Here is a 114,914-nt window from a genome sequence, read left to right on the forward strand (position 1 = left end):
CAAAGACAATGCATGTATTAATTATTAGAGCATGTTTTTTTAATGCATGTTCACCACAAACACGTGTGGTTCATGCAGACAGGATTTCTTGAAAAAGGTTTCTGTTTTGTGTTTGAACATCTTAACACGTGTTTTATTGCTAGAAAAGGTAACCCGTATTCTTATATGTTTGATACTGGCAATAAAGGTCGCCATATAGACGCTGCTGCGTTCGCTCTCGGAGCAGCTAACATCACTGTCCAATACATACGCATAGGGCAGAATAACAAAGCAGCGCCATCTGGCCACGAATTTGTGCATGGCATTCGCAGACTCGTCATCAGGCGGTCGTAGATACGAGTTTTGGTCGTTACTGTGGTGGGGTCTAACGATAAGAAAGGTCATAAAAGGCCGGGGGGGGGGGTTGCAATTCGAGCCGTCGTAAATCGGGGGTCATCTGTATTAATCTCGCTCCTCATAACACAAGGCTAAAGAAGGGACCATTGCCCCAAATGCTACAAATGTTTTTTCCTTTTAAGGCAGTGTTATCGACGAATATGTTGAGAGGTTTTTGTGTGTGTGTGTTAATGTTATCGACAATTTAATTAAATTTCAGACAGCATAGATTTCACCAGTACACCAGAAGCTTAAAATTCAATTTACACCCCTCATCACAGATCATCGTTGTCCCAAAGAGGTAATGCTTTCTGAACTTTACACCAGGGCATTCGGCTATTCATAGTAACTGTGAACATTCTCTCACCTCTTGCAAAGACTGTAACTTGACCTTGGAAGATGTCACTATTGGCTTTACATGGTCTAAGGAAATGTTATGCGCATTGCAGACTTATACTGGTTTATGCCTCATTCGTTTGTTTCATCACTTATTCAGCCAAACAACTATTACACTTACAGTGTATTTAACTTAACATGGTTACACATGATTTTAGCATACATTAACGCATTAACGTGCACTTAAAAAACATGGTTCTATTGGCACAAATGTGTAATGTTCAATTATGTTGTAAGTGCTGAATTGCAAGAGCACATTTTTATTTATAACGCTTGTTCACCCAGGAAAGACTCACCGAGTCTCATGATTCTTTTTAGGAGGGTCCTGTCAAGTTTTCTCAGGAGAGGGCAATGAATGTTATGGACATGGTACTGTTTTTTTTTATATAAATTGAGTAAATTGCAAATAAACTTTGAATTTCCTGCATCTGTCTGTTGGGGTCACTCCTTATTTCAGAACGTCAATTGATGTGAGATATTTATCCTGGTAAGTCTGGGTCTTCATATTAGAAATATGAATGTCCTTTATTAACACATCACAGCCTCAATCATTTCAAGATTAGCTAAATTCACGAATGAACGTTTGACTTGTGGGAGTAAATTGGAGTACCAGGAGAAAACTAGGGCTGTACGATTTGGGGAAAATATCTAATTGGCGATTTTTCTGACAGATATTGCGATTGTGAATTGATTTGCGATTAAATTTTGTAAAATTAAGCTTCAGTTCAATATTCACTGTGTAATAGATTTAAAACATGTGATGGAGCATTACCACATACCATCAAATATGAATTGCTCTATGTATTCTAATGCAAGGATGAGAACTTAAAATATGATTTGCTTCCAACATTTATTAATTAAAATGTTTTAATTGAAATAGAACAATCAAACATATAACCATGTGAAGTAAAATCAATAAAGTTAAAATAATAAATAATAAAATATTTCCAATAAGAAAGTAATAGGACTTTTCAAATCTTAAAAAATCGCAGCCTTTGCGATTTGCTAATCACATTGTTTCAAATTGCGATTTCGATTTGAAATCGATTAATCGTTCAGCCCTTGAGAAAACCGTCGCATCTGAGAGGGCAGTACTTAAACACCTGAACAAATTCAATACCCCATTGATCGACTGCAATGTCATGATCCCCTCACAGCCTAGCACCTGGTATTCCCAGGGAGAATACCATTCAAGTCCTACGAGGAATGTTTGGAGATTGTATTTCGAGTTTATGGATGTAGGTGTAAACCAGACCTCTTAGAAAAAAACTTATCCCGAGAGGTTCACACTCCAACTAGGCAAAAATAGGTAAAAGCCCTACTTGCTGTACTTCCCGCATATGCAGGTTGTCCTGCATATAGGTGTTACGTACGTATGTATTTTGAACTTTTTTTGCACCATACGTAGCCAACCATGCTAATCGGAGGTGCGGGGGACGGACAACAAACTAATCATGATAAACACATCCCGCTGTCAATTCATCAATAGGTTTGCATCCCCACAAAAAGTATAAGAAAATAATGATTACTTCTGGGTAAATAACATCTTGATATAAAGGTGAAGTTTATATTCATACAGAAATTGCATGCATGTTCCGTGCAGCTATTGATTTATTAGTGAATTGTCTACATCTTGAATGATTCATGATTGCCTCATTTTCATGCTGCAATGTTCATAAACTGATTATGCGTATCCTTGGCTCCGTAAGAGAAAAATAACGGTGCCATTAAGGTAACACGAAAATTGCTGTCTATGCAAACACTGTATTCTAAAAATTACTGCCACTGATTTGTGTACTGAGACGAAATCATGTCAAGAGATAGAGAAAAGAAGTCAGGAATTACTGGCAAGCATCCATAAAATTAATTCAGTTTGTCATTAACACTGTTTGGTGTGTTTGTGGCTGACGTTTCGGGCAATGATGCTTCTTCAGAGCAGAGATTACAGAAGGGGCAATTAAGAAGGGTTGTTACCTGAAATGTCATTCCCTTATATGTATATTAATGTGTTCTAAGGCAGTGTTAATAACAAATGCGGTTAGGTTTTTGTTTGTGTTGTCCACTGCTGCCAACTTAGTCCTTTTATTGTTTGTGACTGTTAACACTCCTTGAAATTAATATTTGATAACATTCCAATGTGCATATGACACACATAACCAGTTACTGAAAAGGATTGTGAACCACACCAGGTTACACTTTTGTAAACGTTGTGCTAAAATAGAGGCACCTAAATAATGTTGGTACATCTGTTGTAGTATGGATTGGCCCATACAATACTAAGGTGCCACGGTAGCAAAATGTTAATTACCTCGCCTAGTTTACAGGAGGTTGTGGGTTTCATCCCGACCCTGACCGCCTGTTGTATAATTGAAGTTTGCATGTTCTCCCCGTGGTCGTGTGGGTTTTTCTCCGGGTCTTCCGTTTTTCCCCTCCACATTTAGACACATTCTCTAAATTCCCACATAATAAGCCACTTCGTTGAGCTATCATTTGTGGCCAGGTGGCTTCTCAAAAAATAGAGCCATCCAGCTCAGTTGGCCTTACCTGGTAAAATGAAACAGAAATTCGTTTATAGTTTTACTATACAGTGTTTCATTACAGCACAGCAACACACGACACCACCACGCAAAACGGACGATACGGTTTATCGCGGTAATAATAAAATAGAACAATATCGCCATATCGCCAAAGGCAAGGAGAGAGAGGGAGAATGTTCGCTGTGGGATTTCGTGGCAGCGTGGGCCCTCTAGCGGGGCCAGGTGGCAACGGCTCCGGCCACTCACGGCGAGGCCTGCACCCTGCAACTCTCAGGCTGCCGCAGCCGACCAAGGCCCGCCTTCAAGTGGGTTTTTTGCGACCGCGTAAACCTCGAATTCCACCGAAATCCATATCGCCAGAAAGCTGGAGATCTTAACTTTCTCACGGATTCGACGGACTCGGTCGAAAGTCCACGCGTTCCGTCGTAATCGCGACTTCATTTGGGGCCCGATCTGCCGTGGACTCTCGCGTTCAAACAATGGCCGCGATGTGGCCGCGTTGTAAACGTGCGTTTTTTTTGTGTTTGCTCCGATGTTTCGTGACATTTTGTCCAACTTTGAAGCGATTTCGTGGCGTTTCGTGCATATTTTGAGGGTTTGCAATCACCCCGATCGTCTCGCATCGCGATATTTGGCAGCATTCGAGTCCAAATTCCGTGTTGTTTTTCGCCCCCCGTAAAAATGGGACGATTTTAAGACGCGCATGCATGTGGGGCGTACGTGAGACGCCAGGTCTGATTCATGGACACCACAGTTTAATTGCCTTTAATGTTTTCTATCGTTTTTTTGTAGCTTAGTTATACGGGATTTTGTCGGGTTTTTTTTTAAGTTTCAAAGCCTTATTTCACTTACGTACTTTGGTATCGCGCGAGTGCAAACGAGGCACACGTGAGATTTCATTTTAAACAACAATCCTCACAGAGAAAGCTTTAATTTGAACTGCTCATTCATAAAAATATATATCAAGTTACAAACTATTGTGGATATAGACAGATTTGAGTAATAGTAAGCGATACCATGTTATGCGTGTATATATATCGTATGGCCGCTGCAAAACATTTCTAAAAACTTAATTCTCGGAAATGCTTTTATTTACGGAAACATAAGAAACTTTAAGTTTCTGATCTATTCATATCTTCATGATGGAAAATTAGTTTATTCAAAATCGGTTCAAATGAATGTGTGCGCACGTCCTGCTGATGAGTGTAAGTTAAATGAAAACGATCAAGTCTATTGGATAGCATCAAACACCCAATTGCATTGGCTTCAGATGTCAAAGAATTACCACGATCATTTAATAATTATAGTTGTACCAAATATACTAATGATTTACCTCGGTGGGTGTCGAGACTCATTTCCAGGAGGGTCCTGCATTGAGAAGTTTGGCCAGTTTAATGAGGGGCATGTGGTGTGATTGTACCCTGAGAAACCTTACCATACGAGAGAGTCGGACTCGGTACTGCCATCTCTTGGCTACAAACTTGCAATCCCATTGCTATCCGTACTCAGGCTGCTTAGCTTCTGAGATCTGACAAGATTGGTGCATTCAGGGTGATGTGTCGTCAGGTTCTCTGAAGGGCATTTATAAGGCCACACACCCTGCTGACGCGTGCCAATGATGTAAATAATTTTTTTTACTGTAACATCAAGGACACACAAGTAACAGTTTCAGAGCACATACCCTGCTGGTGTGTACGAGAGAAGTAAAAAAGAAACCCTTAAATATTTCCTGAGACAGACACGAGGACACTTGGTGGCATTTTGTGGAGGCTACACTTCCCAAATCTCTCAATTTTGCAGAACCTCGTATATCTCTAGTCTGCACAACAATCCACAATCCGCCATTTCCTTACCCCACCTGCTGTATATGCCTTGTCAGGGCTGTGCGTGTCACCCCAAAATATAAACAACATCCTATTATCTGTCTTCTCGGATGTTTTTTTTTTATACTGAGGCTACCATTGTCCCCAGTCTTTATCACTGGCCATCATCCCTTTGAGTGACATCTCCTGTGCCCAAACACTCTTGCCTTTCTTAACAAGTCAATATATCTCTGATTTGTGTTTGTTCCCTGATCTAGCTTACCAACAGGCACATTGGTAAGTTGCTTTAAATGATGAAATGCAGTTTTCAAAAAGCGCTTACTCATGCTCTTGTTTTCCCATTTACCTATCTTTTTCTAAATGTAAATTCACCTTGAACAATTGCCTCAGGTTTTCAAGCTGTGTTCCTCCAACAGTGATCTTATTTAGCCAACTTGTACATGAGTTCTTCCAATCGCAAGTGTTTGAAGATATCATAAACAACAAAAGCATAACACCAGCTAAAAAAGGATTTTGATGGATAGTCGAACACAAATGCTAGGTAGTCCTTAATAAAGCAACATAGGACAATAATGAATGAGAGACAGAAATCATAACCGTATTCTTTTTTTTTTTATAAAATCTCCAGTGGTTAATGAGCCATCTTTCCATGTTTTTGTTGCAGAATGTCCAGCGACAGTGATGAGCATTTGCCAGGGGTGATGATGCCTCAGCCAATCACGGGCCGTGATCCTACAGCGGGTGGGGCCAGAGTTGCTGAGCAGCCAATGAAGCCGCGTGAGGGGGTGCAAGATTTTTCGACGGAGGGCAAAGGTCATTCGGAAAGCGTCCCATTAAAAAATGTGAAAGGTGAGGTGCATTGTAAGTTAAAATGTAAAGATTGCACACTTCAAATTATCTAAATATATTTAATGCTTGTGTTAAATTTTGTTCGATCACTTTTTCATTGTCACATTACGGTGATGCTGATGCTTTGTTCGTGTCATTGATATTACTGTCGATGCTGTCAATAATTACAATCCGGTTTAACACGTAGACTTTCGCGATTAATATTATTCGTAATATAGGTTTTTGGGTTGGAGCGCGTATCTTTATTATGAATTACAAGCTAGATGATTAAAATTATGCTGTTACTGCCATTGCTACTCATGTTGCCGTCAACCACAATGTGATGACACTTGCTGCTGCTCTTGCGTTTGCTGCTTATGGTGTTACAGATTGTGCAGCTGCCATTGATTAAATCATTATTGTGTTCCCTTGTAGGTCACTCCTCACATCGCCTGCTAAGTCCACCACCTCCTACAACCACCTCCAAATCATTATCCTCAACCTCTGCTCGCCAAGCCAAGCCCTCTCGCCCCAGAGGACGACCCAGAATTCACCACCCCCCAGCTTTAACTGAAAGCTCAGGTAAAGAAACATTGCACTACATTTGAATCTGGAACTATGGTTTCTATACAGGCCCATTTGCAGTCTACAGCATGCTGACAAAGTTTAGGCCTCGGACATTTATTAACCTCGACCTAAGGCTCGAACCTAGGCCCTCAGTGGTGCTTGCCAATTTTATGTTGACACGAGCATTATGACTCAAGAGAGAGGGATACCGGAACCCAGCTGTGCTGGGAAAAGCGCCAAAGCCATTTATGAATTCCGGCTTAAATTCATGATTTTACCGGTGCAGATTCTCCGTCATAGCCATTATGATCCTTTTAAGAGTAAACGAAACTCAGAATGTTGGTAATGGTTACATATTGTCTCGAACATGGCCATTATTAATAGGGAGAGATGCCTATAACCCAGGGTTCACATCCAGAAGCTCAGCAGTACTAGCTCTATGAATCGGTAATGAGAGAGATCCAATGACAGGATTCGAACCTAGATATGTAGTGGTATCTTTTGACAGCCTTTATGAACCACCAGAGAAAAATAAACTCAAACGCAATGGCTCATATGTTTGTGTGATGTTTGTATATGGGGTGTGTGCAGTGTTTGCACGGTGGGGTTTGTGTGTGGTGGGGGATGTGTGTGCGGGGTGTGGGGTTTGTGTGTGGTGTTGCAGTGCACGCGCGGTGGGGTGTGTGCGATGTTTGTGTGGTGTGTGCGATGTGTGTGTTGGGTGTTTGTGTGTTTGATGTATGTTGAACTTTTTCACCATATGTAGCCAACCGTGCTAATCGGAGGTATGGGAGAAGGACAATAAACTGATGTGCCTGGTGTGCAGTGGTTGCAGGCGGTAGCTGGAATGGGAGGGGAGGACTCTCCCCTGCTCAGTGTGTGGCTGCCGGGTTCAATGTTGAATCTGGAGGAGGAGCGGGAGGCAGAGGAAGCGGAAAAACTTACATCTGTATCGACTGTGGATACAGAACACCAAGAAGGGGCCGCATGTTTAAGGTACTGGTTTTGGTGATGATGGAACACCTGCACCAGCTTAAAACATTCAGGCTGGCCTTTCTTTGATTCATACTGGCCTTAACCAGGTGGTAGTGTTTGAGGAGCTCATAGGTGCTTGAAAGGTCTCGATGCACAGTCCCATCGGTGAGCTCCGGCAGGCTAGAATACGTTGGCTGGGTCCTGATGCCGATTTATTGCATGCCCTCGTGGTTTCTGTTTGGCTGGAAATAGTGGGTAAATGGGCACAGCACGGCATAGCGAGAGATGTACTGATGTAGTACAGGATGACTTACCAACAAGTGGTTCCAGTGGTGTTGAGATTCCTTCTTTGTGAAAAGGGTTCATTATAGATGTTATTTTTCAGTTAGAGGCAGCCTGACACAACATAAAGTCCACGTGTCTGAGGCAGCACTCACCTTTTATTGGCAGCCCCGATGCAGGAGTTGAATTTTCACATACCTGCTGTAAGAACAAATATACTTACACTGTCAGCCGCTGTTCCTACAAGATGGTTAATTCATCACGCTTAAAGAAATGAATTAATATAAATGACGGGTGGCTCGGGTGCTAATGAACCAGCACTGCTAAGACTAAATTTGCATCTGGGTTTCGGTAGCCTGTGTATTAACCAGACTCTTAAGTGTGGCAAGTCTCAGCTTGGTCACAATTCTACATAAAAATCAGTATATTAAATAGGTTTTCCATTAAATAGTGGGTTTGATTTCTGTTTGACAAAAACTATTTGCAGGGCATATAAAAAGTGATTCCTTCGTGCAGTTAAGAGGCTATTGAAGTGACTTCAGCAAGAGTTCTGTGATGTTATTTTGCAGGGTTGTTACCTGACAGAATGTGTGATGAGAAACTGCTCATTGTGAGAGGTTCTAACGGCAATATCTCCATCCCATGATCATTATTTAGAATTTGCTCATTTACCCAAAACAGCATCACTCCATCTAAGGACTCTTTCCAGGAGGGTACTGCCAAGTGTTTGCAGTAGGGGGTGATGATTCAAATTGTCTATTCTAATTGAGATAATTGGGATAATAAAATTGAGAAAAAAATGTAGTTTGACAAATTTTTACCATAACGCTGGCACATAATGGCTTGCTGTGATGAATGACATCAAGATCTTTAACCGACAACTGTGGAGCAGACGGCGTGTAATATTTCGTTAATACACCCGCAGTAATAACTAAAGTGGCCACTGGATTTGAGCTGTGAACGTCTGAAACAAGTGTCAAATGCACTACCGCTAGTCCATGACACTGCTCAATAGCAGCATCATTGTAATATAATTTTGAGATGAAATAAATTAAAAGTGTTTTATATTTCCTTACAGCACAGGGAAAAGCATCATCAGGGAGGAGTGAGTGGCTTGCCGGTGGGAGATGTTTTGTCAACGTCACAAGGACAGAAGGAGCCACGTGCATGCCCAACCAGGTGTGTGAGCACATATTAAGGCTGGGAAATATGTGTGTGTCTATGTGTAGAGGTGTGACTGAGTGGTTTATTTGCAGCATCTTTACCATCACCAGCACCTTCATCATCACGACCATCATTACCATTTTTACTACCACCACCATTGCCACCAATATCACCATTATCACCGTTGTCACCAGTACCAAACACTATCTACGATGCTAGCCCACTGATAGTTTTTTTTAAAAACCTAATAATTTGTTCATTTTCCTTTTCAGCACAAAATCCACCCGCAAGCGAGAGCGGTCAAAGAGCACCTCGCCTCACCTCCTCCGCCGGCCCCGAGTATCTATCTTGCCGGACGTCCCCTCGTCTACCTCTTCTTCCTCATCTTCATCGTCGACATCATCATTATCCTTATCCTTTTCTTCTCCAAAATCCCTTCCGCCACTGCCATCACCAGTACCTCCTCCGCTTTCTCCATCCTTGTCGAGTATGGCCCATCCTTCAAAACGAGAGCCGGCTTCGAGGTCCGGTGGACGCGGTCACAAGCGAGGGAGTGGCCTGGAGGGGGGCAGCGCTGCCAAGAAGATTCGTAAAAAAGGAGGCAGTCACGAGGGCAGCGGTACCACCAAAAGAATTCGTAAGAAAGGTGGAGATTCTGAAGGTGGTGGCACTAAGAAGAGTGGCTCTAAGAAGATTCGCTCTAAAGGGAAAGGCATCGAGGGGGGTAGCACGAAGAGGGTTCGTACGAAAGGGGACAGCACTGAAGGGGTGCGCAAGAAAAAAATACGTGTTGAAGGAGGGCACTCTGAAGATGGCAACCTTAAAGGAGACATCAGTAACTGGAACCCTACCGAAGAGAGTGGCACTAAATTTGGAACTGGGAAGAGCAGCCTTGAAGTGGATGCTTCCAAAGGGGGCAGCAGCAACTGGAATCCCACTGAAGGGGGTGGCACTAAAGATGGTGGCCTTGATGGTGGTGGTATTGAAGTTGGCGGCGGCAATGGCAGCATCGTCCAGTTGTCCTCCGCTTTACAGGAGCCCTCAACGCCATCGGCCATTGTGGGAGAAAACCCGGCTGCCTCAGCCGCCCCCTCTGGCTGTGCAAAAGGGGGAGGCCGCCACCGTGGCCGCAAGTCACAGGTCCTGTGTGGTGTGGCATACTTGAAGGGCGAGGGAGGGCGCTTTCAGTGCGTGTACTGTCCCTTTGTGAGCGACCACAGAAGAAGCACGTCACGCCACGTTCTCAAGTTCCACCTGGGCGGCGAGGAGAGTCGCAGTGGTGGTGGCAAGGCTAGAGGAAGGGCCTCACGTAGAAACCGAGGCCTCAAGGCAGTGGCAATCGGAGACCCTGGGAAAACTCCGACCGCGGTCGTCCAGCCGGTAGAAACAGCAGTGATGACAAAATTGGAAGTAGGAGACATGGTCAACTTGAGATCAGCGGTAAAGACGGACTTGTCGGTGTCTGAGATAGAAGGAGGCGTCACAGCTGGACAAGTGAAGGAGGAAGAGGTGTTGGCAATGGTGGAGGCAGAGAAAGATGAGGTGAAACAGGTAGGAAACGCAGAGCAGTCAGTCCCACAAATTTCACTGCAGCTGCCACCAAATACGACACAGATGCCAGCAGCACCAACACCGTCAACAATGCCGCGCGACGGACTTAATGCCAAGAATCATAGGCCACTGGAATCGAGTGTGGGCACCAGCAAGAAGCCACTGAGATTCAGTAACCGGCGCAGCAGCAGGACAAGCGGCGCAGCAGCAGAATCGGGGACTGAGCCGGAGGTGGGGGTTGAAACAGGCGAGTCGGCGCAGTCGTCACAGCCCACTGCTCGGCTGCTGTCACTGGTGTTGAATGGCAATGCTGGCAGCGCCGAAGTGGTTGGGGAGGTGGCACGAGACGGGCGGCAGCAGCAGGCGCTGGATCTCTCCTCGTCAGTCGTCCTCCCGCACAAACCCAATGCCCGCATCGACGCCATCGTGCAGGGCCTACAGACTCGACTGTCGGAAAATGGTGCCGGCTCCGCGTTGGCTGCACTGCAGGCACTAGCATCATCCGACGGGGGTCACGAAGTCACCGAGAGCACTGCCGGAGAGGCGAGTGAGGCTAGCGATGTTGAAAGCGATGACCACAGAGTAGGAGGAGCAGCTGATGAAAATGAAGAAAAAGAGCACCACGCCGCTGAAGATGATGACGTTTCGGATGAGGAAAAGCGAGGAGAGGGGGAGGACATATGCAATGGTTCAATCTTGCGCTATCGCTGCCTAGTGTGCCCCTTTTCACATGCAGACGTCGCGGCCATGATGCCGCACTACATCAGCGAGCACCCAACGGTGCACATCACCACCGCGCTGGTGGCGTCCACTTTCGATGTGACGCGGGGGCCACTGCAGCGGAAGCATAACCACCACTACCGCACCAACACCACCAACGACATCAGGAGGAAGTACGCTGGGCGTCCACGCCATGGTTTTGCTGGCAGTAGCAGTGGAAGCTCGTGGTATGGTTGCGACCAGTGTCCCTACGGTCACGGCAACATCCATTCAGTGCTTGTGCACTACCAGCGCCGGCACCCAGCTGTCAAGGCCACCTACGCACGCATCTTGCGCCGGGGGCAACCGCCGGCGAAGGGGACGATGCGCGGATCACTGCGGCGCCGTTTCGGTGGCGGTTCCAAACCTGACGCCAATGCAGAGGCAGGGTCGACAGGAGAGGCGGGGCTGGTTGAAGAGGCAGAGCAAGCATCTGAGCCGACCTTCCGGTGCCGCCACTGCAACTATGCCAATCGCTCGGTGCAGGGTGTCCTCGTTCACTACCAGAAGCGCCACCCGTTGGTCAAAGTGACGGCGCGCTACGTGCGAGAGGGACAGCGCTTTCCGGCGGACGGTGCCCCTCCGGCGGACGAGCCGCAGTCGCCGGCGAGGATGGGCCTTGCTGAGATGATGCGGTTGCTCGTGACACCACTACCGCCGACGCCTACTGTCGCCACAGCGCTGCCGGCCGTCCCCTGCGGCCAGCCCGCTGCGGCGCCGCTACCAGTGTCCTCTTCTCCTGATGCGGCAGCCGAAGCTCAACCGAGCGCAGCGATGGCGGTGACGATTATTACGCCGGGCCCCTTCTACTGCCAAGAGTGCGGCTACACTAACCGCTCAGTGCAGGGCGTGCTCGTGCACTGCCAAAAGCGCCACCCGGGTGTGCGGGCTAGTGCTGACATAGTTCGGCGGCACACGGCACTGGTGAGGGGAGGAGATGCCGTGGAAGACGGGGAAGTTGGGCCGCTGGTGCCGACATCATTGACCGTCCCGACGCCCCCTTCGCACGGAACAACAATGACGACATCGGTGGAGGAAACTGCGGTCGATCTATCCTCGACGCCATCACGTGGTCATCACCGCCCAGTGCGCCGCTGCTCCCACTGCGGTGTCGCCTGCAGCACCGCGAGGCAGCTGGATGCACACATAGCGCGGAGGCATGCGGGCGCCGGCCTGGACCTGCAGCAGCTGCAGTCACTAGAGCAGCAGTCGGTGGAGGTGTCCCCCGCCATTCTACTTCGACGTGAGCGAGACCGGGCACGACGCAGGGCTACTGCCGCTGCTGCCGCCGCTGCTGCCACCACTGCTGCCACCACTGCTGCTGTTACTACTGATTCTCCTGCAAATGTTGCTGCTGATGGTGGAGGAGATGGTGCTACGGCTGCTGTAGCTGGTAGCGCTAGTGATGCCACCCCTAGTTCTAGCACGTATGCCACTTCCACCGCTGTCACCTCCACTGCCGCATCCGCACCAACTCAGCAGCAGCGCCAGCAGCATCGCCAGGGCCAGCTGATCTTCACGTGCGCCCTATGTCCTTACCTGAATGCCCGTGTGCACGGCGTGCTCACGCACTACCAGAAGCGCCACCCCACCGTGCGGGCCTGCAGCGAGGAGGTGTGGTCTCGTGCCGAACCCGCCTCCCCGCTGCTCCTCGCTTGCCTTCATCGTCGACGGCCGGTACGGGGTGGTGGTGCTGGCGGCGGCAGCGGCGGGCGCCGCCCATCCTGGGCTAAAAACCATAGATCTGCAGGAGCGGCCGGCGGGGAGGAAGAGGGCCCACTGGCGGAGCTAGCCTTTGGCAGCGGTGGCGGCCACGGGTTGGGCGGCTATCGATGCTCTCTTTGTCCGGATCTGGCGCTGCCATCGATGGAGAGGTTACTGCTGCACGAGGTGCGCTGCCGGGAGCTGAGGGCCGCCACTGCTGAGGAAGGAAAGGTGTTGACGGAGGTGGCTGCAAATGATGGAGGCAGTGGCGGTGATTGCAATGAACCAGAAGATTCGTTGCAGCCGAAGGTGGTGGAGATGGAGGAGGAGCGGCCGAAAGATGAGCTTGATTCTAGCCACGGGGCTGCCGAAGAGCCAGGTGATGGCGATGCGGTGCCGGCTGTCGCCAGGGCTGATGGAGATCAAACGACCGACAATGAAGATCAAACAGCTCAGGGCAATGATCGAGAGGTGATTTTCTCTTGAGTTGGCCGGCGTGTGCGCGAGAGAATGATTATGAATGTGGTGATGATTGTGGTGGTATTGGTGATGGAGATGATGATGATGATGGAGGTGGTGGTGATGAGGGTTACAGTGATTGTAATGATTTTGTTAATGTTGGTGATGAAGTGATGTTTATGATAATGTGGGTTGTGGTAGTAGTTACAGTTGGGATAGTGATAGTGGTGTGGGTATGGATGGTTAATAGTGATGGTGGTGGTGGTGTTGGGAATGCTAGTGAGGGAAGTGATGAAATTGGAGATAATAATGGTGGTGATAATGCTACTGATGTGGATGGTGAAGGGATGAGCCAGGATTTGAACTCAGGCCCTCTCCTGATTGTGAGTTGAGCATTCTGACCACAGCAATAACTCAACTGACAAAGGTCAGTGGAAATGCCATGTTCTCGTGGCAACTCAAGACATAATTATCAAATATTATTTATTTTCAGAGATTATTATAAAGAACTGTATAAAAGACTATCCTGTGTACCTCATAAGCAATGGCTCGTCTATGACGCAGGCACTATGAACCTCCTGCTAGAGATCTGGCTGCGTGTCGCTGTGGTCAGACTACTTGACTCACAATCACATGTTCCCGGTTTGTGGTTGTCTCACCCGATCATCATCCCTTTGTGGTCAATAAAATGAGCATAATTATTTTGTCCAAAGTCAGTAACAGTGATTGTCCCTTGGAGGTACTAGCCTGCCCTAGCAATTTCCACCACCACCAGCACATGGCTGCCAACAGAGATGAGCTGCCGCCCATTGCTCATTTAAGCAGGTGGACTCGACGTAAACCATTATTCATAAAACAAACTTAATTTGTCCATCTGTCAGTCACAACACTTGAGTCATTTTCATCATACACAGTCGAGGTCTAATTGAATAATGAGCTATGTATTGTACGGCCTACAACCTTTGACTTGGGTAAAAAAATTGACCAGGGATATGGACTGTTTTGGGGGAATCATGGGGTCAACAGGGGAAAGTTAAATTCCATTGCGGAAAGGGTGGGGCCATTGGGGTGGGGTGGGTGAAAAGGGTTGGGCCGACCAGGAAGAATCCCCCTGTCCATATGACGGCTGTCATCGAGTCCTCGCGTACCATGAACTTTATTAGTCAGACACGCACACAGCACGGTTTGAGTATTTCTTTTGTCTCGCATATTCGAGTAAGGGGACATTCTGACTTAAAGCAACTGGTTGCTTAAGGCGTGAATGATGACGGTATGACCACATCACTTAGGAAAAAAATGCATAACCTTACTAAAAATAGATTATGCTATTTTAACAGCTTTAAAGAGCAGCAGTGATCAGGGGGGTATGGCTACAGCCCTGCAAGGCTTAATCTCACTCCTATGTACTGTAGCTTTCATTCATTGAGTTAACGTGATGAAATCATAAATGACCAGGTGGTGAAGTGTGACGTCTCATGATTGTAGTTTAGCAGGATGGGGCAATGTTGGTAGCAGCACGTTCCACATCATTTCAAAGATCTTGGTGATACTGACCCATTATCTCTTTGATGACCATTATGAACCAAGTGAGAGAGACACACACCCAACCCCAGGGTTCAAACTCCGGATCTCAGCAGTGTCTATTTATTGTCTCAGATATGGCCACAATGAGCCACCTGAAAAAGGGACACTCAAACCCAGGCTCTTATCCCAGGCTGTGGGTTCACGTTAAGGCTTATGCAATAGTGCAACAGTAACCGTCACTGGAGCACTGATGGAGCATCTTACCATGACTTAACATTTTTTTTTATTTACAAAGCTTTAAATGTGTGTGGGGCACACAGTCTATGTGAATCCACAAAGAAATAGTCATTGTGTACTGGACTGTCTTCCTTTAGTTAATTATTTCCTCCTCTCTCCACCAGCCCGCACATCGCCTCACCACAGAGCCCTCACAAAAGCCCTACCCGCACCGTCATGCCTGCACACAGTGCGACTTCACCGCTCCCTTCAAATCCCAACTCCGGCGGCACCAGCTGAGGCAGCACCGTCTGGCGGAGCCGCCGCCGCCACCGCCGCCACCACCGCCGCCGCCGCCACCGCCACCGCCACCGGCTCCCATCCCTCGTGCAACTCCACCGCGGACTCTGATGCGCAGCCCGGACGGCCGATTCGCTCCATCATCTTCCCCTCGCCAAAATTCACGATTGGGCTGGGCTCGACATCGCCACAGCAACCGCCAACACCACCACAATCGGCACACGCGAAGCCGTTGGCCTTCTGCCAAGCACTCCTCTCGGCTCGTTTCGCTGAACCCCACGGACAGTGGTGGCACCGGAGAAGACAAGAGTAGCAGCAGCAGCAGTAGCAGCAGCAGCAGTGCTGTAGAGAGTGTTGATTGCCACACTCTAGCCACCGACCAGCCGTCCAGCTTGTGCTGTCCGCTGTGTCCCTACCGTACGTGTGGGCGGAGCGGTATGATATCTCACCTAGCGACACATCGCGATTTGGAACGAAGACGAGAAGGCATGATTGCTGGTGGTGGTAGTGGTAGTAGCAGCAGTAGTGGCAGCAGTGCTAGCGGTAGCAGTGCCAGTGGTGAGGTGGCGGCAGCGGCTGCGGTGGTGGTGGCGACGGAGGAGGAGCAGGAGACTTCGTCGGACCCGGAGGACGCGCCGCCAATTCTGTCGGCCATCGAGATGGACGCCCCACCCGTTAACCGCAGTGCCGAGGAGGCTCCGCCGTTACTGACGGCCAATGGAGGGGCTCCCATCATGAAGCCGGCAGAGGAGATGGTGGAGGTGGAGGAGTTGGAGGAAGAGCAGCAGGAGGAGGAGGCGGAGAAAGAGGAGGAGGATGACGACGACGAGATGAACGAAGTGGAGCAAGAGGCGGAAGTGGAGCAGAAGGAGAAGTGGAAGTGCCTGCTGTGTGGGATGATCGCTTGGAAAAGGAAAATGGAAGAACACCTTCGGGAAGAGCATAAGGTAATTTGGTAGTGAAGATTGTTGGTGGTTGTGATGCTAGTGGTGGTGGTGACTGGGGTTGCGAAAAGTGGCAGTTATGGTGGTGTTGATTTTTTATGCTGCTCTCAGTCTTGTGTTTAGGAGAGGAATGTAACATTGCCAGATGGTGATACTGGAAGATGATGTCATTAACCCCGCTTTAGTAGGAGTTTTGCCTCCAGTCTCATTCATTAGGTGGGGCACCTATTACGTGCGCCACTAACGTCATTCATCACAATGTTCTTCAGTGCTGACATGCTGAACTCCGTGACAAACTCGTTTAACATTGTGTTTTTTTGCGCATTCTTTGATAACTAAGATGAGACCATCAATTCGCTTCACTTGAGAACCAGATTTAATCAACGGTGCAGGCAGTGTTTTTGATGTGGCCATTATTAACTGTCTAAAGAGAGAGATCCAGATATGGCTTTAACCTGAAACCCAGGACCTCAGTATCTCTTATTTAGTTTCTCTAACAGCCATTATGAATCCCCTGAGCCACTCAGCCGTGTTGATACTGCCGATAATGATTATGATGATTCTGACCAATGTTTTATTTCATTTCCCCAGGTTCGTCAAAACCTCAACCTTGTAATGTGCTTGAATGATGAGCAGTCGGAAAGCAGCACTCGCAACCAATCAGAATCTATAACCCATAGTCAATCAGAATCTATACCAATCAGCCTGTCGGAATCTAGACCCCTCATCCGATCAGAATCCAGAACTCACAGCCAATCAGAATCCCGAATACACGGCCCATCAGAATCTAGAATTCACAGCCAACCAGACATCAGGACGCACAGCCAATTAGAATCTAGACCCCTCAGCCAATCCGAATGTAGGCCCCTCAGCCAATCAGAAACTCGGCCCCACAGCCAATCCGAATCCAGAACTCGCAGCCAATCAGAATCAAGAACTCACAACCAACCAGAAAGCAGGGCACACAACCAATCAGAGGTCCCAAATTTTGGCCAAACAGAACGCTTCTCACACGTTCCGGAAATTGTTCAACCAGAGCCCTTTTCCCGGGGCCAATCAGACATGGCAAATTTTGAACGCATGCCCCATGGCCAGCAAGAAATTAGTTCTTTTGTCCAAGCAGAGCGCTTTACCAGGAACCAATTGCAAGGCTACAATTTCGTCCAACCTGATCGCTTTTCACACAGCCAATCAGAGCGCTTTTCTCGTGACCAAGCGGAAATTGTCCATTCAGAACGCTTCACCCATGGCCAATCAGAACGGTTTCCCCGCAGCCCACCAGAAATCATTCAATCAGATCGCTTTGGCCACAACCAATCAGATCGCTTTATTCGCGACCCATCAGATATTGTCCAACCAGAACGTTTTTCTCGCAGCCAGTCAGAAATGAACCCTTTCATTCAATCAGGTGGCAGCATCTTTCCTGGCCAATCAGAGTTGAGCTCGCGGCCTGTTGGCCCTCCTCATTCCCACGTGCCACCATTTTCCCCTTATGGAGTAGGCATGGGCAGCAAGGGCCACACAGGCCCCCTCATTCCACCAGGTGCTTCCTACCATCGCATTGGAGGTGGCGGCACTTGCGATATCAGCCAATGGGATTGCCTGGGTCCCGGCGATGGCCAGTCATTTCTGCCCTTTTACGTCCAATCAGCACAGCCACCTGGAGGTCACGTGATTCCAAGCGCTGGTGGCAATGAAGACAACGAACTCCATATTCCCAATGACTGTGTCGATCAACTGACCAAGATGTATCAAATTGACCAACCTGGGCCTCCCTTCCAGATGGCGTATGCCGACGCTGTCCAGTCACAGCTCGCGATGCAGGGTGGTAGTGGGGGCGGAGGTGGAAGTGGGCAGGAGGTGATGGCATTGTCACAGTATGTGGGTGGAACTTTCCTCGGCCAGTCGGAGGCAGGTGGGTCAAGGCGAGCTGGCCAACCGGGAGGCCCAATGGGCGGTCACATGACGCAGATGTGACCAGTATTTTTTTTATCGTTTTCGTCAAAATAATTGTACGATTATTCGAACAGACAGTGAAGACAAACGCAGATTTATGTGTACGGATGCGTTCAAGTCTTAGTGTAAATAGTTTTCTGAGAAATGTAATGCATTAACCTCAACAAGAGTAGTTACATATTGATGTTATGAAAGGAAGATGCAACCAAAAAACAAATGGGTGCCATTTTATTTTGTTACCAAAGCAGCTTTATGTTTGTGTGAAAGTTTAAATCCTGTGATGTGAATTATAAAAAAAAACGTATAGATTCACCTCCAAGACTCGAATGGCCTCTTACATTGAGCACAGACATTTTTTTTGGAATACCTCTGCTTCTGCAGACTTCCATTGACTTGACAGGGCAGGCTTCCACTACCGTCATCATCACTGAATATTTATTACTGCAGGTCCCATGCAGTACATCTCGAGGCACCCTGTCGCAGTCATTTAATACCAAGTTGGCAATAGTTCCTATGTAGCTTTCCTAATTAAGTAATGTTGCGAGCATTTGATGATATTTGCAAAATTTGGACCATTAGGCCAGCAGATCTGGCGTACCCTTTTTCAAATAACGTGTCACTGTGAAATAGACACATTTATGGTTAATACACCTGCAGTATTAACCAGGGTGGCCGTTTGGATCGAACTGCAAGCCTCTGCAACAAGTGGCAAATGCGCAACCGCAGAGCTATGTCACCAACCCAATGATCTGTGCAACCTATGACGTAGCTGTAGTTCCAACTCCCAGAACGCACGGCATGTGGTCATATTAGAAGGCACAGTGCAGTGACTTAACTAGGATGTGCTTATAGCAGCATTCCAAACTTTAAATCTTTTAGCACATTAACTTAGGACACCTGATGTGTTCATCTACAAAATAAGTCATTTGTTTTTTGGGTTGCATCTGGCTTGAAACTTTAAAAGTGCTGACATGTTTCTCCATTGGCACTCAGTGTAAATAAAAAGAAAGATGTTCAATATCCAGCACTAATTTACTTGGGCCCGATTTTTTTGATTATTTCAAGTAAATTGGTTCAATGTTAATCGAGATGGGAAACCCAGTTAATTGGACTTTTCAGGTATACCAATGTCACCGTGGCCACTAACCTTCCTGAGCATTTGAACACATGGTGTCAGGTTGTTTTTCCAATATGTGTTATTAAATTAATAACTAACATGGAGCAGTTTTATCTTTGAGACCCAATGGAATCTGCATTGGCTCTTACTGGTAAAAAAGGCCTGAATAAATAATGTTGGTGGGGTTCTCCTCTGATTAACGTATAGGATCTCGACCATGAGTTAGGTGATCTCCACGGATTCTCACCAGGTTATGAATCTCACTTGCCTGCAATCAGATTGAAGGACGTCCGGTCACAATAGATCATCTTGGTGGGCTCCCACAATCATTGTGGCCGACTGACACGGTGCGTGCCACGCATCGTGATGCAGTTTTTAAATGTACGGTCGTCACAATTTACGTCGTAAAAGTGCAGCTGAGAGTCACTTTTTAAAAATATTTTAATTACCTGAAGCTTTGAACAGATGCCAGACAGCCCAGGAGACGTGAAGCCAAGGTGTGTAGCTGCTTGAGAAGAGCTGTTTGCTTTTGGGTTCCATCTAGAAAACAAACGGTTAGCACTAACTTGAAAAATTAACATGAAATAATCACTTGCTTTAAGTTATTTAGTTGTCTTATGTCTCGTTGTTTTTACGTCTCTAACTTTTGGCAGAAGTTTAGTTCGTTAGTGAGAACATTTACTGTATTCGATGTTGATTTTACAAAATGAGGGGATATTTCTGACCTGTGTACATTCCAGCCAGACCTTACGTGTTGAATGTGCCGTGTGTATCTGTTTGATTTCATTAAACGGACGTTGGAATACATCACAGCAACACAAGACGTTTTCAAACAGTATCCATTTTTCACACTTTACTCCAGCAGACCAGTTTTAGGATCAGTCCTGAGATTTAATAAGACCAGGTGTTAGAATCTTTCAGTATCTAAAGCCTACGGGAGGACAAATTTCAGATTAAGTCTCGACATTGAGTTGCGACTCCATGTGTTTTGTATTCGGAATCTCGAGACTTGACTGAAAAGACTGGGTTTATTGAGTATTGCACAAAGCTCAAAACCAAACTTAGAGCCAGACGTTGGCACCAATCAGTGACGTAACTACATTATTAGCTCGGGGGGTGCGGCATTCGGTCAGGTGGGGCCCCGATACTGCTAAAATTATCAACTTGGAATACATTTTAACCGCGTTCTAAATACGTTTTTGTTCTTTTACCCTTAACGTATCTCATGGCGGTTGTCAAGGGGGCCCCAACTCGTAGTTTTGGCCACCAGAGGGGGAGGCCCAAGGCAACCCCTGCCCCAACGCTCGTCACGTAACTGGCACCAATCCGTCACACCGATTGTCTTGTGAGAGTTGGCCTCAAAGGGCCACACTGAGGCTCCAGATGAATGATCTGTGTGCGAGGCTTCTCGACCCGTATGTATGACGTTCGGCCAATCCAACGACCGTTTTCGAGAGATGACGTCACAAGTGATATCGAGCCCCTTGTCTTCGTGACGTCATTACACGATGCTGGAGCTTACTGTTCACTATTCTGAATACATAGTGGCACCAATGCCTCTAGGTGACAACGCTGCGATTGTTAATTTGGTGACGTCATAGGGCTCTACAAAGGAGCCAATTTGACAGGTTACTAAATGCGTGTTACACGTCGGGTGAACAATAACACGGGCTGGAGAAGAGAAGGATCGATGCAGTACAGGAGGATGTGGAGTTGAGTGGACTTGCCGACATGACATGTACCAGCGGTGTCAAGATCGGCCTCTGTGGAGGGAGGCTCGTGAAGGACGCAGCTACTGGGCAGCTGGAGGCAGTCGCCCTCGAACAACAACGGAGGGCAGAGGAGCGACGCTCACAACAATGAGCGGAGCGCCGGGTGGCTAAAGCACAGCAAGTTTGGCACAGTAGGGGGGCACAGCTGGTGCATCTGCCAGTCATCTCAAATCAACCCATGGCACCTGGGGTCTGTTTCGTCACCTGTCGGCGAGCCTTCAACACTTCACGTGGTCTTAAGGTGCGCCTGGCCTGGCACAGGCGCCATCGTGGCGTCCGTGCTACTTCGTGGCCAATAAACTGAAATTACATCACGGAGGAGTATCTGTACAATAACGATGGGGCGTCACTTAGGGACCGTCCATAAATGACGTCACGCACCTATGGGGGGGGGTGTTGAGAAATGTGACGTTACATCAAAATGCGCAACTTTAAATAAATATAGAATTGTTATAACAACACTAATTGTTATAAGCAACACTCCTACAGCATCAGAGTGCAGCGCCACATTAAATACGCACTACAATGACAATAGTTTAAAGCGATTTGAATCATGTTTTATTTTCAAAATGGAAATATGGTTTGGGGGGGGGGCGCAGAGCTTTGTGACGTCATATTTGAGGGGCGGTCTGACTTTGTGACGCCGTGTGACAATCGCGTTATGTTATTTATGGACAGCCCCTTAATATTTACGTTGAGATTATCCGTGACGTGACGCCACAACACGTTAACAAACGTGATGAATTGTTATCAATATTCATTGTGAGAATCTCCACATTCTTCACTCACAAGGTCTTATGTAACGGAAGCATGTAACGTTTCGGGAAACGGCCCTCCTTTAGAGTGGAGATAGGGCCTGAAAATTTATTACGGTTAGAGAGATCTCACTTTTACACTGTGGGCCTTGGACAAAACCTTGGTAGCTTTATGAAAGTTGCCGAATTTAAGACTTGTGTTTTTATTAGAATACTATCAGGGCATAAGTTATGCTGTCTAAGACTTAGCTGAGGAAAATGTGCCATTATAAATTAATCAATGAGTTATTGTAATAGTATTTCACGAACAGCCAATTGCTATGTTGCCTAATCTAAGTCGTGAATGTTGCAACTATTCTATTGGTAGACATCAAATATCAAACGCACTCTTGGAAAGTCAAAGAATACGTATAATATGCCTTGGGCATGAATTCATGTGAAAATTAGTGGGAAAACAAGCTACAGCTAAACATGAAACGTTAGGTCAACGGTTCCGACCACATGCCAATGTGTTATCGTGAGATTAGAGAAACTCGGGGAGGCCGTCCTCCAGCAGTGGATAGATCGTGGCTATAGGTGATGAATAAAAGAGGGCTTTCGGGAGGCCGCGTAGCTAAGGGGGGAATGTCGTTGACCGGTGGTTGAGACGAACGGACGGAATGGAAGCCAAAGGCTGAACAAACGCGTCCAAAAAAGGGCATCGAACGAGATGAAATAACAATGGGGTCATCTGGCGTGCCAGATGTACGCTGGTATTGTGAGACCGTGGGAGAAAAAAATATTTCAAAATACTTAAAAAATAAACACGCTTTAATGAAATGTACTGTCCGAGCTGCCCCTCCCCATGCCCCCTTCCCCCATCGCCCCTCCCCTCCTTCCACATCCCCTGCCCCTGGGCGTGGCTGCCCGAGGCTTGCCGTGGCGTAAGGGACCGTGGCGATTTACAGGCAACGTGAGTTGAGCGTGGATAATTGGAGCCGTAAAAAAGATTGTTAAAAAATATATATTTTAATTTTCAATGATAGAATATAATCTTGTCATCAGTATGACATAGCTATATGAAGTTTGCAGTCGATACGACATTGGGAAGACGGTTGAAATTGAGTTACAAGATTTGAGGATACGACAACAGAGTGAGTTAAATAAAAAAGCGTGTAAAATGTAAAAAAAAATAGATTTCAATTTTAATGATAGAATATAGTCTTGTCATCAGTATGACATAAGTATACCAAGTTTGCAGTCGATAGCACATTGGGAAGTGGGTAAAAATTTGACTTAGAAGTTTTTTTGAGGATACGACAACAGACGGAGTGAGTTAAATAAAAGCGTGTAAAATGTAAAAAAATATGTTTTGGATTTTTTATGATAGAATATAGTATTGTCATCAGTATGACATACCTATACCAAGTTTGCAGTCGATAGCACATTGGGAAGTGGGTAAAAAATGTATTTAGAAGTTTTTTTGAGGATACGACAACAGACGGAGTGAGTTAAATAAAAGCGTGTAAAATAATAAAAAAGGCGACGACTGGGGGGGGGGAGGCCCTCATCCAGCAGTGGAATAAACACGTGGCTGACGAAGCGTGGCTTGGCTCTTGGCTGGGCTTGCAGTTGAGTGTTTGGCCGCTAGGGGGAGACGCTGGACGCTACTTCCATTGCGACGAAACCCGCCTGCAATGCAGTCGCGATTCAAGATTAGAGTGTTTAATTACTTGAATGTTGTTATTCTTGGTTTTTTCGGTAAAGTCACGTAGAAGGGAAAAAAAATTAGATATTATTTTATTATTAATTTATTATTTCCCTTCTACGTGATGACTTTACCGAAAGAACCAAGAATATGAATCCCTGTAGTCACGAAAGCTTTAAAAAATACTTGAATGTTAAGTGTTAAGGGGGGAATTCGTAGTGGGGATTTTTTTCGACCTCTAGTGGCTGAAGACAAAGCTCCCCCGTGTAGCCTGAACATACTGTAGGGGCAAGTGCTGTTAGCGAGCAGCACCTATAAAGGCCAACACCACGCCCGGCCGCCTTTGTCTCCCCAGTGGCGATGTGTTACACGTCGTACCAGGTACTCACTTGAGGCTGAGTCGACCTAGCTGGAGGTCCAGGACCGGTTCAGATAATCGTCACCGGTGGTGTTGGTGGCCGTGAGCAGGAATCGAACTCGGACTGAGATGACCGGGAGATGCATCAGCTGTGCCCCCTGCTGTGCCAGGCTAGGTGCAGGAGGTCTCGAGACAGACTCAGCAGGTGCCATGGGTTGGCTGACTGAGATGACCGGTAGATGCACCACTGTGCCCCCTACTGTGCCAGGCTAGGTGCAGGAGGTCTCGGGACAGACCCAGCAGGTGCCATGGGTTGGCTGACTGAGATGACCGGTAGATACACCAGCTGTGCCCCCTACGGTGCCAGGCTAGGTGCAGGAGGTCTCAGGACAGGCCTACACTTCCGCTCCCCTTCGTCAGTGACTTGAGCACACACCCAACCACGTGGCACTGCAATGAATACTGTAAATGAATCGGCGGAAATGAATCGAACCACGTGTGGCACCGCGTGCTGGTGTTAAATTCACGCGAATTTTATCATTTAAAAGGTAAGTGTGTGTATTTGTTGTATTTATTGACCAAGCGATTCGTGTAATATTACTACCAGTATTTGACATTTCAAATTGTAATGTCGTGTTTTGTGAACAAGGTAACATTGCTAGTTTTGAACTAAATGTTAATCGTGTTTTAAGCTCTTAAAAAGACTCGGGACTTGCCAAAGCTTTATTGTCTGGGATACAAAACCCACTCTTGACAAGGAACGGTCCATCTTTACACAAATATTAATACATTAATCTTGATTTGAAGCTTTCGTGACTGCAGGAATCCATACCCTTTGGTTCTTTCGGTAAAGTCACGTTGGTATAAAATAAATCACTATTAAAATAAATAAAATAAATCACTATTAAAATAAATAGTGATTTATTTATACCTACGTGGCTTTACCGAAAGAATCAAAGAGTATTAATACATTAGTGAATTGATCGGTGCGTGTGGGAACCGATTCCAAAGAACACAGGATGAGATGTTACTATCCTTTGTGCAAGCACTTCCAAGAGTTCATGAATAGTGAGCCTGGTGAAATTTGGGGAGCGCATCGTCAGTAGTGAACCTTTGGTTCCTAGGGTGTTTCGGCCTTTCATACTATACACCCTCCCCAAAGGCGGCCAGCGACAGGGTGATCAATCCTACGCTTGCGTCCTATTCCCAATTAGTCATAGGAGTTGCCTTGTTGTTGATAGCCAACATCACATGGGACTATGCATGGCAGGGGCGTCCTCCTCCCTGAGTCAAGCATTGTTGACTGCATACCTCCTGGCCCTCTCACTTTGGGGCCCAGCTGGGGTCTTTCCTCTTCATCCAGAGCCACTGACTGCTGCGTTAACTTGTGATTTGTACAAACGAATGACAAAATAAATAAGCATCCCATCAACCACATCGGCCATCAGGGAGTGCCTTGTCATAATAAAGTAGTTTTATTGGGGGGGTTTAGGTCTAGTAAATATAAATGTGTCGTTAACTCACCACCACCCGACACAGCCAATTAGTAAGTTGTGTCACCTAAACACGTGCCAGTTAGTTACTAGTAAAGCACACCGGAGTATGTTGGGAGAGAAAACCCAAAGACATTTAAAATTTACCAGAATTGACGAACCTTAACCAATCTGCCGTGGAGGCGGGTTAACGACAACATTTATTATTGACCCAATCTAACTCTAAATAACCTTTAAAAACATGAATGTTGGTCACGAAAGCCCTACATGTTAAAAACTAAATTTATGCTTCTCCATTCCCCGATGGAGAAGCAAAATGATTCTTCATGGAATAAATAAAAGGTGACCTTAGTAAATTTAAATAATCAAATAGTTAAAAATGAAAATGAATCAAAATTATTTGTCACAATTATATTTTACTAAGTAGAACTTAGAACGTGTTGTTTATATTTAAAGTTGCGCATTTTTATGTGACGTCACATATCTCACCCCCCCCCCCCCCCAGGTGCGTGACGTCATTTATGGACGGCCCCTAAGGGATTGACAGGTATGCAATATCGATTTAAAGCTTTCGTGACTGCAGGGATTCATCTTCTTGGTTCTTTCGGTAAAGTCACGTAGAAGGGAATTTTAATGTTTTATTTTTATTATTTTATTATTGCCCTTCTACGTGACTTTACCGAAAGAACCAAGAAGAGGTATGCAATTTGCAACGTTTAACGCAAAGCGAACAAGAAGGCCCAGACGTTAAACGAGACGGAGCCACAGTTATAAGAAAATGTCTAAAATCTATTTTCCTACGTCGCTTTACAACCACGGGTCGATGCAGACAACGTGTTAAAATCACTAAAACAGAACTTAAACACATCGGTAAGTTGGGCCCTGTTCGTTATTCAATGCCATTGATGAATGCATCCAATGTTGGAAGTCGAATTTTATTAATCGGTTTAAACGATTCCAGCGTTTATGGGAATCGATATTCGATTCTCTTACGGTGCTGTGTTTGGCGTTCAAACGATTGGCGCGGTGAAGTAAGAGTGATTAGAATCGGTTTAACACGCAGGCTTTCGCGACCAATGTTATCCATAACAGAGGATTTTCGTGGGTTCGATCGCTTAAATATCAACGTGTTGTTAAAGCCGCCGGACACAGCCAATCGGTAAGGCTGCGTCACCGGTGTTGTTTGGGAGAGTAAACCCACAAACGTTTAAATCATAAAGTTTAAATCATAAAACAAATCATAAAGCCAACTTAGAATTATCAGGCCAGAGTTGTGGAGAAATCCTTTAAAAAATAAAAAAAATTGTCAGCGAATCGATTCGCTAAGGAATTTATAAATCGCCGTTGTGGAATCGTCACATTCCTTACCGTTATATAACGGGGGGCGGGGTCAACGTCACCTCGCGCTCATTACTATGCGTGACGTAACCACGCACGGCTCATGAATAATTAATATCGTCGACGTCACCGGCGGCGACTCCACCCCCCCCCACCCGCCAATAATATTCATGAGGCTGACGTCCGCGGGGCGGTCGTTAATATTCATGAGGTGACGTCACGGGGCAGCGTAAAATTGCGGTGAGTTTTAACTTCACTAAATAGGCTTTCGCAAACAGCGCGTACGGTAAGCGGCGTCCTGGCGTTCGTGATTTTAAATGTTAGGTTTTTAACAGCCGTCGATTTAACATCATCGAGAGCTAAGCCGCGGCCTTAAACAACAAATAACACGCCAATAATGTTATCTTTATTGATGGAATTTGTCTGCTGACAGTCTCTCTGCATGTGTGTGTGCGCTATTATACAGTGTTAGGCTGAATTTCTCATTTGCAAGTAAACTCTTAGTGGTGGTGGTGGCGGTGGTTTAATATTTGTGTAAATATTTCAGAGGTAAGTGAGCACATGTTGTGTTTGTGACGACGAGTTTTATACCTTCTGTACACGTGTGTCCCATGCATGGCATTATAGACTGTACAGTGCGTGATACAGTCTATATATACTGTTAAGCTTTCGAATAGACCGAATTTAATAGCCGTAGGAGGGAATTTTATAGTTGCAAGCCAGAGTTTAACAATATATATATGCACAGTTAAAGGCTGCACTTCATGCAATCTCAGTGGAGTTTAGATTTAGTGAAACAATGCTATTATGTTTAAATACCATACTGTATATTTCTATATTTTCATATCTGCGTTGGTTTGTGAGCGTTTTTGGTGTCTCGCATGAAGTTTCCACCCCGAATCGAGTGTCTTTTCATCGTCGTCTCTTGTGAGGGTTCATTAGATGTGAATACAAAATTGGATTTTCGTTCGTCTTTTACAGAAATATGATGCCCACTGCATTGTGTGGTAAACTGTAGAGAAACCTTTTTATAAAAGCCTTCTCGGACCGTGCGATTGGGTGGCGTTAACACGATAGACGTCTATCATGGCTTCTGCTAACAATGTTATACAAGTGCAATGAGAGGACAATGAGCTGGTTTATCTCAAAGTCATGTATTATCACACTTTTTGAGGAGGAGGTCCCATTGAAGTATTACTCCGTTGAGGTACTCTATTAAATGTGGTACTTTATACAGGTCAAATTTTGTTATAACAACCGGTCCCGCTGCTTTATATAACCCTTAAAATATCAGGTCCAGGAGCTTGCCTTTTTGCGTCTATTATAAACGTCCGGCGTTTTGTTTGTCCGTCAACTATAATTTTATATAAGAACCTTTCACAAGGACTGAATCAAAAAGTTATAGAAAGTGGACCCCCCAGATGTAGGGGTAAAAAGTTGATCCAACAGGTTTCCAAAAATTGTCGATCCCCCCCCCCCCATCAAAATCAATTTATTTCATACCCAACATAGTAGTATCGACTATCTACTGATTCTATACATGCCTACACACCCTACATACAATATGCAATAGTGTATACTGACTCTATAGTAGTGTAGAGGATGTTCAGTAGTATCTACTGACTCCTGACTTTGATACTACTGACATACAATCATCAGTAGGGGAAGTAGAGGACATTGGAGGCGAGAAGCCCTCCCGCCGTAGGCCGCCGAAATTCTGGAATTGTGAAAAAGGGGCAATAGTTGACTTCTTCAAGTGTGACATTTGGATCTTTCTCCTCTTCACCTGAGTGAGCTGGTCTCATTTCTGGGCTATATCCTAATATTAATGACGTGTATAAAATGTTTACATCCATGTGAAGATTCTGCATTGTGTATGATGGTATATACTCATTGTAAGAATTAGGGCTGAACGATTAATCGATTTCAAAGCTAAATCGCAATATGAAACAATGGGATTAGCAAATCGCAAAGTCTGCGATTTTTTGCGATTTGAAAAGTCCTATTACTTTCTTATTAGAATTGTTTAATTATTTATTTAACTGAACAATTCTATGTTTAATTGTTCTATTTAAATTTTTTCTTTATAAATACATGTTGGAAGCAGTTCATATCTTTTAAGTTCTCATCCTTCCATTACAATATCTCGAGCAGTTCATATTTTGATGGTACCATGTGGTAATGCTCCATCACATGTTTTAAATCTATTACACAGTGAATATTGAACTGAAGCTTTACTTAATCGCAAATCAAATTGCAATCGCAATATCTGTCAGAAAAATCACAATTAGATATTTTCCCCAATGGTTCAGCCCTAGTAAGAATCATGATTTTTAGATAATTAATTTCAAGATTGTGTCACGTGGTATGATTCCGTCTATCTTTCATGGCTGCCGTTCAATGCTTATTGTCAACCTTTTCGCTGTTTGCCTGCTACATTTGCTTGCTACAATGTCTTTGATCACATATGTGTTGTGTTCTCCGATTATTTATTTCTCATTCTTAATTATTTCACAGACTTCTGTGCATTTCATAATTTGTCGAGCGTTTACGTCTCTCCCTGTTCTCAATATGTTTGTGCGTGGATGTATTATCTTCTCTGCTTTTTAACTTATCTCCCACTTACAATGCACCAACCACATTACTGTGCTATTTACAGTATTGCATTATGTAAAGTGTTAACATCCATTTGATCAGTTTGGCCCTCAAAGCATTACATACAATACTGAGCCAAGAATGTCTGTGTGCAACACTCGTGACGTTACTCCACGTCGACCTGCCCCCCTCATTAATAATCATGAGCAGGTGACGTCACTCCACATCGAACAGGCCCCCTCATTAATAATCATGATAAGGTGACGTCCTCCAAATGGACACCCCCCCCCCATTCATAATAATTAGCGGCTGACGTCACTCCACATGGGGGGGGCGAGGCGCCTCCTCCCTCCTCCTTGGCGTCAACTTACAACCCTCAATACCTAGGCAGAACCCCCACGTCACGCGATCTCTGTAACGCTATTGAGACATAGAAGTAAAAAGGACGTCGTGATGAACAAGGGATTATAACCTTAAAATGAAATAGGTCTGTGTCACCGCACCCTTACAAATTGCACACGAATTGATGCAATGAATATCACGTCGTGGTCTGATTTTCGGTTGCAAGTTTCAGATTTAGTGCAATACACCTGTCCTTGGACGGGCAAAAGGCTAGTACATATGATAGAGCTAGTCTATAAGCCTTCTGGCCTAGATTTTAGATGTGGAATAATAATTTTTGCCTGGAACTTGTTCAGACCCGACTTTGGCTATGTTAAAGTGCAACTTGCATTGCACTTGTGTGTGATTGCTTCCTGTGTTGAATCTTCTGAGAAGAAATATATCCCTGACATCCATTAGAGTCAAGTCAATGTCGTTCCTTAGTTTATCAATGAGGCTTTTCCACATCCAATTCTTACATCCCTTTTTGTAAAGGGGCTCAATATTTTTATGTCATTACTGGCTGCAAACTCTAATAGACACTCATCACTCCAATTCCAAACCTGCTGATGATCCTCAAATCTCTACCTTTTTACCAGTGTATGTGTCAGTCACCTATTGCAGTCTAATGCATTTAGAAGTTAGTACATGTCTTCATACATTTGGCATACTTAACTTCACGACTCATTGCAGCATATACTTGAAGTATCTTTAACTTGGGAGTTTTTCAAGAGCCTTAATGTTAGTTGGGCAAATCTATCCGATATACACTTGAAACCTGAATCTCTACTTTTGGACTAAGCATGCCTCTCCTCCATAATTACTATCAACTCTACCTGAATGATAGATAATGTTTCCACTTTCCAGAACGACGGAGGTCTCTTTCCTTTTCGATTTTAAAGCTTTCGTGACTGCAGGGATTCATCTTCTTGGTTCTTTCGATAAAGTCACGTAGAAGGGAAATAATAAAATAATAAAAAATTAACATACTAAAATACAATTCTCACGACGTTTCGGCCACAACGCAAGCAGCCGTCCTCAGGTGAAGAACAGGTCTGTTCTGAAGAACAGGTCTGTCGGAAAGACAGACAGCGTCTTTCCGACAGACCTGTTCTTCACCTGAGGACGGCTGCTTGCGTTGTGGCCGAAACGTCGTGAGAATTGTATTTTATTATGTTTAATTTTTATTATACACCCGTCCTTGGACGGGCAGACGCTGTCTGTCTTTCCGACAGACCTGTTTTTCACCTGAGGATGGCTGCTTGCGTTGTGGCCGAAACGTCGTGAGAATTGTATTTTATTATGTTAAATTTTTATTATTTTATTATTTCCCTTCTACGTGACTTTACCGAAAGAACCAAGAAGATGAGTCTCTTTCCTTCTCAACTTACTGTTGCCATCTATGTCCCCATTTTAAATTTCAATTGTCTCTTTCAACAAGGTTTTATTCTTCTGATAGGGTCCGTGCATTGCATGTAGAAATGGTCAAATCAAGAAGGCGTCCTGTTCTTACCCAGTGGTTCCTAACATCGATTAAACCTACACCTACCCTGCTGCCGTGATGTTTTATGAAATGAGAGTTGCACCTCTGATTAACACGGTTGGCTTCCGATTAGCACCGTTGGATATATACGGTGCGAACTAAGTTCAACATACAGGTGACCTGAGGACCATGGTTCAGGCTAGGGTATTTCACCACCTTGGTCAATGTGGTTGGTAAAGATACCCACCTGACATGAGCAATCCTCTCGTGTGCTCACTAAAGGTTAGGAGAGGTTGGGGGCCACCCGAGTGTGAATGGTGCTCTGTCCATTTTATGTGGGCATCTTCACTCTGTGCTGATCTATTGGAATGGGATATGGAGATGTAGGAGTAGAGGAGTCCATTGTCATCATGGAGTTATCAAAACCTAGAGTGTGGGTGGCTAAAAGACTAAGTCTAGTGGAGATTGATAGTGGTACATCGGTTAGTCACTCTAGCCAGTTAATTCATAACGCTTGGGCTTGTCCCACGACCTTCCCAGCAGTCTTTTGCCACCTCACATGGCCTTGTAGTGTGCCTAGCTTTGCACGAGTACAATGGTGATATCACTGCTGTGCAGTGAAGAATAGTGGCTGTTGTCATTCTAGGATCATGTCCATGTATAGATTTGGCACCTTCCAAATCTTTCAGGTGCTGACATTTTAAGGCATACAAAGGTAAAAACAATGTTCTTGTCTTATTTTATATTCATAATATCAGTTTATCAAAAACAGATCAGTTTTCTATCTATAGACACGATTCTGCCAGAAGAGCCATTTATGGGCATTTCCGATATTTGAGCAAATGATTGCTGCTCGTCAACGCCATAAGTGAACATACAGACTCTGTGTCTGGGAATCACTGGCCATTGGAGTTACCGGTATGGCTGCCAAAGTGGGCATCTCCACACATGTGTCTCGGCACTTGTACATATGTGTAAATTTCCGGGAGCTCTGATCTACAGCACTTTGAACTAGCGAGTGATGGTAGAAAACTGGAGGTTGGTGCTGGCACCATGGGCTGTGAATTGTGTGTCCTATGGACATAGTCGCCCTCCAAGCTATCCACTTGGCTGCCATTCACCCTGTCCTCCGTTTCCCTCTCCCATCTCCCACCTTGCCTCGACCCCTTCTGCAGGACATATTGTCGATTGTGACCTCCCCCCCCAACTCACAACTGCTGTGGAGGTGGCCATGCTACACCTTGAGTGGTGCCCCCCCAAATAGCAGAGAGCAGCTGCATCTCGGTTGTGCTAGCCATGGCCAATCAAACGTGGATTTTCCATTGATGTCATTATTCCACGAGCAGTTGGCTGGGGTCCGCCCACCCTTACTTGTGTGATTTGCTGCTGGATAAAACGTAGAAGTTTGCTGGGCGTAACCGTGCAAGGGACCTGTACACGTGGCTGGGACATACCATTTTTTGTGGGGTGTTCTGACATTGATGAAAGCTGTGTCCTATTTAAATGTATGTGCGAAGTTAATTATAAATGACAGTCCTTTGGAAATCCACTGCTGGAGAAAGCCTCCCCATGGCTGTTGGTTACTTGACTGTACTTCACCACACTAGTCAGTTCAGGTTGGTGAAGGGGTTACCAAGACTGGTTCAACATATCACTGGCCCCCTAAAATGTATCAATTGCTAGGAATAAAACTCAAGCCACCATGTTCATAGCGCAGTGTGCTAACCACTTCACTACCGATACCCCCTGTATATAGACATCTTAGTTAAATTTGTTTTTAATCCGTTACTCTGCATCGGTAGTTCTTATTGCAAGGGAGAGGCCAAACGAATTGCCTCATTTTGCATCAAATTCTCCTGTCGCCAGGTATTTCCAATACTTGTGGTTCTAATGGCACACTCGATGTTGTGCTGAAATGTGTTCCCTGAATACATTCCTGCGGAGGGAGCTGGTAGGAACGTTGGGTTGCTCGGTCAATGGCCAGGGTCAACGGCGGCGTGGTGTATTCCGCAAATATGCCCGACTGGGCGGGCACAAGCCGGCGTGAGTAGGTTAAACGTTGAGTTTTATAAGGGCACCACGGGGTGACCAGCCCCTCCCCACCCAGCCCCACACCTCCGACGCCCCACCCTCCCCACCCAGCCCCACCCTCCCCACCCAGCCCCACCCTCCCCACCCTCCCCACCCAGCCCCTACCCACCCAGCCCCTCCCTCCCCACCCAGCCCCTCCCCACCCTCCCCACCCAGCCCCTCTCTGCACGACGGACGGACACAATCATCCTCTGTGGGCTGGTGTAACCAGAGGTTCCTACCAGCATAATGAAGTTATTGCCTTGACTTTATTATACCAGTATTGGCTTCCGTCATCTACAATCAGTTTTTTTAATACCTAAATACATTATTATGTCTTGGTGACCATCAGTAACACCTCTCATCAGGCACGTTCCACAAGTGACCTGGTATCTTCCGTGACTTACATGTAGAGCTCTAGCTTCGAGAGTTTTGGAGAGTCCATGAGGATTGCTCTCGACATTTCTAAACAACTATATTGTGTCTGTTATCATATGTATTACCAAGCCCCATTCTATGCAAGCAGGGATCTCTAGCTCTCTTACTTGCCTGTTCATATGTGCAGTTGTTGAAGGTAATCAGTCTGAAACCGTCACCTCTGTAATTTCATAAAGATCCGTTTAATCTCCTACATTGTTATCTCCATAAATGACTTGTTATCTTCAAGTCATTGATGGATGACTTTAACCTTCATTTAAACCACACAAAGTAAAGACTGTGAGCTGCCCAACGTGCTGATGTTTCGCTATCAGTCAATAAGCAACTTGAAATGAGCCCCTGGGTGGGGTGAGGGGGACTCGTCACTTCCACGATAAAAGCGTAGTCCATGATTTTATCATGTACGGTTGTCAGTCCCTCGGCCCATCTGATCAAGCTTGACTGTGTTGGTCTTATCTGTAATGAATCCGTTGCACGACCGTTTTCACTGACCTGTCGTGGATCGGCCACGTTGCTAATCTGGTATGGGGGAGGTATTTATGGGCCAGATCCTTCTCAAGCTCTCTGATTAGTCACCACTGCTGTGCAAGGCACAGTTTTGGCCAAGGTTGAGAGTGTGGATGTAACATCTGGGCAGGAGCTTGGAGTTCCTACCTGACTGCTTCATAGAATCCACCATGAATGAGTTCAGTTGATCGGTCACTTGCCTGTCGCTCATTTATCGTTACTACCGACCACGACAATTATTGTTGTCACCCCCTTGATACCTCCCGACAATGTCAAGGGCCATATCAAGCAGATTGACTGTTTCCTCTCACCCGTACTCTGTTGAGCTACCCTGTTTGGAGGAACACAATGTTTTTCTCTTCCTCCTCCATTCCTCACCCTGCTCGACTTTGGATACACCCCCCCCTCCAGCTCTTTTCCCAAGTTCCTATAACTTCGCTCAATGCAAGAAACGTGGTAATTATTATCTGCCCTTGTATCGTTAGTCCATGCATGTGTACTTGTTTCTATGTGTGGACATGTATATAAGGCACACTGTATATTTGTGTTTGTATGTACATATTTACGTGTGTTTGTGTATTTATTTGTGTGTGTGTATTTGTATATATACAGTATGTGTACATGTACAATTATACTGTGTTTGTGACAAAGTGGTTATCATACTTATTAGGGAGCGGTAGTGGAGCTGTTAGCACACTTGCAATACGAACCCGGCGACCCGAGGTCGATTCTCGCTCATGGCTAACACCAGTGACGATTATCAGAACCGGTTCTGGACCTCCCTTAGGTCGACTCAGCCTAAAATGATTACCTGGTGCTGTGTGTAAACATCTGCACTGGAGAGACAAAGGCGGCCGGGCGTGGTGCTGGCCACCCACCCCCTTGTGTGCCGTGCCGGCTTTCATAGGTGCTCGCTAACAGCACTTGCCCCAACAGTCTGTTAAGGCTATACGGGGGGGGATCTTTGTCTTTATCACACTGCGCTTTGAACTCGGTGACCTCCATTTGATTCCTGCCCATGGCAAACATCATTTACAAGTGAAATCTTAACCAGTCCTAGGCAAACCCCCTCTTCATCAACCTGCACGACCAGCTTGGTGAAGTATGATCAGGAAGCCCCCAATGATTGACACGGCTTGGGAGAGAGGCTTTCATGCAGAAGTGGTCTATTGGTTTGACAAAGGGATTTTAATTATTGTTATTTGTTAGTACTCAATGTGTGAATAAATGTGTGTATGTACGTGTCGATATATAGTATGTGCGTACGAATATCTCTGTAAATGTGTGTGTGTGTATAGACACACACACGTGTACTGTATATGTATAAAAGCCCCGTCTGCGCCGTTACATAACTGACCCAGGCATTATTTGGCAGGGCAACTTGTCTAGTTATGCAATGAGTCTCTCGCGCACACAGACTCGCGCACACTGTATATACGCACCCATGCACACATGAACACGGAAACACAAACAGGTATAAACAAATACATGTGCAGACACATACATAGACACACATACATACATGCAGGGTAAAGTGTACTCACGTGTACAGACACGTACGCATATACACTTAGACAGACACGGACCACCCTGACCTCGGAGGCATGATCGGAGCTTTCAACCAGCAGTGGATTAAACAGGAGCTGTAAAGAAAGAAGATATACATGCCAAATATACGTAGTTATATACACGTTTATATATGCATTCACACTCATATACATGCACACATAATGTAAGTATATAGAGTATGTTGCGTATGTACAACATACTTTATGTACATATATATTTATATGATGCACTTGCACACGTGGAAACACACATGCATGTCTGCACGAACATTTTTACATCTGTGTGTTTGTGTCTTGTATGTATGCCTCTGTGTCTTCATACATGGACATATTCATTTAACATTTGTGGGTGGGTTTTTATCTGTCCATTTTTTATTATATATATATGTCTTTCTTTTTATCTGTCTGCCTATCTGTCTTTTTAGTAATTCTTTGACTTTGAAGCCTTTTGTTGGTATGCCTGTCTGCCTGTCAATTGCTCCTACTGAATATTTTTCGACATTTGTACACTCTGCATTACACATTGTAAAACAATCCACATAATACACAAATAATGTTGCTCGTTAGACTATTTATAATGTTCTGTGCATTTCAAAAACATACACCAACTTATACTGCTAGCAATTTGTAACATTTCATTTATTTTTTCCCCATCTCTGCATTTTCCACCCAGGGTCCCTCACTCCTAGTGCCAAAAAATGTCGATGATTTTAGAGAAGTCCGCCATGTTTGGGGTAAGTGTGTGCGTGTCTGTTTTCGCTTAGACGGTAAGCGGATTTAAAACATTCACACCGAGTAAGCGATAATATTCCATGTCGGCTCGCATTGAAGCCATCGAGTATTTTGAGGATGTTCAAATTTAATCTCGGAAGTTTCTTTTTGAAAAATCTCGATCTCGCATTTCGCCAAAGCCCGCTTGCAACCACGGCCTAGTGCCAGAGCCAATCCTTGCCCTTGCCTAACCTGCGGTCGCTGCCAAAATCACTCTGAATCGACGCCAAGATTCGTGCCGGCAGCAAAATTATTCCTCGTCTCGCGCCGAACTTCTCTCTGACGATCTCTGCCATCGCCATTAAACACCTAAATGGTTTTGCGGCATAAAAAAAACTTGTAAATACAATATCCTGATCGTAAAACCCAATCGTCGATTTTCATTTACGTAGCCTAATTATTTTGCAACGGACTTCGTCAAAAGAAGACGGCATGGTGAGAGAGCGAGATGTGCTTTTTTGTGTATATGTGCGAGCCATCTTTTCTTCCTTGTGCACTGGCTTTCCAAAGCCATGTTAGGATTTTAGTTTTTTTATGTACATACATTTTTTTGGCTGCGATCATTTGGAGAAATTTAAAAAAAAACACGCTCTCATTTTTTGCGTCGTTGGCAGGACTTAGCTGTGTTTTTGGCCAGAAAGCTTTAGCAAAAAAATGTATGAAGCTTTTTGCTGTTGTTTGTGTGTGCATATGCATATGTGTACTTGTGTGGTGCATTGGTTCATGGGCTGCACTATGAACCAGGGGACCTGAGTTCAATTCCTGGCTATGAATAACATCAGTGGCGAGTGGTGTCTGAACCCGTTCTGGGCCTTCGGCAGATCGACGTAGCTTAAATAAGTACCTGGTGCGGTGTACGAACATCAGCACTGAGGAAGTAAAGACGGTCGGATGTTTGGTTAGTCAGACCACCCTTCGTGTGCCGTGCCACCCTTAATAGGTGCTCACTTGCAGCACTTGCCGTAACAGTCTATAAGGTTATGCCAGAGTTGTTTGGCCTTTGGTGTGGATGTGTGTGTTTGTGGATCAGCATGTGTGAGCTTTATGGAAGATCTCACTAACTGCAGTTGCCCCAACAGTCTATAAGACTTTGCAGGGTGATTGCTGTCTTTGTGTGTGTGCGCGCATTTGTCATTATCTGTGTGTGTTGGGAGCGGTAGCGTAGCAGTTACCTTGCTGCACTACAAGCCTGGTGACCCGAGTTCCATTTCTGCTCACGACCAACACCATTGACGATTATCTAAACCGGTCCTGGGCATCCCCTAGGTCGACTCGACCTCAAATTAGTACCTGATGCAATGTGTAAACCTTGTCACTGGGGAGACAAAGGCGGTCGGGCGGGGTACTGGCAACCTACCCCCCTCGTGTGCCATGCCAGCCTTCACAGGTGCTCGCTAACGGCGCTTGCTCCAAAAGTCTGTTCGAGCTATATGGGGAATCTTTGTCTTTTTCTGTATCTGTGTTTGTATGACATGTGTAATGTGTATGCTATATAATGCCAACCCTGTCCGTATCCCTCTCGCACTTCACCTTCCATCACTGGCCTTTATCTCTCATCACCTCTTTTCACCTCCCGTCACTCCCTGACATCTCCTTTCACCTCTTCTAATCGCCCATTGCCTCCTGTCTTCTACCTCCTGGCAATTCCCCTCACCTGTCACCTCTGTATGCTTACCATCATTTGCCTCGCCACTGCTCACCGCCCAATACCTCCCTTCACCTCTCATCATCTCCCCTTACCTATCATCTTCACTTCCCGTCACCTCTCCATCATCTCCTGTCACCATCCCTCACCTCCTCTTTCCTTTCCTCGCCTCTTTTAACAGCATCAGGATGAATATCACCCGTTTATCGAGGCCCTGCTGCCCCACGTGCGCTCCTTCTCGTTCGCCTGGTTCCACCTCCAAGCTCGCAAACGTAAGCACCTCAAGAAGCACGACCGGCGGATGTCAAGCGCAGAGGAACGGGCGGCGAAGGATGAGCTCCTCGCCGAAAAGACCGAGGTGAAACAGAAGTGGGCCTCCCGCCTCCTGGCCAAGCTCCGCAAGGACATCCGTCCCGAGTGCCGTGAAGACTTCGTTCTGTCCGTGACGGGACGCAAGCAGCCCTGCTGCGTGCTCTCCAACCCCGACCAAAAGGGCAAGATGCGTCGCATCGATTGCCTACGGCAGGCCGACAAGGTGATGGGTGGCGGTGGGTGAGAGGGATGAGGTGGTGAAAGGTAAAAGAGAGATGAAGGCAGTGCTGGGAGGAGAGCAGGGTGGTGAGAGAGAGAGGTAAAGTGATGGCAGTTGAAGGAAGACGTGGAGAAGAGAGGGGATGAGCCAAGTAACGGAGAGGCAATGGGAAGTGAAGTGATGTGAAGTTCGTAAAGGGAGATTAGGGGAGGGGAAGGGAGATTAATTTAGGAGAAGAGAGGTGAGTGAAAGAGAAGAGAGGGGGGGGGTGTGGAGATGGGAGGTGAGATAGAAGGTGTGGAGAGGAAAGCAAAGATCGAGTGAGGTGACAGGAGGTGAGGGGGAGGCAATGGGAAGCGATGGCAGGAGAAAGGAGATGGAAGGAGTTTGAGGGGAGGAGAGAGATGTTGAGATGCGGCGAGGCGATGGGAGTAATGGGGAGAACGAATGTGAATGGAGCGGAAGGGAGGGAGATGAACAGAGGCACTGGGAGGTGAAGAAAGAAGAAGGGCTCTTAACGTGTGACCATTTAATGACGTAGGAAACAATTAAAGTCAGACATCACGTGGACTTCATCAATATAAGTTGACTTGGCACATCAAGAAGAGATGATGGACGTTGAATAGGAATGGCAGCCAAATGAGAGAACGTGGCCAACAGCACGACCTCCAAAGAGATGTGGCAATGAGGTCAGTTCATTTGGAGGAGTGGGATGGATTTTCGAATTTCATGATTGTAAAAAATGGCGAAGGCATGTGGAGGCCTTCATCCAGCAGTGGATAGACCATGTTTTTGCAGATGATGGTGATGGTAATGCCCCTGATGACGATGCTTTTGCTGCTGCTGATATTGTTGATGATGAAGGTCAATGATGTTTGTTTTAATGCTGCTGTTGCTGATGATCATGATGATGGTGATCTCATGCTCTTATTGATGACGATTATTCTGCTGCTGATAATGGTGGTGGTGATGGTGCAGGTGTGGCGCCTTGACCTTGTAACGGTCGTCATATTCAAGGGCGTTCCGCTTGAGAGTACGGACGGAGAGCGACTCGCCAAGTCGACTCGATGCCTTCACCCAGGGCTGTGCGTTCAGCCCATGCACGTGAGCGTCTGTGCCCGAGAACTCCACCTCTACATCGCCTACCATGCCACCCCAGCCTCACGTGCAGGTGAGGGGAGACATGGGGAGGTGATGGGAGGTGGTGAGAGACATGGGGAGTTGATGGGAGGTGGTGAGAGACATGGGGAGATGATGGGAGGTGGTGAGAAACATGGGGGGTGATGTGAGGTGGTGAGAGAAATGGGGGGTGATGGGAGGTGGTGAGAGACATGGGGAGGTCACGAGACATGGGGAGGTGATGAAAGGTGAGAATAGACATGGGGGGGTGATGGGAGGTGGTGAGAGACATGGGGAGTTGATGGGAGGTGGGGAGAGACATGTGGGGTGATGGGAGGTGGTGAGAGACATGGGGGGTGATGAGAGGTGGTGAGAGACATGGGGGGTGATGGGAGGTGGTGAAAGACATGGGGGGTGATGGGAGGTGGTGAGAGACATGGGGAGGGGATGGGAGGTGGCGAGAGACATGGGGAGGGGATGGGAGGTGGTGAGAGACAATGGGGGGTGATGGGAGGTGGTGAGAGACATGGGGGGTGATGGGAGGTGGTGAGAGACATGGGGAGGTGATGGGAGGTGGTGAGAGACATGGGAGGTGGGGAGGTGATTAATTTTTTGTTATTTTATTTTTTACAAGAATGATCCTGTTTAGGCAATTGCCCGGCTGTTTCACAAGGGACATCCGTGGTGCAAGAGCATAACAACAATGAAAACAAAAGACAAAAATATTCACTTCGCAGATAACGAGTATGGGGCCTTAAGGAATGTTGTAGGATGTATTCGATGGTCCAAAATGAAAAACACATGAAACAAACAAAAACAAATCTGTGCAAATATAATGACAGCAAGCGGTGCCATTAACCAGTGAGGTACAAGTAAAAGTAAGTTTTATATTTTAGTCTGACAGTGACGTAAATACCCGCAAATCAGAAAGACTGAAAACGTGGGATTAGAGATGGGGAGTGATGAGAGACATTGGGATATTAAGAATTGCATGGGCAGGTCATGGTAGGTGAGAGAGATATGGAGGCGATTGAGAGGTGAGGATAGACGATTAGAGCTTGGAAGGAGATAATGGGGGATGATTAGAGACATGGGGAGGTGATGAAAGTCACAGATCGGTGATGGGACGTGCAGATAGACATGGGGTGGCGATGAGAGTTGAGTAAAGACATGGGGAGGTGATAGAACATGAAGAGAAACACGGGGAGGTGAAGAGAGGAGAAGGGATTCGGGCAGGCAGCATTGCAGATAAAGTTTTGGCTCTTTGAGTTGTCTGCCAATTTTCACAGGGGATAGAATGTTACCTTGAATTCACAGGTAATTTTAATACATACTGTAGATTTATTAAATGCTCAATTACGGGGTATTCATTAACTGGAGCCTTACAATTGAACTGCAATATTACTTTGACTTACTGTACAAAAAATTTGGTCTTACAAACCCAAGAACATTTCTCACTGGGAATGTTTTTATTACTATTTCAAAAACGTATTCTTTTTAATCCAAAATAAATACAAACTTCATACTGTAGACTTGCGGGTATACAGGCACCAAACACTCCTTCATGGGCCCCGAGGATCATTTTAATGCTCGGCTATTTTCAGTGACGCAAAATAAAGCTGTGGAGCAAAGCTGCTATTGGATATACACAACGCAAAATAATAATTAGCGCCGTCGTGCAGAATATTAAGTAACAAAATAAATATACAGACAATATGCCTCCATTTGCATACCTGTCCCTGCATGTATAAAAACTGCTTTTTACATATCCCAAAAGCCGGCACGCCTTCTGAATAATTTCAGCAGCACGAGAATCGTTGGACCTGTTTTGTCCTTCAATGCCTCATCAGTGGAGTCAGGCTTGCTTGAACCAATTCTGTTGAACAGTGCGTTCTTTATAGACAAGGACGCTGCAAAATTATATAATACATAACACAACTGTTGTGTGTATACCGATAAAATTGAAATCTGATACACAGTTCATATTTTTACGTGGCATTTAACCCTCAGTATGGAGCTTATGTGGAGCACTGGATGTGTGGGGGTAGATGGATGGAGGTGAGGAGCGATGCGGAGAGGTGATGCAAGGTGGAGAGAGAGTCATGGGAATGGTGAGATGTGTTAGGAAATGGTTTGAGAGACACAGGGAAGTGAAGATAGGTGATTGGTAGGTGATTACAGGGAGTCCTTTCTTAACATCGATTTGGTCCACGTTCTTTCGTTATACCGTCAGCAATACATCGTCGCTGCTAGCAACGAGAACTACTTTATGGGAGAGAGCATAGTCGTGCATAGCACAACGTGGTGCGGTCCCAGCATCCCTTACATCGTCTCAGTCTTTGTTCCGCTGTGTGTGAAGCGAGATTTGGATAACATTATATCGTGCTTTTGTGATATAATCCTTCTGAACCATGAGTCAAAATGGCCATATGCCCACTTGACATCCATTATTGGTGAGTATTATCTTACAAAACTTGCAATTCTTTATTCGTATTCATATATTTTTTATTGTATTTATTTTATATTATGTTGCTGTATTTTTATTTAAAACTGTGTTTTAGTCTGGTAAAAAAACGTAAACTGGAACATAACCTCCTTTTTTTCTTGTGGGGGACAACAGGTTCACTTAACGTAATTCCATTTAAAGTCGCACTTTTCAAAATGCAACTACGACGTTGAGAGAGAGGACTCCCTGTATTTTGTAGGGGAGGTCATAAGAAGTAGGTTATTGGAGGCAATGGAAGGAGAAAGGAGGTTACGGGAAGCAACGGGAGATGGCGAAATATGATGGGAAGCGGGGGGAAACAAGCGGACATTATTATTATTTGTATGTTTGTTCATCCAGGAAAGCCTCACTAAGTCTCATGACTCTTTCAAGAGGGGCCACCATGTTTTCCCTGGTAGGGGGCGATGATTGCTACATATTTAAAAATTGAGTAGTTGGCCTACATTTTTTTTTTGGTACATGTGCATTGTGATGGTGGCACACACAATGACCTAGCCTTGTGGCTGACGTCACGGCACATGTAACGTCCACCGCGAAGCAGACGGCGCGTATATTTTTGCGGTTAATATGCCCGCAGTATTAATTAGGTCGGCCGCGCGATTCGAACCGTCAACCACTGCAACCGTGAACTACTCCGGCTGCTAGGTCTTGTCAGCGTGATGGAAGATATAATGGTTGTTGAGTACCGGGGATGGGGAACAAAGGGACATGAAGGATCGGGGGGGTGTTGAAGCCACGGGGAGGTGATGGTAAGTGGAGGGAGACCTTGTGAGGTGATGGGAAGTGATGGGAATGTTGAGGGAGGTGAATGAATGTGATTGCAGGTAAAGAGATGCTGTGGGGTAAAGGGGTGGGGGGAGGTGAAAGGTTACAACATAGGTAAAGAGAGACAGAAGGAGAGATAGGCAGGGAGTCGGACAGAATCATCAGGTCGAGGAGAAATGTACGGGGCGGAGGAGGAAGACATGGGTAGGTGATGAATGGCTTCAGGAGACAGGGAGGTGATAGAATGGTAAGTAGGAGTACATTTGTAGACACGCATGTGCATGCACACAAACGCACTTTGGACACACAGCAACAGCCGCTATTCACCGCAAAGAAGCGGTAATGTCCCACAGTGCTAGTGCCAGGCTAGGTGCATTTTTGAGGCCATTTGATGTATCAAAGGCTTGCTGACAGGAGGTCACAGGACAGACCCAGGTGCCATAGGTTGACTTGAGATTAATGGCAATGATCCTTACTGCGCCAACTTGCTGCGTTTAGCCATCCAGCGCTCCGCTCGTTTTTGAGAGCGTCACTCCTCTGCCCTCTGTTGTTGGAGGGCGACTGTCACCAACTGCCCAGTAGCATCCTTCATGAGCCTCCTCCACAGAGGCCAATCTTGACACTGCTGGTACCAATATTCGGCAAGTCCACTCAGCTCCACATCTTCCTGTACCACAGCCCACCTCTTCTTTAGTCTGTGTCATGCCTGTTTAGCTACCTCTGGCAAAACAGAAGTTGCTTGGGCAAGCGGTGGCTGGGCAGCCTTGCTTGCTGGGGGAGTTCACTAAAGGGACTGTGTCCAGATCTTTCAAGGATATGTGAGCGCCTCACACAATTCAGCCTGGTTAAACCCAGGATGGATCATAGGCAAGCCAGCCTGAATGTTTAAAACCGATGAAACACATTCCTGCGGAGGGAGCTGGTAGGAACGTTGGGTTGCTCAGTCAATGGCCAGGGTCAACGGCGGCGTGGTGTATTCCGCAAATATGCCCGACTGTGAGGGCGGGCACAAGCTGACGTGAGTAGGTTAAACGTTGAGTTTTATAAGGGCACCACGGGGTGACCAGCCCCTTCCCACCCAGCCCCCACCCAGCCCCACCCTCCCCACCCAGCCCCTCCCCACCCTCCTCACCCAGCCCCACCCTCCCCTCCCCACCCAGCCCCTTCCTGCACGACGGACGGACACAATAATCCCCTGTGGGCTGGTGGAACCAGTGGGTTCCTACCAGTAATAGTTCTGTTTAGAGTGGTCTTCACGGCCATATATCTGTGGCCAAGAAGACTCGAAGTTTTGTATGTAGGGATCAGCCATATAGCTTCCACACACATTCACCCACATTCACCCACATTCAGTACACATATGCCGAAGTACGCATATGCCAAAGTGCAATTTCATTTATTTTATCACACCTCAATTTCTTACTTTAGGTGTAAAATTCACCTGCTAAATATGTCATTCAAATCTGTTCATATTTACAGCTTGCTGAAGATCCCCTCTTATCTGCATTGATGCCAATACTTTGACTATATATTAACTGTAATGCATTTTTATCCAACTCCGCTGAACAACCGGTATTTAAACATGCAGTGTTTCAGTTTAATATGAGGCGTGACCTTGAAAATATCAAATTTGAATTTTGAATGGCACCCTTTTCCAACACACACAAATATCTCCCATGTAGTAATGTTGGTGCAAGCGGTGTTAGCGCGCACCTATTTATGCCTGTGCGGCACGCATGAAATTAGTAGTGTAGCTTGCACCATGTCCAATACCTTTGTCTTCCTAGTCCTGATGTTTACACACAACTCCAAATGTACTCTTTTAAGGACGAGTCGACCGAGAAGAGGCCCGAGACCCAGTTCTGATACCACTGTGATTAAGAGCACAGCGCTCTTAACCACTGCACTACCACTCCCTACACACATTCACAAAAGACAAAGATCCCAAATCTAGCCTTAAGAGACTGTTGGAGCAAGTGCTGTTAGCGAGCAACTATGAAGGCCGGACAAGGCACACGAGGGGGTGGGTGGCCAGCACCACGCCTGACTGCCTTTGTCTCCCCAGTGTCAATGTTTACACACCGCACGAGGTACTCGCTTGAGGTTGAGTCGACTTAGGGGAGGCCCAGGACCGGTTCAGATAATCGTCACTAATTTGGCCGTGAGCGAGAATTGAACTCGGTTCGCTGGATTCATAGCGCAGCGGGCTAACCGCTACACCACTTCCCACACACATTCACACACACGCATACACGCGTTTGCACAACTCCTCTCGTCTAGTTACATAACAGACCATTATTAACCCGACCCCTCCATAGAGACTCCTTGCCTCAATAAATACGTGCGTGAACTTTTTGGCAGAAAAGTAAGAGCCACAGCGAGTTACATGTCTTGGTGGATTATTAACATGTCACATTCATTAGCATACGTGCACGTGAAAAAATAAATCACCCACTATGTGCCTGATCACATCGCATCTCACCAGCCAAGTTTGAGCCTGGATGGTGCTTGGATAGGTGACCGTCATACATAACAGGCTGCGGAGCCATGTTGTTGGGCAGAATAGGGCAGTGTAGCAAATTCCGTTATTGTACACTGACCATTGTGGTCATGTATGGTCAATACATCACAATAAACCCCCGTGTGATATAAGAAGGCCCTAATACGGCAGTGGATTGATAAAGTGACTGCACATGTACATCTCCACGTCCACATGCAACGACATAGGTCCCCTGTATAGCCGGAAAAGACTATTCAGGAAAGTGCTTTTAGCGAGCACATATGAAGGCCAGCATGGCACACGGAGGGGTGGGTGACCAGCACTTGTGGCAATGTTTAGACATTGCACTAGGTATTAATTTGAGGCTGAGTCAACCTAAGGGAGTCCCTGTACTTGTTCAGATAATCGTAACTGGTGTTGGTCGTGAGCGGGAATCGATGTATTGCTCCGCACATGTAATCACATGCACATATGCATTCATACATACGTACACACACATGGCCAAGTAGCTCATGGGAAAAAATACCGTGTCAGGGCATCCATCTGGCATTACCGCATCCTGGGTCTGATTTCAGGTGTCAGCTAACCTTGACTCCGCCGATTCCTTAAGTACATTCTATTACATTTGGCATTTCACCTAATTTAGCTTTTTCTGGCTCTAAGAGTTTAAACTTTTGGTTTGATTGACATGCAGCTGACACTCTCTGCAGGGTTTATAAAAAGTGTTGCCGTTAGTGGGGATAAAGAGGCTATTGAAGGGGGCTTGAGAAGTAGTTCTGTGACGTCATCTTCCGGGGGCCGTTCTCTGACACTGTTTGCTGTGAGAATTCCAAATGGAAACTTGTCTCATGACACGATGCTGGTAGCAGAATTAGAATCTGATCGGAGAGAAGAGACAAAAAAAACGCACACAAACACATCCACACAAAGATCGCCTGTTCAACCTCAAATAACTGCACTTGTTCCTACTTGCACATATACATACAATGAAGACAAATATTCCCCGTATAGCCTTAACAGGTTATTGGGGCAAGTGCTGTTGGTGAGCAACTATGAAGGCCGGCACAGCACACGAGGGGGTGGGTGGCCAGCACCACGCCCGGCTGCCTTTGTCTCCCCAGTGGCGATGTTTTTACACACCGCACCAGGTACTCAATTGAGGCTGAGTCTACCTAGGGGAAGCCTAGAAACGGTTCAGATAATCGTTACCAATGTTTGCCGTGAGCGGGAATTGAACCCGGGTCGCTGGATTCCTAGCGCAGCATGCTGACCGCTACACCACTCCCCACATAAACATACAAACATGCAAGACTGCAGTGAAAACATGCTATTCATGAATACCTACCTATTAAGACTGGCATGGCACATGGTGTGGTTGTCATCATACCTGGTTCCCTCAGTGCTGATGTTTACCCACCTGTTATGTGCACTAATTTATGATGGAGTCAACCTCGTGGGGAGTTGGCCCAGCACAGGTGCATACACGACTTCCTGTCGACGGTTATCCCTGACTGGGAGTTGAACCCTAGTCGCTGGATTTCCAAGGCAGCCCACGATCCACTTGGGACACCACGCACAGATGGTGCACTGTGGTACTGTGAATGGCGGTCGTACGCTGTGGTCTGGCAGGTCTCTTTGACTCTGACTGTGAAGGGAGGCCCACTTGTCTTGCGTGTGTATGCGTGTGTGTGTGCGTGTGTGTTTGTCACGTAACACCACCATGGGGGGGGGACCTGATACCCCGAGTTCGATTCCCGCTCACGGCCACCAATACCAGTGATGATTATCTAAACCGGTCCTGGGCCTCCCCTAGGTCGACTCGGCCTCAAATGAGTACCTAGTGCGGTGTGTAAATATCGCCACTAGGGAGACAGGCGGCCGTGAGTGGTACTGGCCACCCACCCTCTCGTGTGCCATTCCGGCCTTCATAGGTGCTCGCTAACAGCACTTGCCCCAACAGTTTGTTGAGGCTATACGGGGGATCTTTGTCTTAGTCACGTAACGATTCACCTCCTTGTCCACTGACTCAATGTATTGGCACAGTTTTGGCTCGGGGTTTGATTCAAGAATACATTTCTGTTCGGTTTCACTTTACTGCATTATTTGTATTGCCTGTCTCTTCTGCACGGGCCTGTCTTGCCTGCACTCATTAGTTCGCATTGGCTTGTCTGGTGCCGTTGTTTCTGCTGTCTGTACCCTGTATATTGTCTGGTCTGTCCGTACTGACCTGTGTTTTGTGCTGTTCTCCTGTATACAGACTCATTAGTTCGATGTCTTTATTTCTGCTCGGGTCGGATTTGTCCGTCTTAAAAGTTTTGTTGCCTCATTCGGTTCCAACAATTCGCCTACAAACTATTTGTATTGATAAAAAAAGTAATTGATTATCGTACACGATTAAACACGTGCATTATGAGCATAATAATAATAATTTACATTAATTCAACAATTGTTACTTGCCTGTGTTGTGGTAAGTCAGAGTGACTTTTACTATGAAGGGGGGCAGGTACGGTGCATATGCTCCCACAAGTAAATCGACTGTCTGCAGAATGAGTCTGCAGGCTCAGCAGTGTGGCTATCCTGGTTAAATAACAGGCTCCCATCAGTTCTTCACAGCTTGAGTAAACCCGGGCTGCCGATGCGATTTCAGGTTTTGGTACAGTGTGTTGGATGTGCGTTTACTCGGTACTAAAGTTTGGCCCGGTTTCAAATTTTAGGGTCTAAATTTAATCACGGAAACAGTTTTTTTCCCCCGGAACGAGCCAAGGGTGGGACGGCTTAGGGGAGGGTATTGGTCAGTCACAACAAACCGAGGACTGTTTGCGAGCACCTATTAAGGCTAGCGAGTCCAGTTGTGTGTGTGCACGCGCTCGTGTCTGTGTATGTTTCAGTACATATCTGCGTGTGTTACTTGTATTTGTGTACACACGTGTATATACGTGTGTTTGGTATATACAGTGTGAATGTTTGTGTGCGTAGGGAGCAATTATGCATCGGCTTGTGCACAGTGCTATGAACCCTGAGAAGATTCCTGGCTAGGGACAACATTCGTGGCACACGGTTTTTGAACCTGTCCTGGACCTCCCATGAGGTGGACTCGGCCTTAGATGCATACCTGGTATGGTGTGTTAAACATCAGCACTGGGGAGACAAAGGTGGCCAGGCGCAGTGCTGCCCTCAACACCTCCTGTGTGTTGTGTTGCATTTGTTAGATGCATGCAAATACCACTTGCCCTTTATCGTCAATACAGGCACCAGCGACGCAACCATCACACTCATGTATGCAGTACATAGAATAGTAATTACACTCATTGAGATGCATGTACATATTCAGAGCCACTATAAACATGACCACAGTCATTACGAAACTCTTTTCCCTGTGAGAAAGACCCAGACTCGGGGCTCAAACCCAGGTCCTCAGTGGTGCTGACCAATGTGAACCTGAAAAGAGGGCGAGAGAAACTTAGTTCATGTTCATTATTATTTATTTTAACATTGTAATTCTTTCAACATAAATGTATTGATATTGTTGTTCAACAACATTTCCTCCCTTTCAGATTCTGGAGATTCAGACAGCCCAAAGAATGAAAATATGTCCCTGGCTGACACCGAAATTAAGACAGAAAACGGTGAGAAACGTTCAATTGATGGAAGTGTTGATGGAAAAGTCTGTGAGCTAACGGAGAAGGAACCATTCTACAATAAAGGGGGAATGTTCATTGTTTTTCTTAGGCAGGGATTTAAAAAAAAATATATATATTCCAATAGATTAACTCTGACATGTGTTGGAAGTCCTGTTGTTTGCGCATTAACAAAAAATGGAGAGATCTGATAGATGTAGCGAAGTCTGGAAAGATTGATGTAAATCGAGAAACATCTGGAGAAATGAGCGAGTACATTGTGTAATCTGGAGGAAATATTGAGAATCCAGTGAAAATCTGTAGAAAAATCTGCGTTTAAATGAACAAAAGGCTAGGACAATACAAGAGAGATTTGGGGAAAAACAGGAAACAATGCAGACCTGGCTTGCAGGGCATCCCACGTTTCCATAGTTTAAAGAATCGCTTAGTAATAAAAAAATATTAATTATTCGGCAACCTTGGTATTCGTGCTGTTCTTGTAGTAGGGATATTCCCTAAGCCGCTGTTTAGCATAGTCTGCAGGAGTGTCACAGTAGAGGGCGATGTTGCTATGCGAAACTTCAGTTGAGTACTTTGTGAGCGATTTTAAAAAAAATGTTTGGGCAAATTTTAATCAGGACTCTGGCACACAATTGCCTACTCATTTCGAGTGACGTCAGTGGATCTTGTTAACATCTACTGTGAAGGAAACGGCTTGTATTCATGGTTTGTGCACCCACATTAATAACCAGGGCAGCCTGCCTGCTTCGAACTGCAGAACCTCTGCAACAAGCGGCGATGTCGGCAGCCATTTTCGGGCAACACATTTTTTTATCATGGTAGTCTAGTGACGTGTGATGTGAACGAATGCTTTTTTCTTCATTATTGCAAAGGTAGAACCTCAGCTAATGGTACAAATTCCACATTTCCATAGTGGGGGCCAGTTCCTCAATTAGAATAACCACTGATGATGGTAGTGATGATGGTGGTGATGCTGCTGCTGATGATTTTGATGCCAGTCATCAAGACGATGATGCTGCTAATGCTGGGAATAACGATGATGCCTTTGCTATTGTTCATGACATTGCTGATTGTTAATGATGTTTATTATTCTCATAATCGTGTCATCTTTCCCCAAGGTATCTCTGGCTACCAGGAAAGTTTTGTGACCCTCGGAGTTTTTGGAATAAATGAACTCATACGAGTTTCCAGAGGTATTGAGACACTTGGCAACACATGGGGACACATGGGGGGCATAGATTCAAATATATTATGAACAAATTAACCTGATGATGACACATTTCCACATCATCTATTTCATCGTGAGATTTAAATCATCCCCAAATCCTGCCCATGTGTTGTGATTTGAATTTTGAAACACACACACTTGCAAATGTCTAGATAGTATACAGATTACACAGGTTTCTGTTTCTTAATTTGTCCATATAATTTATCTAACAATCTAACATGCGTTAATCACAGCTTAATATTTTGCCCTGAGAACCCGTTTCTGTCCGATGAGTTCATCATTGTTCACAGAGAATGCTGGCATGATTTTTAGAATCCTCATTGCGAACTCACTCCACGTCACGACGCTTTCAACCCCATGCCGATGCTTGCTCGCCTCCCCTTCTCCTCTGCACTCACAGCGCCTATCGTGAGCGGGCCGGGTGTGGCATTTGTATCCGAGACCGAAAACTCTGCTTATTTCTCCGCCATCGGGAGACTCGGTCACGGATCTGGGTCCGGTCCAATCTCACCCGGACTCGTCAGCGCCAGGTGAGAACGCTAACTTTTGCCTCTGTTATGTACATTATTCTTGAGGGTTTAAAAGTTTCGGTGTGGCCGCGTGGCTCGCGGTTATTAACGAGTGCTCCAGAGACGCTGAGCTAATGTTGGGGGAATATACATTCCCCCTCCAAATATTGATAAAATACTTGTGCGCCCAGTAACGAATATTTGTTCCCCCAAAGGAACATGTGTTCGGGGATATTGGTTCCCTTGCTGAATATTTGTACCCCCTTATTCCTTTGTAACAAAGGGACATGAAAGTGGCTGGGGTGACACCAATGGAGGCCTTCGACAGACAGAAGTGGAGGAGGGAGACCCGGGCAGCCGACCCCATAGCAACGTGGGAACAGTGGCCGTAAGAAGAAAATTCTTTCGTAACGGAGTAATCCCAGTCCTAACCCGGGGCATATATAAATATTCGGGGGAACCAATATTTGTTTTTACAACGCAGCACCTCTGAGATATTGGGTTTGAATCCGGGTTTTTTCACATTTTGCCGATACTGTCCCTCACTCGTGTAAAGTGCCTTGAGAGATGCAGCTTTGTTTAGTCGCTGTACAAATTTAAGTTGTTGTTGTTTGTGTCAGTAAGCGCCACAAGCCCGGGGACGGTCTGGATGAGCCCGGCTCGGAGGGGGGCGGAGGGTTTTATTCTCGACACGAGGACTCGGACTGGGGCAGCCACAACGCAGAGACCAGTAACAACAACTACTACTACAACAGCAACAACTACAGCTTCAACAACTACAATTACAGCTACAACTCCAACACCAAATCACTACTACACCGTTCACAACAACAGTCACAACGATAACAATCACAACAATGACAACAACAACTTCTACACTGTCAGCACATCACAATAACCATGACCGCATCATCTAAATTCATGATAACAACAACGACATTAACAACAACTACCACAAACACTACAACCACCACCACCACAATAACAACAACATCCACCCTCACAGCAACAGCAACTACTACAACAGCAATAACCATGACTACAACTACTCCAACCAGCAGTAGTTGTAGTCATAGTTATCCACATGTCTTGCATCATCCTTGTGCCTCCCCATATTTACCCAAGTCTCTCTGTATCTCTCCTTATCTCCATGTCTCCCTGTGTCTCCTCATCGCTGTGTCTTCCCACGTCTTTCCTTATTCCTTGTGTATTTCTGCCTCTCCAATTTTCTTTCCTCATTCCCATTTCCCATGTATGTCCATCCTTGTCCCCGTCTTTTGCCGCACCTCCCTATGTCTCTCCTTATCCTTGTGTCTTTCCGTGTCTCCCCCACGCCCTCCTCAGGCTTACCAGGCCACCTGTCCCACGGGCCAGGTTTTCCTCCGCCCTCCATGCTGCAGCGTTCCTTCTTCCACCCAGCCCACCCCTGCATCCGTTACCCTGTGGATGCCATGTTGGGTGGTGGCAGTGACAACGCAGACCATGGCTCTTCCTCGCAGGTGTGGCACTCGCCCGGAGGGAGCAGTGCGCGATACATTGATGGCGAGTGGAATTTTAGGAGACACCTGGTGGGGGCGTGGTGGGGTTTGGGGGTGCAGGCGGGAATTACGAGACACTGAGGGAGGCCAGCAATTGAGACATTAAGGAGATTGGCAATTATGAGAGCCTGAGTGGGCTGGAATTACGAGACACGGAGGGAGGTGATTTTAACTGAGAGTGGTGCCAATTTTGAGCAACTGAAGGGGGCAGCGCATATGAGAAACTGAGAGGGCCAGGGCTTATCAGTCACTGAGCGGGGTTCGGGGGTTGCGGCTTTGGCTCGACTCTGTTTCACCAATGGTGCCGTTGCTTGCTCCTGCTGCCGTAGCCCAATGGCGGCGTAGGGAAGTCGGCTTCTGTGGCTGCCGCGGCAGCTGCAGCTTCTGCTGCAGCGGGAGCGTCTTTCCCGCCGGGGCTGCTCACGCAAGTCTCCAGCGTGACACGGCCAATTCCCCTGGTGATGTCGGCCGACAGGAAGCTGATGACGTCAGTGTCCGATGGCCGTGTGACGCCCGTTGCCACGCCAGGTACCCCACGAAGTTCACTACTCTCTCTGCCTTCTCTTTTTCGGTGTCTTCACCACACCAGGCTGTCCGGACCATTCTCTGCTGTGCTCCACTCTGTCTCTGGATGTGTTGTGCATCTGGTGATCTCACGAGCTGCGTCACTACATAGATTCCTCTTGGTCTTTTCTTCCCTTCACTTTCGCATCTATCACACTGCATGCGTGCTTGTGTTCATTCCTCCAACTCTCATCTCGCATCTTTTCCATTTCTCCTTGTGCCTTATGGACCAGCCATCTCTCTTCTATCTTCTCTCTGTCACTGCCCTCTTTATATATATCTTGACTGCACCAAATTCTGCACCATCCACCCCTCTGTATCTTTTTCCACTTGTTCTGTCTCTTGCCCACCTCACAAGGTCATGCTCAAGAAATCGTTACAACCTAGGCCATTGATGGCAACACACTTTGGAAACTGTTTTCCTCCTCACCACTATTTTCCATCTCTCAAGGGCTACCTCTATGTTCATTCCTCCCTATATTCTCCATTCAAATTACACAGGTTCTCCTATAACGTCCCATCTCTTTCCTCTACTCCCTCTCTCTGTGCACAAACACCGTTGTGTTTTTTTTTATGATCCCCTGTGCCTTGGAAATCGCCTGAGGTAAGGCGCATGTTTCTGGGCAGGAACGTTTTGAGTTTGGGGTGGTGGCATGTTGAATTATTATGAAATTTGATGAAAGCGAATGTGTTTTAAACAATATTTTATACCTGATTTAGTGCCGGTTGAAATGTCAGTGTCCTTTTATAGAAAGCAATGAGTGACCTTGATGAAGCTGTTGGTTCTCTGCATGATCTCAATTATGTGCAATGCACGTGTCCCAAGTGATGTCCCGCACGCGCGATCTTGATATTGATCTCGGGTTGTGTTTGAAACAAAGCTACGCATCTACAATGCTTGAATCCTACCAGTTGCGCTCTATTGCTTAGAGACCTGGGCACTGCTCGGGTCCAACATCAAGCATCTTGAGGCTTTTCATATGTGCTGTCAGCAGCGCATTATTGGGTTCAGGTGGTCTGATTTTATCATATGTCTCTGTGACATCCTGCACTGATCTTCCCAACAGAGAGGACCTCATCTGACACCTGCCATCTGGGCCTATTTGAGCATGTAGCTCGTCTTCAACCAGACATTCCGGCTTAGCTGCCCTGTAGTTGAGTGTCAAAATCAGATCTAGAACAAAACCCGACCTTATGTGGGTTCGCTCAAGGGGACGCCCACGCTCAACCTGGTGCTCACAGATCACCCTCGATGATGCGGATCATGCCTATCCAGGAGGTCTGGCTAGGGGCGATGTTACGCATACATCTGAAGGAACAATCAAAACGACCCATTGATGTTTTAACGATTACTATAAACTGGGTTTGGAGCACGCGGAGGGGTCTGAGTATTTGGATGATGTGGTCTTGTTTACGACCACGGGTGAGAATTCTGGCAGCAAGATTGTGGATTATCTGGAGTTTGGAAGGAATGCGTAAGGTGAGCCAAAGAGAAGATCGTTACAGTCATTAAAACGAGTTCTTATAAAGGGTTTCAGCAGCATGTTGATGCGGGAGATGTTGTGCAGATGGAGATGGGAGATCTTGCAGAGATGACAGATGTGGGAGGATTGACAACTTCAAGGTTACGGATGCTCTTTGCAAGCATGCCATTAGTTGAGTAGGTTCTGACTGAGTATGGAGTATTTGCCAATGAGGATAACTTCAGATTTAGGAATATTTAACTTAAACGAGTTTGCACTAATCCAAGGCGACAATGGATCAAGGTCAGAGGTGAAATATGAGGGCAAAGGGGTCAATGAATGGGTATGGCTAACTAGCAGCAGCATTGAAACGGTGTCAACGTTACAGATGATATTGCTGAATGGAGGGTGATCGATTGAGAAGAGCATTGAGCCTTGTGGAATCCCATCGCCACAGGGGTTTCTGAGAGGAAGATGAGACTAAAGTATGGACACTGTAAGCAGTTTGAGAGGTAAAATCAGAACCAGAGGAGAAGTGTCAATTACCTACATAGTTGAGAAGGAATTCTGGGAGTGGATTGGTCAAATGGAGCATTGAGATCTAGGAGAACAAGGTGGGAGTATACACGGTCAGAAGAGAAAAATAGGTCCTTGGCCACACACAGCAGAGCATCCTTTATAGAATTCACTGTAATTTGCGTTTAGATGCAGCCCCATCAAAATGCAGGCACATCTCAATATTCTGTAAATAAGTAGGGCTATTTTATCACAGAAAACCATCAAGCATGTCAATATATCCATGTCTAGAACATTTTTTGTATTCGAGTGGTGAGTCAGGTAGAATGGCCTTTGAGGAAAGTAGATTGTACTGGCTCATGAAGACCATGGAAGGAATGTTGTTTAGAGAGGCAAGAGGCAGGGGAAGAAATGGCTCTTTTTTGATTCACAGAAAAAGGATGGTTTAAACCAGAAGGTAAATTTGCAGGTATGTTGGGGTCCTTTGTAGATTTGTTTCAGGACTGGAGGGATGACAGCAGTCTTGAGTGCTACTAGAAGAAATGGAAACATTAAAAAAGAAGAAATAGAAACATTTAAAAATAAATAGAAACATTTAAAAAGCTGTTAATGTAGGCAGCTGGTGTTGATAAGCAGTGATGGAAGAGTGTAGAGAGCAGAGGATTAAGGATGGAAGAATTTTATTTAGGCTGGAGAAAATGGTTATGGATGTCTTTTTGGGTTACTTCTGGGGGAAGTAGTGGAGATTATTTTTTAATCAACCTTTTCTGAGAAGTAGGAGGTAAGTGTTGGCACTTGGCACCTGATGGGGTAGTGGAGGAAGTTTGATTCGGGCGTTGCAGGTGGGAGTTTACAGTGCTGAAGAGGAATTTAGGGTTTCCAGTAGGGTGTGTGATCAGAGCAGAGTAGATGCCTGACGTTGACTTTGCCAAAGCTGGCTGATAAGATTTGTTGTGAGCCTTGCAGATCTGGTCATGAACTTCTGAACTGGGTTTTTGATTCGATTTCAGTCTTGAGGTTGTGATGGAAGGCAAAGTACAAGGGGTATAGGAAGTTCTAGAAGTATGAGTCTTTAGAGCGACAATATCGTTCACAGTGGTGGATATGGTAGTGTTATAATAAACAATGGCCGTGGGGGTTGGGGTCCATGAAACAGGTTTATGGGATGTTGGGAATATAGAAGTGAAGGAGAAATTAAATTCCGAACCTGAAAGGAAGTGGCCTGGATAGCACAAAAGAGAAGTCTACGAGGTTATGCCCACTAATAGCAGGCATGTGAGATGGTGGTGAGAGCGATTTAACTTAATTTTGCACATGACGGGGTTGAGTAAGTGGCTTTGAAACCAGTTAAGAGAGATCACTGCAATTCATGCGGAAATGGGAACTCGATGACAGGGAGTTTGATCGGTTGTGAACATGGATGTTGAAATAACGGCAATGGGCGGCGGGGAGGAGAAGACCCAAGGTCGAGGTGAGGTTTGAAACGTCGGCTGTGAAGTTTGCGTTTGACTTTGGTGGACAGATTACAAAGTTTGAGAATGGAGGGCAAGTAAAGAATGATTGTCAAATGAGGTGAATTTTTTAAAATTTTTATGGTAAAGAAACCGAAGTCCAATTCAGAGATGTTGGCAAGAGGAGTTGAGTGTGTTATATTCATAGAGGTGGTAGCCTGGGGCTACAGCTTCAAGGAGTGAGTAGAGTTCAGAGAACTTGCCTCAGTGAGATAGAGGATGTCAGTCGTGCTTTCCTGCAGATTGTGAATCAGAAGTGTCTTATAATCTTACGACCAGGCATTTAGTGAAACGGAGAGGAGCTGGCTTGGTGTCTGAGAGGACTACCATGTCAAATTAAAAAAATGTCCTCAAAATATTTGTCTATAACAACTGCCTTAAAAGGAAAATATTAAACAGGCCTCATTTAGGAGAGTAGACCTTCTTGCTAGCATATGGATAGTGATAAGGTTAAATCTTGACTTAAAGCTTTCGTGACTGCAGGGATTCATATTCTTTGGGTCTTTCAGTAAAGTTACGTAGATAACCATCATCACCTAGCCAGTGAACTGGAACACGTACACCAAGCTCTCAAGATGAATGGATATTCAGACTACACTATCCGTAAAGCTATCACCCCAACCGTTGGGAAAGAATCATCTGAGGACTCAATCAAAACCAATCCCTTGCCATACATTGCAGGGGTCACCAAAAAGATTTCCAAAATCATGAACAAATACAAGATCCAGGTTCGATTTAACACAGTATATAAAATTTCGGATCTGATCCCATCTGTGAAGGATGTGATCCCTGACATGCAATACCCCGGCGTCTACAAACTAAGCTGTGTCTGTGGCAGTAGTTACATTGGAGAAACTAAGCGACATGTCTCGGACCGTGTTCGTGAACATAAGGCAGATCTGAAACACGGTAGGACCAATACCTCGGCCATGGCTGATCATTGTTTTAATGCGGTGGGCTCACACGAAATTGATTTCTCTAAGACGAAGGTACTTTGCAAACCCACTGGCTATCAACAAAGATTCGTTCATGAAGCCATCTATATATATAAAATCGCAAATCTGTCTGTCTGTGTGTGTGTCTGTGTGTCGCCGGACCATACGCAGTTTCATTGGACGGCGGTTGCCCCTGGCAATGGGTAGCGACGCATTCGCTGCCGGGTGGACGCCATTTTTAATTCCCGTTAAAAATATGCGCACGCATTTGTCGTTTAAACTCGATATACCCAGCGTTGCGCGGGGGGAAAATACATTTAAAATCTTATGAAAACTTTCAAACATTACATACCAATGAAAAAACAACTGTGTAATTACTTTTAAACCCGACGCGCCAAGAATCGATTCTCTGAATCGCGCAAAGGAATCCAAGGTTGTAGATTCCTTTACATTCGGACGATTCCCGTTTACTATAAGTTGCTTAAAGTCGATATAAACTGCTACGAACGGGAAATATCCGGCGTTGACCGGGGCAAAAATGTAATTAAAAACTCCTGAAAAAATAAAAAAACAATGAAAATGAAACTCTATCATTCAAAATGTAAACCCCCAACATGCCAGGAATCGATTCTTTGAATCGCACAAAGGACTAATCGAAGGTTGTAAATTACTTTAGGATCGCGCTTCCTGTTTAATATAAGTTGCTTATAGAGTTCATATAAACTGCTACGAATGGGAAATATCCGGCGTTGACTGGGGCAAAAATATAATGGTGAGGGCGGTTGTGAGTGGCGATTGTGAGTGGTGATTAGTGAGTGGTGAGGGGAGGTTGAGTGGTGACGGTGAGTGGTGAGGGTGAGTGGTGAGGGTGAGTGTTGAGGGTGAGTGGTGATTGGTGAGGGTGTGATTGGTGAGGATGAGTGGTGAGGGAGAGTGGTGAGGGAGAGTGGTGAGGGTGAATGGTGAGGGTGAGTGGTGAGTGGTGAGGGTGAGTGTTGAGGGTGAGTGGTGAGTGGTGATTGGTGAGCGTGTCATTGGTGAGGATGAGTGGTGAGGGAGAGTGGTGAGGGTGAATGGTGAGGGTGAGTGGTGAGTGGTGAGTGGTGAGTGGTGATTGGTGAGGGTGTGATTGGTGAGGGAGAGTGGTGAGGGTGAATGGTGAGGGTGAGTGTTGAGGGTGAGTGGTGAGCGCGTGTATGTGTACCTATGGACGGGGGGCGCGTGTGTGGGGCGAGCGGTAGTGTAGTGGTTAGTGCGCTGCGCTATGAACTCGGCGACCCGAGTTCGATTCCCACTTACTACCACCACCTGTGACGATCATTTGAACCGGTCCTGGGCCTCCCCTAGGTCGACTCAGCCTCAAACGAGTAACCGTGGTGTGAACATCGCCACTGGGGAGACAAAGACGGCCGAGCGTCGAGAATCCAAGTCCCGGGCGAAGCCGGGTAGTAAAGCTAGTCCATATATATAGACACAGACACCATTTCAACCGAGAAGATGGGTACAAACTTGACAATCATTGGAAGGACGTTATCAACTAGTTTGTCATAACTGGCTGTGATGTTTCCTTCCTGCCACCTTCAGATGTTAATTCTGTATTTTTTCCCCCGTGGCTTCAGCTCTCCTATTTCACATTAACAGGTTGAATTTATCGCGCCAACGTGGCCACCTACGGATGACGACCTCTGCGTCGCGGTGGCTTTGCGATCTTACATTAACATACTAATCTCTCACATTAAGATGGCCACCCGCGCACTCGTCGCGGATGCTGCTCTCCGATCTGACATTAACATGCTAATTTCTCACATTAACATCACTAGCCCCGCCCACTTTGTCTATGACCCGAGGATTCCACCCTATAAAACTGTCTGCATTCAGCAGCTTTCCTCTTTCCTCCTGATGACGATCGCTTATGTTGCGATCAAAAGGTAGTTTTTTGTTATTTTCTTTGAACCATCTACTTGACTTTACCGAAAGACCCAAAGAATAAGTGATAAGGTTGTTGAGGCACTGAGAGCAGTTATGGCATGAGCGCCGATGGGGATGCCTTGGTGTCGTGGTCAATGTGGAGTCTGGAGGCAGTAGGAATCTAGGCGTAGTTATGGGCACTCTTTGGGGGGGGTGGGGGCAAAGCAAATGGGGGTCGTGTGGGCAGTGGCATGTGGTGGGGTGGGAGTGTTGAGGGATGCAGGGCTGGTTGGCATGGTTGTGGCATAATAGTAGGGTGGTGTGTACTCCAAAAACAAAGAGAAATCCCCCTTATAGCCTTTAACAGGCTTTTGGGGAAAGTGCTGTGAGCGAGCACCGATGAAGGCCGGGACCGCACGCGAGGGGGTGGGTGGCCAACAGCTTGTCGCCTTTGTCTCCCCAGTGCTAATGTTTTTACACACCGCACCAAATCCTCATTTGAGGCGGAGTCGACTTATGGGAGGTCCCAGTACCAGTTCAGATATTCATCACTGGTATTGACCATGAGCCAGAAAAAAAAACATTTACAGAGCATTCACATAACATCTACACATTATACAAAGAGAGAAATGCCCACTATAGCTCATAGATCTAGACTAATTCCCCGTATAGTGTTTAATATCAATGTCTGAGGCTCGAATAGCCAGGTTAATGCTGTCTTAAAACCAAAGGCTTTCTTTGGGTTCGTGCTGTGTGTCATTGTGTTGCAGTTCTCACCATGAAACACGAGTTGTATCAGCAGTCCTCTGAGGAGTCGGCACAAGGATTTTCAAACTTCTGATAATTCAACTGCATTCAACTCCATTCAACTCCACTCCATTCCACTCAGCGAAACTTCAATTCAACTCAGCAGCGTTCAAATTCAACTCAAATTCAACATGTCCACTCGGCGCAATACAACTTGACTCCATTCAATTCCACGCATATAAACTCCATTACATTCAACAAAACCCAACTTGACTCAACGCCACTCAACACAGCTCAAACCAATCCACTCAGCTTCAAATATTTCAACTCAATGTCACTTGCACTTAATCTCAATCCCACTGTCAACTTAACATAATTCAACTCGACTGAACTCGAGTCACCTCAACTCGATTTCATTCAACTTCACTCAACTTCACTTCACTCCCACTCAACTCGCCTAATCTCAAATCCACTCACCTCCAGCAAAACTCAGTTCCACTCAACTCCAATTCCACTTCAGTCCTCTCCAACTACACCCACGCAACTCCACTCAACGCAGATCCTCTCGACTCACTCATTTTTTCCAGTCCTCTAAAGTCGAAATTATTCAACCCCTCCAAACTCTTAAACTAAATGAAACTCTTATTAACTCAATGTCCGTGTAACTTGACTCCAAAATACCTGCACTCCATTCATATCCACTCAACTGCGTTTGAAGAAACTCAACTCCATTCAATTCGACTACACTCCACTCAACTCCACTTCCACTCTCTTACACAGCAACTTACATGGTGGAGTGCAACTCAATTACACTTAATTTGTCTTAATTCCACTAAACCCGTTCAACTCGGTTTAACTTCGTTCATCTCCCAATTCAACTTTCCTCAACTTCAAGGCCTTGTTACTCAACTTCATTGAACGCATCTCGATTCCCTCCGGCCCCATTAAGTCTCCTGAAGCCAGTATTATAGCGTCGGTAAAAATACTCGGAAGCGTACATGAGTGTCAAGAGAGAGTACTGGCGCTCATTTTTAAGATCCAGTATTTTTTGGAAATTCTTGGAAGCCCCTGTGGGGCGAAGGAAGAAGCTGCCTTTCGTTTCTAAGACCCTGTGTTTGTAGAAATCGTCGTAAGCCCCGCCGAAACGGCTTTTTTAAAACTCGTAGGAGTAGCAGAACTTCCAAGTGTTTCTACCGGCCATTACAGAGTATGTGAATGTAATAAGACTGATGACGGTGTAGATGTTGATCATTGATGATGATCATCATCATGGTAGTGGTGGATGTGATAAGCAATGTTTATCAATTAAGATTTGTATTGATGACTTTATTAAATGATGGTGGATGTGATGATGATTGATATGATTGTGATGACTGTTGTGGGGGCGATGCTGATGATGATAATCATTACTTTATTATTAGTGTTATATAGTTTATATATACACGCACTTGCAAGCTGTTATATAGATATATATAAAAAAAATCCTGGACAGCTCATTATAACCGATCGTTTGCTCAAAAACAAATGTAACTGCTTCACATACATAAAAGTCCAGCTCTTGTTTTACCTGGAAATATTTAAAAAGTAATATGCATACATCATACAATATTATTACGAAAAAGAGAATGTGTATTTTTGTAATACGGTGATAAAATCTGAATGTTCATATCGGGGTTGGCAAAAAAAAGGCATTTGTGGTTTTAAGTTTTAAATTGTCAAAATATATACTGTATTATATTAAAAGTTATATATAACGTAACAAAATATATTTTAAAGGTTTTCTTGTGATAAGATTGTGTTTTAAAGGAAGACACAACCGAAAAGATCAGCTTTTTTTTCTCGCAACACGCCTAAGATACCTTAGTTCTGTGCAGTTCTGTCCCAACACGAGTCTGAATCTTCGTTTCGGGGGGGGGGGGGGGTGAAAATTTATAGATGAATGTCTTTCGTCAGTGCCGTTATAGCGCGCTCTCGTGGCCTCATTGCCGTGTGAACACCGTACATTTGAACGAGACTGTCATGACACCCGACGCATGCTGGGGAGCCAGTGATACATCTGTTGTGATGCCGTGAAGCATGCTGGAAGCTGGCCATGTTAAGTCAATGAACGTTGGCTCGTGCTGGGGAATTTGAACAGAAATGTCTGTTGCTGGGCCGATTCGACAGGGTTTTCTTTGAGAAGGAATTTGGCAGTTTTATATTTACAGCAGTGGATATAAGCTGTCACACTGCCACGTGTCAACGTTTTTGTAACAAAATGCACTTTTTTTTGTTGCGTCTTCCTTTAAGATATAAAGAAACCCCGTCGACTTGATGGGTTTTTATTTTCTATATTTGAACTTAAAGTTGCGGTCACTAAGCTTACGATTAATTGAGTTTGAACATGGAATTCAGTTAATGGATTTAGATTTACTGTTCAATTTGATTAATTTTAAGAGCATTTGGGTCACTTAGGTATGTTCATTATTAATACATAATTATTTAAATCGATTTAAAATAAATCAATTCACAATCACATTGATTTTTAAACAGACAACCTTGGTAATGTTGCCGTCCTTTTCATTAAACAAAACAAAGAAATACTTTGCATTTTCACTAACCAGACATATACACCTGAAAAAAAATCCTCCATGGGATGACTACAAGGAAGAACTTTACTTGCTGTCTTTTTTTTTTTAGGTGGCTGGGTGGCTCAGGGTCATAATGGCCATGTCAGAGATGCTGAGCTGGAACTGCTGAGGCCCTGGGTTCGAGACCTGGGTCTGAGTCTCTCTCATCAACCCTCTACACTTGGGAACCTGGTTTAATAGAGGTAGACTGAAGCTCACATTTTAATTCCAGGATCTCAGTGTTTTTGACAGCCATTATGAACCCGATTCCACTGATATTAAGCCCCTGATATTGACGCGCAGACCTTTAATTCGGGATCGTCAGTGCTGGCTTAGTATCTCTGATGTATCGCTGTAAGAACATTTTTGTTGGTAATCAACAGTCGATTGTGGATTTGGGTTGTTGCTAAATTTATATTTTAAACCTGGTTGAAAATTTGTAACCAAGTTTAAAACAACAATTCTTCAATAAACTAGGCTTTTAACTGCGCTCCGTTACTGGTTTTTGCAATCGTATAAGGAAATGCAGTGAACGTAACTCCAAGAATATGTTGAACTACATGAGCATTTTTTTCAACATCGCTGACATTTATTATTGGTAAATTGTCGATTTTTAAAACTCATAAAAAGACTTTTCAGCTTTTTGTATTTTAAGCATTATAAATGTGCAAAGGGTTTCAACTTTCTTGTTCATGTACCTTGGTTTTAACAACAATAAAACATTTATGAAATGAGTTTTACACGCGTGCTCCAGCAGCTTAATTGTTTCAGAGTGCCAGACTAAGGCTCCTTTTAGGGTTCACTGGCCTAAGGAATTAAGATCACAATCGGCACAAGTTTTATTTTAGTTCAATGGCACCCTCAGGTTTTGGTCTTAATGTGCAGTGTTCATGGAGCCAGACTAATGCTTCCTTGGAGTTGTGTGTTCAGACTCAGGCCCCTTCAATTTGCATTTGTAATTGACTAGGCTCAATGCCAGTCTAAGGCCATTTTATAGTTCAGTGGTAATATAAAAGGCTGATCGGGCAGGACAAAAGTTCCATGAAAGTTCTGCATTTAGCTTATGTTTTCCACGTGACCTTAAGACAGGAAGTGAAAATGTTGATAAAAAGTAACGACTCAAATAAACGATATGTAAGAAACTAATGAAAAAAGAGGGAATGGGTAAATTATTAAATATAGGGCATAGTTTCACTAAAATGGCATGTGCATGAATTAAGGGTTTCTCCAGCAGATCTCGTCCCAGTGCACAGCCAGGGACAATGCGCACGAGTTTACTCCTCAGTCGCAGTGAGTTGTAGCACAGAAAACCGTGACACATGAGGCTGTTGCAGTGTCACGCAGTAGCCTGTCACAGTTTCACACAGTATGCTGTCAGTGTCACACAGTTCACTGTCACGCACAGCCCCAGTGATTCTCTGGCACGCAGAGCCCCTGGCCACAGCGGAAGCGGTTGAGTTGCACCCACAGACATGGCGGCGGATCAAAGCTGGGCGGGTGGTTGGAGTGGGTCGCTGTCAAGGTGCTAGTTTGGTGCATTCCTGCGCTGCCATTCTTCGCCCCAGGCGGTGTGGCCATCCAGTGATGTCAGTGCACAGCAGTGCGGCCACATCCACACAGGGCACTGGGGAGACGAGACGCATTGGAAGTGCAATTTAAGATGTCGGTGTGCAGCATCGAGTTTTAAGCACCGCCAGTGGCAGAGTCTGGTTGGCATGGAGTCCGATGCAAGGAATTAAATGATTTCCTTCCCCATCTAATGCCCCCCCCCCCACCACCTCTTTCATCGCCTGGTGCCTGGACATCTCCAACTCAAGGGTCACTGCAATTCCACCGGCTGCACACGCAATAGCTACACGACTGTGCTCCATGTACTTCAAGAGCGTGTCTGTGGTGGGTTGGTGTTGGAACCGTACTTGTCACCACTGGCAGCCATGGTATCGATGGTGACCTCTAACAGACGAGAGATTCTTCTCATGGGTGGAGTTCAGCAGTGTCAGTTGACCGTGACCACAGGCACACCGAAATTACGAAACGCTGCTGCAGACTAATTCAGTGCGAAGGCTGCCACGTGCACTGTACCTACCCTGGAACTTCACGTTGAGCTCGCCAGCCAAGCAAGGAGATGATATTTACATAACAATGCCTGAGTCACATAGAGCCACATTAAGGCTTTCTTTGGGTTTAATGTTAATTTCTGAGACTCGGAGCCAGACTTAACATCTCTTAGAGTTCATTGTTAATGCCTCAGGCTTTTAGAGGCAGACGGAAGCTCTTCTTGAGTTCAGTGGGGCACTTTGGAGGTGAGATGTTAACTACCTCGCCTGGTTTACAGGAGGTTGTGGGTTCGATCCCGACCCTGACGGTTGCTGTATATTTGGAGTTTGCATGCTCTCTATGTGGTCATGTAAATTTTCCTCCGGGTCCTCTGGTTTTTCCCTCCATATTTTGAAACATTTGTTTCGAGTATTTGGCTGCTATACCTTTGCACATGATAAACCACTACATTGGGCTATCATTTGTGGCCAGGTCGCTTCTGAAAAAGAGTTATATAGTTCAGTGGGCCTTACTTGGTAAAATAAAAAGTGTAGTTTAAGTTTAGTGTTAATCATTGTTTAAAGGCTCTGTTAGGGTTGTGACAATGCTTGAGGTTTAAAGAGCCAGACTAATATTATTTGGTTGTGTATATCGTCGTTCATGCAAATTGCATCTCACAATCTATTAAGGAACCACAGACTAAGCTGGAAGGCAGCAAGCCAAGAGGTGAACCAGTGCTACGAACAATTAAGATGTTTCAGTCAAATGTAGTGTGTATTCATCAGGATAAAACGCACCCGTGGCAGGGGGCAACACTATCCCATACAGGACAGATGTAGTTAAAGTATTCACTTTGCTGTACGGTATTGTATCGCCTTTCTCCTGGCAAGCCAGGGTATAGAAATATTCCATCTCCACGGGGAGGTCCGCAACAGTTGCGTGATCCACCAACCCTGGGCAGTCCCTCCCAGTGCTGGATTACAGGCCACGTGCACGGAAAGCCACTACTACCGCCACCACCGCCCGGCTCTGCAGCATTCAGACTCAAGTGTAAATGCCTCAAGAAGTTCAAAGTGTCAGAACTAAAGCTCCCCGGTATGGTTCAAAGTCAATGGCCCCAGGGCTTCTTCTGAGGGTAAACGCGCCGCCTTGACGCAGATGTGGTCCCGTCTGATCTAAAGGGAGACAATGAGAGGCCGTGGGCTACAATGGGCGAGTTAACAATAGGAGGGTGACCTATGTTTAGACGGCGTGTGGCGTTTGACAAATGACGCGGGCGTCACGCGATGATTTTTATGGTTACAAAGGGAGACCAGAAAAAAAAGTCGCTTCTCTTGTTGGTTGCTTGCTGCTGCTTGCTACTGTGTGTGTGTGGTTGTTGCTACTGTGTGCCAGTGTGTGTGTGGTTGTTGGAGGAGGCTCATGAAGGACGCTGCTACAGGGCATATGGCAGTCGCCCTCCAGCAACAACGAAGGGCAGAGGAGCGACGCTCACAACAACGAGCGGAGCGCCGGGCGGCTACAATGCAGCAAGTTGACAGCTGGTGGTGCATCTACCAGCAGTCATCTCAGTCAGCCAACCCATGGCACCGGCTGGGTCTGTCCTGAGACCTGCACCTAGCCTGGCACAGTAGGGGGCACAGCTGGTGGTGCATCTACCGGTCATCTCAGCCAACCCATGGCACCGGCTGGGTCTGTCCCGAGACCTGCACCTAGCATGGCACAGTAGGGGGCACAGCTGGTGGTGCATCTACCGGTCATCTCAGTCAGCCAACCCATGGCACCGGCTGGGTTTGTCCCGAGACCTGCACCTAGCCTGGCACAGCTGGTGGTGCATCTACCGGTCATCTCAGTCAGCCAACCCATGGCACCTGCTGGGTTTGTCCCGAGACCTCCTGCACCTAGCCTGGCACAGTAGGGGGCACAGCTGGTGGTGCATCTACCGGTCATCTCAGTCAGCCAACCCATGGCACCTGCTGGGTTTGTCCCGAGACCTCCTGCACCTAGCCTGGCACAGTAGGGGGCACAGCTGGTGGTGCATCTACCGGTCATCTCAGTCAGCCAACCCATGGCACCGACTGGGTCTGTCCCGAGACCTCCTGCCAGCAGCGAGCCCTTCGACACGTCACGTGGTCGCCTCAAAGTGCACCTGGCCTGGCACAGGCGCCGTCACTCCGGGGCGAACGGCGGCTAACGTGGTATTGTTTGGTGGCAGTGTCGTTCATGAGCGCGTCAATGTTTAACTTTCCGCGGCAACACCAAAAACAAACGCCGCGGAGGGGAGGGGAGGACCCTTGGACCCGAGGTGGTCTCCCCGCCGCCGCCGCTGCTGCTGCTGCCGACTCAAGCAGCAGGAATGCGGCCGACGCCCAGGCACGCCGGGGCATGCCCTCGACGTCACCGCGCACGCCCGCGACGTCACCGCGTACGCCCCGTGACGCAGCGCGCACGCTGCAGTGACGTCATCGCGCAAACGGGCCGACGTCTCTCGTCGGGGGGTGGTGATTACGTTGCGCGATGACCGCCGCGTCATGGGAGGGGGGGGTGTTACGTCATCGCGCCGAAAGAAACGCGCGACGTGACGTAGCCCGAACGCCCGCGAAATTATACAAACGCTGTCACAAAATCACTTCGCGCTATTGAAATACATTTAAAGCATCTTTATATTCGGCGCGCGTTTAAATTTATAAAAAAAAAGTTTGACGTCACGAACCAACGTACGCGGCGCGCGCGCGGCGAGGATCCCCCCACCCCCCCCTCAACCCCCACCCCCTTCCCGGGTGACGTCACGAGAGCCCACGCCCCCCGCGCTCATTCATTGAAATTCGTGCGCGCGGAGCGGCAGCAACAGCAGCAGCAGCAACAGGTGAGCGGGTGGGTGAGTGACTTGGTGAGTGAGTGAGTGACTGGGTGACTTGGTGAGTGACTTGGTGAGTGACTTGGTGAGTGACTGGGTGAGTGAGTGACTGGGTGAGTGGGTGACTGGGTGAGTGACTGAGTGACTGGGTGAGTGGGTGAGTGACTGGGTGAGTGGGTGAGTGAGTGAGTGGGTGAGTAAGTGACTGGGTGAGCGGGTGAGTGAGTGAGTGAGTGACTGGGTGAGTGAGCGGGTGAGTGAGTGACTGGGTGAGTGACTGGGTGAGTAAATAGCTGAGTGAGTGAGTAAATGGCTGAGTGAGTGAGTGGCCGCGCGGGCGGGTGAGTTAGTTAAGTGAGTGGTAGAGTGAGTGGGTGAACGAGTGGGTGAGTGAGTGGGTGAGTGAGTGAGTAAATGGCTGAGTGACTGGGTGAGTGACTGAGTGAGTGAGAGTGTGATCGGCCCCCTTGGCCGATCGTGTTAATTACATTCCGCCACGTGTGTAATCGCCGACTCCACTTCACGTGGGGCCCTGCTAAAGAAAGGGCGTCGCAACACGCTTCGCTTGGTCGCTGCGATGTCTGCTTTCGATTTAGCGGATAGACGACCAGGGAGGAGACTGCATGGGGGGTCGCATCTAAGTCAAGTGCTGGCCTCAGGTTGCTTGTTGTTGGGCTCGCTCACCTTGTGTCCCACACCCCCCCATCGGTCTTCACCAGGGTTCGACTCCAAGTTCGTGTTTGATTGTAGCTACTGAGATGTAGCCAGAGGGAGCAATACTTAATCTAAGTTGTCTTGTGGTTGTTGTTGTTGTTGTTTGACTTGCATCCCACTGGGATTTTTGCACACAGTGTTGGTGTACGGTGCTTTTTCTGCAATATTTTGCTGTCTTTCTTGGATTTTCTGTTTGCACACAGTCACTTTAAGATGTTATCTTGTTCATGTTTTTGTTTTCTGTTTGTTGCGGTTGCACCCGATTCAAGAACCGAATGGCTCACAGGGCTATACCTAATAAATGAACTTGAACTACTTGTCAACGTGTAGCCCGTGTGGCCCCAAGGGAAGTGGCACCCACAGGAGGAGCCTGTTGCACATATGATGCATAGTTCATGTCGTTTAAATGCAGGTTTATTTTGTTAAATTGTGTTATTGGTGCCCGGTGATCCGTGTGGTCTTAAACTTATAAGTCTTCAAATTATAACAGTGTTATTTTACCAGGTGAGGCCCACTGAGCTATAGATAGCTATTTTTTTAGAAGTGACCTGGCCACAAATGACAGCTCAACGAAGTGGTTTATCACGTGCAAATGTCTAGCAGCCATATACTCTAAACACGTGATGTGGCTTGTAAATGTGGAGGGAAAAACCGGAGGACTGAGAAAAATCCACGAGACCACGGGGAGAGAGAGACACGCAAACTCCAAATATACAGCAGCAGCAGTCGTCAGTGTGTAGGGATTGAACCCACGACCTCTCCTGCACACCAGGTGGTCGTTAACATCTCGCCACCGTGGCGCCCAAAGTCAGGATAATAACTGCGATATTCTTGTAATTGTACCCAGTATATGTCTTATAAATCTATGACACCACTGGCCGCTGAAGGTTCTGGGCCTGTGCAAGGTAAACAAGGCAACTGTTGTGAAATAAACAGGGCAACTGTATGAAATAATCAAGTACAATATCAGTACGCAGACGCCGTCCAGCTGAGATGCAGTACTGGACGACGATGATGATGATGATGTCGGTCTGGGTCAGGTTTTTGTGTTCTTGGTGTTGCATCTTTGGTGTGTTCAGGGTTTATTGTTGTTGACTCCTCGGGGTTGTTCTTCGTTTCCAGGCCTTTTTGAGTTCCGCGAGTACCAAGCTTGAAAACTCTGCACCCCGGGTCATGTCCTCAGAGCTGCCTCCTCGGCCACCGCGGGTCATCAGAGACGCGAGCCGTGACATCATCTACTCACGAGGCCGCCTCCTGGGCAAGGTGAGAGAGCGAGAGAGCGAGCGAGCGCTTCTGGTGATTTGCACTCGGTTGCATGCGTGTTGAACGTCTGTCGCACCGTACATAGCCAGCTGTGTTCATCGGAGGTGCGTTGGCACGACGGGGAGCGAGCACTTAGGGTGGAACTGCCAGTTGTTACAGCCGGTCAACCCCGTGGCACCTGGGTCTGTTCTGTGAGCCCCTGCCACAGCGAGCCTTCGATAACTTCAAGTGGCCTCAAAGTGCACATAGCCTGGCACAAAGCGCCGCGGTGACGACACCACCACTTCGTGGCGAACATCGTGGTTGTTGTTGTTACTGTTGCTATTGCTGCTGATGAATTGATGAAGGTGGTGGTGGTGTTGTAACTATTGCAACTGATCACGCTACCACTTCTGTTTGCACTATTGCTGCTACTGCTGCATTGTACTACTGCTACTGCTGCTGGTGATCATGACAAGCGTAGCAGTGATGGTAATGCTGTTGCTGTTGCTACGACCACTGCTGCTACTTCTGGTGATACTGCCGCTAATTACATCACCGTTGCTGCTGGGCTAGTATTGTCGCTGAATATGATTATTGTTCTGCTGCTGACGATTTTGTTGCCCTGATCACCGCTGTCCTTTGTGCTGTCTGTCTCAGGGAGGTTTTGCGCGATGCTACTTGGTGACTGAGGAGTACACTGGCTGCCACTTCGCCGCGAAAATCATCACTAAGCAGAGGGTTGAGAAGCCAGGACACAGAGCAAAGGTGAGGGTCTGGTCTCACGGTGACCGTACCGGAGAAACACCGAGCCAGCCAGCATGGCTGAAGCCCTGGGTTAGAGGTACAGTCTGTTCTCCTGTATCGCGGTAGTTGCGTTCCTGAAGAACTCCGCGTTATGGAAAAATGCATTATAGTAAATAATATATAATACTAGCCTGTTGCCCGTCCAAGGACGGGTGTATTGCAGTAAATCTGAAACTTGCAAGCGGAAAGCAGACCGCGATGTGATATTCATTGCATCAATGCGTGTGCAATTTGTAAGGGCGCGGTGACACAGACCTATTTCATTTTAAGTTTATAATCCCTTGTTCATCACGACGTCCTTTTTACTTTAATGTCTCAATATCGTTACGGAGATCGCGTGACGTGAGGGTTCTGCCTTTGTAGTGAGGGTTGTAAGTTGACGCCGAGGAGGGGGGAGGAGGCGCCTCAGCCCCCGATGTGGAATGACGTCAGCCGCTAATGAGGGGGGCTGGTGGACGTGGAGTGACGTCACGAGCGTTGCACACAGACATTCTTGGCTCATTATAGTAGGTAATAATAATGGGGGGGGGGGTGTCCATTTGGAGGACGTCACCTGCTCATGAATGTTAATGAGGGGGACTGGTCGAGTGTTAAGGACATTCCTGGGTGATTATAGTAGGTATAGGATAAAGCAGAGTCCGTGATAACACGTGAGATGCATATGCAGGCTGAACAAAGACTGGGGTGCATAGGTAGCATCTAGAAGCATCCAGCAGCATCCCGCCTTGTGTGATGTTACGCCGAGGCAGCCGTACAACCGCTTATTCCTACTCACGCGACGCAGTTCTGTTCACTCGATCGCGTTGTATTCAATTCGCACCCACAGTATAAAAAATGTGTGCCCTAATATATGAATCACGTTACATAAAATTTGCGTTAGGAAAACATGCTGTATTGGGAGAAATGTTCAAGTTGCGAGCCTTTGTGTCTCTCTTGCGAGGCTCATAGTGATCGTGCCAGAGATAGTCAGCACTGCGAGATTGATGGTGCACCTGAAAGTTTAAGAAGTTAAAGTTTCTCTTCGCGTATACAGCCGATGGGGCAGCACGCATCTCTGTTGCTGGCCCCAAGCCAGAAGTGGATATTCCACATTGCCATAGCAGGAACCAGTCTTCCCTACACGATGCCCAATCATCATTAACCTCCCACATCGCAGTGATGATCATTTTATCAACCCCAGAGAGGATGATTATGATGATGGGAAAAGCCAACCCACAACCTGGAGTTGAACTCAACACTTTTCTTTGCCACCCAGACGGATGAAATGATAGTCATAATTCAGAAAAGCCAGTGACTCTTTCATTATAACTCTCGCCAAGAAAAGTTGAGGTTACACGATAGCTGAGGAATTTACGAGGAAATGAAAGAGACCTTTAAAAATAGCTCAAATATTTACACACGTGCATAGTTTCCCTGTAACGTCGCTGTTAGCTTCACGCCCATGGCGCCTGGGTCACGGTCACAGTCAAGTGACGGAGTTTAAGCCAATCGAGCGCCAAGAATGATGTCTCCTCATGGAATAATTTTTGGGTTTTTCCAGGCTAAGATACATTTTTGGAAACTTATTTTTTGTTAACGCTTTCTTTTAGAAGAAACCAAACTATTTTATATGTAGACCATGAAGGGTGTTGCTCTCTTCGTCTCGTTAAAAAAACATTACTTTTACAGCAAATAGCAAGTATTGTATCTCAATATTATTTTAAATTGTTTGTGTTAGTCAACGATCCATGTGAGCAGTAGCAGAGCACTGCCACAAAACCATTTAATGTGGAGTGCGCCTCTAACTTTTGAAATGTTTTACAAGTATTTTAGAAGCAGGAAAGGCTGACTGAGTCACAGGTTTCCTGTTGGTTATTTGGATGTCGAATTCTTATCGAGATCCATTAAAGTGATCAGCTGGAACAGCAGCAGCGTCATCATCATCAGCAGTAGCAGCGTCGGCAGTATCATCAGCATCAGCGTGTTTACAAATCTATGCGCTTGTTTACATTTATTGCTGTATAGATGTGTCTGAATGTTTATCTGTGTGTGTATAAGTTGTGGGGAGCGGCATCGTGGTTCGGTGTGCTGCGCAACGAATCTGGAGACCTGAGTTCCTGCTCGTGGCCAAAACCAGTGAAAATTATCTGAACAAGTCCTGGACCTTCCCTAGATCGATTTGGCCTCAAATGAGTACTTGGTGTGGTGTGTAAACATTTCCGCTCGGAAGACAAAAGCGGCTGGGCGTGGTGCTGGCCTCTGTGCCAGCTTTCGTAAGTGCTCGCTAACAACACTTGCCCCAAAAAGTCTGTTACAGCTATACAGGGGGATCTTTGTGTATGGGTAGTGGTGGTGCAGTGGTTCATGCACTGCACTATGATCTCAGTGGTCAGGGTTCAATTCCCTGTCATTAATGACATCAGTGGAAAGTGGAATCTGAACTTGTTGCGATCTCAGTTGCCTGGTGTGGTGTGTAAACATCAGCACTGGGGAGGCAAAGGGGTGACCTCACGTGGTGCCGACCTATCCACCCCTTCGCCTACCACAGTGGTCGTAATGGGTGCTCGTTAACGGCACTTACCCCCATGGAACACGAGACTAACTTGGGGATCTGTGTTTGTGTCTGCATTTCAGATTGAACAAGAAATTTCCCTTCACCGAAAACTGCACCATCGCCATATCGTCCAGTTCATATCCAGCTTCGAAGATGAAAACTTCATCTACATCATCCTGGAGCTGTGCAGTGGACAGGTGCGAGAGACGAGGAAGGGGAGACGAGAGGCACGGGGAGGATGGGGGAGAGACATGGGGGAAGAGAAGGTAGAGATTTGGAGAAGGGAAATACGGAAAGATGTGAGGGAGACACTGGGAAGGAAGGGGAGAGCGGGTGGCATGGAGTCCTGAAGAGAGATATGAGCTACACAGTAGAAAGGGAGACATGTAGAAGGGGAAGACACATGGGAGTGACTGGAGGCTTGTAAACTCACAATAACCTTTGTTTTTTTCCAATTCCCAGTCCCTGGCACACATGCTCCGATCGAGGAAGGTTCTGACCGAGGCGGAGGTGAAGTACTATCTGCGGCAGCTCATCTCGGGCCTGCGATATCTACACCAGTGCGGCATGGTACATCGGGATCTGAAGCTGGGTAAGTGTCTGCACATGAACATACTTACAAACGAGTGCGCACATATATATGAACATACATACACACACAGACACAGTATACACACACAGCATGAGAAACAGCCACCATGTGACGGTGACATCATCATGGCGCATGTGCCAGGCTAGGTGAAGCTTCAAGCTGCTTTGGGGCCATGTCATCTTTGAGAGCCAGAGCTTCGTGCGGAGCGACAGGCCATACAGTTTCCACACAGCGTTGTTATACAGCTGATGAAATTATAATGCTGCTTGACTGATTCCGAGTAGAGAACTCTCCTGCCAAACCAGAGTTGGTCATCAGCGCACTGCCCACATACAGGAACTCCTCCACCCTCTTCACAACCACCACATTACTCACGGAGCGGGGTAGGGGTGTGGCGTGCGATGACATGGGGTACACAGGCTGGCGTTTTGTTTCGTGGCAAGCTCTAGGTTCAGTGGTAGGGTAGCTGATACGACCCCTTACACTCACTCTATCCTATATGTAACACTAACGATACCTCTAACTTTCGCTCGAACAACACGAATTCTAACACTAACCATAACCCTAGCTCTCACCCTAACATTAACCCGAACAATAGCCTCGATACTAACACGACCCTTAACAATAACAGACAGTAGGCGTGGCACTAATACACACCCTAATGCTAGCACTACACTGAACACCACCAAACACTAGCCCTAACACTAATCTTCGCCCTAATGCTAGAACTAGCCCTAACATGAGCCCTACCCTGGTTTTTTTATCCCAGGAAACTTCTTTGTCACCGACTCGATGGAGGTGAAGATTGGAGACCTGGGCCTGGCGACCACATTGGAGCCTCCAGAGATGAGGAAACGGTGTGTTCTGTCTGAGTGGACCCAGGGGTTAGACAGTGCACCCACTCAATGGGGACGTTATTAATTTCAGCGTTATCAAAGATCATGACCGTTGGTGTTCAGTGTGACTCGTTGCTCGTTTGTATGACCCAAATAACTGCAATAACAGTTGTATACTCATGATAATATCGGAAACTACTTAGCCAAAATAATAACTTACACACGTGTAAGAAATATAGTTACTGAACAAAACACGCACAGTTTGTGACACACGATGGTTGTGGCCTCGGCTGTCCAATGGAGTTTGATGCGGCTCGCATGAGATCAAGTGACTTTGTATGGTGCAGTGTGTGTGTCGTCACGTGCATATGTGTGCACACTTCTTGCCGTGTGTTTACATTTATACGTTTGTGTGTGTGTCTTTGGCTTTGATCATCCTTTACAGCACTGTGTGTGGAACCCCCAATTACTTGGCTCCGGAGGTTCTGAATAAGCGAGGTCACGGTCCTGAGGCTGACATCTGGTCACTGGGGTGTGCCGTGTACGTACACGCATACCAGCATGGAGCGCACACATACCAATTCCACGCATATCAACACACGCGTAAACACAAACCTACACGTAAGCACAATCCCACGCATACCAATACGCACATGCCAACAAAAACAACAATATCCCATATAGCCTTAACAGACCTTTGAGGCAAGTGCTGTCAGCAAGCACATCATGAAGGCCAGCACACGAGGGGGTGGTGTGACCAGAACCATGCCCTTTGTCTCCCCAGTGGCGATGTTTACACATCGCACCAAGTATGCAATTGAGGGGAGACCCAGGATCGGTTCAGATAGTCGTCACTGGTATTGGCCGTGAGCGGCAATCGAACTCTGGTTTCTGGGTTCGTAGCACCGTGCACTAACCACGGTGCCACCGCTGCCCATATGCCAACCCACACATACACCAAACCACACACACGCATATCAACCCACACACACACCATCCCACAGACATGCATTCCAACCAACCCACGCACATGCATACCAACCCATCCACATGCATACCAATACACACATTACCCATATACACACACGCCGACTCGCACGCATAACTGCAAAAACCTACACACCAACGTTGATGTTGTTCTTGTAGGTTTACCATGCTCGCCGGGCGCCCTCCCTTCTCGACCTCTGACCTCGCCAACACCTACGCGTGCATCCGGAGCGGGCGCTTCAACTTCCCACCCTCGCTCTCCCATGCCGCCCGTGACCTCTTGACCTCTGCACTCACCCCTGACCCTGACCTCCGGGCGTCCCTGCTCGACCTTCAGTCCCACCCCTTCCTTACGCAGGTACGGTGATGACTTAATGATGGCAATTCAGGGATGCATAGAGGCAGGTTTTCGAGTGTTGTGCCTGGGTGCAAGCTCAGGGTCTCTGGTGAAATTAATTTTGGCTTGATTGGATTCATAATGGCAATGTCAGGTTAAAAATTAGTAAGATATAAAAAATACTTTTTTTTAAACACACTTTAATGAAATGTACCGTACGAGTCATGGCAGAACTCCGCGACTCCAGGAAGTGGCCCCGAAGCTTGCCATAACGTATGGGACCGTGGTGATTTACAGCCAACGTTAGTTGAGCGTGGACAATTAGATCCAAATCCGAAACATAACATATAAAAAAGATGGTTTAAAATATTTATTTTGTATTTTTAATGATAGAATATAGTATTGTCATCAGTATGACATACGTATACCAAGTTTGCAGTCGATACCACATTGGGAAGTGGGTTAAAATTTGGTTACAGGATTTGAGGATACGACAACAACAGAGTGAGTTAAATAAAAAGCGTGTAATTACTGCGTGTCTGTGTTAAATACAGTATTTCAGTTTATGTTTGTTTCTGTATGCATACATATCCATGCATGTCTGAGTGTTTAACTATATGTAAATGTGCTCTACATGTGTTTTGCTTGTCTGCCTCTTAGGGTTTTGTTCCGGATCGTCTCCCCACATCCTCGCATCTCTCCCCTCCCATCTTCCGGACACCGAGCTCCGCCGGTCGACTCCTCCGGAAAGCTGCGGCGACCATCTTCCGCCGGAAGCCTCGTGGTGAGGACAATTTCACCGGAACATGCGAGCACTGAACACACGATGATCTGGAACACACGGTAATCCGGAACACATGGCTGTCCGGAACACAAACAACAATCCTTCAGAACACAAGAGGATTTGGAAAAAATGAGATAACAGAAAACACACAACAATCTATAACGCGATCATTGAGAACACAGGACAATCCAGAACACAAAGGACACGGAAATGCACAACACTCCATTTTAATTCTTGAACTCAGCAGCCTTGTTTGACCCCCCCTCCCACTTTGCAGGGTCAGATACTGTCGATCGCAATGGCGACGGGGGTCAAAAGATGGTGACTAGTGACATGCTCAAGGCCGGGCTGAACTGCGCGTCATGTCAAACGGGAAGCAACACTGAGGTAATGGTCGTGGTGGTGGTGATATTGGTGTGATGGTTGTGGTGATATTGCTCGTGGTGCTATTGAAGGTCCTTATGCTGATGTTCGTGTTCATATTCGTGATGGTGCTGATGTTGGGGTTGATGTTTTCCAGGTTTGCTTGAGGACAGATCTATCTCCAACGGAGGACAGAGAATCCAGTGAGAGATGTACTGGAGAGAGAACCATTATCAGCAGCAGCAGTAGCAGCAGAAGAGAAAGCAGTGATTGTGAGTGGCCTCCTTAACACCTCAAACACCTTATACAGCCCCTCCCTTTGTCAATCCACGGCTGGGTGATGAAGGCCTCCCCCGTGGTTGTCATGGTGGTTATTTGACAATATTTTACCGCACTGGCCAGTGAGGGATGGTGAAGGGGGACCGAGGAGCGGTGCAGTTATCACTCACCACTGATGAGAGCCATGGTTGGGAATCTTCACGTAGGTTGCTCCTAACATCTGCTCGGACAACCATAATAATAACAATTTGATTCGTTTATCAAATCTGTGCATGTTATCTACCAACCCTTACCTCTAAAGCGCTGGGCTATATGTGCGAGTCATTACCGCTGACTCAACTCAACACCTGCAATATTTGCCCAGCCCCTCCATGTTCATGGCGATGTTCACGTTGGTGACAATGATTGATGTTGTGGTTGAATTTCTAGGCTTGGACTCACCGCCAGGCCCCACCACCGACGTCGTTGGAGCGTCCATGTCTGCCCTCAGGGTGTGCCTGAAGCACGTGGCGACATGCCACCTACCCCCACTACAACAACAGCAGCAGCAGCACCAAAGTTGTGATGAAAAAAGCCAAAACGAACAAAGTTGTGAGGAACACGCACTGATAAAACAACATGAGCAGGAACAACCGCAACAAACACGTGAAACAAGAAAGCAAGAGGAACAAAATGCCCACGAACAAAGGCCAAAGGAACTGGGACTCCAACCGCAGCAGCAAGAAAAAGTGGATTCTGAGAACAAGGTGCCACCGGGAGATCAGGGGTCGTCAAAGAGACGGGGCCTGTGGGTCACCAAGTGGGTCGATCACTCGAATCGCCTGGGGTTTGGATACAAGCTGAGCGATGGCAGCGTTGGAGTTCTGTCAAACGAAGGCAGCCACTTCCGCCTGCTCTCAGATGCCACGTACGTTTACTTTTTAATTTAGTTTCATTTTTATCGGGCTTTTTACTTTTGGGTCCTCGGTGTGCACCCCCTTAGAGGTGCTTGGAAGCCAATGATAAGGGGGAAAAGTGATTGGATTATGGTTAAATGTGTGGCCTGTTTGCTCGCACTAATTTGATTTTAAAAAAGCTATATTTGTATGTATAAGTTGAATGAGACATTATTTGACCGAATCTGAAAAAACAACAAGTTTTAAGGTTTTTGTTAAATGTTCCTGTAAAAAATACTTGAGTTGAAAAAGTTAAACATTTATTAATCATGATAAAAGTTTTTGGGTTAGATTGCGTTATTTATAAATGTGTCGCAACTCTCCACCACCCGACACGGCCAATCAGTAAAAAATTTGTCACGTTGACTAAAGACAAAATAGTTGACTACTTTAGCCCCCACCGGTGTGTTGAAGAGTGAATCCACAACATTTACTATTTTTGAGTACGAATTTCGCTGGTAATTACATCCAGCATCATCGGGCAATTTGCCAGAATTTGTATTCTGGCAAATAGTATTCTGGCACATTGCCCGATGACGCTGGATGTAATTACCAGCGAAACTCGTACTCAAAATTTTTTTATGTTGTGGATTCACTCTTCAACCGGTAGGCTAAAGTAGTGAACTATTTGTCTTTTGTCAACGTGACACATTTTTTGCTGATTGGCCGTGTCGGGTGGTGGAGGGTTGCGACACATTTATAAATAACACGATTTAACCCAAAAACCTTTATTATGAATTTATTAATCTATCAACATTGAAACATAATCAAATATTTAAATGGATATGTCCATTTCCTTTTCTTTGAGCCTAGCAAAAGCACACTGTATGGTGTTTTATTTTGTCGCAACCACTTAATTTTTGCATCAAATCAGTTTATCGATGAAGGCGTTTTTCACAGGGGCATTGTGGGTAATGTATCTTTGTTTCTAATGCAGGACTGTTCAGCACCAGGCTGAGGTGGGCACAGCAACGACCTTTGATCTGACCTCTCCCCCGCGTCACATGACCCGGGTTGTGGCGACGCTGCGATATTTTACTCAATTCATGGATCAACATCTCCTTGAGGTAAGTGGAAATCGGTGCTATCGCAATTGTCAACAGCAATAGCATTAACATTGCCAAAATCTACTACAGCAGTGTAATTGCCATGAACAACAAAACTAGTGTCGACATCGTCATCAAGCCACGGTCTTTCTTCTGCTTCCTCCCCCTCCTAACGCTGTTGTTGAACACTTTCTGTGATTGGCCAGGGAGTGGACGCTGCCAGCCAACGGGTGGAGAGGAGGAGCGACGAGGGCATATTCCTGGTCCAGTGGGTGAAGACGGACCGCGCCGTTTTGATGCTATTCAGCAACAACACTGTGCAGGTACCACAACACGATTATTGACAATTCTTAATTGATCGTTTTGGGTCAGATTGCACAAATAAAATGCATGTGTCGTACACTGCCTCCACCCGACACACAGCCAAGAAATAAGTTGACACGTGATGAACAAACGTGCCAGTTTTATTACTGCTTCAGGAGCACCACCAGTGCGTTGGAGAGAAATCTCACAATATTTAAATGGGTACGGCATTTCGCTGATAGTTACAACCAGCATCATAAGGCCATAGCCAGAATTGTAAAAATATCCCCCCAATCGAACTCTGTGTTGATAGTTATATGTTCAGAGAGTACATCGTTTTTTTTAATTGAACTTTCTTTGAGTTTAAAATGTTCGTAGAATTTAATTTCATGATTCGAGCTGCGTGCTTTCTCTCATCTCCTATTCACTGCTGCACCCGCGATGTATATATTTGAACAAATGTAGAATATTTGGGGCTCTTGACAATGCATCGATACATCTCGCGATACGTGCATGTTTGATTTTGATAGTTTACGATGCACGCAGATTATACGTTGTTACATTGAGACTGATGGTGAAAACGAGATTGGTGAAATGACACTGAATGAGAAACGATGCAAATAAGACAGTAAAATATAATAACCCAATTTAACTTTTAACATTTCCCCTTTCAATCTTGGAACTTATATTCATGCAACATGCAACTATTCAACATTTAAAGAAGGAACTTATTTCGTTTCATGGAAGTCGACATCAACATTCATTTACCCAAAGTGTTTGTATGTGCGGTAGTGAGATGTTAACTACCTCGCCTGGTATACAGGAGGTCATGGTTTCGATCCTGACCTTGACGTCTGTATATTTGGAGTTTGCATGTCTCTCTCCCCGTGGTCTTGTGGAATTTTCTCCGGGTCCTCCGGTTTTTTTCCTCTATATTTAGAAACATGCATTTAGAGTATTTGGCTGCAATAAATTTACACGCGATGAGCCACTTCGTTGAGCTATCATTTTTGGCCAGGTCGCTTCTGAAAAAGAGCTACATAGCTCGGTGGGCTTATCTGGTAAGATAAAAAATAATTTAGTTTTAGTTTAATCACCTGAGGCCCTGACCTCTTTGACTGCCTTCTTTAACCCCTGGATCCTTTGTCGCCTTCCAGGTGAACTTCTACCATGACCACACGAAGGTCGTCGTGTTCGGGGAGAGCAAGGGAGAGGACAAACTCCTCACGTTCGTGAACGATCGCCGCGAGGCGTCCGATTACAGCGCGCAGCAGCTGGGAGACTCGCCCCATCGCGCGCTCATCCGGACGAGGCTCGCTTACGCGCTGGGGCTGCTCGTAACGCAGCAGCAGCAGCAGGAGAAACCGTAGTAGCCACCTTCGTCGTCGTCATCGGTAGTGGCGATGATGTTATTTGCAGCATCAGTGTAAGCAGTAGCTGCACCATCATCATCATAATCACCATAATCACCATCATCATGATAATCATCCATTACCAGCAGCAGCAGCATTTTTATCAGCTGCTTCACACTCATCATTAGCAGCACTGGCAGCATGTTCATTTTTTGTCGCATCATTATTATCTGTTATGAATAGCAACATTATCATCATTAGCAACGGCATCATTAACAGCGGCCTTGGAATTTTCCTATCATTAACAGCAGCAGCAGCAGCATAGTCATCAGCAATAGTAGTCGCAGCAGTCCTGTTGTCCCGGTCAAAAAAAAATATTGATTTGTTCCCTCCGACATTAGCTCATGTGAATCCCTTTCGAGATGTCTAGACCCCAGGGCTCCAACCTTGAACTCAGGACCTTGGTAGTTTTGGATTAGTATTCCTCACATAGCCATTATTAACATAATACGGCCAATATAAAATCCCCCCGAGTATATCAGCTCTTGGGCATTGAACCCAGGTCGTCAGTGGTGCTGGCTCCGTGTTTAACACGGCCCCTGAGCTACCTCGCCAACTATGACGGAGCCTTAAGTTTCACGTAAATTAATGTAAGAAAAATAACGTGCTTTTATTGTTTTAAGTTAATAAATGTATGCTGTTAAAAGCACTCTCCAAAAGACGAGTATTACTCACATCGTAGTAACACATCTGGGCTGGGTGACTTGGGCCGTCCAACATTTGTTCAACTTTTTGGTAATGAGACGCTTTCTGAAGACACTACCGGCAATATTCCATTGATGTTTGTTTTAAAAGTTTTTCCATTTGATTTAAAAAAATTCTAATTAGTCTGTTGTCAATCCACTGCTGGATGAAGCCACCCCCCCCTCGCCCCCCAGTCCATGTTTGTCGTGGGGGTTGTTTGACCATGCTTCACCACGTGGATCAGTACTGGTTGGGGTTAGCTGTGGCCAGCAATCCAGCTCAGGTCGCTGGCTTCACTGTGCAGTGCGCTAACCACTCCCCCCCCCCGCCCCCCTGTCACATTTGATCGAGGATACTGAAGGTTGCTGCAGAAAGTGGCTTTGTAGTCACGCATTCAAACGAGTGACGTCCTTGCCACAAGTTGACGTCAATACAGTGATACCTGAAAGTCCATTCTTATCTACAGAAGGTTAAAACTTGTTGGGCAGCCCGGAGCACAGGCCTGTGTGCAGCTACCGTAGACGAGCCATTTGCTACTTTGTTTGGGGGTCTCTATTTATAAATTATGTTTTTTTTAAGTTATAGATCTATTTAAAGATGTTGGAAAACGCTCGTGCGTAAAATGCGCGTCTATTTAAAGTGTTTGTTTTTCCTGACAAAGTTGGAGTTTCTACTTCAAGGGTTTTGGGGTGGTGTCAATTCGGTATGGTAATGATGCATCAATATTACACGACATGTATCGAACAGTGTGGATCTTATTGTTTAAGGTGTATGCAAATGATATGCTAATGTTGTAATTAGATTAATATTGTGTACAAAACTACGACCGATAACGAAAAACACGAGACCAAATTTTTTTTAAATTAAATTATTAGTTTTGCACACTTAGTGCTCACCTCTATTGGTGACCCTGTAGTGTAAATTCCACATTCCTATCCAGGAACCAGTTCACAGGAACCACTGTGAGTTGACCCCATTCGGGTATTAAACTTATGATTTATGTCTGTGAGTGCAGCACTCCGAAGTGACCTTTCAGCGATATTTGTGATTTGATTATTTATTTCACGGATTAATGTATTGTAATGTCTCATTTTTTTGTTATTTAATATTTCGTACAGCAGCTACGCGACACCTTAGGTGTTTTTGGTTTTAATATTTAAGTGAAATTTATTTTCACATTTAAGTGAACATTTTAAGTGTAATTTCGTGGCACTTTTTGAATTAAAAACGGCGACTTAAATTTTAACACTTAAAACACTCCAATGTATATATTTTAAATAACTTAATGTATTCACCTCTGTTGATTTTTTAAAATAGAAAAATAAAGGTGCGTTTTGTATATATGTTTCAAAGCCTATGTGTTGTGTATGAATGCTTGTGTTGTGTGGGGAGCGGTAGTGTAATGGTTACCTCGCTGCACTCCAAACCTGGCGACCCCAATGATTCCCGCTCATGGTCAACACCAGTGACAATGATCTAAACCCGTCCTGGGCCTCTCCTAGGTCGACTTGGCCTCAAATGAGTACCTAGTGTGGTTTGTAAACTCATCGCCACCCGGAAGACAAAGGCGGCCGGGCGTGGTCCTGGCCTTTCACCCCCCTCGTGTGCCGTGCCGGCCTTCATCGTTGCTCGCTAACAGCACTTACCTTAACAGTCTGCTAAGGCTATGCGGGTGATCTTTGTATGTATACGTGTGTGTGTGTGGTCTGGGTTTGTTGCGTATAAGATCAAACAGGGAGTGGCTCTTAATCAAATAATGAAGGGGCCCGGGTCGTCTGGCAGGTCTGGAAAGCCACGAATGCCAGGCTGTTTGTGAACGCCGTCTCCTGAGCGACATGAGGCGGGTGCGCTTTGTGTGCCTCTGCCCTCTTTTTTTAGACGATGATGAACGTCCGTGGCGAGACACGGGAAAGGCTAACGAGCCAAATTCTTATACCAGGTGTTGGCTAAAGTGGCTTTTGGAATTTAGTAATTTCATGACGTGACGTTAAAGCTTAAGTGGGCCACATTAAACATTTGGGGTTCGAAGCGGCTGCAAGGGTGTGGTGTGGTGATTGCCATAGCACCCACTGGGAACGTGGAAGGATGCAGGCTCAACTGCTGAGTCAGTTTCCTCCTCCTCCTGTGAGCTGTCCACGGGTGCTCGGGGATACAAACAACACGCGCACAACATCCGTGGAAGAAAAACCAATTAAGCAACCCCAAGGTAAAGAGGTGTAAATGGTGTCTGGAACTTTGTCGGCTTTGGCAATTCGGAGTTCCAGGTGAGGATGTCTGTGCCGTAGACTGCTCACTGCGCGTTTCAAACGAGTAGACGAGTGAAAAATGTGTAAGGGGACTCCTCTACTTACGAACGAGTTGGGTGCCAGAGGTCTGTTCGTAAGTCGAGTTGTTCGTAAGTCCAACTTTTTTCTCCCGTCGATTCCAAACTTGTTGTACGGCGTGTACACCAAACACGGGGAATGGCTTTAAAAGTTGTATAATCTCCTCGAGATGTCACTGGTTCTTAATGTTGTGCAGATATCGATGCCATCACCGCCATCTATTGCGCAGCGGTTGAACTTACGACTCTCGGTCCGAACAGGCTACTGGACATGCGGACACGTTTGTTCGTATCTCTGAAAGTTCATAAGTCGAATGTTCGTAAGTAGATGAGTCCCTATATGGTCAAATTATTATCTTCGACCAGTGATCAGTGCGTTTTTAGTTACTAGATATAGTTACAATAAAATAATGCTGATATACAGTAACGCCTGTCCTAGAAACATCAATCCAAGGCACTTTACAGTCAAAAGAAGTAGTGTAATAAACTGATCACGAATATTAACACAATTCTATAAAAACTACATTTTATATTTAAACATACAACCTGAACTAATGATATAAGAATAAAAACACACCAATGGACCACTGAATCCCCGATTGGTTTGTCCAGTGGAATCTAGAACCATCGAAAACAAATCCCGTGTGAGATTTTAAAATTCATATTCAGCAGCTATTAGCTATACACTGCTGGATGAAGGCCTCTACACTGTCACCATCCATCACGGTCCTTGCGATGCCATGCTCCACCACCACCAACTCACTGCTGCATCTATCTCCACGGATGCGTATCCGCTTGGGTGCGTTTTTTCTCTCTCCTTCGGCTGCCGGAAGAGCACACGATCAGAATGGGTGACGAAACGTTCAGGAATGTCACCAGTCTCGTCCATTGCCCTCCCCCTTCCTTGTATCGTATCCTGCCAAATAAAAACCGCACTTCCTTTTCTTATTCATTCATGATTTGCGTGTTCTGCAATCCACGAGTTCATTTTAAGTTGTCAGTGTAATTCTCTCTCAATGCCTCTGTGCACACAGGCAGAAGGTATAGATTTTAAAAAGATTATCCATTGCCAATGACGGATTCTTTATTGTCGTGGTTCGCACACTGGGCAATGAAACCGATAACCCGAGTTTCATACCTGGCCACAGCCAACATCAGCAGCAGTGCTCATCCACTACAAAGATCCCCCGTGTAGCTTTAAGACTGTTGGGGGCAAGTGCTGTTAGCGAGTACCTATGAAGGCCGGCACGGCACACGATGTGGGTGGCCAGCAACCACGCCCAGCCGCCTTTGTCTCCCCAGTGATGATGTTTACATACCGCACCAGCTACTAATTTGAGGCCTAGTCAACCTAGGGGAGGCCCAGGGCCGGTTGTGGCTTGGCTCTCCAACACACCGGTGTGCTGTACTAGTGACGAATTGGCGACGTTCTGTTTACGTTGGCTGTCGTGGTGGCCGGGTTTTAACGACACATTTATATATTTACGCGATCTAACCCAAAAAAAATCCCTTTATGTAGTTGGGGTTTTACAATGCAACACAAGCCCAAAAGTTAATCTTTAGTTCACGACACATGCAGAAAATCTCATGTATAAACCTATTAGTGTTCTGATGAACTGGAATTACGCTACCTCCAGCCAGTAGAGGCTGCTACACTCGCCTCAATGTTCCAAAAATCATTCCTTCTCACCCCGAATCGTAAAAAAATTATCGGTATCGCAAGGGGGTGGTGAATCATTCCACCACTACCGACAGCTTTCACTACCATTTGAAGGTTTGTCAGGTATTGAGCTACTGATTACATTAAAAAGGCCAGCCCACAGTACTTTACACCGGTGAGAAAAATGCTAGTTGACAAAATCATTCTTCCCTGTTCGAGGCACAGCGGTGTGGAGGAGGGGTTTGTCCAATAGTATTAATATGACCCCAACAGTATGTACAGCTGTTTATTTATCTCGCCATCAGTTCACTCTGGCCGAGCTGTGGTTTAGTTCACTTCATATTAAGCTTCACCAACAACCTGCACTGACCAGCGTGGCGAATTGCGGTCAAATCCAGCACTCCACACGATCCACAATGGAGTGGGAAGGCCCTCATACAGGCGGTGCCAAAAGGGCTATACGTACGTGGTCTCAGGGTGTTAAAGAATAATAAAAACCCAAGGGTATGCACATTCTAAACCCCCATTTGCATAGCAATTCATAAGGTTGTTTTTATAGGTACTGTACACTGAATGTCATGTAGAGTTCACTTACGAAACCGTAATAAGGCCTGAGTGTTGCAAACTTAAAACCCTTTATAGTTTTATGCCCAGCACTTGTCAAAGTTTGTAAAATACCGATGCGCCTTCATAGAAATGGGTATTTCGGTATGCAACAATCCAGCAATGCATCGATGACTGGTTCTTATGATCATGTGTGTAACCTAATCTTGCATTTGAAAATCAGTTATTTAACGTGCATGCAAGTTCCATTTATGCTAATAGCGTGCAAAGATGCAAGAAAAATAATAATGTATAAACACAAGAACCAGACTCTTCAAACAGAATCGCTTCTCTCCATCGTGAAAATTACTCGAATTGCTGCGGTCGAGCAGGGTTAAACATGCCTAGGATGCGTCAAGTTCAATCGTGTCCTTAAGCGGAGTCGGTGAAACTGAGTCACCCAGGTAATACATTCCTGGGACTTAAGACAGAAACCAAGAGCCTGCCAAGAACAATAAAAACACACACCGTCAACGTCTTCAGCCATCTGGCCCAGTAACTGCAGTTACAGAAATGCATCCACAGGTGTTAAACAGCAATGAGTACTGTTTATTGCTTCTTATAAACTTGAAACTGTAGAATAAAGTTGTGAACACGTATTTTTATGCCACCTATGGTCCGTACCAGATGTAAAAAAAAATCCCAAATTAGGCAAATCCCCAAATCCAGCTCAAAGCGTATGGGAACTCTGGCTGTGCAAATAAAATAAACATCTACCTAACCGGCATTCTAACAAGCTAGACTTTGCTGATGAGACCCAAAAGGCCAAAAACCAGACTAGTTTTTCCTGCTTCAACAAATGCTGCTGATTAACACGAGTCTAGAAATCCAATAGACTCAAAATGTGTTCGTTTTATATGTGAAAATACGGTACGAAGGTTGCTTTATTTATTTTATTCCTGCTACTAATCATATCACTATGAGTCATTTGCAAGAGGTAAAAACTATTGAACGTGTTACTTTAAGCATCAATCAAACATCCACACCGAATAACACACGTGTAATACTGTACTTTAATTATTCTCAAGCTTAGCCTAAATTAAGTCTTTAAAACACAGCAGAGCAAATGGGCATATGTAATGGTCTTAATAGATTAAATGGCCCATGTTGTACACTAACATATCTGCTTGTACATTCAAATTGTACAAACAGGGTCAAAGTAAAATGAATTGCCTGTACATTTACACAATCACTGCATTCATACCTCAAAGCTAATGAACACAAATGGAAATTTTATTGTGGTTTTATCAATGTCAAGGTTTTTTGATGGAGATGGCATACTGATATTTTTTTTTAAAATGTGAACCGGTGTTTATAACTGATGTTGAGAAGTCACGGCTTGAGCCCGACACAGAAGTACGGTGTCCAGTTCAATAATATGGTCTTCTTGGGTTGTTCTGTAAACCACAATTACAAAAAAACGTCAATAACAAGCAAAACAAATATGACAATGTAACACTTCCTCTTACATTTAAAACGAGCAGTGTGTGGTGTTGCTCTCTGATCTCAATCCTGAACCAGTGGCTAACATTCCAAATTCCTATGACGGGCAGCAGTCAATCAAATAAAATAGCAGGTTCGTTAAACTTGGCAGAATTTTTTTTTATTTTACAATCACCAAAAGGAATATAAGGTATTTTTTTCAGCCAGACAGCTTCCTCCAAAAGTACTGAGGTTTAAAGGGTCTTAAATATTCTTCGTATGTGAGGACTGGTGGTAGGTGATGTCACATGTTGGACTCACTGGGGTGCAATAAGCATTTTCAAAATTTTGAAAGCATTCCAGGAGTTAATGTGGATTGACGGAGGTGTAATGAGTTTTCGATTTTGCGAGAAATAAACATTACGGGGGTTTAACAGTTGACTTAATGTGAATGGGGCTATGTGGAATGTTAACTTCTGCAATAAAAAGTGTATTTTGTTAAATGCATAGAAACATGTACAGGCACAAAATCACTATCAACACCTGCAGAAAAAGCACTATTTAAATAAGAATTAGTCAAACATCCCAATGCAGAACATTTCCTGTCTATTCATTCATGTAAAAGCCAATCATGACCCCTCCCCATATTCCACTGTGGCAATGCACACAGCTCGCACACAGCTCGCACTCAGAAATGCTGCAGTTAAAATCTCATCCGCTCAATCCTTCACAGACAAAAGTCAATACTGCTTTGTGCAGTCAGACGTGGTTGTCCTATGTAAATTCTAGATTCCTTCATGAGAATGTGGAATTTCGACCGCTGGCTTGGAGCTACAAAAGGAATACGAGCACCACCCAATGCTCGTTTGAGCAAAAATACACTTTTGACGTTGAGATTTTGATTCAGTTTTGATGAAGCGTGCCTATGTACCAGGGGGTTGGGCCGGAAGCGGTAGGCCAGCATCATGCGCTTGCGGAAGGCGTCGTATTCATCGTCACTCTTGCTGAGCTCGGCTGGGCGGTCGATGCCAAAGCCGGCCTTGTCGTTGGCCACCGTGCCCCTGCACACAGTGGAAGTAAAACCAAGCGAGTGCCGTGTTCAGACAAAGAACGTTTTTAAAAAGGCAATATTTTGTAGACCACAGTATAATATATTTAGCGCGAGTCAATATGCCTGGCTGAACAGTGTTAAGCTACTGCATCAAAGAAAATGTTTGTTGCTTGACATTAATTATGTGTTTATAATGCTCAATGTGAAATATTTACTCATACGACTGTCAAAAAAGGTCCCATCAATATTACTCAACCCGAGCTATTCATGCTTCTATATTTGCATTGCCTTTGTACTGTTTGCCTGTTGGCGTTCTCTAGTCTAACACCGCTTGTGAGACACTGGTAGGCCAACCAGTTTCAAAGACAATCCATATATGATCAGAGTAACAAGTTCAACATACATACAGTCCATGTTTGTACTCTTTGTTTTTTTCCGGTAAAGTCACGTATATAATTCCTCGTCGCAGCCATCTCTTAGACACACTTAAGCGGTCGTGCTTTCGCTGCGTTGTCCCCACCTGAAGACGGACGCTTGTGTTGCGCCCGAAACGTCGTGATTTAATTTAGTTGTTTTCATTTTAAATTTATTTTACCTACGTGACTTTACCGAAAAAATACTAAGAGTCACGAAAACTTCTAATCTAGAAGTACATGTTTTTGTTGCATGTTTTACCACAAGCATGTGTGGTTAATGCAGATTTAATGCCTTGCAATCGGTGTGTATTTGGTGTTTGAACATCTCAACACCTGTGTTATTGCCAGAAAGGGTGAGGACTATTCTTTGTTTCATCTTCACTGTGAAAAGTACATCTCATTTGTATGTTTTAATTGGACTAACTACACATCTGGCACTGAATTCAACAATGCTGTGGTGTATTATATTACAAAAAAAAACACACACATTTTGGATTTAAAATAAAATCACCAAATAGACCAGCAGATTTATTTACATTGTCATTGCATATAATATATTATGGTTACCGTAAATGTTATATATTTGTGCTACAATATCATTATAGGACAACGTTCTCTCTTTACACCAAATGCAATTTCTGCAAACAATCACAATATGTGTGTGTCCAGTCTGAGCTTCCCACACCCTTACTTGTTGACGGGAGTTTTAATGCCCTTTCCCTCGGTGCCCAGACCATCGCCCTCTTTCCATCCCATCTTCATGAGCATCTGGAAGCCGAGGTTCTCCACCGTCAGCTTGAAATCCTTGTAGTCCGAATAATCTGGATCGCGGCCCTCCTGCACAGTGAAGAATCAGAATATTTATTGTAACTGGAGTAAGCTGATGAGCTATGAAGCTCTTTTTTTACAGATGTTCCAGCAGGGGTGGGTCAAAACGTTACACTACAAAAACACGATAGGAATGCACGCGAGAAGCACATATGCCTGTGCTCACACCCTGACAGGACATCTTACTCAGTTCTCACGAAGAAACGTTCACAGCTGGCCAGACTCGAGGGATTTCTATACAAGCCACGTGGGTGTAGTGGTGCACAGCTGTGATGTGGCACTGTGGAGCCAAGGGGTTGTTGGTGCACCATGTGAATTTGCAACATCCCCAAATTTGCTGGGCTGAGAGGGAGCCGAGATATGGCAGTAGAGAACGTGGGTTTGTGAACTTTAAGTGTTATCTGCTTGGATGGGTTGAGAGTTTTCTCCATTGTAACATTCATTTAAAAAATTGCCAAACATCCGAAAGCTGGAGCCTCCTGATGAAGTACCTTAAGATTCAGTTAGGCTTAAATGGATGGCATTAAAATAAACAATATGTTTGTAAACATTGTTGAATATCACTTCAGAAACTGTTCTGTTATATTGTGTAAATATTGATCATTCTGATTTCTTCAAACACGGCAAAGTAGCTTGAATATGTAACGGTGAACCAACTTTATAGGGGAAAGCAACTTAATGTTAGTAAACAAATTCTGTAGTCGTTATGCAATATATTAAATACTGTAGGGAGAAATGTTATATCGATGTCTGTTTACCTTTAAGGCTTTAAACGTCTCCATGAATTTGTCCAACTCGTCCGGGGGCAGGAAGTCTCCAATGAAATGCTTCCCACGGTTCATGTCGGTCAGCTTCTCAGCCCACTCTGTGGGTGAGAGCGCAGTGATTTATGCAAGCGATTCAGAGCCAGAGCCCAACACATAAAGCAGATGCACAATCGATCAAGCCTGGTGCTGTTGCTGTTGGTGACCAGTGTTAGTGGGGTATGGTCAAGTAAGACCCACATGGTGTGGGCACGGCCTCATCCAGCAGTAAACTGACAAAGGGCCGTTACATGCACATGCTGTGTTCTTGTGCATTCAGGCCAAGGCAAATCCAATGCCAGTATGAGGAGCGAGGTGACTGGAATCAACTGAAGTTTTTTTAAAAATAACACTAGAAAAATCGCAGTGGATGGATATTGGTGAAACAAGGAAAGTTTACACAGTGATGAGTTTCATATGAAATGAGCACAAGCTTACGCTTTAAAAGGGGGGGGGGGGGGTGGGCGAACGTATCACGTTAGGAAATGCAATAACACAGATTAGTGCTCACTGCACTCTATTCTACATGGGGTGCGTCAAACATGTGGTCAACAGATCACAATGCTCACAAACTTGACTCATGGGAAGTTTTGTACAACCCTTGGATATATGCCAACTACTGTGGGTATATGACCCCGTAGTGTGGCCCACACGGGTATATGACATAAGCAGCTTGCAGACTTCCAGCATCGTTGCTGAACGCATCATGCAGGGACTGATCTGGCTTGAGTGGCTCTCACGCCAAAATAATCTTATAAGTGTCTTAGTCTGGCACTCTGTGCATTGTCACAGCATTTATGGTCGATGTTAGTGTAGATTAAATTTCGATTTAAAGCTTTCGTGACTGCAGGGATTCATCTTCTTGGTTCTTTCGGTAAAGTATAGTGGCAGTGTTTGGCATTTGTGTGCTTGGTGCAGTGTGCAGAGTGATGTATGGTGTCGTAATTGTATAGTAGATGTGCAGCAGTGTGATGCACGTTGGGGTGGGTAGAGTGATACATGGTGTTATATTAAAATGGATAAGACAGTAACTGCAGCAGCAACTGTGGCAGCAGCAGTAACTGCAGCAACTGCATCAGCAGCAGCATCTGCAGCAGCAGCAGCAGCAATTGCAGCAGTAAGTGCAGCTCCCTTTGATGCTGTTAATCCTGCATAATGCACATGCATATGTAGTACTAATCACATTCCTGCATTTCCCATAAATATGCTAAATTCCACTTGATATGCAAATTCCTTTGTCTAGGCGCCCAGCTTATATATATGCTCCAAGCTCGTGTGCTGTTTCATTCAGACTCTGTCGCCTCGACGGACCTGGTTTTCACCTGAAGACGGCTGCTTGCGTTGTGGCCGAAACGTCGTGATAATTATTTTATTGTTTTATTTTTATTCTTTTATTAGTGTAGATTGTATACAAGTGAATGATTCGCCCCCTTGCATGGCTGGAGGGGGTCACCTGATACCATTACATGAGCATATGAATTGAAAATAATTGATTACACACTTGATTTGATCCATGTATCATGAGGACATGAATACCTTTTAATCCCTGTATCAATACATCGTTGCACATGTATTGCCCTTATTGTTAATCCAGTTCAGGATGAGGGCCTCCCCACTCTACGTGGGTATTTGGCCTTAATTGACCAAACATAACCACGCCCGTCAGTGGAGGTTCGTAAAGGCGGGGCATATAGACGTAGAGTACAAAGCATTTTTCTGCACAGCAATCTGCAGCCCACAAAAACTATAACACCTTTTTCACGGTGGTTGCCCATCCAAGCATTATCCAGGCTAAAATCCTGCTTCTATTCTGAGATCTGATGAAATAGTGTGCATTGCAGATGCTGTGGTTAGAGGCCAATACATCGTCATAACTCTTTGTTATGGAGGCGTTATCAACACAAAACAGCGCACGCAGGAATGTGAACCTGCAGCAAAGTGAGTATGTGCGAGGTGAACAGAGCGGGACCTCGAGTCTTCTCCATCTCCATCTTTCGGAGGCGGTGCTCCCAGGTGCCGGCCTCGTCATCGATCTCCTCGTCGCTGTCGTACTCGTGCTGATTCTTCTTGAGCGCGGCTGCCCACATCGTCTCGATCTCCGCCATCGCGCGCTTGTGCGCGATGATCATGTCGTACATCTGCTGCATCTGCTCGCCAGGAAAAACACACGCACACGGGCACCGGGTCAGAAGCGCAGACTTTGTTCTCTAATAGGTGGTAAAGGATAAAGTTGCAGCCCCGCAATTGCTTGCGCGTGCCAGTGCTGATGAAATAGCCTCCCTCCTCTCGAGAACTCCCCTCGAGGGTAATTTACCAACTCCTTCGCGCTGGCCACACATCTTGGAAGAGGTGGGAGGACCCACCACAAGCCACCTGAAAGCCCCTTTCCCCCCCACGCAGTGTCAATATGGCAATTGTTTGACCATATTTGACCACGTCAGTCAGTGTGGGTTAGTTAAGGGGGGCGGCAACCAGGACAATTTGAGATACCACTTGCCACCGATGTTCGCTGTGGCCAGAAATCAAACTCGGGTCGCCGGCTTCGGAGTGCTAATTAACCACTGCTCTGTTCCACCTAACTTTGTTCTGTATGTCTCTGATTTTTTTCAATATACAGACTACTTGTAACTATTCTGTGCAGCATTGTAGATGCTAAGGGATTTTTTTTATCGGCCCCTGGATATTCTCTACAGCAGCAGGCAATGTCACTCTATTACCATGCTCTGCAGTGTATGTAATAGGGTTATTAATAACTTGTTTTCATTATTCATGTCCTCTTATCTATAAATATCCCTGAATTAATTACCATGGATAAGAGGAGATTTACTACGCAAGTGAAACCAGCATTTCATGTGCCCCCTTGTGGCAATAAAGACCACACACACACCAACTTAGTTTTCAACTACTATTTATTTTTACTGGAGGGCATGACTGTTCATCATTTAGTCATTATCGAGGAACATCTACCACAGCGCACAATTAATTTCATATTGTTTTCCACAATTAAAGTACTTGCCAAAATGGGTATCTTTTCCTGTTATTCACGAGACCCTCTGCAATCAGTGTAACTATTTGAAACTTCAAAATTTATTATGCACTCTTAATGATTTCGACTTACATGTTTGAAGGTCATTTATAGACTAAGATATATTTAAGAACTCCTTTACAAACCTCCTGTTGTTCTTTCAGCTGTTTCTTCTGATCATCAGACAGCTCAGTGACTCCGACCAGTCCTGCCGGCTTCCCTTTCGCATAACCGAGGTCCTTTAGGTCCAAACCTGCAACATCGATGAGCACCAAGCAACAACAGCATGACAATGTAACAACTGTCGGTCCATCCAGAGAAAGCGTCGTGAAATTCAGCGTAGAAAATTCAGAATAACATTCGGAACAACTTGTAACACCGCGCAAGCCACTTTAAATCAGAAACATGCAAGTTCGGGGGTTGCAGGAGGTTCAGGTCACATACCTGCGCCTTCACTATCGTCCTCTGTGAAGTGGCGAATCGCTGCCCTTTCATCAGTCTCCGACTTCATCTCCTCTGGGCCCCATCGGCTCTTCTTCCTCCTCTTGAGCCCTTCCTGTGGCTGACTCCTTGAGTCCTGGTTTGCTGTTTTTGTGCGATTGTTTTTAAAATTCAAGTTTCACAAGTTTAACCTCTTTCACTTTATTCTACAGTTTCTCACAATAGAGTCACATCAGATGGCAAGGTTATCTATTCTGAACCATCCCTACTGGAAGTGCCATCTTCACCTGGAAATAATCCCGCAAGATGACAAGAACAACAACTTCTGAAATGTGTAGGATTTCCAAATCTGAGGCACAACTAACTGGGAAACCTCATGGAAAGAAAAATATCTCGCAGTAATAGAAAATGGGAGAAATACACGTACATGCGTGTATTGAGTCGTGTATTATTAGGCAACTGAGAAGAACTGGGCATGTTAATGTACTGTGAAGCCTTACAGATTTCCAAGGATAGCTACCTCAAGAGGATAACCCTGGGATCATAAAGTATAGCCCTAGATGTATCCATAAGAGCCCCCCCCCACTTACCCAGCCACCAGATACAATTCCACTAATTACTATTCATTTAGCAATATTAGGCCATGTGACATTTATTATTAAGATCCTCATAGTTCAGATAATTCAAATTTAATCATGATCATGATTTACATGGTTTCCTTTTTGATGTAACCATTGTTGAAAATGTTGAGACTTATATTTTCAGCCCAGGAATCAAACCTAGGATCTTCATGGTGGCATGCACAATAGTCCTCTGAGACATTGTCACCTTACAGATTTAACTTTTACCTAAAGCTGGAATATCAAAATGCTTTAAGGACACCCAATCGTGCAATTCAATATGCTAGGTTAGAAATATAACACACAGGAGTTGAACAATGCTTGATGCAACACGTACTATACCTGGGTCAAACCCTGCCGCGGTGAAGGCTGGGATGAGTTGCTTTGCTTCATTTGCCATGGCTCGTGTGTATTCCTTCACTTTATGCTTGAAGTATTTGTAGGCTCCGCTATTCTGATCATAAAGGAACCTGTATGGGTAATTTCGTGAAAAATAAATACTATCTCGACACCTGTTCATCGTTTATGCTCTCAATATTTATAGAAATTCATCGTCAATTGTTTAAAACAAATTGTATTGTGGATCCTCCTCTGAACTCCTGTCCCAGTACTGCAAGTAGTTGGAAAGGCTACCTCTGGTGTAGCCTGATGAGTTGACAATCCAAAGGCATTTAATAGATGTACTGCATTTACATACAAACCAAAAATATCTGTTCATAAAGGTAAAAATTGACAACCCGCTGGTCTAAATATAGTTTTGTAGAATTTGTAATATAAATAATTATGTGAAAACACTACGATTCGATTTTATACTACAATTCAATCAATTGTTATGATTCTTGGGTCACTTATTGATTTGATAAAAAAAAATTGTGTTATTTGTACCGTCTCATATAGTTTGTCTTGCTATATTAGCCCAACCCTATTTGCATTCTGATATATCAAAATAACTTCTTATATGAATTTTTCAATAATATTAATTTTATTATAAGTATAATAAACTATTTTAATCAATGAAATGTTGCATGGAAAGAGTAGTCCTTCTGGGTTAGGCCACAAAAACCTACATGTAAAAAATCTGCACATCTGAAACACTTCTCTTTTTAGGGGGTACATTTTCACAAGCCATTCCGCACCCCGATTAGCATGGCTGGCTACGTACGGTGCAAAAGAAGTTCAACATATATACATATTACGTAATGTGTTGTCAATGAGTTTGAAGAATGAGGGCGAACGGGCTCACCAGAAAGCAGGATTGTCGCGGTTGCCCTCGGCAGCAATCTGCTCCATCTCGGGGCCCCCCTCGGCCACAAAACGAGCCAGCTTCTCAGCCACGTCCCGTGTCTCGCTTTCCTCTGGGGGGCAAACTTTAAGCGGCCTGTCAGTACGCGTCGGTCAGCGGACGCCACTGCCCGACACGTGTCTGTGGTGCTGCTGGGAAAATCACCAGGTTTGTCAGCGTCGCAGCCGCCGCCGCCGCCACCTTCGTCGTTGTTGTTGTCATCCTCATCGTCCGGCTGCTGGAAGGCGCTGGGCCTGGTGGATAGCGCTGGCTTGGTGCTCGGCGGAGTGCTGCGCTTCATCTGCTTCAGCATGCTGCCGATTGAGCTCGCGGCCACCGCCGTCCTCTTGCCGATTACCACGGGGCTTTTGCCGCTGCTGCAAAGGAATCAAGAGGTACCACGTCGTGGGCTTTCGCGGCTGTGCTTGTGTAGCTCGCCGATGCGTTTTTGTCACGTGTCGTTGGGTAGGACGTCCGTCGTTTCGGTCCACGTGCTGGGAGCTTCTTCAGGAACTGAATTCAGGAAGTTCTTAGCACGTGGAGCAAAATATCTGACATCATGAATTCAGTTCTTCAGGAACTGAATTCTTCAGGAACTGAATTCAGCTCCTGAAGATCCAAAGATGTGGAGCAAAACGTCAAAATATCGTGTTGAACAAACTTGGGGCATAACCCAAATAGACAATTGCAGAAAACCAGAAGGTGGAATGCATGACCATGTTTCAACAATGAGTGGCACTGGAACACTTGAGTCTGGTAGCTTGTGTTTATATGTGTATCCAGCTGACCACCTTGGGAACTATAGCATCTTCAAATTGGTAAATTTGTAGTTTATGAAATAGGTATTGGATTCCATGAAATAGGATGAAATGCAAGTGTTTTAAACAACTGCAAATTATATCGTTCTGTAATGATAATTAGAATGACATGCACGGGTCAACAGTTGTGATTGTAATATATAAAGCCATTCTTGCAAAATAAGAGGGTGTTTTTTAGTGATGTTTGTGTGGGATTATCCTCTACATGCTTGTGACTAGCAGTACGATTTAGCACTGCAGTGAATAATGGTTACTCAACACATTAACTACAGTTCAAGCTCAGCAACATTTGAAACAGTTAGGAAATGCTTCATTCGGTCCACAGTATATTGGGACAAAGACTTTAGACCAGAAGGTACAAGAAAAAGCTCATAATTTGAATTATGAGTACCTACTATACAGCAGAAATGTTAAAGTTGTGGTCCAGTCTTACCTAATAAGGCTCTGGATGTGTTCATTGGATGATGCAGTCACGCTTGTGATGTTACTGACAGTAGCAGCATGACTGCTCGCTGTACAAACACACACATTCGCACTTAAAACTCATCTTACGAAGTTAGTCATCTGAAGTGTGCAGCACCTACACTGGAATCGTTTGCGAATCAATTTGTGGACTTAAACCATTAAAGTTAATTTTTAAAAAAATTAGATATTAACGTTCGTTACTCACCACAAGAACAAAATACTACTAAAAAAAATTTTCTATAAAGATTCACCAGCCACACAAAAATGCTATTACTGTAAAACGCTACGCACGTGTCTTCTTCTGTTGCTGCATGCTCATGAACTGCTGAAGAAAACTTCCATCATTGGCAAATTTGTTGGGAACGCTGGCGGCAGGCTTTGGGCTACAGGGAAGCACAAACACACAACCAATAAATTACAGCACAAAGCTAAAATACTTCAATGTCCATGCATTGGGGGTGGGAAATTGTGGAGATAAACAATATTTATTTAAAACCACGCGAAAGCCCCTTGACACTGGATTGCTGTTTTCGAGGGAGAACTGGGGGACATGAGAGTTTGTCTTTCCTTGTCGTAGTATTTTTTTCAATAAGGGGCCAACTGCTAAATAAGAGGACACCTGCTCCCCACCCCAGTCACGGTCATTCAAGGCTGTGCAATATTGTGCGTGCTATACATTGCATCATTATGCCAACATTATGCTAAAATTGGTTAAAGATCTTTACTTTTGCCACAAATATCAAAGTTAAACAACAGTTTGGGTCTCGTGCGCTAACAACAATGTAGCTCTGCTGCTTCATTGCCGAAACAAATTTGCACCGTTTTTCACGCCATTTGAAGGTAATTAGAACACAATTTGTCGCTTGTTAGATGCATGCATGAAAATATTGTATCCGTGCATTTTTGTATTGGTCCTGAGACAGTGGTTAATATTTATTACTATGGCGGGGCCAGTCACGCCATACGACAGCCAATGTCAACTTCACCGACAAGTGGCACTCGCTTTACCTATCCATGCCATTTGGATGACGAACACAATGGACCCTCGACCACATTTGAACTCGCAACCTTATAACCCATTCAAGTGGGCACAGCCCCATCAGGCTCGCTGAATAACACCGAAGCTCGTGCCTGCTTTGTGGTCACATACTTGGGTGTGAGCGAGCAGGGCTTTGCCTGCTGCTGGGTTTTCTGTGCCGCCATCTTCGCCTCAATCTCCTTCTTCTTCTGCTCGATGAGCAGCTCCTGCTGCGTCATGTTCATGAACTTGCTCTGCCGACCGAAGCCAGGGTTCTGCTGATTCTTCCCCCATCCCGACATCTCTGCCCTGCTGGAGGACACAAAATAGTTGATTATTGGGAACCAGGCGAGTAATTCTAGATTTGAAGCTTTCGTGACTGCAAGGATTCATATTCTTAGGTTTTTTCGGTAAAGTCACGTAGGTAAAACATTAAAATTAATAAAAGTAAAATAAAAATCACGACGTTTCGGAGGCAACACAAGCTTCAGTCTTCAGGTGGAACCGTCACAGCCATACAGCTGTCGTGGCTGTGACGGTTCCACCTGAAGACGGAAGCTTGTGTTGCCTCCGAAACGTCGTGATTTTTATTTTATTTTACTTTTATTAATTTTAATGTTTTACCTACGTGACTTTACCGAAAAAACCTAAGAATATGAACCAGGCGAGTGTTCATTGATAATTAATGCTCAAGGCTCAGAGGGAGCCCACGGGAGCATACATTATTCTCATGGTTTTGATGGTGGGTGCTCTGTAAGCGAAAGAAACTAAGGCACCCCGAACAGCTCCCTCTGTCAATACTTTAGTTTAATAAATATGGTCACTCGCACACACCTACCAGGTTATAAGACACGTCTCCAACATACGCTTTAAAAATACAGGAGAAAGAGGCGCGTCTTATAATCAGAAAATGGTAATCTAAAAAACTGAAGTAAAATAAACTGGCTTTAGTCCAACAATCAGATCGATATTATCGAGAAGTATTTGTTCAAGCAAGAAAACTCTGGACCGGCTTCAATCTGCTGGGTTCTCATCAGCAAAGTCATGTAGTTAAACAAATGCTGCTGGATAAGCAAATGTTGTTTCGCGAGCACTCCATTGAAATTATTCAGCCCCTGTTCAACGCAACAAAGCAATAAGGTCCAAACTTTGGTTGCTTAAACTAATACTGCTTGCTACGAGACAGACTAAACGACGACAGAAAACGCAATATGCATAGACCTATCATGGAGTTAAGTATATGGGCATTCAATCCTCTCTTACAGTCTACGGGCATTATTTTTTATACTATAATCTATCGTCATACTCACTGGCGGAGCCAGTGGGGGGTGGGGTGGCACGTGCCCCCCCCCCCCAAGGATCCGATCGAAATCCCTCATTTCGATCGGATCATTGGGGTTTATTAGTAATAAATCGGCATTTTGCGTCCCCCATTGCCACTGTGTAGCATATTATGTGCCAGGGACTCTATGAGATGATATGACAATAGTCTGAGTTCATAATTGGCAATAAGTAATGGCAAAGCAGTTGTAAGTGATTCACAGAATTGTGCGCAGTTGCATCTACAGTCCACGACTTCTCTGAAGGCATCAACACCTTCAGCGAGCGCGATGCCGATCACACAACGCGGTTCGAATTCGACCCTCGATCGATGGCTGCAACCATCGCCGCACACGCGTCGAATAAAAAGCAAGGGACGAGTCCTTACTTACTAACAACTCCTCTATCATGTTTCATTGCTGGAGGGGTTTCCCCCCTACCTGAAAATCCTGGCTCTCCCATTGACCAAACTGTTCCAACATAGTCTATGGGAATTCAGTTATCTCTGCACTGTAGCCCATGAGCATTGTTCTCCGATTAGCGCATTTGACGACGCGCTGTACGAAAGAAGTTCAACAAAGATCTGAAGTTCCCGTGACTGCAATGATACCGAAATAACCAAACAGTAAGTTCAACATCGTCTATGGGGAATGCAATGCTGCACTCGAGTCCATTGGGTACCTATCGATCGGTTCTAGTCTATGGGCATTCCGTCTGCGAACCTCCGTTTTAGCCCGTCCCGCTTGCAAACGCTGGTCGATGGGATAATAATTCACGCACACGTAGATGTGTGGCGACAGGACGAGCTTCTTGTGCCGATTATTTGCTCAAACCGCGAGAGACGCCGAGGTGAGGCCTTGCAGAAAGGGCTCCGCTAGTCCCACACGCCGAACACACGGGGTGAACCGCCTCGCCTCTCGCGTCCTCTCCCTCTCGGGGCGGCTCGTGCGTCTCTCCGCTCTGCTGGATAAACTGAGATGGTTAGAGGGCGGTGTGTGTCTTTTAATTGTTCTTGTTGGTGTTGTAAAAGTAACGGAGCGAAGCCCTCACCGCATTCAGTCACCGGGGAAGCCTCGCACGGTCGGGATCGGTGTTTTTTTCACTATTTTTAGCGTCTTCCGGAAGACACTTCTGGAAGATGCTTCCGGAAGATTCTTCCGGAAGACTCTTACTGAAGATTCTTCTGGAAGATTCTTCCGGAAGATTCTTCTGGAAGGGGAAGTAAAATCTCTGCGTCTTCTGGAAGAGATGGTCTGCGTTGCTCCAAGTTTTTATATATTTTTCCATGATCGAGGTTTTTTGGGTTACATCTCGTAAATATATAATGTGTTGTTAAACCCGCCACCACCCGACACAGCCAACTAGTAAGGGTTGTCACGTAAACAGAACGTGGCCAATTCGTTACTAGTACAGCACACCGGTGTAGTGTAGTGTATAGTGTAGTGTATTGTGTATAGTAGTGTATAGTAGTGTATAGTAGTGTATAGTGTTGGAGAACATTTACAATCTGAGTACGACGTTTCGCCAGTAATTACAATTAGCTTCATCAGGCGACAGCCAGATTTGTGGAGAAGTCCACCTGTTGCTGTCCTTGTATAGAGGCGTAGATGTGATGACCACACTTCTGCGCTCTTGTACCAAATATTAATTTCTGTATTTTATATACCGTGCCAAATATGACTCGGATTTTTAGTTTTTCCAAACATCTGGCTAGTGTATCAGTTACTCCCGCAATGTGCGGTATTTTTTGATAGTTTTAATTATTGACTTAAAGCTATCGTGCAGTACGCGCGGAGGCAGGCGGGGTTGGAGGCAAAGATCTACCAAAGTAATAATTAGGAAAATAAGTAAACAAAATAAATAATTAGAAAATTGGAGTGAAAGATGAAAGTAAGAAGGGCAAGGGATAGTGAAGAGGGACGTGGGTAAGGTACGAGGTGTGGCAACAGTCGATACACAGTGGGAGCGACACGGGACTGCAGCCAGCTGCTGCAGCGATGTCACCATCCTTATGAAGATTCGTCCAGGATTAACTGCACTTGTGACAAATGCTACGTTGGGAAAACAGGACGAATGATCAGCACAAAACTAAAATAACATTAAAGAAACATTAAATACAACTTGATTTGAAGCTTTCGTGACTGCGGGAATTATTCTTCCACCCTGAAGCGACGGAGGGAAAGAAGATTGAACCTCTCATTCGATCTTCTTTCGCTTCGGGTGGATTAATTGACATGCTAATTTCTCTGCTCCAGTAGCTGCCCCAGCAGACCAACCTCTCTCTCTGCCCAACTCCCCCCCCTAACTCTATTAAAGGTCCCGACACAGGCATTGGATCTCTGCGTGTCTATGTTGTGTCTCTCTCTCTGTGTGTCTCTGTGTTGTCTCTCTCTGTGTATATGTTGTGTGTGTCTCTCTGCTTGTGTGTCTGTCTGTGTGTCTCTCTGTGTTGTCTCTGTGTTGTCTCTCTATGTGTGTCTATGTTGTGTGTCTCTCTGTGTGTCTGTGTGTTGTCTCTCTCTGCTTGTGTGTCTGTCTGTGTGTCTCTGTGTGTCTCTCTGTGTGTTTCTGTGTTGTCTCTGTGTTGTCTCTGCTTGTGTGTCTGTCTGTGTGTCTCTGTGTGTCTCTCTGTGTGTCTCTGTGTTGTCTCTCTTTGCTTGTGTGTCTATCTGTGTCTCCGTGTCTGTGTTTTGTCTCTCTCTCAAATGTAGTTCTACCTGATGACGGTTGCTTGTGTTGCAATCGAAACGTCGTACTCTTTTATTTAATTTATTTTCTTTCTACGTGACTTTACCGAAAGAACCAAAGAGTAAACATTAAATACTCCTAAATACAACTGTCAGCAGTAGCAGAACACACACAAGTACACTCAATTGATTTTGATAATGTTGAAGTTCTGTGCAAAACTAGCTACTACTAGCAAAGACTAATGAGAGAATCTATCGAAATTGAAAGAAATAAAAAATATTTTAACCGTTCGGATAGCTACCGACTTAGTGGTGCGTGGAAGCGAATAATCAAATAATACATTGTTTAAATGCATGCCTATATAGGCCACCATACTTCAATAGGGATTACCGTTAGTACGGCTATTTTCATACACACATTGGACAGGAAGGACAAGATCAATGAGCTCGCATATTGCGCATGCATAATGTACGTTCACACATGAATCCCCCATCTACGCCTCCATATAAAAAACGAAACAGGTGGACTTCTCCACAAATCTGGCTGTCGCCTGATGAAGCTAGTTTTAATTACTGGCGAATCGTCGTACTCAGATTGTAAATGTTGTGGCTTGGCTCTCCAACACACCGGTGTGCTGTACTAGTGACGAATTGGCCACGTTCTGTTTACGTGACAACCCTTACTAGTTGGCTGTGCCGGGTGGTGGCGGGTTTAACAACACATTTATATATTTACGCGATCTAACCCAAAAAACGTTTTATTATGGATGGTATTTTTCGCGAAAGCCGAAGTGTTATTTCTTTTGTTTGTTTAACCAGCAGAATATAGTCTCCTTGTGCGAATTTGGGTTATAGACAATTGAGTTTAGAATTAACATCATTATCACCATCATCATTTCCAAGAGTGACCAACAAAAATACGACACAAACGCAACACGAATCAAAAGTAAGTGCAAGCAATGAAGCCAAGATAAATCAGTGCAAATAACTCGTGGCACATGAGAACTCAAAAACATTCCACAAATATAAATTTCGCAATATTAATAATGAAACACATGTAGGGTGACATTGACAAATATGTGCTGTCTGTCAAATGCGATGGCAAGTAAAGTTATCAGCCAATCGCCGGCTTAGCAAGGCAACGCATAAAATCACCGTGTATGGTATTGTTTGTTGCGTTGAATAGGGCCCCATCATTTCAACGGAGTTGCCCTTGCCAACAACATTTGGCAAACGAGCAGCATTAGTTTCACAAGCCCTGCCGATGAGACCGAGCGTTTGCTTGCTTAAAAAACAATTGTGCTTGATAATTATATTGGACTGGAAAGGCAACCGGCTGATGGAACTCAAACATGCTTTATGTATATACGTGGAGACAAAGCTTATATCTGTTGGGGAAGTGGTAGTCTCTTCAGGAATGTCAACCTAATGGCTTGTGGAAGAAGGGTTATGTAACTACAGTACTGCCATTTCTGCTGGAAAGTACAATCGACCTCGATGGTTTCCAGAGAAGGCAGATGATGACCTAGTTTCATGCGAACTATGAAGTCGGGCCATTGACCGAAACGTTACCTATGATATATTTATATTTTTAAGGCCACAGTGTTATTCACGAATGTGTTCAGTTTTTTTGTTTTGTTTAATGCGCATCTTTATAAGTGGCAAAGAAGTGACAGAACGCCGCATTCACCTCAGTGGGAGCCACAAGGTGGCAGCATTGGTGCGGTGTGAAGTTTGTTTAGAAGCAATTTTACATTTCATTCAGCATCGGGCAATATCACTCCCCCCCCATATTATTTTTTAGTCATCTAGCTGGCTCGCAAATCGCAGCCCTTCAGCTAAACCGAGGGCTTTCTTCTTAATTGTATAATGTATGCTGCTTCATTTCACTGTATGGCCCATTTCAAGTCGTCAAGCAGCAGTTTTAAGTGTTGTTTCTTTGCCTCTTTTCCGACATCCTTCCAGAACTTCCTTCCATCTCTGAGAATGTGCACAGTCGCCATGTTTTGCTTTCTTAAGGATTATTTTTTTAAATGAAAATGCTGTCCTTTTGAACTTTCCCTAGAATGTCCTAATTACTCTTTCTCTCTATTCAACGGAGTGTCTCCATTGGATGCCACAACTCATATCTCAAGACTTTTCCAGGTCTTCTCATGGCTTTCTCATGGCTTTCTTTCTCCCAAGTTTCTGTCGCAAACAAAACTGTTGTTGTCCTTTCCCCCGGCACCTCCGATTAGCACGGTTGGCTACGTATGGTGCGAAAGAAGTTCAACATACATACTTCAACTGCGCACCATCATCAACATTATTAACATCACTTCACCGCCACCATTATCAGCCATGATCGACCCACTGCTGGATGAAGGCATCTCCAAGCCATCGTCATCTCTCACGGTCCTGCGATGTAGCAGCCAACTGTGCTAAGCGAAGGTGCGGGGAAAGGACAACAAACTAAACACAAAAAGCAGTTTTAAACAAATTAGTTTTCGCCTGTACATGAGCTGATTTCATTGGTCCATCTCTGCAATGGACACCCTCTCGAAGTTGCTCTCTCCTTTGACTGTTACTCTGTCATTAGCCTTGACCACCAGCAATCACACCTCCTCGTCACGTGTCCTGCCTAAGCCCACTTTCATGAACTCTCGAACATTCTTTCCTGCATTGTGCTAAAACACAGGCATGGAGAGAAAAAAAATGGTGTATGAGCAATGATGATGACTGTATTTCAACTGATTCATGATAATTACGCACGGGGTTAATTTCTGTAAACAAACTTGCCCCGTCCCCATTGGACTTGTTTTTGATGACTCATTCCCTTTGTATATATTAAATGGGCAGTTGCGTTATTCAAAGGTTTAATGCAAAAATAAATACAGCCCAGACACTGAGCTCGAGCGTGCGTGTGGTTTTTGATGTGGGTACTTTAACAGTTCATGGCTTACCTACGGTTACCATCAGCGATGCTGTCATCACTGGGCAGGAGCAGGCTGGAGGTTAACATCGCTGTGCTTGGAGCTGACAACGTCGGTAAATCTGGTAAGTGTTGCGCCTTTAGCACGGGTTGGTCTTTTCCAAAGCCGATATCAGAACCATAATTGCCCAGCTTTTCGGTGTTTAACAATCAGCAAAGCATATTCTGTGTAAGCAGTATAAATAAAAAATACTTTTAGTCCATCAGCCAGACCAATGTAATCAAGCAACATTTATTCAAGCAAGCAAATGCTGGGCCGATTTTTACTTTGTGGGCTTCAACGGAAGAGTCAGGCTTGTGAAGCCACTTTGTGAGACAGTCATCGGCATGGCTTGCAGGAAATGGTGTGCATGGATGCCTGTAGAACACAGTAGAGCTACATCTTGATTTGAAGCTTTCGTGACTGCAGGAATCCAAACTCCTTGGTTCTTTCGATAAAGTCACGTAGGTAGAAAAAAAAATATCACAACGTTTCGATCGCAACACAAGTGGTCGTCCTCAGGCGGAAAAAATAATCCAGCAGTTCCCAACGTCGTGATATATTATTTTTGGTTTTATTTTATTTTTCTACCAACGAGTATAGTAGAGCTAAAAGTATGCTAAAAGTTCTAAAATTAAGATTGAAGTATGCTAGCCTATCTGAGAAATCCTTTGACGGTTGGATTTTTCCCATTTACTCACACATGTTAAACATTTCAGAACATACATTGAATTGATCAAATAACCCAAGTAGGATGCTCATGAAAAGGCTTGGGCAAAATACAAATTAACTCTTCAAATTTAATGTTTGTTAAAGGGATTTTGGGATGCAAAGGGGAATTTCATTTTCATAAATTTTCATCTGTATTTGTCACCACCACCTAATGTGACTTTTAAAAATGTTATTGACATTTTATCGGATGGTATATCATTTATTCCAAGCTAATGTTTCGTTGTATACTTTCTAGCATTGACCGTTCGATTTTTGACTGGAAGATTCATTGGAGAATATGGTGATAAAGGTGAGTGAGTGCATTTGCGATCGCACACCATTCGAAATAGTTTTTAGAGAGTAAATGCGTCTTAAGGCGGCTGGTTCGTCGAGCATTTTGTAAAAAAAAAATCCGTGTCAGCTAAAGTGACCAGTGGGTGGGTGGTTCAGGGGCATGAGATTGTGTTGTAGATGCTGATTCTGGCACTGCTGAGATCTCAAGTGTAGTCAACAGTTCTAGATTTGTTGTCAACAGGTGGACTGTTCACCAATGACTACACAGACAAATATAACGCTTTTTTGTTTATTCGCTTCATTTGGATACATTCCAGCCTTTAGATTTAAAACAAAATAATATCAGTGTACAATACTTGTCATTGACACGTGATAAACACTTTGCAGACATATGCTCCCTTGTGCGGATAAAACAGGCATATGTAACCTATTTCAGAAGTGATTGCGTGACTTTATCTTTCGCGGCAGAACTATGGCGCAGTGTGGTGCAATGTTCACTGATAATATCATTCCTGAAGAAACTTTCTAGTGTCGCGACATGACGTTAATATGACAATTTGAATATAATTGGGGGAGTCTTCTTCTTTCGTATGGCATTGTGAAAAGCAACGATTTTTATTTTTTCTTAATGATCGTCATAGAGAGTACATGAAAAAGATAAGAATATGCGTACGATTTAGGAACTTTTACATGTTACAAGAAAGCCGTTTGCTTTCCACAGTATTGACATTTTTAGCCAGTCAGTAGATATTTTTTGTTATTCATTAACGGCATCGGTTTTCATAATGACTTTGTCTATCCATAAAAGGTTTTTGGGTTCGATTGCGTAAATATATAAATGTGTCGTTAAAACCTGCCACCACCCGACACAGCCAACTAGTAAGGGTTGTCACGTAAACAGAACGTGGCCAATTCGTCACTAGTTCAGCACACCGGTGTAGTGTAGTGTATAGTGTAGTGTATAGTGGAGTATACTAGTACATCACACCGGTGTGTTGGAGAGCCAAGCCACAACATTTACAAACTGAGTACGACGTTTCGTCAGTAATTACAACCAGCTTCATCAGGCGACAGCCAGATTTGTGGAGAAGTCCACCTGTTTCGTTCCTTATATCGAGGCGTAGATGTGTTGACCACCCTTCTGCGCTCTTGCACAATGTGGCAGGGGGGGGGGTTACGTGACAACCCTTACTAGTTGGCTGTGTCGAGTGCGGGTTTAAACGACACATTTATATATTTACGCGATCTAACCCAAAAAACCTCTATTATGATGAATGATATTGGTCGCGAAAGCCTACGTGTTCAACTGACTTTGTCTATATTGCAACAGGCTTCTCGTAAAATTATAGACGGCTCCTCGAGCGTTACGACAGTAACGAGGTTGTCTCTGTATGATGGTGGTGGTGGTAATCTTGATTTGAAGCTTTCGTAACTGCAGGAATCCATACTCTTTGGTTATTTCGGTAAAGTCACGTAGGCATAAAATAATATAAATCACGACGTTTCGATTGCAACACAAGCAATCATCAGGTGGGAAAACCACAGCAAAATGTTTTCTTGCTGTGGTTTTCCCACCTGATGATGATTTTATACCTACGTGACTTTACCGAAAGAACCAAAGAGTAAGGTGGTGGTGGTGTTGAGTCACTTTGGGGAGTGGCAGAAGAGCGGTAGGCCCACTGCACTATGAACCCAACTACCTGAGTTCGATTCCCGCTCACGGCCAACACTAGTAACCATTATATGAACCGATACTGGGCCTCCCCTAGGTCGACTCAGCCTCCAATGAATATCTGGCGTGGTGGGTAAGCATCGCCACTGGGGAGACAGGCGGTCGGGCGTGGTGCTAGCCACCACTTACCCCAGACGTCTGCTTAAAGGCTATACGGGGAATCTTTGTCTTTTAGAGTCCATCTACAGCCACAGCATTATCATCGACGGCCAAGAGGTTTGTGTAAACATCTGGGACTCCCCCTCCCTTCATGACCAGGTAAGCCCTCGTGTCTCTTTCGGCTTTGCATTCGTAACGTTTCAGAGGCCGAGCCTTGCGCAGAATGCATATTTCTGTTACACCACCTTTCTTCCACTGGCTGCCCTCTAAACACACGGGTGATGCATGGCCCTGTGAGAGATGCACACGAATTGTACATCTCATGTCGTGATGCCAATACTGTAGTGCATTTGGAATACGTGGATTTTAAAGAGATCCACATAATCAGATTCATAGTGTTTTTTAATAGCATATAAATGCAAGTGCATCTCAAGACGGCTGTCCATAAACTTTTGGCATATTTAGATGGAGAGAATATAACGTTTATTTTAAATGGGTCACAATGTCTTGTTACGTGTGGGTCACTCACTCCAATGAACTGAGGTCAAGCACCTGGCAAAGCAGCGCCAGGTGATTTCTCAAACACGGACCGTGGGTTTGGGACACTGGGACACCAGGTGTTGACAGCTTGCCTTCACCTGCAGTGGCTCGTTACATAGCTTCAAATCGCTGACGTGTCGGTGCATATGCCTATACTATATCTCAATCTGGATGCATTTTGATGGATTGCCGTATATATAACTTTATAATGGAGCAGTTCATGGACAACATGGTTCCCTCCTGTGCTCATGCCGTGCGTTGCCAACGTTGCCAACGTTTCACTCCACGAGCTGGGTGACAGCAACATGCGATAGAACCCGAAAACACATCAGAGAGCCGTGCAGCACAACCGCAAACACCTTTCGCATATCATTGCCAACCAATGTTGATGGTGATCGTGACAATAACCGTATAACGGGAGCTCTTCGTGCAAACGTGGCGTCAAGATCATTTCAATTCCGCTTACGCCGAGTTTGAGATTCAACGAATAAAAGCGAGGACGTCCCCCCGTCGCAGGACTTGGAGCGGCTTCTGGGCTGGGCGGACGCCCTCCTGCTCGTCTACAGCATCTGCGAGCGAGACACATTCGCGATGCTGTGCTCCCACCGCTCCCTCCTGCGCCATGCGGCTCGACGCCGCCTGCCACCACCGGGGTCCCGTGGCAGCGGCGGCGGCGGCGCCGGCGGCTGCTGCTGGCGGTCACGGGAACAGCAGCGGCGGCGGCGGGCCGGGTCCCTGCCGCAGCCGGGGGTGACCCAGACCCAGACCCCGACCCCGCCGCCGCCGCTGCTACTCGTGGGGAACAAGCTGGACCTGGAGCACCGGCGCACGGTGGCGAGCGGGGAAGGGCGCGCGCTGGCGCTCGCGTTGGATGCCTCCTTCGTCGAGGTGTCCGCCGCAGACGATTACGACGCCGGAGTGGGGGGCGGAGTTCACCGCGCGCTGGGTGCGCTGGCACGGGATGCCCTCCTGCCGCTGCTGCTGCCGTTGCCGGCCACTGGCATTGCTGGTGTTGATGCAGGTGCTCGTGGCTCTAGTGTAAGTGGCGGTGCCCCTGGTGGAGCTAGTGTTATGAACGATGGAGTTGCCTTTGTGCATCCCGCACTGCATGGCAGGAAGGGTGGCTTCCGAGGAATTGTGCGCAGCGTGTCGGCTGTGGTGTTTGGCAGAAAGCGCATTCACTCATTGTGAGCGTGAGGATCAGATACACGGTGATTACAGCTGCCAGATGTCTCCCTGCTCAAGCAAAGCACTCATCTCCTCCATTGGCGGCCCAGAGACAGTGTGGAAATTGTACATTCATACGTCTAGGGACGGCTATTCCACAGGATTTACTAATGACACTGGATATGTGATACACTAATTGGACCAGATTGACCACAATCTGAACTTTGTATATTGTGATACAAAGGTGACAATCACAAACTAAATTCACTGCTTATTGTTAATTCTGTATCATAATGCATAACAAAGTATACTCGTTTGGATGACTGCATCAATATCCATCGAGTCGAATGCATTTTAATCAACAGACGAGGCACAGATTGTGATTCATAGTAAGTATAAGGTCAATGGTAATGATCAATTTCCTACAACCCTTTACTAAACTTTAAACAGTAAAGGGCTCACATCACTTTTGCAAGCCAAACTCTCATGACATGCAGGGTTTTTTACATATTGCAATTATTTATCCATATCTATGGAAGTAAGTTTACCTGTATGGTGTAAAAATGCCAACGCATAAAATAACCTCTGCAGTGTAGGTGTATTGGACTCGGTTCACAATGGGAATGTTGGCTCATCCATCCAGGGTCTATAAAGCGAGCACCGCTCTCGGGTAAAGTCAACCGTAGTCATCATATGGAGTCCGGCTCCTCAACCGTTACAATTTCAAATTGGACTGAGGGCTACGAATGGAGATGACAACCTACATCTCTCATTTGAGCAGGAGACCTTGACATAACTCTGACATTTCACAGTAATTATCATCCACAATATATTTATTGGTGGGTGGTCTTCACAAGCCGTCACATTCCTGTCCTACAATCCAGAGCTCCTTCACACAAGCCAATGTCAACATTCCACGCAGTCAACATCCTCTAGAACATGTTCACTCATTTCCATCTTTAAGTCTCGGCCAACGGCCATCGTCCCTTATAGTCGCGTCCTGTCAAAGCCCCCTTACAAGTCCATGTTTTTATCTTGCGTGGGTTTTACAATACATGCGTTCCTCTTCCTGTCTCAACGCAATTCCAAGCATGCACCTCTCCGTGCTTTTTCTTTGCACACTTTAAGCTTTTGTAAAATTCTCTGCAGCGATTTTAGCTTTTGGACTCTGGATGGATCTTTGTCCCGTATTTGTTATCTGCCTTTGGATTTTATGCGTTTGAACAGTGACCTCGGTGCTATAGGTGATTTAATGCAATCGTTTTATTGTGATGCTACGCTTTGACGTTATGACATGTCTTGTGTAATAATGTAAATGATTATAAAGCTTCAGTATACTCTGGAATTTGTATGGAAACATTATATAATAAAAACAATATTTTCTCATCTTTTTACGATTGAATGAGCAGTTTTAACTTGCTACATCTGAATATAGACAAGGAATAAACCTGCACTTTTGAACAAAATCGGGGCATCAGCTTGAAAGCAAACGAGAGGAACGCACATCAACTTTAAGAACGCATTACACCAACCGATTTACACGGTTGTACAAAGCGTTCATCTTCCTTGGAAAGTGGTCACTGAATAGGCACCAACAAAAAAGGTCGTGTGCAGGCAGTGCATGTGTGATGGCCCACCCTGGCACAACGGGCTATGCTATGAAGTGGCGGGGGGGGGGGTGGAAATTAGGTCCCTTTAATTCCTTTGCACCAGGGACCATGCCGACCCCCACTGTACCACTGGTATACAAGAGCATGAGAGGAGCAATGTAAGATGGGCTGATGTGTTAAGGTCATAATTTTTGGAAGGCCGCTTAAGGCTGAATGTTTTATACCCCACGTAAACAATTACATCAAATAGCCTGACAGGCTATTAAGAACACACCACCAGGATGCAAAGGACAATGTTTTATATAATAAGGCACTTATACGAAATCATTCCAGTTGTATCAATCCAGCACATGAAGAGATATGTTCCAGTGTTAACAAGTTATAAAATACAAACAGCCATAAACCAGAGTTCAGTAGTACTTTTCAATGTATGGCACAGGTCTGCCTTTGCAGACGTTATATGTTGGGGCACTTGAATTGTGCAACACCAGACACAGACACCACTGCACAATGTTGCGTGACAACCCTTAAAACAATTTAATAACCACCACTTTTAAGTCTTGTACCAAAGGCTGTAAAGTCACAAGATACCCACGTAACTTGAAAATGCAATGAACAGACGGCATGCATTCATTCACCCTCGAAACAAAAAGCTAGTCACTGGTCAGCTTTAGTATTTAACATTGGCAGTGCCAACAAATTATATTCATTAGGAAACAACAAACGAAAAACCCGGTTTCTGACAACTCAAGATTACAGGTTAAGTGAGCATAGTTTGCAAAAAGAAAAAAAACTGGCAAATTAAAAGTACTATTTGAAATAAATTAAAGTTAAATTGTAGTCAGTAAGGCAACAAGGATGTAAAATAATGTTGGCATAATCTGTTTTTTTAAATCTGACTTGCCATTTTGAATTAAATTTAGACATTCTATACGATCTTGATGTTAACCCTAAATTAGATCGTTCTAATAAAGGCCAAAACTTCCACTTTATGCAACTATTTGCATACACTGAAGAATGTCACAACATTAACCACAAATAGTATTGTGCGATCCATTTTTAAATCATGCAAGTAAGAAACATAAATATCACAAGTGGCAATTAAAATGACAAACAAAGACTGCAAGATTTATTTTGTTCAGTGGACGAATACAGCCGATCCATTTCCCATAACAACTTCTTCTTCATCCTCATCTCCATTTTCCGACTGCAGGTCACTGATATCCAAATTCACCGTCTAAAGAACGAGAGCAGGTGGGAGAAGCAGCTGTCGGGTTTGCCGTAATACAGCAGATGCACAGGGCCATAATACCTTCACTGCTACATTTTTACACGCATCTAATATGAACACAGAGCAATGAGTAAGTGTCCAAAAGTATACACATTTTGTAACAAACATATCCACCCCCACTGGCGTTTCATACAGGCGGAACAAGTCACTCCACCCCACCAATTCGACAAACCGCCACTATTGAGTGAAAATCAGCAACTCAAGTGGCTGCAGGGCTGATACAAATTCATTACTTACATCTACTGAGAAAATATAAATTCTTACACATAAGGCTTGATGCATTAGAATGAGTTTAAGAATATATTTTAATTTAGGAATATAAGCATTGGTACACCCTCCCCGTGCATTAAGTCACTGGTAACCAAGTGTGCAACGTTGTCATTAAATTACCATCACATACCAACCAGCTTATTTGACAGTAAACATTTAATAAAAATACCGGATAGAACATGGCAAAATACGCAAATCTTGTGAACTTACAGCATATGTTGAGTGTTGTCAGGTGTAAGCAACACGTGAAAATCAAGCAGCAAATATGTGGGTAAACAATTCTGACTTGTCAGTTTTAAATACATTTCAGACCTGTGCAATGAAAACTCATTCATGGAATTGGCCAAACATATAAATGCAGGGCCCTCCCCTAAATCTGTAAGACTCGATGAAGCGTTCCTTGTTTAAAATGGTCTTTTCCAAACAGACTGCTCATCAAGGAACCAGTTTTTCAAGGATCTGCAACTCATTGTCAGTGTTGGAAAATTACAAAAGTACTTGAAAACCTACCACGACATTGATGACTACAGTTCTTGTTTTTAATTATCTTAGAAACCTCACTCCTTAAATATATGCATGCAAAAACAATGTTCCTGCTAAATGTTTGTACGTGCGGTAGCAGACTCACACAAGGCAAATGCTTAAAATTACTTTGGAATGCTAATATTATCCTTAGCTACAATTATTCATGTCCTCGACATCCAATCAAGATTGGCTGGAATGCAATTTTTCTCTGTTTTACTAGCAATTACTTTCAACTTGTATGTATTGCAAGAAATGTAATAAACAAAATGTATTTTCAGTCGATGGGGCTCTGAAAATTCACATTGAAGATAATAAAACGATATGGATATTGTTCTTATTTGATTACAATGCCAGTTGCCAGCTACGTGTTATCCTGTAATTAAGACCTATATATACAAAAATATTGCAGCTAAGCTCAATTCATATGGCAGTCAGAATAGTTGTGTTGCTTCAGTGGTTCACATCAGTTTAAAAGAGGCAGAGGATAGGTTTAACAAATTAGATAAAATGTGCAAAGCAGAAAGAAAAATACTCATCTCTGCCAACCAAAAAGGTTACCACTATCCTTCTTATTATTCGTGCAGCACAAAGCACAGCACATGGATGTTATGGCAAGCTTTGCATTAAGTGTTTGGATAGATCAATAATACAACTACCAACGTTACAGCAGACTTTTCACTCTAAATCGTTAAAATTATATTGTTTTAGCTGTTGCAAGCTCGCAGAGAATTACCACTTCCATCTTTTAGCCTCAAAATGTAAACATCGCAATAGGAGTGCAGGTTATTCCCAAATAGCAAAATGCCGTCGCAATTTTGGAGCGTGGCTTTAAGAGGTCGACAGTCAATGGCTGTTTACGCACCATTCCATCGCAGAGATAAATGGTAGGAGGGGAATGCATAGCCCACGATTACCAATAATTCGCATTGGCAGGCATGAGAAAGTTAGCATTTACATTCTATGCACTTCATCACACAATGTTCATTAAAGCAAACACTCATGTCAGTCCCGAACTGTAAAGGAGGCAGTTTAGTTTGTAACTGCGTCCTTTCCCTTAAGAAATCCATGCTTAGACATCCAGAAAAAGAACCTTCATTAAGGTAATGCAAACTCATTTAGAATAAATTAGCGAGACGAGAGAGCCATCTCGATTTTAGTTTTTTTTCATGCAAGCACTCTGATACAGGTCATGGTCTATAAAGTTAGTTTCCAAAAAAACCAACAGGCCGGGATATGGCATGGGTGTGGAACCTATGGCCCACGAGCAG

The 114,914-nt window shown here is 45.3% G+C and overlaps 5 protein-coding genes across 22 annotated transcripts; 4 read left to right on the forward strand and 1 right to left on the reverse strand.

Annotated features, from left to right (window-relative positions):
• Nucleotides 1–3,469: 3,469 nt before the first annotated feature.
• On the forward strand, nt 3,470–20,284 carry LOC144955522 (uncharacterized). Of its 3 annotated transcripts, none has more exons than XM_078885715.1 (8): nt 3,470–3,613; nt 5,796–5,992; nt 6,395–6,541; nt 7,353–7,522; nt 8,862–8,962; nt 9,220–13,432; nt 15,346–16,407; nt 16,996–20,284. In XM_078885715.1, exons 2-8 carry the CDS (start codon nt 5,797–5,799, stop codon nt 18,379–18,381), a joined length of 7,275 nt encoding a protein of 2,424 aa, XP_078741841.1. In that variant the 5' UTR covers nt 3,470–3,613; nt 5,796; the 3' UTR covers nt 18,382–20,284. The 3 variants fall into 3 exon arrangements, with proteins under 3 accessions (XP_078741841.1, XP_078741853.1, XP_078741846.1); XM_078885727.1 differs by having other exon boundaries at nt 5,796–5,980; XM_078885720.1 differs by lacking the exon at nt 3,470–3,613 and adding an exon at nt 3,783–3,815.
• Nucleotides 20,285–27,065: 6,781 nt separating this feature from the next.
• LOC144955559 (nuclear factor 1 X-type-like) lies at nt 27,066–63,662 on the forward strand. Of its 11 annotated transcripts, none has more exons than XM_078885747.1 (12): nt 27,066–27,120; nt 36,596–36,656; nt 38,520–38,873; nt 39,849–40,041; nt 49,315–49,386; nt 50,517–50,591; nt 51,027–51,156; nt 51,419–51,523; nt 51,756–51,922; nt 52,480–52,634; nt 53,003–53,201; nt 60,341–63,662. In XM_078885747.1, exons 2-12 carry the CDS (start codon nt 36,621–36,623, stop codon nt 60,409–60,411), a joined length of 1,557 nt encoding a protein of 518 aa, XP_078741873.1. In that variant the 5' UTR covers nt 27,066–27,120; nt 36,596–36,620; the 3' UTR covers nt 60,412–63,662. The 11 variants fall into 11 exon arrangements, with proteins under 11 accessions (XP_078741873.1, XP_078741892.1, XP_078741896.1 ...); XM_078885766.1 differs by lacking the exon at nt 27,066–27,120 and adding an exon at nt 27,142–27,166; XM_078885770.1 differs by lacking the exon at nt 27,066–27,120 and adding an exon at nt 27,326–27,429.
• A 4,134-nt stretch (nt 63,663–67,796) lies between these two features.
• Nucleotides 67,797–83,036, forward strand: LOC144955639 (serine/threonine-protein kinase PLK3-like). Its single transcript, XM_078885810.1, has 15 exons — nt 67,797–67,829; nt 69,657–69,797; nt 70,437–70,544; nt 73,197–73,313; nt 73,579–73,708; nt 74,478–74,565; nt 74,990–75,085; nt 75,691–75,889; nt 76,529–76,652; nt 76,930–77,039; nt 77,173–77,287; nt 77,724–78,201; nt 79,167–79,296; nt 79,482–79,598; nt 80,736–83,036. The coding sequence occupies exons 2-15, from the start codon at nt 69,708–69,710 to the stop codon at nt 80,946–80,948; spliced, it is 2,115 nt and encodes a 704-aa protein (XP_078741936.1). The 5' UTR covers nt 67,797–67,829; nt 69,657–69,707; the 3' UTR covers nt 80,949–83,036.
• A 3,761-nt stretch (nt 83,037–86,797) lies between these two features.
• LOC144955654 (SURP and G-patch domain-containing protein 1-like) lies at nt 86,798–100,873 on the reverse strand. 6 transcript variants are annotated; one of them, XM_078885824.1, is made up of 14 exons: nt 100,820–100,873; nt 98,582–98,758; nt 97,723–97,814; nt 97,400–97,478; nt 96,314–96,525; nt 96,110–96,233; nt 95,209–95,336; nt 94,250–94,390; nt 93,952–94,058; nt 92,750–92,927; nt 90,736–90,842; nt 89,841–89,986; nt 88,614–88,743; nt 86,798–87,657 (listed from the first exon to the last, which is right to left on the reverse strand). In XM_078885824.1, the coding sequence occupies exons 1-14, from the start codon at nt 100,822–100,824 to the stop codon at nt 87,631–87,633; spliced, it is 1,653 nt and encodes a 550-aa protein (XP_078741950.1). In that variant the 5' UTR covers nt 100,825–100,873; the 3' UTR covers nt 86,798–87,630. The 6 variants fall into 6 exon arrangements, with proteins under 6 accessions (XP_078741950.1, XP_078741942.1, XP_078741967.1 ...); XM_078885816.1 differs by having other exon boundaries at nt 98,582–98,761; nt 100,820–100,860; XM_078885841.1 differs by lacking the exon at nt 100,820–100,873 and adding an exon at nt 100,603–100,813.
• Nucleotides 100,874–105,407: 4,534 nt separating this feature from the next.
• On the forward strand, nt 105,408–109,974 carry LOC144950110 (ras-like protein family member 11B). Its single transcript, XM_078880174.1, has 4 exons — nt 105,408–105,492; nt 106,375–106,428; nt 108,320–108,402; nt 109,300–109,974. Exons 1-4 carry the CDS (start codon nt 105,417–105,419, stop codon nt 109,972–109,974), a joined length of 888 nt encoding a protein of 295 aa, XP_078736300.1. The 5' UTR covers nt 105,408–105,416.
• Nucleotides 109,975–114,914: the final 4,940 nt, after the last annotated feature.

Source organism: Lampetra fluviatilis, chromosome 3 (genome assembly GCF_964198595.1).
Source record: "Lampetra fluviatilis chromosome 3, kcLamFluv1.1, whole genome shotgun sequence".
Taxonomy (NCBI): Eukaryota; Metazoa; Chordata; class Hyperoartia; order Petromyzontiformes; family Petromyzontidae; genus Lampetra; species Lampetra fluviatilis.

What these genes read in the sequence shown, in the direction of transcription:
- LOC144950110 (XM_078880174.1), top strand. Translation starts at nt 105,417, where the DNA reads ATGCTGTCATCACTGGGCAGGAGCAGGCTGGAGGTTAACATCGCTGTG. An exon ending in TGACAACGTCGGTAAATCTG is followed by an intron (nt 105,493 to 106,374) that starts GTAAGTGTTGCG and finishes TATACTTTCTAG; the next exon opens with CATTGACCGTTCGATTTTTG. An exon ending in CCCCCTCCCTTCATGACCAG is followed by an intron (nt 108,403 to 109,299) that starts GTAAGCCCTCGT and finishes CCCCCGTCGCAG; the next exon opens with GACTTGGAGCGGCTTCTGGG.
- LOC144955639 (XM_078885810.1), top strand. Translation starts at nt 69,708, where the DNA reads ATGTCCTCAGAGCTGCCTCCTCGGCCACCGCGGGTCATCAGAGACGCG. An exon ending in TGGAGCTGTGCAGTGGACAG is followed by an intron (nt 73,314 to 73,578) that starts GTGCGAGAGACG and finishes TCCAATTCCCAG; the next exon opens with TCCCTGGCACACATGCTCCG. An exon ending in TCAGCAACAACACTGTGCAG is followed by an intron (nt 79,599 to 80,735) that starts GTACCACAACAC and finishes GTCGCCTTCCAG; the next exon opens with GTGAACTTCTACCATGACCA.
- LOC144955522 (XM_078885715.1), top strand. Translation starts at nt 5,797, where the DNA reads ATGTCCAGCGACAGTGATGAGCATTTGCCAGGGGTGATGATGCCTCAG. An exon ending in AGCTTTAACTGAAAGCTCAG is followed by an intron (nt 6,542 to 7,352) that starts GTAAAGAAACAT and finishes CCTGGTGTGCAG; the next exon opens with TGGTTGCAGGCGGTAGCTGG. An exon ending in GAAGGGGCCGCATGTTTAAG is followed by an intron (nt 7,523 to 8,861) that starts GTACTGGTTTTG and finishes ATTTCCTTACAG; the next exon opens with CACAGGGAAAAGCATCATCA.
- LOC144955654 (XM_078885816.1), bottom strand. An exon ending in GCAGCAACAGAAGAAGACAC is followed by an intron (nt 97,479 to 97,722) that starts GTGCGTAGCGTT and finishes GTGTTTGTACAG; the next exon opens with CGAGCAGTCATGCTGCTACT. An exon ending in ATTAAAACTCCCGTCAACAA is followed by an intron (nt 88,744 to 89,840) that starts GTAAGGGTGTGG and finishes CACTGTGTGCAG; the next exon opens with GGGCACGGTGGCCAACGACA.
- LOC144955559 (XM_078885747.1), top strand. Translation starts at nt 36,621, where the DNA reads ATGTCGATGATTTTAGAGAAGTCCGCCATGTTTGGG. An exon ending in CACCCCAGCCTCACGTGCAG is followed by an intron (nt 40,042 to 49,314) that starts GTGAGGGGAGAC and finishes CCTCCCTTTCAG; the next exon opens with ATTCTGGAGATTCAGACAGC. An exon ending in ACTCATACGAGTTTCCAGAG is followed by an intron (nt 50,592 to 51,026) that starts GTATTGAGACAC and finishes CTGCACTCACAG; the next exon opens with CGCCTATCGTGAGCGGGCCG.